Here is a 135,912-nt window from a genome sequence, read left to right as displayed (position 1 = left end):
TACCTGCTCCGAGGGTAAACAAGGACGTGCTAATCCTGCTCAGAAAGTCTGTTTTTTTCCATGTTTCCTAACACCACGCAGATGTTAAAAAACCCTAAAATGTTTCAGAGTTTATCGTTGCTCATAAACTACTTGGTTTTGTGAGAAGTTGAACGCATTTTAATGACAACATCCACGGCCAGATTAAAGAAATGCGTCATGTAAATGATACATTCAGGGTCCTTTAATAGGTTTGTAGATCCTGCCGGTGAAGGTTCAATTAGCACGGCCCCAAATCCAGACATGCCTCAGACCTCCTCCAGCGTGGGATGGAGAGCAGCTTTATCATCTCTATGGATGGCTAACCTGATAGAATTAGAGATAATGTGCCTGCTCATCCTCGCTTGGCAGACGAAGCTAAACTTGTGCTTTCGCTGGCCCGACAGCTGGTGTAAACACAAAATATCAGCCATTTAATGTGTGTTTAGCTGGCCGGTGACACACGGCCCGTTCAAGCAGTTGATATACGGGTTGTGATCTGAATCTAAAACAACAGCCAGATTTGCCCTCTGGGTGATGCTGAATGGCTGATCTGGTTAGTAAATTGAGGGGCTGTATCTTATATCTGCTGTATATTGCTGTAGTACAAGTGCACGCACAAGAAAACACTCTCGGGGTTACCTGGGTCTCACCTGCTCAGGAAGCTCCCAACACAAGTGGTTTAATACATTTGATGGTTTAAATGTGAGCCATTAATGGAGGAGCTCCGTTTTGTTCTGAATAATCACTCAAATAATGACAAAAATGTCTGGTCTAAGTTGCAGCGCGTGCTAAATGCGCTCTTATCAGATCACTGTCCTAAATTCTCTGGTTGAATGAGGAGTACAAATCTGAGTGGCTGTTGATAGTCAGCACCTCACCTCCCATCCTCCTTATCAGCCTGCCATCCCAGAGACGGAGGAGTCCTTCTAACAGTATTTAAACTTGTCTCCTTGTTTATCCCTCTGATTGATTACGCTCATGTGTTGAACTCTGCTCCGCATTCTCCGCAATGGTATTTTACAATAATGATGACATTGGTCTGGAAGGGAAAACACACACACACACACACACACACACACACACACACACACACACACACACACACACACACACACCATCGTAAAACATTTTGCAGTCTTAGGCTACCTTAAATGACTCTTTCTTTGACTTCCAAGCTCCGGTTTGGGGTTGAATCATTGGGTTGTTTTGTTAAATCAACACCAATTAGTGCCCTGTGGAGGCAAGTTATTGGCTTTAATTTCAATTGTTTATAATCATTCTAATTTTTTTCAGGCCCATTTTAATTTAATCCAAACCAGCTCTGTCCAACCAGCTCAGCGTTTCACTACCTCGGCCAGTTTTCTTTGTGTGTGTGTGCGAACCTGCTTAAGTTAATATTTTTACTGGCTATGAAACTCGCCTGATTTGTGGCTGTCTAAACGGTCTGCAGAACCAACATCAGCCTGGCATCCGCGCGTAAACCCACCGCATGAGCAGCACCTCCAGCGTGAGCGAGGTGGGTGACGCAAGGTTGTGAAAACCTCTGGCTTCCCCTCTCGAACCACCACCCTCCTCTGGCCTCCGCCTCCAGTCTATGAAAACATCTGCACTTTATGTTTCAGATGTAGCACTGACATGTACGTATCATTTACAGTTGAACACTCCATGGATCACTATGTAGGATCCTGTGACGTAATACCGGACAAAGGCCAATGCACAAAAGACACTTTTTATTTTTTACACTCGAAAGTTAAACGACACTAAACAGTGTCTGATGAGTGTGCTGCAGCAAGCGCCATTGAAAAAGACAATAAAACATCGTCTCTGGTGGTATAAAACCCCTCAGCTGCATTCTGGAACGAGTTGTGCTGTTCAGCTCTGTTTTGTCTGAAGCCTAACTGATCTTGATTGGAATGCAAGTGTGTATAATTTATTAAGGAATCACTGGGAAATAAGAGCTTAACACCAGAGCAAAAGACCGGGCCAAGTATTTTTAAAGGTCTTGGCTGAACCTTCGGAGCAGAGAGCTATTTATCTTGAATCTTAGGAAACAAAACCATTTGCGTTTGCTTGAATTAGGCCTGATCGGAGCCAGATATAACAAATTACATGCTGAACAATGTTTCCTATTCAAGGTGAAATAATATATTTAGGGAAAAGTTTTTCTGTATCGTAAAGAGCTGTCAATACGTCTAACAAAGCAAAGAGAGCAAATCCCATTAGCGTCATGTTCAATCACTTAGAGTATGTTCTTTTTGTTTATTTGTTGGTTTTTTAAAGGTTTTTATACTGCTGATTTTGAGGTCTAAAGATGTGACGTTGATGGCGATGTAGAATTCGTTGACAATGAATAGAATTGAGTGGAAATATTTAGTAGATGAAGACAGATGTGATGAAACTGGAGAGGTTTTTTTTTATGAATCCAGCAGTCAGTCAACTCAAAGCAATAATAATTTTCTGGGAGCCACCTATCTGTACAGTTCCTCATTTAATGTCAGTTATCTGTTATTATGTCTGTGCAGTCATACATGGTATGCAGAGAAAATGATGTTTAAACATCCTGGTAATGATCTATTTCCCAGTGTAACGTGAAGGCCGCGGTGACAATGATTCTATCGGTGGCTTAGTTTGACATGGTTTGACATGAATACTGTGTGTATAATAATCCAAAATATTTAGACATTGTTGGGAAAAACCCACAATTTAAAAGCTTGACTATCAGCATGATGGCACAGGGGTTAGAACGTTCACCGCGTGGCAACTAATGCTGCAATCACGTTTTGGCGACTTGTTCTGGGCGTTTTCTGCTTTTTGATTTATGTCCAGTTTAGCTTTGGATTATATTACTACTTAATTAATGATCCATTACCACCTTACAGTTAAGAGAACCAACAGTTTTATAGAAACAAGTCAAGAACATCAATTTAAAATTGATCTGTGTAAAAAGATGTCAGTCACGGCACTTCCTGTTGCACACTGATTTGTAAACCTGGCCACAGTCACATCTTTTTACGTGCTTTGTAAAAAAGAAATTTGTTGAGAGTTTGAGGAAATGTAGGAATGGCCATTTTCGGCAAAACATTCCAGATTACCAGAGATATACGATCCGGAATGTGTGCATTTTGGACGGCCGCAGCTGAGGGGCATAACTCAGGAGGAAGTGGTTTTCAGGCCTTTAAACCTCCTACATGTGTCAGTGATTGTGGTTTAACAGGGTGATGGCCCAGTTGGCTCTGAACAAACACTCAGCAATGATGCTGGGCTGTAGCTTCCTACTTGACACGACACTGAGGTTAAAAGGGGGAGCAACTGGGTGTGTGCGTGTTTGTGTGTGAGCATTGCATTCAACACATTTCTGGTCGGACAAAGCTACAGTTTCACGCAAAACTGAAAAAGTCATGATTCTGATCAGTTGTTCAAAATTTGAATGAAATTCATACATGTATCTGCTGCAGTTGAATGCATAGCGCCTCGGAAAAAGCAAAAACCACCCACTTAAATGTGAGTGTGTAGATGCCAGAATGGTGATGAAAGCAATGCCATTATTTAGGCAAAGCTTTTGCCTGAGAGTGTTTTAAGCCTTTCCCAAACCAAATTGGAATCCATAACACACTAAAATACATCTATATAACATATGGGCCCTGCCTTGGCTGAACCCGCTTCTCTTTCCCAATGTGTTTGATGTCAGATTGATGCCTTTTTAGGGTTTATTTCAGTTACCGTGGTACAAAAGCAAACTCACCCATGTCCTCACTGCCTCCTTTTTAAAAATTCTTTTATGCAATGTCATAAAATAAACACAATACATGTATTTTTGTGCACTCAAATAGTAACACATCCCAATGGAAAAAGAGTGTTGTTCAGTTCAACACACTAAGCGTGGAAATCGCTGTATTTCCATGCCAGGACACTAGTTGGCAGTGTGTTCTGTGAGACCACGCACAAGTGAACCCCCCCTCCTGTTCGTTAGTGTTCTCGCTTTGTGCTGGAAAAGTATCGACTTAACCCGCGCGTGTGCAGGGACTTCCTGTTTCAGGAAACTACCGTTTACATGGAAACGGAGGCTGGGGCACTTTGACAACGTGTAAGTGGGCACCTGGAATATGTCAGAAGCCTACACATTATTTTAAAGAATAAATAAACTGGAAAGCAAATTTTATCTGCTGACCACAACCATAAAGTGGCCCTTGAGTCATCTGTAGAGTTGCTACTGAGACACAAGAATCTCTGAGCAGTTTGTCTCATTAAAGGCAGCATCCGCCACAACTGTTGATGGGAGATGAGCGAGGGGCCCAAAGCACTTAAATGCTGCTCAAAGCAGCAACATTAACCAATTTAATCGCGCACTTAGACTCCCTCCCACTGTTTATCTGATCTTAATATTCGAGCAGAAGGTCGATGGGTGCGTTTTGATAGCAGGGGAGAGCGAGACCACTTACGGGGGCCCATCGATCTCAACCTGCGGCGAAGCGAAAAAAGACGAGAGCTGTCTCCCTATTCAGGGGATTTGGCTGCAGCTTTTAAGAAGCTTTTCCCAAATGCAGACAAATTGAGCCTTCTCAGGGAAGGGAATCACAAGGCACAAAAAGGCTGATGGATGAGATCAGTGAAGACGAATGGCAGGGTGGAAGCGGAGGATGGAGGGGAGTGGGTGGGGAGAGAAGGGGGTCCTAGATTCCAGCTGATTCTGGAACATTTTGTTTATGGCTATATCATAAAGGCTGGTACCACTGACCCCAGTGCCCATACCGTGGTTAGTCTTTGCCTAACTAGGTCTAGGTCTAGATTTAAATATGCAGCAGGCCAAAAATGCTGCTGTTTTAAAAATGCTCTCATGTCCATAAGAACTTGATTATGTGCCTTTATTACTGCAACACTCATATTTGTGTCCCATAAATGAAAAAAATGTTAAATGCAGCTGCAGTGTTGTAAATTATACCATAAAGGAGAAGAAAAATCTCACTCTTTCAATGACTTATACAGATTTAAATGGCAAAATCTGATGATTAGCCTCTCTGGTATGTCTTCAGTTAGGTGTGCCAGAGCATTTTATTACACTTTTATTACACTAATTATTATTTCAATCGAAGACTAAAATTGGTGCTCCAATTGCAGGTGGCAATAAAAGAGTTATTCAGATCATTTAGGCACAATAATGTGTTTTTGGGTATTTCTGTTCTCATGTCACGGCAAATAAAAATGAGATATCGCAATATTTTGCATCATTTTCCAACAATCCTGTGTTTCGCACAAGTTGTTTTTCTGTTTTATGCTCAAAACAGCTGAATAGTTTCCCCTGACTGACAACAGTTCATATTCCGTTTAGAGCACAAAGTGATGCTAATCTAATTTCAATGTCTGCGCTTCTAAAGGTCAATTTTGGGAGGCGTTCGCACATTCCGATCCACCGTCACAGGATCCAACGTCGAAGGGTGTTGTGAGGGACCAGAGAAAAGTCGGAATGAACACCTGCTAGCAATTTTAGAGAAAAGTGGGGAAAAAAACTTTAATCTGGGCTTGGATGGCTGAGCAGCTGGCATAGGAACTCAGCATTGTTTTTCAGGTCTATCTGATAGAAGCCTACATAAATTCTGGAAAACTGGCCAACTGTTGACATTTTTGACAGGACGCCAGACGTTGTTAGCTCGGAGAAATGTCCAAATTTTAAAGTTCCTGGGAATTTTCTGTTCTGGTATAATTATATCTTTTTGCTGGGGTTCAGGTGGTCAGACATGTTCATCGACATCAAACTTTCCACTTTGTAGCCTGAATTACAACGTTTTACCTTTAGAAAGTGAATAAAATGGTTTCAATGCTTTTCCTGAGTTTTGCCTGCACGCGTTGGTTTGCATGAGCATTGGGAGCCCGACTTAACAATTGTAGGGGAACTAAACCTCTTTCTGACTGTCTCTCCATGTCAGTCTGTAGATATTTTAGTTTTCCATCCTCATCAGGAGAGAAGATATCAAAGCACATCCATCTGGTTTCTCTTCCCTCTTTTTCTCTCTTCACATGCAATAAAAGCTAGGATTTCCTGGGCCAACTTGTGGAAAACAATCTTGTTTTGCTTTACAAACCCTGAGCATGATGTCACTCTTTCTAATCAATAAATACTTACAGAATTTTTAAAAAAGGCAATATTAATTTGAAAAACGTTTTTGGAATACTTTGAGGTCTTTTTCTAAATTTTCAAATTGATATAATTTGCATTAGACCTTGGGAAGATTAAGCATCTCTATAGGTCACATCCTGATAATGTTTTTGCTCTTGTAGGTAAACATTTAAATTCAAAACTGCACAGATCCATATGCACGCCAAAGCGCACGTTTCATCTCCACCTGGAAACAAATCCTCCGCCATCCATCTTGAAGTGTGTGTGAGAGCTTTCACGGTGGCTGCACTTTGTGTACATTTCTCTGGAGCTGGACCAGGACCTTCAGCGGGCCTGCTGCTGCGCTCTCACCCCCAGTTTATCCTACCTGCTGCTGATAAGCAAAATCTTCCAAAACAGTGAGTCCAAGTGTGCAGCAACAGCTCAGGAGTCGTGCAAATATGCACATACAGGCTAAAAAAAGAGGAAACAAGACAGTGAGTGAGGAGAGTTCATTGGTGATTCTAAATTTCTCCCCAGCCTGTGTGTTTATATATTAGCTATTTGCTTACACAGACCTTTGAACCTGATTAAAACTACTGGACTCATCACTCTACTCCTTCTACTGGCATCAAGAAAAGGAATTGGCTCCTCTGATAGTGAAAAAGGCTTAAATTTTACCAAAAAAGATGGAATATTTTGGTGATACTCGAAGATGTTCGGCGTTGTTTTGAGAGATTAAAAAAAATCTCATTGGATATTTGAGTTTATAACAAGAAGGCTGTTTTATGTTTGATCTGATTTAATACACTTATGCAATCAACATGCTGAGTTTTATCTGACATCAGGGTGAAGTCGTTGCTACAGCCATGTCGCCGACACCACCTGCCGTTACACGGGTCTCCGCACATCCTGTCACACAGTCCGATCTTCCAAACTTTATCTTTCAGACCACTTAAACACTTGGTCTGTGGAACGCTGGCTCTCGTGATTCTCTGTAAATCTCTGGGAGATAAAGCTTCGCTAGCTTCCCTTGGCGTGACGACAGATGCCGGTATAGGAGGAGAGATGAAAGGATGCTCTCTCAACACTGAAAGGAACCAAACAGGTTGCTTGCAACCCTCTACGCTCCCTTTTTTCTGCCACTTTTCTGCATTCTAAAGCAACGAAAAGCAGTTTCCTTTGCTTAAAGCACCTGAACCCAATATGTCATAGCCTCAACATGCAGCAGACATATTTAAAACGGTGCCATCTGTGTGCAGATTGGATTCATTTAGATTTGACCTCTGTTGCGAGACTCTCCTTCTATATATACATGTGTGAAGGCACTTTGGCCCTTCACAGGAGCATTCTCTTCCTCTTACTCACTGTACTTACTCATCCTGCTGGAAGTAATATTGCAAATTTGTGTTCACCGTTTAAACATTTGCGATTCAGTTCCCGGTGTTTATTGATGCCATTGATAAACTTAGTTAACCCATTTGGAATGTTCCATTTGGAGGTAATTTAGCCACGTCTGACTTCAGATACTCTTCCTATACCTAGATTATTAAACTGAATTTATTCAGTGCTGCCCTAACGGGACAGATTCTTGAGCTGTTTGGACCTGGTGGTCAGTAAAGTTCTGGTAGCTTCGCTGATCTTCATTTCCCAATTGATCAGAACACAAATTAGAGGTGTCCAGACCTTTCAAGGGTATTGGTGAATTTGTTCCACACCCCCCACAAGGTACTTTTTTATCCTAGAAATGTTTGGGGTTGGGTTTTTTTCTGGGGATAATTTAAAGGTTTTTAAATCCTTTAATCACCATAGCTGCCATTATGCCACTCATTGAGAGATGCCACAGATTTGATGCTGATTCATGAAACAATACCTGAAAACCACCCCAAAGCTCCTGTTAACTATATTATTCTATCTAGAAACTGAAGCTGGTTGACGACACAAATGATGACGCTACAGGTCAAAATTAGATCCCGATTAATCGGAATCAACACCTTTTTCAAACGTGAACTTTCATGTTTGGAGGCGGAAGGGCAAGTCAAAACACACCCACTGCTCCCAGTTTCTTCTCCCTCAACCCTCAAATGCATTCCAGAGTCTTCCTCGCTAACACCCCCTGTGACTCAGTCCCATTCGGCATCACTCCCAGGCTGTCCTCCACCACAGAGGCGGACAGAAGAGAGAGAGATGAAAGTGTGACACGTCAGTGTGACACGTCCCTGCACAGGGCTGCTGTTTACTCGGTAACGCACTCTGCTCGACAATGGAGGTCCCGGACTTCAAATGCTTGCAGTTTGACTAGAAAGTGACACACAAGAGGGTTGGACTCTTCAGATGGTGTCAGACTCACGTCAAGACGGCTGCAAAAAGGCCACCTATGGAACCAGTTGGTGCACAGTCATCCCCGTAGGGAAGAATACTGTTTTTACAGTGATCAAAGGGTTTTTTTCAGCAGGGAAAATGTGTTTAAGATTATTATGATTGTTTAAACTGAGACCGTCCTCCTCCCAGATGACACCAGCTTGCCTTTCTACTCTTTTCAAAACATTATTATAGGCAATTTTATTTTTACCATCCTCTGGTTATTTTTTCACTGCTTTCATCATTCGACCTCGGTGCTAAAGCGGCCCCGCAGCAGCCAAGTCTCCGAACTTTTGCACCCAAACACAGAGTTCAGCACTTGCGTTATCTGCTGCGGTTTGATTGTCATTTCTCTACGGGGCGAGGATCAGCCTCTCAGCCAGCATGGAGGAAGAGCTCCTGCTGATGCATCCCTGCTTCCTAAATGTGGAACTGATTCAGGAAGCAGGGCGACATGGTGGTTGGCTGGTGGTGGCGTGAAACGTGCAATAGAGCCTGAGGGTCCCGTGTCTGCCAACAGTAACCCAAACCAACCGCAATCATTTTCAAACCCAGATTTGAAGCAAATGTTGTTTTTTATTCAAATCTTTACCTGCGTTAAATTAGTAAGAAAATACCCTCAAATTGTAGAGTAATGACAGAACATAAGATTTATTAGTCACTAAATTTGTCTGGAAATGTTTTTCCATCTCTCCTTTTGTCTTTTCATTGCTAACTGCCGGTTCTTCCTAATCAAGATCGCAGGATTCCTGGAATCCATCCCAGCAGGAAAACCGGAAAACAGATCTATCACCAGGATCGTATTAATCAGCACATTGTTTTAGGATACGGGAAGCAGCCTTTGGTCATCGGAAGATGGTCCATTAAACATTACAGCTTTGGTGTCTCTAGATGAAAAACACAACGTTGAGATGCAGATGTGGTTCTTGGTGCTCCACAAAGGATGGATGACCTCATAAAGCAACGCCGAGGCATCCCTGTTGACCCCAGGTGGTAAGCTGCGGGGCAATAATGCATCCTGCCCCAAGAGATCTAGTATTTAGCAATGTTTTAGGCTAAATCCGCGTGTTCTCTTTTTTTGACATGTGCTTGATGACTGAAGAAAGGAGGTTATTGTGTTATGTAATTAGTTTAACTCGTATGTGCCTGTTGATGAAACAAAGTCTATTTTTGGGGGGCAAACGTGGTGATTGTGTGGGCTGCACCATCACTTTTCTGCTGCAAGCCGTCTCTCATGGCCTTTCCTTGATCCTTCTGTGTGAAAACAAACGTGAGGACGTGGTTAAGTTGTGTTACGCCAGCCGACACTGGGATTTCCTGAATCAGTGATTCCTGGTCTCAGCATGGGGTCCAGGCTGCTGATTCCAGGCATACCTTCTCTCCAGGACATCTTCATTTCCAATCACATCCAGGGCATCACCGCTCCGCTGCTAATTTGATGTTTTGTTTGGGTTTTTTTTTCTTGCCCCCTTAGAGCTTGTCTGAATAGCTGACGTTGATGAATGCGTGTAAAGAATACGCTGCAGGTAGGATTTGGTTACAATCTAAGCTGAGAGGGAGGAGAGGATGAAGGGATAAGAGGGGGGATAGAAGGAGGCATGGTTTATAGATGGGCCTTGGGGGGTTGGCGAGGTGGGAGCCAGGATGTTTGTCTTCCAATGAGCCGTGACTCTGAGAGAAAGAGGAGGGGAGAGTGGGATGATAGGAGAGAGGAGGGTGACAGGAGAAGAAGGGAGGGAGAGCATCTCCGTGCAGAGAAGGTATCATGTTTTAACAGAATCGTTAAGAATAAATTGTTGGCTCACGTATTCACAGTCAAATCTGCAGCAGTCAACATTTTGCATGTATGTATATTTGATAGAAATCAGCTCATTCCAATTTTAAACATATCTTTGTGAATGTGTGTGGGGGGAGACGGGGAAACGCACACATCCATGGATAACCTTTGTGCACATATAAACTGTAATGCATGGTACCACTGTTTGTCTAAGAAAAGAAGCTAAAAAGGGGCAGTAAAGAAGCCTGGCCTTTCCTCCGAATTCACTTCTGAACAATACTTGTGGTCGCTGCCAAATCACAGTGTGTTGATTGTTGCCCCAGGTTTCCCATCACATCGCAGTTGCCCCTTTCGCACCACTTATGGATGACACAGGGATCCCCAACAAAAGCCACCATCAAAACATGACCCAGGTATCATACAAGCGTGATGCCATTAATAATGGAACCACGGTGGGGTGGGGGTAACAGCTACCTGCTGGGATGGCCTCTCTCTAACTCCCTGTGCTAAACCATCGGGGGAAACCATCGGGGCTCCTCATGCTCCAGACCCAGACACAGTATCCGCCTTCATCACCAGCCTCGTCTCTGACTTGCATCCAGACCAGTAGTGGTGTCGTGTTTTGTGGGATTTGATCTGCAGCCGCTGTTTATTTCTCAGAAATGCCGACTTTGCGATAAACAAACTACAGCCAGTCGCTGTCATCACTCACTTTGGCACAGACAAACGATGTGGGTGCCCCATTTATGTGCACCCACGTGATGTTCTCTCTCTCCCCCCTGTTTTTGTTTGTTACTTCTTACCCGGTTGTCGGTTCATCGTTGACTCTATCTCTCCCACCGCTGCTGTTTTTGATTAAACATTACGATTCCAGTTTTGCTCAGTGATCCAAACGGCCCGGCAGCTTCGTTATCATGCCATCATGCTCCAGAGTTAAGTGTGAAAATATTTCCTCGTTGTGGAGCCCAGTGCTGAGCAATTAAAATTCTGAATAATTTCCGGGTACATTCCTCCATTAAGTATGGAAATAAGAAAAACGTTCGAAGAGGCTTCATCTGCCATCTGTTTTAGCTGAAGCTGCTGACTGATATTATTTAGGATTTTAAAAACTCCCTGCGCATCTGAGTGAGACGGAGAGGAGAAGGCTGCCAGAAAAGAAATCACTGACTAATGAACAGACAAGGACTTCTGTCACGGTGACGATGGACATTAATTTGTCAGTGGTTTACCTGGGTCATGCTCACCCCAGTCTAAAGAGGAAGAGCCATAGTCATTCAGTCAGTCAGTCAGTCAGTCAGTCAGTCAGTCAGTCAGTCAGTCAGTCAGTCAGTCAGTCAGTCAGTCAGTCTGTCTGTCTGTCTGTCTGTCTGTCTTTCATGCATGAGGCTGTGAAAGCTGATTTATGTCTCCACCATGTGAGGAATACATGTCCAACCACATTCCCGCACAGGACTTTGCTAAAGTACCACATGTTGATAATTTTGAGATTTCCCGAAAGTTCAACACTGAAATAACTGTGAGTCACTTATTTTGAATATCGGTTATGCTAACCATTTCTGCGTGAGACCTGTGACCTAAGCTGAACATAACACATAATATGCAGTGTGTGTGTGTGTGGGGGGGGGGGTTAAAGCTCTTTCAAAAGCAAGTCTTGTTATAACCACGTCGGGTTCACTGCTGCTTGCAGATGATTGATGAGTTTCTAAATCCATATTTTATGCTTTGTAGTGTGTGTTTCTGGGTATTTCAGGTTTTTTTCCAGCTTTTTTTCCTCCAAAGATGTATATTGTTCAATGTTCCCAGTGTCAAGTTCCTTTTGTTCGCGTTCCATGTGCGGTTATTTCTCGTGTGTTTCATGTGTCCGTTTCATCATATTTGGATTTTGCCTGCCCTGCTATCGGCCCTTTCCTCGTGTGTTTCATCCCAGTTTGTGCAGTTGTGCTCTCCTCTGGCTAGCAGGACCACTCTGGCCAACAGCAAAAATTTTAAGAAACTGCTTTTCTGGCCATTTTTTTTGGAGATCCAGGGTGCAGCTCTGAAGTTTATGTCAGCACTGTTAAATGCTGTCAAATCAACCTGGCTGTGGCTGTAAGACGCTGACGACCCAGTGATCAAAGCATTAGCAATTAGCAAGTATTTATCTTTGGGACAATGTCGTTCACATGTTCTTTCCTCAAAGCCCGACAAAATAAAAGCCTTAATGTGCAACAGCTGGGCACATCTGGGATCCCCATCGCGTGATTGTGGGTTGTCCTCTCACTGCTACAGATTACTCAGTTTTCATTCTAATTAAGTAAATAGTCAATACACGTGCAAAGTTCAGCTTGGTGAGAAATTGGAATATTACAATCAGTCTCAAATTCACCACAATCCACTTCAGGTATCTGTGAGTGGCTGCGGCATGTTCATGATTCTGTATTAACATTTTATGCTAATGCGTTTGTTCTATGTATCTATAACAATAATTCCATGTAATGATGTAAAACACAACCTACCGTATATTTTAAAAAGCCATTCCAAGTCTCAAATTCCAGTTTATAAAATGAATCCTGTTTTAAATAATAGCCTCACATTGCTGCAAACAGGCTAGCATAATTAGCCCTCTGTTGCTTTTATAGGAAGGTCATTATCACTGGCTATAAACAGCCATTGTAGTCTGTTCCCCTTGTTTTGTTGGTCAGATGCTGGATCAGCTACACTTTACGGGGCTCATGTGCTTTGCATACGTCCAACATGTGTGCTGTCCAGCTAAAGCTCTCTGTCAGCACATACTGTAAAGTTCACATCAACCCAGGGTTCCCCTTCAGGGGTGGCTGGGGTGATGAAACACAGCCTCCAAAGCGGTTACATTTTCATGGTTTGAAGTACAGACAGCACAGATTTATGTTGACAAAATTGTTGTTATTGTGGTTTTAATTACTGCCATTCAATCATCTGTTGTTTGTCTTCCCTCTTTTTTCCAGCCTGTGACTTGAGTTGACTTCACAACAAATACGACCGACATAATCCTGTTTGTTTTATTTTATTTTTCTCCAAAATTGGATTGTGGCATCATTTTCTGTCTAGGTTAAACAAAACTTATACCGTTATTTCTACCGCAAATCCCAATTTACTGCTGGAACGATTGGATTTATCGATCATCCTGAAAACCTGGAGTTCTGATTAATGGCCATGAATGTGTGTGTACAGTGGACAAAGATGCCAGGTGAGTGAAGGTTTTCTGTCATGATTTTCAGCTGAAATGAGCATTTCCACCACAGGACTGGTGGCCTCGGTGACCTTCTGGCTCTCCTTTGTGCTGTTTTTGCAGAGAAATAAACAAATGAGCATTTGATAGGCAATTAAGCAACTTTCTCTTTATCCAGTTATGCTTACTATTGTGCTAAAGGTTGCCTGGAATCAACTGAAACAATGCAGATGAAGGATATTTGGAGGAGCGGTTTCCATGTGCCTGGCAGTGATATTATGGGCTGCATGGATGTTTCCTAATGTTTGTGTTATCCGGGAGGGTATTTGGTGACTGTTGAAACTATCGCCTGATCAGATGAAATCGACAACCCAATGTCAGCCTGGGGTCACTCCAGCAGAATGGACCGGTCCAACATTTGAGGTTTTCTGGAAGAGGTGATGGATCTCGAAGTTTTCACCGAATGGAAAAATGTCTTTGTGAACTTGTTTTGTAAAATGGCCCATTTCTCTCTCTTCAAACTGTTTCTGCCTGGGTGAGAAACAAAGGAGTAAATTGTCACTGCACACATGTTTTAATTCAGGCCCTTTCCATTAGCACCTCTTAGATTGGGAGGAAATCGTTCACTACAAAAACAAAGCTCAGGCCATCTGCCTTCTTTCAACTTTTTTGCAGCGAGCAATCATCTCCAGAGCGTTTCCCGAACCACACGTTCGCAAAAACCACAGTGAGCAAAAACTTATATTATAAACTGGTATTTTATACATCTTTGCAAGGTTTTTCATGATTACAGTGTCCTCTGTGTCTTGCACATACCCAACCCAACCCTGACAAAGGCTCTCTTTGAGGGGGGATGTCTGACACCGGTCCCTGCAGAGCTGAATGATCACAGGACAAAAGTCGAGGGTAGACAGGCGGCCTGCGAAAAAGAAAGAGCCAAAAGGGTTTTATCAGGAAGGGAAAGAAAAGGCTCCCCGTGTGCAGATTAATAAAATAACCCCAAGGTTCCACTCTGCACACCCTGATCTGCACCCCTCCCCACCAGAAATACCACACACACACCCCAAAATGTCTAGGGTCTGGCTCACCTGTTCCCTAGCAACAATTGATGGGAAAAAAAAGCTGGTGGCACTGCGATGATTAAAATTTCCCGGGTTGCAGTGTTTGATCCCCAGTATGCCGCCATTGTCTCTGCGCGGCTTCACGAGGAGCCCAACGCCGCCGTAGCAACAGAGGAGACACATTATACAAACTTTCTCACTCCCCTCAAAAAGGTGGCGGGCGCTGGCGAATTCACTTTTTTTTCCTTTTTTTAAAGGATAGAAAAGCCACCACCTGCTTCAACTCTGAACCCCCACCCGCCCGTGAAATAACACGCACTTTGGCTATTCACTGGCCAGTCACGTTTCTCAAAAATACTCTCAAAAGAAGAGGAAATACATCAATGTGGGGTCAGACACAAAAAGTGGTGACCCTTTCTAACGGTGCTGCGCTCCGTTTAGTTAATGTGATGCTGTCGGGGGGGCTGCTTCAGAAGGAATGTGTAGTTAATGCCCTGCTCATGGCCAAATTAGTCAGGGGATTCCTCCCGGGTGTCGGGTCCCTTGGAAGGCGCGAGCCACGTTCAACGATTTCACTGCATCACTTCCACATGAGGCGGATGTTTTTACACGTGTCCGCATGAAAATACACATTCAGGAAATATAAACAAGCACTTCCAGCGTACAATATGTGAAATATTTGCCTAACTAGCCTGTATATTATACTGTGTTCACATCAAAGTGGGTAGAATAAACCCATAAATAGTGTTAACACACACCCACAGGCAGTAACAGTTGAGAAAACACACTATGGCATATTGTTGCGGGTCTGGATTTTTTGGGATTTTTCTTAAATAAGAGGCTATAGCCATTAGCATAGCTTAACAGAACAGGAATGCTCTGAAACAGCACACTGGCTCTGTCAGGATAAAAATATGATAGACATCTGAACAACAATAAAAAAGCCATTTTGGACATTTATTATTAGCTCTGATATATTAATTTAAAACGTATTTTACAATCAACATTGCCTCCAGGCGTTTTACAGCAATCCAGAGCCTGAGCAGTGGCAGCAAAAAACACAGCATTCTAACAGGAAGAAACGTTGAAACGTACTTTCAAAACGTCTTGTTCTTTTCTGAAGCATCTCCCGCTCTGCTTGGGTCACCCTGGAGGAATGTGCGAGATTGCCGCTGGGGTATCTGAAGCTTTAGTAGAAACAACCTCGTACCTATGGCCACAAACACGACTGCTATGTTTTCACAACCCTGGCGAGGCACGTGCACGCCGAGCCTGAAATAATTCATTAGCTGATGAGAGCTACAGCGGATCAACATAGTGGGAATTTTATGAGTCAGGGGACAAACAGGTTGGAGATCACAGACGTGACCTTCGTGGAATGGTGACACCACGTGTCGGCTACCCAGGCGTTGTTGAGGATTAAGAGCCTGATTACCTTGATAAGGTTGGGATGAATAGATGCATGTGATGCCATATTAGTGTAACAATAAGTCTGCTTAACTGGATATCCAGAGCCTCGACCGGGGATGATGCGTGTAATAAACCTCTGATGCGCTCTGAACCCCTGTCATCTCCTTCAAAGGTGACCTATGTCTCACAGTAGGCCTTTGGACGTGTACAGTAGAGGTCACCAACTTGCCAGGTTCTTTTTAAAGCTACTTTGATTGGCATGTTCATGGTGTCAGAAGAAGGCATAACTGTGACTGTCCGCTGTCATTTTGATGAGCTCGCCGCGTCCTTTTGCGCTAAACAAAGTCATCAATGACCGTCTGTAAACCTTCTATTCCCTTTCTATCATATGTCATGACACATTCACCCTGTACGTAAGCCTTGGATATTGGGTCAGATGTTGGGGTTTGGCAGGATTTGGCTTCTCGCTGGAGTGACGCGAGCCCCTCAGCTCGTGTAGAGGCCGAGTGTCTGCGCTCACGTTGGATCTTTACCTTGGAGACTTGTGCAATGAAGGGAGCAAGAGCAGAAATGGCTGTTGACATCTGCAGTTTTGCGTGCCAAGCTTAGATGACGACATGCACGGTTCAAGGTTTAAATTAAAGCGAGGCTGCATCAGGACTGAACATGGGAGTGCAGGGGGGAAAGTGGGGGATTGTGGACGGCATCCCTGCTTAGGACGGAGGTTTTGTGCACCTGCCCGCCTTCATTTACAGGTGACGAGTGATTCTCTCACTGGACGGTCACAGGGACTGACCAAGTGACCTTCACCTTCTGCACCCTTATGACGAACGAGCGCACACACGGACACAAAGATGAGCATTATTCCTCGATGTCCCAGTGGGAGGACAGAGATTTCAAAAGTGTTCGGAACATTTTGGGGGAGGTAGTTTTGGCTCTTTCCTTGGGTTTTTTTTTCAGTTTAGCAGGTAAGACTCAGTGTAGCTGCCACAGTTTACACCTGCAGAATATCAAACTGGACTTTTGTCGCTTTGTAGATGTCGAATAAGGGCCCAGGTAACTGGCAGAATTGAAAAGATTGTATAAATCTGCAGCATATATAATATTTAAATTCACAATAGTTAGATCTGTTACTTGGGTTCTTTTCATTTCATACATTTAGGATTGTGATAGTGGCAGTGGTTTCAAACCTGTGACTTATTGTGCTGTAAACAAGGAGGTATTCCCATAAGGAGCTAGTGTAGCATTTCTTTCCCAACCAATGAAAGACCAGAAGCCACAGTACCAGCACCGTGCACAGTGTTCCTCCTAAATATCAACACACCAGACAGACAAATGAGGTTTTTCAACCCTGCTCTGGCCATTTAGGAGGTACGCATCTCTGTTTATTAGATTAAATATCTCCCCAAAAAATCTTTCAAACAAAGGCGATGGTGATAAATCATTTGGAGTAATGGCATTGCTGGTTAAAAAAAAAGAAGTCCCTGGAACTTTTTCAGCTGAGATTTAAGTCTTGTCTCCCTTGGATCGGTCCTGGACGTTGTAACATCATCACACAAATATCGCGTGGAAGGTCAAGTACTCCAGTTAAGCATCGCTGATAGCCACGCGTGTGGAGGCCTCATGCTTTTGTGGAACTAGCGCCCTCTAGAGGCAGTAGGGTGCGCTGCTGCTGCTGCTGCTGCTGCTGCTGCTGCTGCTGCTGCTGCTGCTGCTGCTGCTGCTGCTGCTGCTGCCTCTCTGGCCGCGGAGCAGGAATTTCTCCCTCCGCGCCCAATCAGCTGAAGTTAGAGCCGAACCATGTGTAGCTTCTGTCAATCTGGAAATCAGCAGGACGCAATCACGCGGCAATGGCATTCACTGTAATTAAAGATTTCCTTCTGTTTTACTTACCGGTAATTCCTTTTACAATTTAAATGTATCGCCAGAACATTTCATACTAGAACAAAATGAGCGCAGTCTTAACATTCTTTCTGAGCTCACAAAAATGACGGAGAGTGAGTAAATCTCTGGAAACGACTAGACGTGTTAATTAGCAACTTTATTTGTTCTTCAGGTTTCTGAGCTGATGTAATTTTTCCTCTCGTCTGCGTCCAGAATATGTTTTAAATTGTGTCGATTCGGATGCAGATTCTGGACATGTTTTAATGGGTTTAGGGGGCATTTTTGGGAACTGGTGGGGCGTTTTCATCACATGAAAAATGATTTAAGCACTTAAAACATGGCTGAAGGTAAGAATCAGAGAAGCTACCGTGGACAAATTCATGGCCAAAAATGAAATGATTTATGCTCTCTCCCTCTCTCTCTGCCTCTCCCTCTCTCTCTCTGGGGTGGGGGTGCGGGGCTTGTCCTCTAAATAAACTTTGCAGCTCATAGTATCAGAAAGAGAGAGAGAGAGAGAGAGAGAGAGAGAGAGAGAGAGACAGAGAGAGAGGGAGAGAGACACAGAGAGGGGGCTGAAGTCATCAGCCGGCCGACAGAAGGGGAGTGAATGGGTCCTGCACGCAAAGCAGAAAAGCGCTGAAAGTGCGGAGGTTGACTTTGGTTCAGCGACGTGCCGCCAACTGCGAGCAACAAAGGAGATGTGCGTGTGCGTTTGACAGCCTGACGAACTACAAAACCTTCACTCTTCCCATCCAACGATTGCTGTTTTCCACTGTCGCGGCTTTCAATTTTTAACTGAGGCTGAAAATGATGTAAAGACTCTCGGCGCGCCTGGCACGCACCCCGGGACGCACAGCGCATCTCCATTGAGACAGAGAGTAAGGCAGAGGGAGCTGAAAGGTCATTTGTGAGTCCTGTACACGAAGAGAACTTTTGAGAGTCTCGTTGGGCACGAAACAAAACCCGATTGATCATCTCTACTTACGCTAATGGTCATTTGTTGACGTGCCTCTGTGCGCAAAAGGACGAGGATCCAGCTTTTGGAGTGTTTGCTTTGTGAGTCGTAAGGGAATGCTCTTCATCACAGCACGGATCACTGTTCCCTGACTGCCTGGCTTTCCTGGCACTTATGAAGGTCCGATCCAGGATGTTACAGTTGAAGCGGCCCAGGCATCTTTGGGCCACCGTACACCACCATCATCACATATCACCCCATAACTGGGGGTCCCGCTGAGTTAAGGAATCGACTTCCACGCTCTGCCTCCGTCTATAGGGGAGGAAAACGGAATCGTATCCGATAAGTGAACTGGTGAACATTGATATTGGCTTTACAAGTCTCATCTCCGGGCTACTATGCAATTACATCTGATCTCCTTTGTGTTGATCATCTTGCACTGCATGGATTACACTGGTTGTCAGCAGCACAGCAGCTCCAGGCACTGGCAACATAAACGTGAGTATTACAAATAAAGGGCGAGACGCCCGGAGTTTGGTGCACACGCGGGATTTTAATGTTTAAATTCCCAAATTTGCTATTACACTCTAATGCTGCTGTCTAGAAAAACGTACAGGTCAAATAACGAACTGTCACGTTGTGGTTTGGCCATAGTTTATAGTGAATAACTCCCACACGGGCGCAGTTTAAAAACGGAGGGTGAGGGTTTTAAGATTTATTTCTCCCCACTTCATTTTTTAAAAGAACTGTGGAGTATGAATCTTTAGGTAGATTATGAGTGTTCCATTATTCTTAACTTCAGTCATTTATTACACCTATTCTAAATTTTCAACCATATACTTTAATGTACCAGGTTAGTTCTACGTTCAATTCGTGATTCTTGTCCTATTTTTATTTTATTTTTTTACTTTACGCTGAATATGCAGCAACTAACCTTAATTGGCTCTTAATTGTCTGGCTGGAGCCGGGGAGCGCGCTCCTCTGCTGCGCCTGTCTCCCGTCGCTCTCTAGCGGTCACAGCAGCGCTCTGGTGCGTCGCTGTGGTTCGGTGACGCAGGCGGGTTTCCACAACTCTAAACCAAATGGGCTATAGTCGTTTGGTAAAGCCCACTGGTGTTAGTCCGTATCAGAAAGTCAACCCAATGTCTCCTCTTGAAAACACGTATAATTTTTGTCCAGTTAAATTATTCTGTGGTTGTACTTTTGAGGTTCTCCAGATGTTCTACATGACCCATCTGTTGGAATAACTGGAATATTCCATGTATCCCTTTGCCAGCGTGGCTTAAAACTGTCTGTGATTTACAGTAATAGACGTTGGGAGTGATGTTTTTATCCATGCCATCTGTGGCTATGTCCTCGTACATCTTTTTTTTTATCAGAGACCTCAGATCTGTGTAATTCTTGATTTCTCCCCACATGGCCACCAAAGAAGAGTGCTGTAGCATCTACAGTGTGTTTATTTATAACATCTTAAGAGAGGTCCTGGGATGGCAGTTATTTTCCAGAACAGATCAAATTGCTTTTCAGGGTTTCACCCAGCATGTATACATCTATTTCCATGTGGAATAAATTCAAATGATATATTGACAAAATCCCCCGAAAAGACCGTGTTCAATAAGCAGATTGTCCTGATTTAAATGTTTTTGCTCTGCACATATGTAGATGTTGTGGTGTCACATTTGTATACAGTGCATCAAGACACACAGATTATCTCATTTGAGTGTTTAGATTCCTCTAAACAATAATAAGGAGCCTCTCGACTGTGAGTAACAAGTGGCAAAAAGGTCCACTTGACATCATCTGCATCTGTCTCACTGCAGCCAGACGGAAAACAGTATTAAATGTGTGTTTAGGATAAAGAAAAGATGCTCAAAACGGCTTTAAAACAAGGATGAAGGATGAAATCTGCCCCCCCCCCCCCTTTTCCCAGTCCAAGCTACAAACCTCCAGCTCTGACTCAGTAATTGACAGGACTTTTAGGAATACCAGCTTCATCCATGGCTGTGATACACTGTGCACTTGTGGAGATATCCGGGTGGTGAAGGGGTGAACGTGTCCAGAGGGAAAGAGGGGGGATAAGTGTGAGATGGGAGTCAATGACCACTGAGTCAAGTGGCCAAAATCACCACGCAGAGGCTGAGCCAGAGTTCCGAGCTTCCTGTCAGTGCTGATGATGCACCCCTGTCAGTTCATGGGGTTTAATGATATATGTCATATAGTTCAGCTCAGTCAAAGTTTAACAAAGACCTGGATTTTTATCCTAAAGCTCGAATATGGATCCATCCTACGTGCAGAATTAGGGGTCATTCCTTCTTTGCTGCAGTTTCCTTTTATTGAACATAAAAAAAATGTATGTATGTGAGGTATGTATGTTGATGAGAGTCAGCTGCTGTTTTTTGCAAGATAGAACTGTACATCTTCGTTTTGGTTCTTTGTGGGTTTTTTGTGAGGGCAAGGGCACAATTTCTGCATCTTAAGAGGTCTGCGAACCAGGGCAGTTTGGCAGGAACAAATGTGGGCAACAGCTTTTGTGGAGATATTTCAAACAAAGTCTTCATGATCTACGGCAGCTTAAGCCGGAGCCGAGGGCTCCAAATTTAGATCCCTGGCACAGAACGTCAAGGCTAGAAATGAAATAAGGATTATTTTTAAAGAACGAACAATTCTTTGAGTGCATTTAGGGGATCCTTCAAAATTTTCCCACAGCGTTACCCCAACACCAAACCTGGGAATAGTTTGAAGACATAAAATGGGTTTGCTCCCACAGTCTAAAGTTGGATATATTATATCCAATATTTTATCATATTAATATAATTATATCCATATTCTAGCATATTATGTGATGGATTGCTGGCCTGTCAGAGGTGTATCTGGGATAATCTCCAGCATCACCTGATGAGGAAGATGCATCTTTTTTCCAGTTATGACATGTTTCATTGATGTCACGTCCCCATTATATTCCTTAACATCGTCATTTCAGTTTTTCTATCAACTATTAAATTCAATTTTGCCTCCATTCATTGCCATCTGGCAGGAGAAATACTTTTATTTAAACCCCTGTGGCAGAATGTCCAAATGTTGAACTTAAAACTTTTATTTTGATATGCAACATGTAACTTTTACTTTCAAAATACAGTTGGCACAAAGATGGTCACGTGCAGTTTAAAAAGAACCAGAACTTATTATATATTATTAAGACATTGGGGGTTAAAAAAAGGCAATTATAGTTTATCATTTGCATAAACACAGCAGTATGTGTATCAGCATTGTGTTTGGAGACATGATCCTATAATGAAACACTGACGTGTGCGTGATAACAACCCTTGTTTGTCTTTTACTGATCAGCTGGCAGAAATATTGTAAAATTAAATAATGAAGAAATACATTCATATCAAATCGATTAAAACCAAAACATCTGGTTTCAGGTATTGTTTCAGCCTTGGATGGGACTTCAGGGCACTTGGTGCGATTCTGGGGAGTAAAGCAGAAATCTTGGATATTTTCTTTTTCCAAATACTGAAAGCAGTTTTCTTTTCTGATTCTGGTTTACTATAAATCGATGCATTGTGACCTCTTCATATACATCCCGCGGGCTCTAACTTGACATCAATGCTGCAGCGTTTTAGATCCTTTCCTACTTTTCCTTACAACCTCCGCGAAATAGGGGGCGATCACTTTTATTGCACCATGAGGATAAACGCATGAAATTCTATCATTGAAAATTTCAATTGCGTTTTGTTAGGACCTAAAATGGGTCTCTTGGAGCTAAATTTGTGACCATGGCCCAAATAAATTAGCTTCAGCGTTAGAGTTAGGCTGGCAGAAAGCCAGTCTTTGGCTGCGGGAGTGGAGCGAATTCCAACTGTGAGCTTTGAAAGAGAGAAAGGGTGGTTTTACTGGTACAGGCAATGCTAAAGGTTCTGACACACAGCTATAGCGATGGAGAAATCTCTAAAACCTCCCGTAGCAAGTCAAAGATGATCACTTCTGCCCCTCTAATTAACCCTTTAGACTTGAGAATATTTTCATGCAACTTGAAATTTGTTCTCTAATGTCCCGGACAGAGATCTCTGGTGTGAGCTCAGGGTGCCAGCAGGGTGGCTGTCTCACCTGCTCTGACTACAATGGCTGCCTGTCCTGCAAACCACGCTTCTTCATGCACTTGGAGAGGATTGGGATGAAGCAGATCGGGGTGTGCGTGACTTCCTGCCCTCCCGGCTTTTATGGCACACGTTTTCCAGAAAGAAGTCCCTGCACGAGTAAGAGAACATTTGTTTGTGTGTATTTGTTTTTTTTAAGTGTATGTATATGAAATATATCTTTGCATCACATGTGTTAGTGTACCACTGTGAGTATTAGCCAGATCTGTGTTTATGTCCTTCTGCCACTAGTCTGTTCCAAGTCACAGCTCCGAAGCACTGCTTTGAAATATGGCGCCGCAGCACAGATGTGTCCACACAGCATGTACTCAAACGAGTGAAAAATGTGATGCCTCTCCCGTACTGCATGTTTCCTTGGAGTGGTGCTAAATTAAATCAAGTGCGTCGGTGTATAAGACATCAATCTGAACCCTTAACTGTATTCCCAGTGAGACGTGCAACACGGTGACATGGTGTATATTTAACATGCGGGACGCACTTGATAACTTATGGTTTAAATAAACGCCGGCGGTGGGTCTGTTTTTCTTTGTCAAGAGTGCAGGTCAGAGTGTGACTCCTGCTTCGCCAAGAACTTCTGCACGCGGTGCCGAGCAGGATTCTACCTTCACCTGGGCAAATGCCAGGAGACCTGCCCCGAGGGGCTTGTCCGCAACGAAGCACAAAGGGAATGTGCTCCCAGTAAGTTTAAAAAACCAAAGTGCATGGTTTTTGGGTTGGATTTTGCAGGGATCCCCAAATGCAGTCCACGATGGCCATGGTTTGTCTTGGGTTTTCCTGTCCCATCAGGTAGACAATGATTTCACCTGGGGACTTTCCTCAGAGGAAGCGTTTTCTGCCCGGTAGGACAGAAAACCCGACCAGATCCTTGAAAAGTGGATTTGGGCACCCCAGATATAGACAGATGCACCTCAACGCGGTTGTCTTTGCAGAGTGCCCGGCAGACTGCGAGTCCTGTGTGAACAGTGAGACGTGCACGCGGTGCCGTCAGGGCCTGTACCTGCTGAGCGGGAGGTGCCACCACGTCTGCCCAGATGACTTCGAGCCCAGTGACAAACTCATGGAGTGCACACCTCAAGGTCCGTCTGAGCGGAAGGTTGTTCAGAAGCCACAAAATCGTGTACCACTGAAAAACGAAAGCAATTTTTTTGTCTCCCTCAATTTAGTGCACTGTGAGGTTGGCGAATGGAGCGAGTGGAGCCCGTGTTCTCGCTCTGGCAGAACCTGCAGATTCAAGCGCGGCCAAGAAACCCGTACACGGCAGGTCCTCCGGTACCCCTCGCCCTTCGGGAATCCCTGTCCTGAGATCTCAGAGATCAAGGAGTGCCTTGTCAAGAGGCGGAAATGTCCAGGTAAAGCAAAATGTGTCCCTGGGAAAGCACAACACCGGCTGCAGTAGCTGTTCACCCACCACAGTCGGTGCCAACAGCGAATTTGCGACTCATGGCACAGGGTCCCAGTCCCAATGAAGTCCAGACCTCGCTGCTTTAGCCTGTCTAATCAGAGCTGCTGATTCTTCCGCTCGGGACTACGACTGTTTACTCAGAGGATTGTCATTGTGGTCAGAGTGAGGACAGCGGGGGGAACACGCATGTGCGATGTTGCAATGGGTACGTTACGTGTTTTCCCACGAGACCTCTTGGGATTGTCGAACAGAAAAACAGGTTTTCTGCTCCGAGCAAACGGGGATAGCGTGATCACTCGTGATGGGGAGGAGAGTAAAAACTGCTTTCAGACGGCTGCGTCCCTTTAGAAAAACCCAACACTCTGGCGTTCTTTTTTTTTTTTAACGATCGCTTTTGTATTATGTGTGCGGGGTTGCAGTTGACTTGGTTGGCGGCTACGACTGGCTGTTTTCTAGCCTGGACTCTGTAGTGTTAAATGACAAATCGCAGACAGGGGAGGAGGTTGAGATCCAGCCCTCTGGGGCCTCACACTTACAGAACAAACAGTGTGTGTGTGTGTGTGTGTGTGTGTGTGTGTGTGTGTGTGTGTGTGTGTGTGTGTGTGTGTGTGTGAGTGTGTGTGTGTGTGTGTGTGTGATGCAGCAGAAAAGCAGTTGACTCCGGAGCAGAAACAGCCAGCTCAACATCAACATCCTTCCCCTGGGAGGCACGCGGCGACCAGGGGATCAGTATTGGTTTATCCCCACAGCTGCCAACACACACACACACGCACACACACACACGCACACACACACACACACTCTCCCTTTCTCTCTCTCTCTCTCTATTTGAGTCTCTGAGTCAGACAAATGCATGCCTGGTTACACATTTGATACACACACACCATTTGACTCCTGCCACTTCACTTGGTGGTAATTTGTGAAGCGAGATCATTGGCTTGATGCGATTTGGATGCAGACTATAACATTTTGTCCTCTGTCACCCCTGCTGTCTTTTTCGCCCCCACTTGTATCTGTATTTCTATGCTCCGCCAATTCACCCCCCCTACCAACACACACACACGCATGCACACACTACTGCACCAAAGAAAACACAGCCCCCTATTTAAGCTCCCTGTTGCCACTCTGGGTCGGGGCCTGAGACTGGTGTGAAGTTGACAGCAGTGTTGATGTAGGCTGATCCTGGTGGAAGTGAGAGAGGGAGAGAGAGAGAGAGAGAGAGAGAGAGAGAGAGAGAGAGAGAGAGAGAGAGAGGAGAGAGAGAGAGAGAGAGAGAACGAAAAATAGAAAGAAGAAAGAAAGAAAGAAGAAAGAATCTCAGTGGTGCTTGTTATTACCCAGTTGCCTCTAACTGCATCCGTGCTAAATGAGGGCTAATTACCTACTTTGGCGTGTTCTCTCCTCACTGTTTATGTTCTGCACACGCTAAGGGGTCAGTGGTCCGACCTCAGGGAGCCCTTTGGTAATCCCCCAGGAGCCTCCTCAGACACTGATACATCTTTTATTTTCTTACTTTTTTTGCTATCGTGTTACTTGTAGATTGCACACATGACCAACACCAAAACAGTTTTTATCATGAAGTCAACTTTACCAGTATGATATCTGTCCTGTGTGTATGTGCAAGATATCCCCTCCAAAATCCAATATTTGACACAGTTTTGCATCCGGTCTCTTGTATCCGGTATATTTTAGCCTTGTTTCCTGTGCTTTAATCTTTCTAAGTCTATATTAGTTTCAGATTTTGAGAACTAAATCTGCGAAGCTCATAAGTTAAGAACAAAATAAGTGGCAAGAGCCAATGGCCCATTTAAAAATCTCAACCAGGTCCAAAATGTAGTTTAGACCAAAGATCATTTAATATTTTAGATTCTTGGAATATAAATTTGAACTCTGGCCCTTCATCATCTACAAAGCCTGATTATGGATCTGATGACTGTCCAAAGTGCACACAGTAAACTCTGGAGGCAGCATTTTCACCAGTTGCACGTTTGCCTTCTAGCTTTTCTTATCATAGCTGCTATCGTTTTATTAAGTAATATTACAGGGCAACTGCAGCTTGCAGCCATTGCTTATAATCTTCATGCTGAACTGGAATAATCCACCCTGAATTATGAGCCCTGAGACCAGGTTCTTGCTGCACTGGGACAACCGCTTCAGAAAACTTGTAAAACTTTAGGAAACATGATGACATATTCGGGCCCGGAGTGGGAAAACTTGGCCCGGTTCCTCCATTTATCCGCGGCTGGAGATTCTGAATGTTTACACACACATCCTCATCCGCCGCTGTCTCTCTCAAGTTAATGCCGGCTAATTTGTCCTTCAGTGGACCCGTTGTTCACCTCTCTATCTCTGTATCCGGAGAGACTGTGTGCCCTCTGCAAACCCTTTAACTCCCACATACACATGGACAGATCTATTACAAATGAAGTTAAGCAAGCTGACAGCAGCGAATCATGAAGGGGGATTGATACACACACACACACACACACACGCACACACACACATATAGCCGTGGGCCAGGAATTCCACTTGAGGGACAGCCCATAGCCTTTAATCCCAGCCTGGCTCCCACCAGAAGATCCCTGGACGACAGAACGCCTGCCATGGAGGATGTGTCACAATTAAACTTACAATCCCCCTTCAACCCCACACACAGACACACACACAGACACATTTTCCCCGGTTCCCCGCCTCACCTTGTTCATTTGTCATGGATCTATTTCTGTCCCAGCCAGTAAAGCCTCTCAACGCTCTCAGTATAGTTTACAGAATCCTCCCTTCTAGAAGTTACAGCGTCAAGAGGACTCCGTCTGTACGTACATTGTCTTTCAAAGAACAGGAAATGACAGCGGTGATCAAACATTCTACACGAATGATCAGATTATTAGTCCAATTAATAACATTTGTAAATTCAACCAGCGCTGAACATCCCAAAGCATGTACAGGTGTCCCATCCATAGACCATCTCAAACACACACACCCAAATGTTCATCCAAATCTGGGACGGTTTGATAAACAGTATCCTGATCATCTCAACACTGGCATGTTGATTAGGTTTCTCCCCTGGCCCGACAAAAGCCGGGCTGGCTGCGGTATGACTAATCCTGTGAACTTGTAAATAGTTGTAAATGGTGTCAGGTCAGAGAAAACAATGAGAGCGAAGGGGACTTCCTGTGTTTATAGAGGACAGGGGCAGACCCTGAATGAGTCAGTGCACCAGATTACTCCATCTGCTCATCCATCCATGGACACATCTCCACCACCACCTTTGATTCACCATCTACCCCAAATTCACTGTCTTGTCAACATAAGTTTGGCGGTTCTGTGTCCCAGATGTGCACGTCTGCATTTATGCACATCCTCCGACCTACTTCTGCAGGTTACTTGCCATCGGTGGTCCGGAATGTACGGCTCAGGCGTGGCCCCTGGATCCACCCGGAGCTTGGGCATGATTAATGAACATGCACAGAGGCTGAGAATGAGCAAAGGGGGGGGGCAAACATTAACAGGATGGGATGGAGACATAGAGAGACCTCTTTCTGCCTGTCTCTGTCTCGCTTTATCTCCCCATTTCTCTCTGGCTGCGTCTGTGCCTACTGCCTGCTTCAGCAGTTTCACAATCCCCGATTGGCTGGCTGGCCAGCCCAGCAGGCCGTGCTGCTCTGTTCCACGCACACATGAACAGCAGCCATACAACAACAGGAAAGGGCCTCCTCTGCTTTCACTTGCAGGTCCTGTCTCCAACCTCCCTGGGGGTGGATCTTGTTATCATCATTAATAACTGTAGCTCAAGCAGAGATAAACCTTCAGCATTCCATAACTCTCGGTTTTGTTTATGAGATGGTGTTGCAAGAACAGATACATTGGGGGGTTTATTTAAAGGTTTTCTATTTTGGACAATGGTCTGCTGATCATACAGTGACGGGGGGTAGTTGTGATTTAACGCTGCCACCTTGCGGTGGGTGCGGAGATCGTCATGTAATGGTCTCCTAGATGATGGAAACGCGTTCTTACGTGTTATTTTTCTGTTATTAAATCATACTTGAGATCTAAGAGGCATTTCTTGTGATACGTGTTTATCATGTGCAGCTATAATTTAAACAATTTGTTCAGCTGTAGCAGATTTAAAGCTTTTATGGCTTCCTTTTTATCCCCCCTAAGGCTACATAATATCCATGGTTGTGCATCAATTATAGCTTAACAGACAAAACATGATTTGTATTAAGAAAAGATCATATTAATAAAAAACAAACATTTATTATCTGAAAGCCTCCGGGCAAGCTACAGTTTCTAATCTTCCCTTGTTTTCCAAAACTTTTCAGGGGGCCGACGGAATGAGCGGAAAGAGCAGCGGATTCGCAACAGGAAGGATAAGGAAACCCAGAACGGGCGACGGGAGAGGAAGAGGGAAAGGGAGCGAGAGAGGGACACAGGTGAACGAGAAGACTCTGATAACAGGAACAAAACGGAGCACAGGCATCGCAGAGGTCATGACCCAGACCCCGTGTGGGCTGAAGATGACCTTGTACAGTAGTGTTCGGGACGAACACCCCCTTTCACCTTCCCAGTCTCAGTCCCTCGCAGAACTTGCCCCGACCTCACCCACCGTCTGTCCCCTCGACCCCCCGTCTGTGGGGGTGTTGCTGCTACCTGTACGATTTAAATATGTTAATGCACAAGTTTGATGGGGCAAATTCAGCCACAAGGCTTTGGCCGCTATAAGACTTACAAGTCTTTTTCTTTCCTAACCTGTAGCCTCCACGCCTTCACTTCTGCCACTGAGATGATGCAGGAGACCCTGCTGAGACTCCTCTTCTTAGGACTGAATCGAAGAAGGAAAAAAAAAAGGCGGGGGAAACATCTACAAATGTGTGGAGACAGAGGGACAAAGGCGACATCCTTGTCGAATTGCTTATTTAAAGAGGCCCCAGTACAGCAACGCGCATCTTGGTTTTTGAATGTAGATTTGGCAACATTACCTAGGACACGTGTTTATTATTGTTGTTCTTTAGATCTCTTTATTTGGTGCAGAATTTGTAAAGACAATAAAAGTTTGCTATGGGCATCTCGCAACATCTTGATGAATAACAGATGTAGGAACACCTGCATGCTGTGAAGGAAACCGGTCAGAAAAACCCAAATGTGTAGCCTTTAGACAAAAGCTGTTTGAACGAGGGGAAAAAAGTGATTAAAAATCAAATCACTATTGGATTTTTGTTTGTGTACATTGAAATCTGTGCTCTCTTAAAAGCTCAACTGGGAACCAAAGGCACCTGTATGTCTAATAAAACTATAATGGGTTTGTGTGTCCGTTTCTTCACCAACGACAGAACCGTGCAACGCTGCAAAGCTATAAAACCCAGAGTTAATGTCATTTGAAACTCAATACAGTACAAAGCTAATAATGGAGGGGTCAAAGGTCACTGCTGCAGGAGGGCGTAGCACATGATCCAGTTAAAAGAACAGACTTTAACGACATGAAGTTAAGCATCCAGCAAGGATTTCCATAAGCTCCACACAGCTTAAAAAAGTCCTCCAGGTTTTGATCAATAAAACCAGTGAAAAAAGTTTGAGTCTTAACTTTTGTTTTATTCGGTCGAGTGTTGCTCATCAGTAACATCTATCTGCATCGACAGGTGAAATATCATAATCTCTGCCTTTTAGCCAGCAAACGCTGCCATCAAGGGCAACTGCAGATAAAAATTTTACATTTGCAAACTGTATAAGACGGTACAGTATGTTCAGAAATCCAAAGTGCAAGATGAAAACTGAAACTAGAGGAAAGAATAAGCGATTTCTGAACAACGGCGGGCTGACAACAACTAAAACACCATCACAGATCTTGACATTTACCCAGATGCGTTCAAAGATGGAACAAAGCTGCGCTTCATCTTAAATTACTGCCCCTGTTCACTTCATTTTGGACACAAAGTCTTCGCCTTTCTTGATGGAGGACTTCAGCTCATCCATGGCGTCGGCCACCAGCTTCTCCTCAAAGGCAGACAGCTTGCCGAGCCCGAGGTTCTTCTCGATGCCGTTCTTCCCCAGAAGAAGAGGTGTGGAGAAGTACTTGCACTCCGTCTCCTCGGATCTGACAAAGGCGCACTCAACCACGCCTTCCTTCCCGTTCATGGCATCCAGGACGGAGAAGGTGAAGCGGGCTCCGGCGTAGGCCATAGAGAGGGTGGCGGATCCAGCTCCAGCCTTGGCCTTCACCACCTCGGTACCGGCCTCCTGGATTCTGCCTGTCAGAGCAGCCAGCTGTTCAGCGGGGAACTCGACCTTCGGGGTGCACTGGGAAATGAGGGGAATGATGGTCTTCCCGGCGTGACCCCCAATGACGGGCACATTGACACGAGCCGGGTCGAGACCTTTGAGCTCAGCCACGAAGGTGTTTGCTCTGACAATGTCCAGGGTCGTGACACCGAAGACTCTGTTGGGGTTGTACACTCCGTGCTTCTTCATGACCTCCGATGTGATCGGGATGGTGGAGTTGACAGGGTTGGCGATGATGCAGAGCATGGCCTCGGGACAGTGGCGGGCGCAGGCATCGGCCAGGGTGGCTACGATGGTGGCGTTGGTGTTGAAGAGGTCATCGCGAGTCATGCCGGGTTTCCTGGGAACTCCGGCGGGGATGACCACGACGTCGCAGCCTTTCAGTGCATCGCCCAGCTGGTCCGGGCCCATGTGGCCGGTCACCTGCGCCTTGGTTTCGATGTGGCTGAGGTCTGCGGCCACACCGGGAGTGTGGGCAATATCATACAGGGAGAGCTGACTCACCAGGGGGCTGTTCTTGAGAAGCAGTGATAGCGGCTGGCCTATACCGCCGGACGCTCCAAGGACCGCCACCTTGGCGTTGTTCTGCGCGGAGGTGGACAGGTTCCGAGCGAGGCGGGCGGTCGGTCTCACGGCACGGGAAAACATTTTGTTCCTGGAAGTTTCTTACTGTTGCGTTGGTTAAATAAAACGAGAAATTGCTGAAGAGCCCCTCTCCTCTGTGACACTAACGTCCTCTAGCCACGAGCGAACAGGAAGACGGCGAACAGACATGCGCAGTAAATACGCCTGCGTCGCACCTACGTCATCACGCACAGTGACGCCATCGACTGTAATTCAGGCTGTCTTTTCTTTTTTTTCCTGGGTGAAAACAAAGCCAGTTAACATTGAAAGTCGCTGAATTGGCAGTGGAAGTCAGTGCATTGCGCCCATCGCTAGTCTGCAGCCCGCCGTCCTAGTTGACTCCGATGGTAAGGCTTGTCTTGCCTCCCTTGTTGTGGCCATGCTAACGCTAGGTAACGCCGTCAGATGAATCCCGTCTATTTGCTGGAGTCAGAGCGGACACTTTAGCCTAGCCTCTGTTAGCTACAACAGGTCTTATTGTTGTGCTCATTCCCTCAGTCTATGGGATCCTTTGTGCTCTTTAATCTGCATTTGTGCGTGTAACGGCAGCCAAGTGTGTGTAATAGCTGCTTTAATGTCCCTGGCTAAACTACTTTGCATATAGGCTGGCCCCAGTTTGGATGCATATCATATCGTTAGCTTTTGTCCATTTATTAATTTATTTTTTGCCTCGAGTGTCCTAGCTCTCATCAGGAATGCTGGCTGAACGCACAAGCTTACATCCCCAAAGAGCAGCCTTTTTCTTTCAAATACTATTCTATTTTTCGTAAAAGCTCGTTGAATTAACGTGGGCTTGGAAGTAATCCGTTTTAAGGCCAGGCTTTAAGTGCTACATTCCATTGTTTAAATCGTCGCTGCATAAGAAATGATTTTGTGTTAGTTTTCCTGAAAGTGCTCTGTTCCCCTTGGCAGTGGCAGGTTTGAAGGTCCCTCAGCTCTCCTAATGTTACACAAGCATTAAGGATCCTTCAGTAAGTGTCAAACATCTTTTATTAATATTTTGGTGTTGTGGCTTATAGTACAGCGTTTATATTAGCAGTTGTGAGGTGACAATGAAATTGTCTTAGTTTAAAATCCCAGATCGTCTTGAGTCTGTACGTTCACTGTACCTTTTGTATTCATTCCAGTACTTCCTAAGGATGGCTAGTTGTGGGGAGGTAGACCACTCTGTTAGCTCACTTCCATCCAGTAAGAAAGGTGGCAACAGCAGTGGAAGAGGCGACAGTGCGGAATCATCATGTTCCGCCTCCAGCACCTCGTCGCCGGCGCTGTCTGTACCGGAATGTGCCATCTGCCTGCAGAGCTGCGTCCACCCGGTCCAGCTGCCGTGCCATCACGTCTTCTGTTTCTTGTGCGTGAAGGGAGCCTCCTGGCAGAGTAAACGCTGTGCTCTCTGCAGACAGGAAGTACCGGACGACTTTCTGGAAAGGCCGACGCTACTCTCCCCAGAAGAGCTGAAGGCATCCGCGGGAGGTCGGGGCGGGGCGTCCAGCGATCACGCCTGGTATTACGAAGGTCGCAATGGATGGTGGCAGTATGATGAGCGAACCAGCCGCGAGCTGGAGGACGCTTTCTCCAAGGGCAAGAAAACGGCTGAAATGCTGATCGCTGGCTTTTTGTATGTAGCTGACTTGGAGAACATGGTACAGTACAGGCGCAACGAGCACGGCCGTAGGCGTAAGATTAAGAGGGACGTTTTGGATATCCCTAAAAAGGGAGTAGCGGGACTTCGTTTGGACACTGAGGGTGTGACCGGGGCAGCGGGCCGGGAGAACTCTGCTGATGGGGCTGATACCACAGTAGCAGGTGCACAGCAGCAGGTCCCAGCTGCCGTAGCGGCCCCTCCGGCCTCTGCCAGACCACCCGTCTCACTCGGCGGTCAGCCTGGCAGCAGCGACGGCTCGGCTCTGGAGGATGCTTTGTCCCAGCTGCATATCAACATCAGGCCCACGCCCTCTCACAATCGCCCCGAGGCGGAGGAAGGACAGGACGAAGATGAGGACGAGGAAGTCTCGCCCTCCAGGTCCTCGGACCCGCACACATCTGTCGACGAGTCCGGCAACGGAGACTGGAGTGACGACGAAGAGGAGGACGAGGAGGAGGAAGGGGGTGATGTGGAGCCGTGGGACAGGAGGCTGCGAAGACAAAGACTGAACCCAGAGGACAGAGCCCCACCTGGAGCAGAGTCCGCCCCTCCTCCTCCTTCATCCAGCGGTAGATCCAGGATGCCGGACGGCCAGTGCACAGTGACTGAAGTGTGAGGTTCTTGCTTCATCTCCACCAAACGGCTCAATTATTCCACGCTGTCATTTACTTTGTCGCTGATGTGGGTGGTTTCTTTGAGACCAGGAAAAAACAAAAAAAAGCAAGCGTCCTACATGATTTTCATACAACAACCACGGTTCCAAATCAGTTTTTGGTGCCTGTTTTTATGCTTCAATCGGTTTGTCACAGATGGATGCAACATGCTTGTCAACCAGGGGAGAAGATCACGTGAGAGGTGGGCGCATCAGATATAGTGGCGTTGGTCAGAAGCCATCAGCGTGCTCACTCCAGGCCATTTGAATGCAGGCATATCAAGGTTTTAAATCATTCAAATTTCAGATCTGTGACATTTGGGGAAATGCACAGAAATTGGGCTGTGTTTTGAAACACACCCGTGTCTTCAAGCATTGTCAGGAGCAGCTGCATTCTAACTCTCCGCTCTTTAACTCTCTCAGCTAATACGACACGCAGAAACGGGGTCACGCTGTCGGACGGCTCCTGCAAAGAACCTGACAATTCCAGCTTCTGCTCTCATTTATGAGGTCTGCCCTAAATTGTCACGTGCAGTTTTGAACTTTAGCATCTATTTGTGCGATAACACTCTGGTTTATTCATGTGATGTTAGGAGAAATGCCCCCCCCACCAATCATGTGGTTACTTTGTTACGCAACAGAGTGCAACTAAACTAATAATACAGCTCATGGGGCCGCAGGATTTAGTGGTTACACACAAGGGTTCTGTTGATTCTCCCTTAAATTGCCACCATCTGAAATTATAGACACTGCTCTACATGAATGTGCATATGCAAGTTATTTTAAATCTCCCAGCCTTAACTAATTGGCATTTTATCGTGAGGTATCGGTGTTTTGAATTTGCTGAAGCCTTGCTTGTACCCCGGCTACTCTCAATTGGTGTCTTTTAAAAGGTTTTTTGTGATTTGTGCTTGTTGAAGAGAGTTTTTAAGCACCATCAGTGGGCAGGATGTGGCGGACTGATATTTCCCTGTTTGTTTTAGACTTGTGTTTTTTTGTGTGTATTTCTTCTGGTTGTTAATCCACCTGTGTGTGACGTGCGGCTGCCAATTTTGAGGTTTTGAATTGCATACACGCGTCCATCATCAGATCAATCTTAGGCTTTCCATTCTGAAGAATTCATTTTGTGTAACAATTTTTTGCTTGTTAACATTTTTGGTTACACGTAATTTAAGAATAAATCATTTCATTAACCTAAAGAATTTCTCATTTTTCACGATGGTACCTTTGCCTTTTCTTTTTCGGTTTATAATTTCTTTAGGATCTGTCTAAGCTGGATCATTGTGAGACTGTTTTCACTCAATTATGGAACTTTTTCTTCCAAATCAGATTGTTACCTCTTAATGCCAAGAATTCAACATGCAAAAATACCAGTGGCGCTGATGGTAATCATGGCTAACTTAGCATTAGCTTTTATCTCGATAGTGGTAAAACCGTCAATATTTAGTTAGAGGGAGAAACCCCCAACAACCCATCTTACTGCTATTTAGCATCTTTTCCAACACCCAAACTCTAAATTCTTTGTATGAACTTAATTAACAGACACATGTCCAAGTGACGGCGCCTCCTGTCAGCTGTGGTTTATCAGCTCACTCCTGCAGCTTCAGCCAACATCAGTTGCTATGAATTTATGATTACCACAATCCCGTCTGTGGGGGACCTGGAGGAAAATGTGTTTATTTTCCTGACTGAAGGGCACAGAAGGGATTTAAAGTGTGTTCCTCTCAAGGTAAGTATGACCAAACAGTCGGCCAATAAAGCTGATTCTCTGTCAGCAGTCTACTGAATTAAATCAGAGACGTCACCTTTAGTCCTTTATGTCCTGTAGTGCAGCGTCAGCAGACTGCCAGTATTTGCCCTCGGCTCTTGTGATAAGATGAGGCAATATAATTGGTGGCTATGTTGCTTTCTTAAGCCATGTTTGAAACGACATTCAGTTCCTTGCATAAAACTCAATGTTCTCACAATAAAGATGTTTATTAAAGCTGAAGAAATGGCTGATCTGTAGAGTTCTTGTGAAAGGCAGCCAGTCATTTGTGTTTGGGTTTGCTGGCCAGAGCCTGCAGGTTAGCCGGACCGCCCCACACTGTCCCAAACACGTCCTTCTCAGTCCTCAGGGCTTCATACAGGGGCAGCTCTCGACCCGACAGCACCACCTTCTTTACAGCCTGGATCACCGGGGCAGCTCCTGTGGTGTAGCGGCTGATCCAGTCCCCGGCCTGCCGCAGAACGGTTCCTGTGTCGTCCCCCTTGTGCTGCTGGGGGGCCTCCAGGACTCCATCTGTCAGTCCAATTTGCAGGCTGAGCTCAGGGCCCACCTTTACTGCGCCTGCGAGTAGCTTCAGCGCACTCGGGCTTCCAACGATGTGGACAAGTCTCGCCGCACCACCCCAACCTGGAACCAGGCCCATGTGCTTGTGGACAAACTGGATGATGCTGCCAGGCACCATTAACCTGAAACAGATGTGACAATGTGGTGAATGCAGTTTTCTTTTATTCACCTGTACAGGAACCTTACCTGAAATCACAGGCGGTGGTGAGTTCTGCACCTCCCCCCAGTGCCCTGCCCTCCACCAGAGCAACAGAGATGAGCGGCAGCCTGCAGGAAATATTTTTTCAGTCAGTAAACTGGAAAATCCGGCTGCTATGTTTCATTCAGCGTTGATATTAACGATGAGACAGAGAAGGACACCTGACCTGAGCAGCCTGGTGAGGGTGTTCTGCATAAACATGCACATCTTCATCCCGTCCTGTGGGTTGGATATCGCTCTGACAGCATTCAGGTCTGACCCAGAGCAGAAGGTTCCACCAGCGCCACGAACAATGAGACCCTTCCCTCCGGTCCAGCTCTCCAGCTGACTGACCTTCTCCTCCAGCTCCACCATCATGGTGCCTGTGACAACAGAATCCCATCACCTGCAGAAAGGTTCTCTACAGACACTCACAGGGCAGAGTTGACCGTACCAGAGAAGGCATTCATGCGAGAGGGGTTATTGACAGTCAGCACAGCGACACCAGACTCCTGCTTCAGCAGGTCAATGGAGCCTCCAGGAAAGGCCTGAAGCTTCTCTCTGATCTCCTCCTGGTTGAAGTCGTGGATTCTGGAGCTTTTTCTCAGCAGCGGCCTTGGGGGAATAGTTACACGTTATATTATTTAGAGTGATGAGGTCAGCTCTGAGGGGCATCTGTTCTGCCTCTGTTGCTAAAGCAACCACCTTAGCCATTATTATATGGACTGATGTTAGCTATTGTGTCCCTGAAATTATGTTGAACGTCTGGGAATGACTTGTATCTTCCCATGTGGCTGTGTGGTGATTTGTGTGCTAGGATGCAAACATTAACTTGGGTTGACTTTGGTCCCTTACCCGGCCCAGGCACCGCACCTGCTGCTGACCAAGAGTTGTTTCCTCACTGCACACAGCACCATCCTGTGATATTAGATATTATATGAAGAACATCTCGTCTTGGACCAAATTGAAGCGGCCATTCATTCTTTATTTATCTCGCTGGTATGATGCAAACTGATTAAATGATGTACTTTACTTCTATATCATTTGGAACGAATCTTAAACTTGATGTTAAAACTACTTTAACTTCATTAATACCTAGTTACTGACAATTCCTTTCTCCGACAGTTTGTTTAATCCAGAGGTGGATACCGAATGTCGTGCATGCTTCCAGGGTCTTTATATATATATATTATATATACGTTAGCAACTAGCGAGCAGTGAAAACAAACGTGTGGCTTGTTAAAGAGTTTTACAACACCGGTGAATAATAATACATTTTTATTACAGTCTAGATAAAATACACGTACCAACCTTGACAGTTGTGCTACCGAAAAATCAGTCCCCGGAAACTCGAACTCCACGGAATTAGAAAATGGTAACACAGCATGCAGTTCCAAATAATGACCACTAGAGGGTAAAACAATCACACACTGGCGGAAATGGGAAACTATATTTGGAATTTGCAAGAACTCGACCTGTAAAATATAAATAAATATTTCAGAAATTAAACAATTAAATTGAGATCTAGAGACAAATAAAAGCTATAATCACTGCATCCACAAACATTATTTTTTCCTCTTTTCTTAAATTCTGTTTTCTCCTATATTTTAACACCAGTTAGCCAGTGTTAAAGATAAGTTTTTTCTTTTTTCTTTTGTAAAAGTCCAGTACCTCATCAGACAAATTTCTGTCCAGAGATTCGTTTTTAAAACACACAAACTGTTTTGTTGCATTGTTGTTTACATTATTCCTTGAAACCAGTAATGTCAAGTGGGAGGTGGGCACGAGTCTAAGAACAGAGTAAAGTGTGAATTGCTGTGCAATCATAGCTGTGCAAAAACACATACCACCAACTGCTGTAAAATTGGCTGTCTGATGGACAGCCTGATGTTGCAGATGCTGAGGTCTGTAAAAATCATGCATTCAAAACTGTATGTGTCAAAACGGTGGGTCTGAAGGTCGAGCAGGGGATACATTTTTGTTTTTGTGAGTGAGGGTTGGAACTTAGGGCTGCCAGACAGCGAGACAAGCAGGCAGCGAGGTGATGATATAAAGACTGGAAGAAGTGCAAAAAGAAGGTGGGAGCGTACCACAGAGAAGGGAGAGTGAAACACTTCCTATCGAGTGGTCTGATCTATGGCTACTGGGAGCATAAATCCTTCCATTCTCCCCGCACGCCCTCTCCTGTTATTTACAGCCCTGAACACGCCTCTAAAAGCAAACTTGGAGGAACAAAAATACCTTTATCGGTTGTGGCCAGATCTGTGAGGATTCCAGAAATCTGAATCATAAAAGTAAAACTGCCAAATGCCAAAGCTGCAAAGGTGTTGATGCCCTTTTCAAGTTCAGCCAAGTTCAAATGCAAAGTGCAGCATCAACATATTAACATCTGCATTAGATCTGCTTTGGGAGCACATTCTTCACAATTAGGTTCCATGATTCCTGTCATGCAGAACTTTGTAGAGCCACTATGTATTTGTCCTGTGTATAAACCAGAGGGTTGTATGTCCCTGAAGAGATAGAGCCAAAATGTCTTCATTACGGCAGCATAAAAGGTCACAGCATTCAAGACTGCAATAGACTCAAGTTCCACACCTCGGAGGTCTATTTAAAAGTAAGGAAAGAATTCAAAAAGGTCGGGGAGACTCTTCTGACGGGCATTCCAGACACTGTGACTCGGTGCCTTGCTGTGCGCAGCACACTGAGCAAGCTCCTCCAACCTGTCTCCAAACATCACTCCGTGAAGCGCAGCACCTGAGGGGAGGAAGGGAGCTCGGTGGAATTTATACAGACCTTTTTATAAACTTAACCCGAGAGTTTGGTTTTCAGAATAAAAAATATGCGCCGCTGCCTCTTTCTTTGAACCACCGCTCGTCTCTCTCAGTCATTTTGATTTAAAGTCTGTGTTTGATGATCCGTCCAGAGATTGGCGATGCAGCCGCAGACTCCGGCGGATAATGGAAACCCGTCTGAAATATCAACCTCGCCTCCTGCGGGGGGGCAGAAAGCATATATCACACAATCGTCTAAATGCATCTGCAAACATTTCATGTCTATGAGTTTTTTCATTGTGTGGCTTCTGGCATGTGGCCCCTCGGGAGATCCATCACTGCGCAGATCGATATGCAGCTGTTTACTCCACAGGAAGTCCGGGAATGTGCAGCAGTCAACGCGGCTCTGTACCAGCTTACTGAGATGGCTGTCTGTGTTGGGTATTTACATTTATTTTATTCAGATATCAGGCTTGCGATGGGGTGAAATAGTTTCAAAACACACACACACACACACACACACACACACACACACACACACACACACATACACGTACACACAAAGTTTCGTATTTCTTTCTTTGTGGGGACTTTCATAGACATAATAATTACCCAGCTCTCTACCCTAACCATCCCAACTAACTCAACTAACCCAAACCCCAAACCTGAACCTAAACCTCAGAAGTGCTGGAGCATTAGGTGTCTATTTCAGGGTAGTTTGGCAGGTGCCAGAGGATCTGAAGAGCCTGGAGGTTTCCTGTGGGGAGTTCAGGGAGGTCGTTGGAGGTAATGGAGAGAAAGGCAGAAAACAGTGGCTCAATCCCAGCAGGACAAAAGAAAACACTGCAGTTTGGTAGGAAGAATTACAGTGGCACCACAAAGTGAAGATTATATTTCATCTATGTGAAAGAACACATGAAGTGTTTTTTTAAAAATTATTGAAAACCAGAATCAAGGTTGAGAAAAAGGGAGTTCACTCAGTGAAAACAATAGGGTGCAGGAAAAGATCCACTTCGGGTGCCTCAGCTCTAATCTTGTCTGATTAAATAGTTTGCAGTAGGTGTTGAGTGATTAGCATTAGCATTGACAAACAAACATGTGAGCGGCTTCACTGAATGTGGACACAGTGGTTAGTGGGAAAATTGGGCCTCATTACACATAAAATTAATCAAAGAACAGAGGGAATGCTTTTGTCCACAACTGAGTCATTTGAAAGTGAGAATGCAAATTGTTCCATTATGTCTTTCCAGCAGCTGCAGAAGCAAAACAGTCGTGATTATATAATCATTCCCACATCTGCATACCTTCCGACTGGAGCAGTAGCCAGCGGTGGCAGCCCTCGGTAAGACCAGCAAGGGCTGGGCCGGGCCTGGCCGGACCGGGCCGGACCACTGGCGGCCATGAGGAAACGATGACAATATTTATATTTATATCAGCAGCAGGGTAAGATTTCTGGCACCGTAAGATTGGCACACCTGCTGCTTCAGTCAGCCTAAGGTGCCAGATTTCAGGGTCAGGGGTGAAGTATCTGTCCCCTGCAGGGCGAGTGCGCTTGCAAGCCTGTCTTTGTATATTTACTTTAAGCAAATGGACACGTGTGCATGTCTGCGTACAACACTGGTCAGTGAAATCCAATCCGATATGAGGGTCTTCTAATATAACCAATTAGAAAAAAAAACATGTATGAATATATTTTTTAATTCATGACAGGAAGCAGATTGAGGCAAAGTGGCGTACTTGATATTTCCTCTCCTCCTGTCTTGGCGCCCTGAGTCGTCTTCTGGAGGAAGTGATGACAGCAGCAGCAGCCAACCTGATTTAAGGGGCTTTGGCCCACAGATGATCATCATTTATCATAAATATCACATCTAGTTAGATAGGCAGCTCTCGCTCAAAATTGCACCTAATTGCATAATGAAATGTAACATATCCCGAGAGGTGTGCAGGGATGTAGTTTAGTTTCTTTGTGATGTGCAAAGCAAAGAAAAGTTGCAGTGTTCTTTAGTTTATTTGACAAAAACAGAACAAAGGCATCCATTTGATCCCGCGACTCCCCACTTTAACGCCCAACTAATGTCCCAAATACTTCACCATTCGTTTTTAATAAAGGTAGAAAAAAAGGCTTTTCACGTTTCCCTAAATATCGATACGGTTCGCACTAAAGCAGGCTCCGGTGAATAATGTCGGACATACGTTTCCATTCATAAACATCAGCACGTGGTGGCATTACGATATCAGCAAAATCAGAAAGAAATCTGCCTTTGGTACAAAGTTGTTGTTTTTTTTTTTCTTAAAAAAAAAGAACATTTGTGTGTCAGTCACAAAGCGAAGTATTTCTCTCACAGGCAAGGTACAGTCGGACTGTATCGTCCAAAAGGCAGAAATTTGACCCTGCTGTGGTCAGCACGGGTGCAGAGGGTTGACCCTGCAGAGGGGTGATCCCAGAAGGTGGAGGGGTGGAAGAACATATATGCTAACAGCACATTAGGTAGGTCGCACAGTTTATGGACACAGTCAGTTTCAAGGTGCAGAGATTCTTGAGATGAATTGCTGCACTCAAGAGTAAAGCACTTCAGAGTCTGGAGGACTTTTTAATGCTTCAGTCAGATGATGACAGTTTCCATCTGAAGGCTGCGTGAGAGGAAGGTGGAACCGTGGGCGTGGAGGGGGAACAGAGGAGGCGCGGGTGTGGTGGAGGGAGAGGAGGAGGTGGAGTCCGAGGAGGTGGGGGAGGCTCTGGCCCAGCGCGAGGGAAGGCGTCGTTTGGCTGGGCGGGCGGGCCTCAAGAAGTTCTTCAGGGCGGAGGAAGCCTCTTTGTTCGCCTGTGGAGAAACAGATGAATTAACATTTAGGGTTATCACACTGTTCTATTGGCAAACGATCACACGCTCATATACTTTACATGGTGTCACGTGTCCCATCGGTAGTCTTCTTGGCCCTGGGGGAAACAACAGGCATATTTCAAACAGGAACACAAATTTAGCTGGATTACGTGGGAAAGGAACATATCCACTTTCACGGGTCGGAAGAGATGCATCTGGACTAACAACTCACAAATGCCGCACCGAGGAGTTTGGTTGGTATTTCAGTCTGGGCCGTTAGATTAAACTTCTATGGTATCTCGATACCACATTCCTTTTAAAACACTAAACAAGGCCGGCTGGATAATGGCTTCCTAGATTTCTTTCACATTTGCAAGCTGTGCAATCACAGTTCAGTGGACTTCTGGCCTCCTCACAGATACCCAAGTAATTACAGAAAAACGCTGCAGGTCACCGTGGCTGAGAACAACAAGACCTCCTGAAGAGATTCTTTTATTTGAGATTCTGAGGAACCTCAGTCGTTCAGATTATAGCGCAGCCTCTCGACCTCTTGGGACATGCCAGAAATAAACATTCCCAGTCAACTCGTGCAAAGGCAACAAGGACTCAGTGTTTTTTGGAACAAAATCGAATCATTTAAAGGTTCAGCAGCATAAAAACATAAACTGATTTAGAGTGTCAACAAAGTCAGAGGGGGGATCATTTTGAGGGGGATATTCCTAAATGTGAACTTCTGAGTGACATGTCAGCTGCTCGCACATTAATGTGTGAATACTGGTTGAGCATACCAGACTACCCACCTGCACTGTTCCACACACTGAGCTGTAGCTGCTGAGCTGTACGTGTGTGTGTTTCAGAGTCAGGGGTAAGGCCAGCGGCTCCACATCCAGCATACCCAGTTCCGTGATGGTCTCCCCCTTCTTGATACTGGCGTTGGGACTTGAACTCGCCTCTCTCAGCTGGCTCTGGTTCTCCTGTGCCCGGGCTGCACTCTCGTAATTCTTCAGAATCCTCTCCAGGGCTCCGTAGTTGGACCTGGACCCCTCTGGCCGTGGGTACGCAGCTAGAGTCAGGGGCTTCCACGGATGGTCATTCAGCATTCGTGGAGCGGGAGTGGACACATGTTTTGGCTGGGTCATCTGTCTTTGTTGGCCGTCCGCAGACGGCTGCAGGGGAGAGACGCCACCTCTGGCTGCCAGAGGCTTCGCTTCACTGGGACTCTTGCTCTTGGAGCTGGAAGTGTCCTCATTCTGACCTGGCTGGATGTTTTCAGATGAGAAGAGAGCCTCAGTGGCTGCTTTGTGTCGCGGTTTTCTCAAAGGACTGCTCGCTGCACGAACCGGTTTGACCTCAGGACTGTCTCCAGGACAGCGGACAGCAGAGGCCTCCCTGAACACAATCGGCGGCTGTTCACATGAAAGATTCGTGCGGACAATGTCAGGACCATTTCCCCCATCGTGACCTGTGGAATCTGAGGCACAGAGCAATGGTGCAGCTTCAGAATTCACTGCCGTCGCGTTGGCAGGTCCTGGCAGGACTTTCGTCTCCCTGGGAGGTAAGACCTCATCTGAACGCTGGCAGCCCGCAGGCCGAGCATCTACTACTGCAAGGCTGTCTTGTTCCTCTACACCACGACCCATCTCAGCTTGAAACAGAGTCCTGTTGAACTCGGCTGTTTTTTGCTCTAGCGTGATGTTTCTTTTGGAGTCCTGCTTTTGAAGGCTGGCAGGCGATATTTCAAGAGAGGACAAGAGCAAGTCAAGAGGCAAGTCTTTGACACTCGGAGGCAGTTGGGCGCCTTTTAGGCCCCCAGAGCCAGAGCCTGAGTGCAAGTCTTTATGAGCAGTCAGTATGTTGACTTCAGAGAAACTTTTTTGCACATGGACGTCAGCAGCCTTACGGTCGGACAACTTGCTGGCATCGCAGGACCAACGATTGTGGCAACATCCTATATTACACTTCGTGTTAGCAGGCACGGAACACGACGCTACCACGCCATCTATTAAAATCTTCCCTTCGTTTTCTTGTAGCATTGCCCCAAACTTGCGTACAATAGATGGGCTGCTGCACTTTCTGTCCAGCAGACTACAGGGGCTGTGGCACTTTCTCATCGTGGGCAAGGGGGATTCTGGGATGTGGAGTTCTGTGTCTGGTTGGGCAGTGGTGCTCAGATTCCAGGAGGAGGTGCGGGGAGGGACTGGCGGAGCCTCGTCGAGTTCAGTGAGGTTTCCTGGTGTTCCTGTGCTGGAGCTTCTGTCGGCCTGCCAGGTGTTTTCTGAAGACAAAGTCAACCATCTCTCCTGTTCCAGCTCCACACAATCATTATAGATCTGGCTGAAATCACACAGAGCATCATCCACTTCCAGCACGGTTTTAACGTGGTTGTCGTTGTCCTCTTGTAGACACAATGCTTCAAACTGATTCCTGAAGGGGAACAAAGTTGCATGTTAATCTTCATTTTGCATTTAATTCACCTGCGGTATGTTGAGACATAACAGGTAGAGTTGTTTGAGTTGGCGCTGGGATAATAAGACAGTGAGGGGTTTAGGATTTTACCTCCTATCTCCGCTCTTCTTTCTGATCTCATCCTGGTAGCTGCAAAGCTCCTTGCTTACACGAGCGATCTCTTTCAGAGCCTGACACACACACAGACGGAGACAGATACGTGAGAACGGCTAAATCCCAGACCGGCTTGGTGTACTGGAGACAGGAATCTTTCAAGAGAAATAAAGATAACACCGATAATGATGTTTGCTGCCTGTGATTTATGGTGCATAACACTCACAGCATTGAGAGCCGTGGTGTTCCTCTTCTTTTCATTTCCATAACTCGGCTCTGAGCGGGGAGAACTTTGTGAGACACCATCGGAATCCGTTTCGCTACTATTTGAAGAGCAAATAGTTAGATCCATGCAATATCCAGGAGCTGCATGCGAAAGACCCCCAAGATCTGTGGTTTCAGTGACTGACAGTTGCTGCCAAGGCTCCAGAGAACTCAGCTCGATCAGCTCATGGTGTGAATGTTCCTTCTGGCCACCAGCATTAATATATTGACAGAGGTGGTCTTCTTGAAAGCAGGTCGGGTGACCTCCGCCATCCACGGCGCCAACGTTTCTGCTGTGAGAAAAGCCGGGCAGTGACGTAATCCTGGCCGTTCCCGACCGGCTGCTGCCGCTGGACGGCTCAGAGGGAGAGTTGCCACTGAGAGAACTGGAGCCGGTGCTGGTGGAGCGAATGCTGAGTTGGTTTGTGACGTCGAGGTTCTGCTTTCTGCTGGTCCCTTCTCGCTTCGCCCTTACTTCACAGTACAACTGGATGAAGAAAGAGAAAATTGTGGCAATTTTCCAGAGTTTTCTGTATATTTTACTTCATGTTCCAACACAAATAAACACAAAGAATATTAAGATAAATTACTCAGGTAATCCCTAACCTCCTGAAATGAAATCCCAAAATTAAAAGCATTTCATGTTGAATGTACTTGCTTCCCATCTAGGCTGTATGATACTACCTCCTTTTAACCTGCCATGTTTTTTCTGTTGTTGTCCTTCCATTTTCTGGTCAAAAGGGAGAGAATGAGAGCCACGTGTTATTTCCAGAGCCAGTTGTTCCAGCGTATTCTGTCCAAGTACTTTTGTCTCCTCATTAAAATACCCTCATCAGATCCTCTGGCCACGTTAGAGCCGGACTCTGGCTCGCTCACAACCTCCGCTTGGATATAGTTTTTTCATCTTTCTACCTCTTTCATACCCCATTAAGTCGTTCCAAATAGCTTCTCCTCAACAAGGCGAAAATGAAAAACAAATCCTTCTCATAGCTATTTTAGTGCTCTACAAAATAAAAGTCTACAAAATAATGCTCTCAGGTTCTGAAAATATATATTTTTCCTCATTTAGCACAACATCACAAGATTATACCAAATCAAGATTTAACATTTAAACACTGGTACTGATGGTGCTGACAAAGATAATTGTGACCGTTGCTGTGATATAATCAACATTCCTCAACATGAAAGGACTATGTCTTCCCACATACTTATAGCATATTTCCACATTGCAAATCATCCTCTACATGATTCGCAGTCATGCGTTATCTCAGCCGGAGCTCCAGTCTCGAGGTACAAAGAGCAGAGAAGCAGCAGGACAATCTCCTTCCTTTCTTTGTGATCCCCGGCTGCACTTATTGTTTTGACAGTGCTGACGGTGAACAGGATGTGGAGGAGGGAAGTGTTCAACACTCTAAGCCCCTCGGTGCACAGGATGCCCTACATCAAATCACTAAATCATTTCAGGAGTTTTGAGGGCTTTTTACTCTAAATCTGCAACCGATCCATACAACTATGGGAGAAATCCTTACACACACTGATAGATCTTACCTCTTCTATTTTCTTTTGCATATCCCTCAGCTGGCTCTCCCACTCCCTCCTCTCCACGTCGAACCGCTCCAGCAGCTCAGCTTTCTCCCGCGACCAGTCTCTTTCACTCAGATCCAGGCGACAGCGCAGGTCCATGGCTGTGGAGCGAGTGTCCTCCAGGAGCCTCCGCTGCTCTTCCCTCTCCCGGCGGAGCGTCGGGGTCTCCCCGAGCTTCTCCTGTGCACACGGTGCCAACTGGCCTCCCCCCACAATCAACCCAGTGCGCTCCCTCGCTTCCAACTGGAGAGAAAGAGAGAAAGAGGAGGAGAGATGGAGAGGAAGAGCGTTTAGATGGGAAAGAGTGAGAGGTTCACAGCAGCAGAAAGCACTCTGTGGTCATGAAGGATCAATTGCAGCAAGACAGAAAAAGAAATAAGAGCCAGACAATCAAGAGTTGAACCAATGGAATTATGAGAATGAAGGAGTGTCAGGAAGTGAAGGTGGGGGAAAAACGCACCGCGGGGACTAGTGTGGGTTCAGGGGAGGGAAGCAAGAGGAAACAGAAGATTTAAAGATGAAAATATCCTGTAAGATTTCACATGCAGGCCTTCCAAGTGGGGGTCAGAGTTCAAGTCTCTTTTCTAACTGACACAGGATGCAGAGCAGAACATGGCAGATTTGTATGTGGTAAAAATGCATCTGCGGGAGTGCACGTGACTTCATTAACAGATTTATCCGAGCAACAAAAAGCTCTGCAGAAACGAAGCCAAGTTTGACGATATTAACAACACTCAGAGCACAAAAACCTATTTCACGAGGTTGAATACAACTTATAAATGTCCCAATTAAACGCTCTCTTCTAGTCAATTCCCTGGGAATTCCCCTTCTGGATTCCACAGCATCGGCGCCAAAAACATGTTTTCAGTTGATGGACTGTTAGTCTAAAGGAACAAAGAAATCTGAATAAATAAAATGAAAAATCTGCAATATCCTCTGCCTATGAGAGACTCTGATAGTGTTCGTCATAAAAGAATCAGGCTGCATTTCAGCTTAGATCTGTGACCTGGATGATTAGGGGGGAAAGCATTTGCTTTGCAACTGGAATGAGCTCAAGACAACCCCTGTGACTTAGTGCATGTGTGAGTTTAGGTGTGTGTGTGTGTGTGTGTGTGTGTGTGTGGGTGGGTGTGTGTTTCAGAAAGGGAGAGAATGCACACAAGCATGCCAGAGTGTGTTATTTTAGAGTCACAGACGGCCACCAAAGCCTTCTTACAAGCCCTGGTCATGGTGCTATTTCAGCCTGTAGGCTGAGGTTATGAAATTATGGTGTAGAAAAACAAGTCAACCTTTTCTGTTGGCATTTTGGCTCTTCCCGAGGGTTCCCGCAATTACAGACGAGTGATGACTGATGGCTGCTGCCCTCTGTCTATTTTCATACCTGAATGTAAATAGTGAAAGTGCAAAGGTGTAGGACATGCTGGTACACATTTACGTCCATCTCCAGGAGCCATCCTCTGCTGCACTTCTGTGTATGCTGCAGGGTGTATGAAGGTAACTGTGTCACCACGGTGACCCACTATAAATAGTGGATACAGAGCCTTGTACTATGTCACATTCCGACATTCACGGGGGAGGTGGGGAGACTCGAGGTAAGAGGAGGAGGGGGACTTGGCTTCTGAGCCGGAGTGAGCTGTCTCCCGGCTGCCAGCAGCTTTCATAAATCAGTGGCATGTGGAGAAATATGTCTCCAAATATCCAGCCTAACGTCCGCGTGAGAGCGTGGATGCCTGCCTGGTATTTGGTGGTAGAAGCTCCCAAAAAAAGGATCACAACAAACAGAATTAAGCAGCTCGTTCACAGGCATGAGGGGAAAGGATTGTGGGAAAAGATGTGGAATTAAAATCTCAAGAATAGAACAAGCATACAGCTGTTGGTAAGCTTCAGCTGTGCAGCACTTATGAGCTAGCATGCTAACTGCTTTATACCATATATCAGATGTCAAAAAAATCTTCATGTATATTTCTATACTGTACTACATGTATTTCTGTCCTGCATTTACACGGCTAGCTGTCCAATCAGCAGACATATAAATTTCATTAATATCACGACTCATTCCATTGCTAGCATCACATGGCTGCTTTTATAGAAATACCACAACAACTTTTCAGATCTATTCATTCCAATTCATCATGTCCTCAACAACTACTTATTATCTATGTCGATAATCTTGCATCATTCTTTTCTGCCAACATCTAAGTTATACAAAGGTGCACCAAAACAATGATAAGATAAGCATGAAATAATAACACCTCCTGAATAAAGGGAGAAAAAATTGGACGTATACATGAGATTTGCACACTTTAAGACTTTAAGCTATGGAGGATGAGTTGAATGAAATAGACAAAACAACTATAATTGAACCAACTCCACCAATGACTCAACCCCAGCTTAAATTTCCCTTTAACCCTTTTGTGCAATGCAAATGTGCAGGACATTTCTGCACATGTGAATGAAACGTTCAAGCATCCACTTGACAAACCGCCGTGCTTTTAGCATCTCTGTCACATGGAGGGAGACAGATAAGATCGCATTAATCTTTCTGGACCTTCTAAGCACAAAAACAGAACTATAAATGACTCCGATTTTACAACATTCTCCACAAACAAGAGTGTAAGATGGCTCAAAGCCAGCAGGACACAGAAAGAGAGCTAAACAGCACCATTTTCCAGTCACACGGAGGGACCACAATGGCAGTTACACACTCTGTGTGTGAGAGATCTGGTAAAAAGTCACCACTTCATGGCTTGGCCTGACGCCCCGCAGTGTGGTTGCGGCACCTTCAAAGCTGCAGCAGCACTTTATGGAATTTCTGAGCCTCCTTGAATCATTTACAACATCTCCTAATTGTTCTAGAAGCTTTAAAAAATTAAAAGACTGGTATGTTATGACAAATCACCTTAAAGCCTGGAACGCCACCCTCGCCTAAGGACGCTGTCATGGCGACAACACAAAACAGAGACCCGGCAGGAGACACAGAGACACTCAACAGAATTAAATCTCTGACAAACTTCACAGCAAATCCTCTGGAACCGCTCTGTAAATGTTATTTTGAACGCTAGCTGAGTCCTTTGGGTTAATTAAATAAAAGAACTACAATGAACAATCAAAAGATTTTACAGGGGTTTCTGAAGGATCAGGTTTATCCTTGGACTTCAAGGCAACCAACACGCTAAACCTCTTAGCCGCGAAGCTTTCAGGAATCACAAGTGAACCATGTAATTCTTGACACAACCTGGCACCAGACTACTTCCTCCCTGTTTGGATTGACGCAACTGTGGCGGTCCGTGGCAACAATGGGCTAATGTTATTTCTGCCATTCAAAGCCAGGTTCAGCGTCTGTGTCTGGTGTCGGGATCGTGTTTGTCTCGGTACAGATCTTTTTGTCTAAGCCATTGGATGGATGCCCGGGTACAGTTATCATCCTTTCTCGTGGGCGGCAAATCCACCCTACCCCAAACAGCAGAACAGGCATGCAAACATGCACACAACACACAGGCACAACACTTTAATTACAGTATAATCAGTCACTAAAATGCCATATAATGAAGTAGTTGTTTCTTAAAAAATAAAAGCACAAAGACCGCACACTGTTGCCGGAGTCACCTGTGCAATCCTGCGTTTAAGCTCGGCTTTCTCCAGCTCCCAGGAGCATTTGTCTCTGGTGTACTGCAGCTGGAGCTCGCTCCTCTTCTCCTCTTCTCTCTTCACTTCCAACTGCACTTCCTCTAAAACTGTCTTCATGTCCAGGAGAATCCTCCTGTTCTCCCCTCCCTGAGTGGAAACACATTTGGCTGCAGTGTTGTCACATATAACAAAAAAGGGCACAACTGGATGTTGTGATGTCTATTAATAAAGCCCTACTAAGCTAAAAGTACATTTGTATGGTAGAAAGGACAGTTTGTGGAACCCAGAGATAACACACAGAAACATATATTTAAGTCTTAGTCATAACTGGGATTATAAATGCTTCAAATTACTTGTATATCAGCCATTTCTCTCAATAACGCCTCCTTCTCACGCATCCATCCTTCCTTGTCCTGCACATGCCTCTTTTTCAAATCCTCTAATTTCTTTTTAAGCCGCCCATGTTGAGTTTGTTGCTGCTGTTGGGGCTCAGGACCCGGCCACATTTGTCCCCTGGGGAGCTCAAACTGGGTCCCTGGGTCACCTTCTCCCGCATCGAACTGAGGCTCGTAGAGCTGGCTGAAGACGGTGGGCGGAGAGGAGATCCTCCTCAGCGGGCTGTGGCTTCTACGCCTGCCTCTGTCAAGCCGGTCCATCCGGGCGCACGGCACAAACTCCCATCCCTGAGAGGGGACGTAGCCCCCGCCGCCACCCCCGCCGTTCATAAACGCACTCCACATTCCTCCAGGGCATTAAAGAGAAAGTAATCAAAACTGCTTCTCAAAGTTTTTTAAAGTAATATCAACTGTAAACATATATTTTTGACACAGTCCCGACCCAAATTCATTTCGACAGTTATCCAAACCCGGCCAAATCCCCTGTTGGCCGCGCAGCAGTGCGCAGAGCCGCCGTGCGCAAACACTCGACGATCCTCTCCATATCCGTCCTTCCTCTGTTTGTGTTTTATCTATAAAAGTCCTCCTCGCTGCTGCAGCCCTGCACTGTTGTTTTCCTTCACATGTTTGGATCGGAACTGGCTGTTTTCTCTCCCCGTCGCCTCTTCACTGTCGCCGCAGGCGACAATTGAGAGCTGGCGATGGGAGGACGGTCACCCAGTTACCACGCAAACGGGAGAAGCTCCCAAAAATAACACGGGCCACACTGGTGTAACAGCGGAGTATTTTTACTCCCTGTAACCATCAGTTTATCGCCCAGAAGCCGGATCGCGGCGTCTGGCCGCCGAATAGGGGGAGAACGTCTGTCAATCAAAGCGAAGTTGCGGATGACGTCACGGAACGGCACCTGGCGCGGTGTCCAATCAAACGATCCACGCTTTGTCGCGATAACTTTCAGATGAGGCCACTGATGGAGGTTATTGCTGAGTTTATTACCGCTGGTGAGTAAAGTTGACTATCCTGACCCAGTTTCTAAACCAGCAGTTCTGTTCTTTTAATGAAAGAGGTCATTCTTCCCTGTTGTCATCTGTAGACACTTAAAGCCTGGTTGTTTTCCCCCGTGAAAAAGCTCCAACTCTGATTTAAATTGTCCTAATTCTCTCCCCCCCTTTCTAAAACAACTTTCAGAACAAAGATTCTTACCTCGTCTTCTAAAGACGCATTAATGGCACGGCTGAGATGAAGTCGGGACTGAAATGCAGCACAGCCAAGAGCTGCTGCCCACAGCTGCAGCCCCCTTTCTCTCTCTCTCTCTCTCTCTCTCTCTCTGTGTGTCTCCCTCTGTCTCTCCCCCTCACTCCCTTCCTCCCTCCCTCACAGCTGGCTATATCATGTGAGGTAAACCATCCCACCATGGAATTAAAGTAGCGGACCGGGTCTGCCCTCCCATCTCACTGGTCATGCTGGTCCACTGGTTGAACAGATTACCCACCCTCGCTGGATTTAATTTATTACTTTAGTGTCCTGAAGTCCTTGGTTAAATGTCTTTTTCCACCTTATTATTGCGATTAATGTCTGATCATCTGGTTGCAAGAAAAACATGGACCCAGACATGTTTTTGTCAGCAGATTTCATTCATGTCTGAGTAAATTCATAAAGGAGACCCCAGTACATATTATAGCACAAATGGTTGGTTGTTTCTTTACTCAAATGACACCAGTCCAAATCCACAAACTCCACCATTGTTTAGAACTGTGTGTTGTGGAGAAGCGACAAACAAGGCTGTTTTTCAAATGTCTCCGAACATGTTTCTGACTCCTCCAATTTATGTCAAAAATTGAGGACAGTCACGGTACGGGCATGTGACTGAGGAGGCCTGCAGGCACAACAGGCCCTTTGAGATGGGAGCCTTTTAAAAAGTGTAACAACGTACTCACCTAAATCCATGCCGCTGCTCCACCTTCTCTGGTTGTGCTGAAAGCGTCTGCGTGGGCGGTAGCTTGGATTATATGGATATATGATAATGTCCTGTACCTTGCGTGACCTTGCCTGACCTTGCCTGACCTTGTGTGACGGGTTCCAAACACAGAATCGAAATGAATGGATGAATAAAGAAAAAGAAATGCGTGAAAAAAAGCACACAACGCAACACAACATGAACGTATGCTTTACAGAACAAAGAAGAGGGTGAAAAGGAATACCAGTTTAAAAATGGTGGCGTAAGAGAGTGAGGAAAACAGAACAAGGATGAGGATCAGCAAAATAATGGGCTGAAACATCTTTACGTGGAGGACACGATAGCAGAAAAGGAAATGGGAAAGGTGCGTGTTAGATCAGGAAACATCATATCATCAGGAACGACATATTTAGGTGCGTGTGAGCTCACAGACAGCGGCTCCTCAGCCTGTTTGTCCTCCTGTCTGGGGACGTCCAGCCGGTCTATGAAGCTCTGCAACTCCTTCCTAAAAGCTTTCATCTGGGCGTTGATGCGATACAGCAGCTCGTGTTCTCGGATCCTGGAGGAACGTCGACACGCGCGGGATGGAAATGTGCAATTATCAATAAAGAAGCTTTGGAGGACAGTTTAATGGGGGACTACCGCAAGGTCTACGGGACGCGCATTGATTACCTGCCACCTTCCTCGTCCTCGTCCAGCCTGGCAAACAGCTCCCCGTTGGTGACGTACACTCGGGCCTCGGCGATGATAGTGCTGGTGTCAGCAATGAGCCTGTCGATGGTCCGGCCCAGCCTTTCCGCCTCGATGCGGATGTCTATCATCTGCTGCCGGTCCTTCAGGCTCCTGGATAAAAAACGAGCGTCCACGGGCGAGTAGAGGGAGCGCGTGGGGGTCAGGCACCGGATGTTCCTGACCTCATCGGAGTCGCTCTCGCCTCCGATGGGGCCCTCGCGCTTGCGGTGCGGCGGGAGAAGGCGAGGGGTGGAGACAGAGGCGGCGGGAGTGTCGTCATCCCGGCCGCCGTCGCTCTCCGCGTCACTGTCCCGTGGGCTGCTGCGGATGCCGAGGTGGGACGCCAGGTCGTAGCGCTGCATGTTGGAGAGCAGCACCCGGTTCTCGTACTGGAGCTGCATGACTTTGCCGCTCAGTTCATTGATCTGCAGACGCGACATTTTCAGCTCCTCCTGCAGGGCCTCCGCCTTTGCCGCGTCCACCGCTCCTGAGGTGGACACAAAATCAACGATGAAAAAAAATAGAACATTTTTTGCAGCCCCCTGAGAATTTAAAGAACAGATTGAGCGTGTGACCTGTTTGCCCTCCAGACTTGTTTTGTTTCTGGAACACAACACCAGACTGAAATGTGCTGCCGGGTTTGAACTAACCTGCTCCGTGTCTCGATCCAGATTCATGGGATCCAGCCTTGTACTTCAGTTTATTCAGCTCTCCTGTAACCTATAGATTAAAATGGTTATTGTCATGTGCCTTTACAGGACAGAAGCAGTTGGGTTTGGTTGTCAGGCTGAGATCACCGATCTACAGGCAAAGTCACACATAGGTCACGACTGTAAGGATAAAACCAGATATACAGAGTGATTAAAGATGACAAACAGTGTCTGTTGAACCGAACAGAGGAGAATAAAGTAGATTGTTTGTTTTGTCTCTCCAAGAATAGGGCCTGTTGAGGAAATCATCCCTTCTACCTTCTTGTTCTCCTCTTCCACATCTGCCAAATTCCTGCGAAGGAGTTCAGCTTCATCTTCTACCAGCTGAAGCTGCTGCCTGAGCTCTGACAGGGCCTCGCTCTGCTCTCTGCACTGCTGACCTCCGGCACCAGAACCGTCCGCCCCGGCCGCCATCAGACTAGGAGATGCGACACGTGTTATCACGCTGCTCAAGGCAGAGGGGGGTCAACATGGAGACTGGCTTTATTTTATTTACCTGTCCTCCCTCATATCATCCAGTTCAGCCTTAAGACCCCTGTTCTCCACCTCCAACTCCACAATCTTCCTCCCCAATATGTTGGCCTCCTCCTCCACCAAGCGTAGGCGGAGCTTGAGCTCAGACTCCCGGGTGGTGGGGGGCCCTCCAGCCTCGCCTTTAGGCAAAGGGCTATCAACATCTCCATAGAAGGATCGATACTTCTGCAGTTCCTGCTCCAGTCGGTCCTTCTCCTTGTCGATCTTGGCCATTTTTTTCCTCATCAAGATGGCTTCCTCTTTGATGAAGGCCAGCTGGCATTTCAGATCATCATTTTGTTCCTATAAAGAAAAAACAAATGCCAAATAAATGTATTTTTCCTGCATAAACTCATGATTTGTGGAAGTTCTGATTCCCTGGGCCCAAGCTGACATTCCTGTAAATGCTTTTCCAGCACGTTCCAGCCTGTTTATGACTCCCTGAGTCTTAGCTGCACAGTCCTGCAGATTACATTTGGTTTCAATTAGAAACCGTTACTCTGACTCACCTCAATTGGGGTTTGCGGGGCCCTTTTCTCAGCTTTGTGTCCATCTTTACTTCCTTTTCTTTTCAGTGAGAGCTGCAGAGGAGACAATGATTACCTCATCATTATCACTGTTTTCTTAGTGACAGCAATGATGTCATCTGTATTTAATGGGGACTGTTGGCCCCCTAATGGGGAAAACGTCCTAGTCTAATGGAAATGATTTGCTCTCAGTGTAAGCTTTATAGTTTTGACATAAAAATCCCAAACACTTGTGATTTTACCATGTGCTGTATGAAACCTTTCAAATTCAAAGCCAGGTCAAGCAGAGGACGGGATAAAAAGGCTCATGCATGACTAATATTACATTTAATAAACCCAATAAGTCATAGCAATTTTTTTTTTAAAAAGGAGACGTTTGGGTTTTATGGTCAGTAACCAATGTTGCCACCGATGTTTGATGAGATTGCATCCTGGGAAGTTTTGAGGGCAGTATCTGAACTCCTGGTTCTTCAGCTCGTTCCTCACAACACATATCAGACAGTAGGTGGAACGCCACAGGTGGGAATACTTCACCTCTTTGGCTTTCTCCAGCTCATTCTGCAGCGCCTGCTTGGTGACTTCCACCTCTATCAGCTGCTGCCTCAGCTTCTCGTTCTCATCCTCTGTCTTCATCCTTTTCTCCTCCACGTTCTCCAGCTCATGGTGCAAGCGCACGGACACGTCCTTGGCAACCTGAGAGAGAGACCCAGGGGAGACATATGAGAATCTCTCCGGTAAGACAGCTATGGTGAATGTAACGCATCCATTTTCCTTCCCAACCTTGAGGTCCTGCTCCAAACTTCTAAGAAGCTCTCCGTCCACCTGCCCAGTTTCTGTGAAGCGGAGTCTTTTCCTCTCTGCCTTCTTCAGCCGGTACTGAAGGATCCGGCAGTTCTTGTTGGCCCTCTCCAACTCTCTGCGCATGTCCTGGAGCTGGCAAGCATCTTCCTCATAGAAGGTGTCCCGCATCTCATCCATCTCAGCACGCATTTCCTCGATTTCAGCCTACAATACGCATGAAATGTATTAACAAAGCACCACAAAGAGGTGTCATTTATTAAGCAGCTACAAGAGGTGCACCACAGTATTAAAAACGACGGTGTAACCGGACTTCATTGGTCGATATGTACCTTTAGTTCATCGTTTTCGTCCTCCAGCCTTTCCATCTCCTCCTCCAGTCTCTGACCTGGCTGTGGTGCTGGTTGTGGACTCTCGGGCTCCGGGGACAGCTCCGCCTCTGAGGCCGGCGGGGACGCGGATTTCATCTGCATCTTCGTCCCTTTCTTCCCCAGGCTCTTGTTTAAGTGAAACTGGATCAGCTCAGATTGCAGGCATCCTTCCTTCCAGAAACCGGGTCCACAGCCCACCGTGCTCTTGGAGCTCTTTTTGCCGCCGCCCGTCGCCTCCCCGCCTCTCGGATTTTTGCTCCTCAGTTTGGGGGATTTGGACGCGCAGGGCTGATCGGAGACGACGCGGGGTGGATCGGCGGCGTCTTGCGCCTGCGCGCCGCCTCTGTCAGCCGACGCGGAGCGGAGCAGCGTCGGGCTTTCAGCACCGGCAGCCTGGACAGCAGCCGCGCCTCTGCCGGCAGGAGCGCCTCCGGCCTGCCGCTCCCTGCCCGCAGCAGAGACAGGGGAATGACCTCGACTGTTTCTGCCTCCCCCTCCTCCCACTTGCTTCGACGTGGCGTGTTTGGACGAATTGCCGCTCCTCTGCGGGGCTTTGGACGCGCCGTCTTTGAGCCCGGCCGGAGACGAGGAGCGCTCCTGCTTCCGGCTGCTATTGTCTGCCTGCCGCGGAGAGTCGGCAGCTGAGGGGTTCATCGTGGTGTCAGCTCAGTCTCCGCCACATCCGTCCTCTTCAGCAGCGTCCCTGCTGCTTGAAAACATTTTCATGACTCCATAAATAAAGAATATGGGCTAAAATGAGATGATGTACAGGTAACCCGGTCATCAGACAGGTGTCGGGCGCGCCTTGCGCTCTAGATTTGGTTTATTTTTACACAAACGGGGATAATTAGGCTAAAGGGCGTCCAGAGATCTCTGTAATGAGACACGCGTGAGATCAGCTGCAGATCGAGCAATTACCAGCGGTCCCGAAAGGGTCATTGGAGCAGACCGGCTAACGAAACTGGGGCAGAAACTAGGAGTCTGCTCAGTTAAAAGGCTTCGAACCGGCGGACAGAGGGCGATCGATGAGGGGCTGCAAACAGCCGAACAATAGTTGAGCTACATGCTGGTCGGTGAAGTGCCTACAGATGGACAGAATTCCAGGCAGCCATCATCTCATTTCCCACAGTCAGCACGATGACTCATAACAATTCAGATCATTGTGATCAGAAAGGTCAGAAGATACCAGATTTTTTTTTTTTAAATAGCAGAGTTTGAACTATTTTTCTTTTCTTTTTTTGCATCAAACATGATCAGTGAGACCGCCGGTTGTCACTCCCTCGACCCCCCACCACAGGGAAAATTCAGACCAAAGAAGGCAAGATCCGAGTTGTCTTTCCATAAAAACAAATGGAATCAGGGGATTAATCCGAGCTCGAAGGCCTGACAACCGTCATTCACGCCCAGGTCATCTAAAACACAAAGAGAGAAGATCTTCTTACCTTTCAGGGCGGGTTTTTTGTGTCCGATTCTGAAGGGTAGTGCTGATGAGGAGGCAGATGGGGATGCTGACTGGAGCGCCTCCCAAGCAACCTGTTTCAATATTCATGACATTACGTCAGCGTCAGGATGGCAAGGCCTGCACAGATGATGGTGCACGCAGCGGGCTCCTCTCATTGGCTGTCTCCAGCTCTCTCCCTCAGCAGCGATTGGACGCAGGCGGCTGCACATTCACCTTTAATTCATCCCCTTTAAATTAACACTGAATGTATGAAGCCAAAAAAAGCTGTTTTTTTAAATCCAATGTGTTTATTACTGCTATGGTTACGGTTCACGCCACCCTGAAAGTGAAAGAGCTGAAAAATGAGCTTATTCAGCTCAGCAGGGTGAAAGTTTGGCCACCTGTGTTTCAGCAGTCCTCACAGTCATGCTGCACGTCTGTGGAATCCATTTGGTCCAGGCGCTGCAGGATCAGAGCTGCTCCTCACTGTAATCACAGTAAAATGACCAAACAAGATGTTGCAGGGCCGATTTTTTCTTTTTTAAATTGAGAAAACAGATGGTTTTGGGGGGGGGGGCTTTCAATCCCCCCTCCTCCTCACCCAGTCCACCTCCCCCACCTCTTCATTTGTCTGCATTAACGTGACAGATATCGTCATGGTCGAGCCTCCCTGGGCCACAACGATGATTGATTCCCCTCCAACTGAAGTTAAATAAAAGATGGTGATGCAGGCTTTAAAAATAGGCCTTGATGTTCATTAGAACGTGCAGTTCTGGTCCATTTGGGCTGGATTGAGTCATCTTGACTGTGTGTTTCCTGCACGTAATCAGGCCACCATCAGGCGGTGACTTTTGGTGTGAGCAGCTTGTTAAGTTGGATATTAAGCTCCCCCGAAAAATTCACCGTGTAAAATGTTTGTTGATTTCATGCCCAAGTTCTGTGTTATTGACGCCATCCCAGGGCTGCATATCGTCATGGTAGGACCATGTGTAGATTCCACATGGTGTCCTTGTGGCTTTATCCCTAACAAAGTGTCATGTCATTTAATTTCTATACTGGCTTTCGTACATTTATGTAGTAATATCCAAAACAATTAGATTGCTAGTGGATGAAAATCGGCCCTCAAATTGGAGGAATGTGTCCCCATTGCTTTACTGAACAATTGTGAAGGGTTTATTTTGATGTCCTGGCAGATAAACAGTGCAGAACTTTATATTTTCAGTCATTTCCCCCAGGAGACATCAAGAATGTATCTTTTTTTAGTGTCTGTGTTCCATTTTCTGACAAATGGGGAAGACACGCACATCTAATACCAAGAGATACGATAAATAAAAGATGATTTCATCGCCTGAGACTTGTCGGTCTCGCTGTAGTGGCTCTGCTTTAATGCCTTGTTTATGTGCTGCAGTGACACGATGCATAAATACGAAACAAATCAGTGTTATTTTGACTTAAAAGCTTTTCTTTTTTTTGAGGTTTTCTGCTGCGTTGAGGAGTTGGAAGAATAACCCAAACCACAAATGATGGAAGAAGCCTTATACACACATTTACATTTCAATATTTTCTACCTATTACACAACACACAAATAAAAACCTCCACTCACTGATCCACCCGCTCACTCACTCACACACACACACACACACACACACACACACACACACACTTTATTACGTTAATACTGTTGCCCACATGCACCCATGTAGCTCAGAAAGGACAGTTGGCAGGGGTGGGAGTTTTTAAGAGGGGGTTGGGAGCCAAGACAGCTGCCGTATATAGTTGCCATGGATACCTTTGTCTCGCTCAAGTGTTGCACTGAATTGTTATAAATCGCATTTTATAAAGTCTTTTTTTTTCTGCCAATTGATCGTAAGCGAGAGACCTTTGACCCCTTTCACAGAAATTCAACAGAACAAACAACATGGCTGACATGACCCACCTCACACACACACACTTCATTTTCTGATATATAACAACTACTACTGCAAGTAAGGGTCAATGTAAATATTTGGACATTTTCTTTTTTTTCATTGGACATAATAATAAAATAACCAGGAAATGGCGATTTGTGTAACTTTATCTTGGGTTTATAAATTATTCATGAAAATGACAACATAGTCACTGTGCAGGCTAAAACTGTGTTTTCTTGTTGTGGCTGTGATTATAATATTAAATTGATCTGGTCTTGCTTTGTGGCGTTGAACGCTGTGATGCAGCTTTAGTGCCCTCTGTTGGACTTTACTTTTAATAACACGTTATTTTAAAAAAATTATGTTTTAATTAAAAAATAAATGTAAAAATTAAAGAACAATTACACAAGCTTGTGGAGGCATTCAGTTTAATATAATTTAAAGACAAATTAAAGTTATAATACCCTTTTTTTTGGTACTGTTTAAAAAAACACACGCACACATGAAGCAACGTGGACAGCTGTCGGTCCAAGCAAAGAAGCTGGGGGACATTCCCAAATGTGCAGAGTACAAAATGTCACCATGTAATATGTACAACACAAAGACACACAAACAAGCACCCTCAATTCAATGGAAATTGATATTTACATAAAAATAAATACAAAAAAGAAAAACAGCCAGGAAAATGATGAAACTGTGTTTGGCGGATGATAAAAAGCTGAATTTAAAAGCTGTATTCCAGTTTGTTGCCTGCAGGCCAAGCACAGTTGTTCTTAATGGCATCTACGGTCACTAAAGAGGTCCATCAGCTCTTTGTTGGACACACAAAACTCGTCTCAAAATCATCTTTTATATCCCAGATTTCCTCTGATAAATGTACATTCAGGCCAGATAAGGATGATAGAGGCACCTGAATTGTCCATGTCCATCAAATGTACAGGAGTCCAAGAACAACGACGCTTCGACACATTTTCACAAGCATGTAAGACAAATGACGACACCAGAGCGCTTACAGTTATCTACATCATATAAAAAGACAGGTAAACATCTGAAAGACTAAACAGAGAGAAGGGGGATCGTCCCCAGAGCTGCTGTTTCGTTACGTTCCATCCAAGTAGGGGGCGTAGAAAACCTGTCACGGCCATATTCAGACATAATAAAATGTGTCTTTTCAATCTTGTATGAGTTACAGATAATGGTACCTCCATCATAAAGCAATTAAAGAGCAATCTCTTTGTCTCATCTCTAGATATTGATTCATTTCTCGTCAAATGTGCAATAACGAGGAGAGCAAAATGAGTTTGGAACACATAAGAATGATTTAAACGCTCTGCTTGTAAAAGCACATATACAGAATAACTGCAGAGGTTCTTATATAAGAAGACAAGAACTTTAAGTCTTCATGTAACATCATTATTAGAATGGGGGGAATGACATGTTGCTGTACATTATCATCAGTTCTGGGGCCTTAAAAATCAAAATCGGGCAGGTATTTGGGGGTCCTATGGGGATTCCTGTCTCAGTCCAGCAGTCATCAGCTGTAAATGGGTTCTTTTCTTTATGGAGCCGCTTTCCCAGCATGCCACACTGCTCTGATGAACTCTGTCTCCTTTTTATGGGATGGAAGTCATTTTTTAAAGCACTTGGCACTGCAATAAAGAGAAGGAACATTAGGATCTATCCTGTAGGATACACTATGGCGCTGAGATGTAGCTGCAGTGTCAACCACCTGCGGCGAGGCCTCTGGTGCCTAAAGCAGCCTAAATCAACACAGGTGTGTCACATAATTTATCAACTCAGATCATGGCTTAAATCAACTTCTTAACCTTCATTAGATCAAGTCCTTCAGAGCTGGAACCTCCCTCCATTACCTCCACCTCTCCCCCTCCTTTTCTTCTAATCCCTTTTGGCCCGTCCTTTCCTCTTTCTCCTCCCGGAGTTCTCCTGGGGTTTCTCGTCTTTGCCCCCCATCACCGCCGCTCCGTTGGCATTCCTGCTGAGTCCGTTGAGGGCGCCGTTGGCGACGGCCTTGGCCGCTTTGGAGGAAGAGGCGTCGCGCCTGGGCTGCTGGCGACGGTAGGTCTGGTAGTAGAAGTTGCCGAAGAGGACGATGAAGGTGATGGCGTAGCAGATGAGGGAGTAGTGCATCCAGTGGGGGAAGTCGCAGTTAACGTAGAGGGACAAGGCCGTGTGGCCGATGGTGACATGGAACTGGACCTGAGGGGGAAGAGAGGGGTTAAAATCGACACCCGTACCCCAGGTTCACAGCCCCCCCCCCCCCACCTCCCTCAGTGGCATCTCACCATCTGAATGATGGTCAGGTACTTCTTCCACCACAGGTACTTTTGGATCTTGGGTCCACAGGAGGCCAGGCCATAATACAGGTACATCAGGACGTGGATCGCCGCGTTCATGTGTGCGCCAAAGAAGGCTGCGCCACAAAAAGGACATGGTTCACATCCGTATTTCAAATTTAAAATAAAATAGTAGTATGCTCTACTCACACTGTCCTCCTGCCACCCACTTGATGCCGATCCACCAGAGCGTGAACATGGTGCAGTGGTGGTACACATGCAGGAAGGTCACCTGGCTGAATTTCTTCCTCAGGATGAAAAACACCGTGTCCAGATACTCGATGCCCTTGGAGATGAAGTACCACCACAGCGCTCCGGCCACCTGCGACAGACGTGAGCGGGAACAATGGTGGGGGGGGCGGAGGACAGTCGGAGATAAAGGAGGTGTGCCGGCGCATCGCGAAAGGAGAAACCGGACACCTTCAGTGATATTCCAGCCCGCTCAAAGATCCCGATAACGGGAGCTGGTCGTGTTTCCCGAACGACACAATCCCCTTGTTGGATATGAATTATTAACATAGATTGCTGATCATTCCAGACTAGGAAAATTCTGACTTGGAATCCGGCGGCAAACTTCTGCGCACAAGGCTAACGGAGGTGACAGGAGTGTACTGACGGTGGACAACACTCACCCTGACTTCATTGGGATCATCTGAATAGTCGACCCGCTGACAGATGTAGCTGTACTTCGCTGCACGTGCCGCCATAAACAGCTGAGAGAGAGACAACAGTCAGAGAAAGAACCAAACCAAAGCGGCGCACGCTCCAACCAAACCGCTGCTGTCCATAACGAAACTCTTGTAACTACACACCAAGCACGCGTTACCTCTTTAAAGATGAAGAAGTTGAGGAAGACCATGCTAAAGTTGTACACGATGAGGGTTTTGCGGAGCTGGAAGGGCTCTCGGTTCTTCATGTACTTGGGCCCCAGCCAGAGGAACAGCAGGTAGGAGGTGCTGATGGCCAGTGTGGGCAGGGGGTTGTCCATCAGAGGCCATTTCTCCACCCGCTTGTCTGCATGACAGTAGTCTCCACATTAGCAATGTTTCCATTTAGGGCGAAAACCCCCGACAGGTGCTATGAATGCCAGTTTCAAAGGGCGCGAGCAGCTTTCTGCGGCTTTCCGAGGCAGAAGTCTGAACTTTTTTACCTGCGATGGTCAGGGTCCATCTGTAGAACTCTATGGTGTCGTTGATTAAATGCCTGATGATCTCCATGGCTCTGACTGGTGACCTGCAAACCGACAGACAGTCCTGTTATTACATTATAGTTTTGGACTTTTCTCCCCCCGTTTGTTTAAAAGGAGGCCCCACGATGGTTGATCTACAGGCGCCATTGCGGAGAGAGGCAGGGAGAGCTCCTGTGTCAGCAGATGTTTGTTTTTTTTATTTCAGTTTGAGAACAACCAAACCGGTGGTCGTCGTTCTAAAAGCGTGGGCGGGGGGGCTGCACTGTGGCCCACATTCTGCTCGTCTCCGACAGCAGCCCGACACATGGTGCGTCCTAATGATTCGGTGCAGATGGAGCCCCCTCCCTTTCTCTCCAGAGACTCTGCAGCATCCGTTAAAATCAAGAAAAACGCCGCGGATCAAATACAAACGCACCTTCAATACTCCTTAAAATAAAAAATAAACCCCCAGGCCAAAAGCGTTTTTGACGTTTTATGAATACAAATGGCGGATTTGCGTTCTGCGGCACGCAGCCCGGCCTTCATGCTGCACGATCGGGTCTGTTATCAGTGGCCAAAAAGAAAAAGAAACGCACGAGGTGTGGGACTGAATAAAAACCCACGATAAAACCCAAGAAAGCGCATTCAAATCAAATCGAGACAGAAATGTCACATAACAAGAGTGTCGTCGCCTCCGACTCCGCACGGATGGGGATGCTGGTTACCTTAAAAAAGGGGGGGTGGGAAAATTCGTCTACTGTGACATTCAATGCAAGGTCACGCAGTGAGCGTTATTCCGGTTCTGGAGCGAGCTTGTTTCCCGAAAGCTCAGTGATGGTTCCGGATCCGGACAGAAACAGACCGCCGGGATGACGGTGGGGGGAAGAATTCGTCGATGAAGGACCACACCGGCCTCCGCTGCGCGTCTGCCTCAATGAAACCTCTGATCACCCAAATCATCATCAGTGATGCAGGGAGGAGGCACTCCGCACTTCCGCTCACGCCTTCAAAATAAAAACGAAAAGGCCGCTTGTCCTTGGAAGATAAAGGATTAAAGTCCTCCAGACGCGTTGGTCATCATATTCGCAGTTTAACCTTCAGCGCCGCCCTGATTTTTTTCTTTTGTTTTTTGGGATAAAGCTGGTCATTCGAAACATCACCAACATTTAATAATCCACCCATTATCTCATTAGAAATGTTTACTGAAAATGTCATGAAAAAACCCTTTCGTTAGTTTGCTAACAAACCAATATGTCACTTAACCTTGGCGCAAGTAATGAATGCTACATTATTTTGACTTTAATGATAATCTCTACTAATGATTTTATCTATACTATGTGTATAAAAATGTTTTATTTCTACAGGCTTAAATGCGACTATTTCAACTAATATTCCTTCCAAAAGCAGGGTTTCCAAAGGTTTTATTTGAAAGTACCATCGCCTCGTTTCCTCTTGGCTTTTTACTGTCTTTGGATCGACGTTCGTCTCCTCTGGGTTACACTTGACGGGGGATGGTGGAAGGATGCTACGCGCATGCGCATAGTAGGCCGGGGACGCGCAGCAGAAGCGCAACAATCTGGTCAAGTCACCAAAAGACGTGGGACGAATCCCCGGAAGTTCCTTCAAAACAAGAGTACGAAGCGAAGTCCAGCTGGAGAACATTCAATCGATGTCAGACACGACGGTGGATCACAGAGAGATATTACCCTGAAAAGGTGAGTAGAGTTTATTATTATTTTAGAGCTTAGCTAATTAGCAAGATAGTGATAGAACAGCATGCATACAGCCTAAATTAGGCGGGGTATGTGTATATCTGACCAGAAAAAAGACACTTTTCGTTTTCTGCAATTGATTAATAAAGGAAGTCTTCCACATCGTAGATAATCCTGTTAGTTTAGTCAATTTTAAGTCGAAAAGGCAGGCGTTTAAAGGTTAAAATAGTTTTATTTTGAAAATCTTCCGTCAGAACAGTGTGTATTTCTTGTCGTTTTTCAGTGTACGGTGGCTCCGTTAGAGCACCGGCTTCTCTCTCGTCCTTCAGGCCACTGCACCTAAGATTTATCGTCTTCTCTACTTTCTATTTTCCTGTCTTTCCTGGTGGATGACAGCGTCATACTGCGCAGGTTTTGCGCACGGTTGCTCCGTGCGGACGAGCAAGGTTGCTCCGTGCGGACTCTCCTCTGCGACGGTCGTGAGCTCCTGTCAGAGGCCCCGATGTGTGATTCCAGCTCCTGAGAGGGAAATGGTGCGATGAAATCCTGTTGTGAGAGAGTTTTCCAGGCGGTGAGATCTTACGAAAGATGAAGATTTGGAGCACGGAGCATGTTTTCAGGTTGGTCACACTGGATCTTATAGATATAAAAGAATTCCCCTTTCAGCTTATTTAACGTAACCATTTCACTGCATGTTTCTTTCTATCTTTAAATTTCTACCTTGTGATCTTTGTTGAATAGGAACTGCAACCATTGCAGCCCCCATTTTGCCCCCTTCTTTATTTATTTTACTTTTTGCATCCAGTTACCCATGGGAGACAGTCATCAAGGCTGCAATGAGGAAGTACCCGAACCCAATGAACCCAAACGTGATCGGGGTGGACGTTCTGGAGCGCAACCTTGACGAAGGGGGACGCCTGCACAGCCACAGACTCCTCAGCACAGAGTGGGGTCTCCCGGCCATCGTGCGAGCGGTCAGGCTCTAATGCCCCTTTGACCAGACAGAAATATTAATATTATAATATATATACTTTGCTTTCGTGTGTGGACCCACTGGTGCCGCAGAGGCTCCGTGTTAAGGGGGATTTTTGTGTGGACATGCAGTAATTTACTGCGTTTGTGATGCTTTTCCAGATACTGGGGACCAGTCGGACGGAGACATACGTGAAGGAGCACTCTATAGTCGACCCAGAGCAGAAACGGATGGAGCTATGCTCAACTAATGTACACATCTAGTACTTCCATACGTTTCTACATCATGAGATGCAACGGGTGACGCAGCGGTCACTAGAGGAACTTAAGCATACATAAAGTGTTTCACTCCTGATCAATTGATTTTATCCTCCAGATTACGCTGACCAACTGGATTTCGGTGGATGAGAGGCTTGTTTACAGACCACAACCCAACAACCCTGCGTTGTGAGTAACCCTCACCCTCACTGCATTCACCTCTGAAGCCTGTAACAAGCACAGGGGGATTAAAAACACCCCCCACTACCTCTTCCTGGTCCTCAGCACCGTCCTGACCCAGGAGGCCATTATCACTGTAAAGGGAGTGAGTTTGAGCAGCTACCTGGAGGGGATGATGGCCAGGAGAATGACAGCTAACGCCAGAAAGGTCATTTGTGTTCATTTTTTTTCCCTTTTTGCATGTGTTTTGAATTGAAGTGCACATAACAAAGAGGATCTCTTCGCATGCTTTGCTTATTCCTCCGCTGTTCACCGAAGCAAGCGTGATGTTGAACAGCGCACCTGGACCTTTACGCTTCTGTCTCCCCGTGTGTAGGGTTGGGATGCTATAGAGTGGATAATTCAGAACTCAGAAAAAGACAATGTACCTCTCTGACGTTTACTAACTCTGGTAATGCTTCTCCATTTTTCCTTTGAAACTCTACCCCTCCCGGTCTATCGCAAAACCCTAAAGCCTTGCTCTTTTACTGTGTCCTCTGCATGCTCGCGTCCCACTGCTGAGACCCCATTTGTTTGCACATGCAGGACAGCGGTGGGACAGTGAAGACCACCCCGCTCAGGATGCTCCTCACCCAGCAGAGGGTCGCCGGATCCTAAACAGTCGAGTCTTCGGGAAGTTTGGTTGACGTCTGGACTCCCGGTGAAACCTCCAACACCGAGTAAATGCTGCCAAAGCTGGTAGACGTCCAGTAGACGCGGGTCAGAGCTGTGCCAGTCCCAAATAACACGTTAATACCTTTCATACAGCCAGGAGACGCTTTTGTAGCTCGCAGCTGTCTAACGAATGCAATGTGTTGCTTTAGGTTTTGGATTTCTGTGTGTTCCTGCCTTTAGGCTGCATATTGTACACCTTTTTTTATAAAACAGTTTCAATGCATTTTTTAATTTATTTTTGGTTGAATTCTTTTTAAGGATTTCTTTTACATAGAACAATGAAGGAAGACACCACTGGTGCTTACTACTGTTTTTTAAGAGTGCCCAAACTGTAGCCAGAAGGATGGTGGGAGCATTTTTTAAAAATGCAAGAGAAGATTTACAGTTGTAGGGAATGTAGATTTAATTTAACATTGCCTTGCTCTGCTGCTGTCACGCCGTCCGTGCACAGACAGCAAAAGGAGGAAGATGAGGGTGCTGTTCTTTTTGTGATTAGCGCACAAAAAACTTACTCTTGTTTAAGCTTAAGCTTACATTTGGATTAAAAGGACGCTTGCATGTCACAGGTTTGGCAGCACTGATATATTACTTATTTATGCATTTTGTTCCCCTCTGAAAATTTAAGCCACTTTATAAACCTGCAAAAACCTCGAGCTGCTGCAGTGGGAGGTTAATAAAACTGTCTCACGACACTTTGTTTCTTGAAAAAAAAAATTTGCTTATCAGTACAGAGTTAATTTATATAATGTGTAACCAGCAACTAATGTTTTCTCATTTGTCTGCATTTGCTATGTAAATTGTGTGATTAAATGATTTAATGGAGTATTTTGTTATTTTTCAGCCAAACCAAACACGGAGAATCGGGGATTCAGTTGTTCACACATGCTCAGTACTTTCAGTTCCTGTTCTAGAACAAAAACAACCGGGTCTGAGTAAACATGGTTTGTTATTAGACTGTCATGACGGTATGTGCAGCCTGACTGCACCGAAGTCTGCTTTACTCGAACCAGAACGTAGTTCCGTATTTGTCCACAGGAGGTCGCTCGTCTACCGCTTTCGCCTTTTCGTCAGAGTTAATTTTAAAGTTCATTTCACCAACGTGACGTCATCAACGATGAGCAGGACATACAAATCATAGATTTTTATTTTATTAACTCAAGAAAACATAAACCGACTGAGCAGCGATGGAGCAGAGTCTCAAATACATCGAATTCTACCAGAAGTAATGATGCAAGTAGCTTGCAAAGAAAAAAAACCTTGATTTTTAATCAGCCGAGTATGGTTTGAAAAAAATAAAACAGCTAACGTGCCAATGCAGCTTTTGGAGCCTCAGATCTTAACATCATCCAAATGGATTTTTAACAAATGTTCTTTGGTTCAAAGTAAAGACAGACTCTCTTCAGCTAGCAGCCACAAGAGGAAAAAACAGCAATTTAATAAAAACAAAAAACAGTATTATCATGTTTTTATAAAAGTGGAAAAGATAAATCGGTAAACATTCTGCGACTTGCCAACATAAATAATACTCACTCACTCACTCTAGTGAAAACATACCACCTCCTACACTGATTATCCCTTTGGAACTGTGGAAACTCAGTTTGCTTTCTTCTTCATCTGAGCGGGTAAACAAACCACAAATTCAAACTTTCAGATGTGTCTGACTACGCTTCTGTTCAAACAAAACTCTCAACTGAAAAAAAAAAATCCAGAAAAACATTACACATCCAAGTTCAGGTTCAATGTGGAACCAAGACCAAACCTTGATGACCGAGCGTTCCTTTTGCTCTTCCCTACTTTACCGCTTGGAAATCACTAGTTTGGTTCAACCACATTCATTCACCTTCACTAAATCCTCCCAGAAGCCTCTGGGTCCCCCCACATGATTGCATAATTGTCCCGCTGCCTGAGCCTTTTACAATCATACCTCAAAAAAAACACATCTGGGAATCGATCTCACTTTCAAACATAGTATTTTACAGATTTATGTACAGTATTTACAGGGTTGACTCAATTCTTTGCAGGGAGAGGGCTGTCAGAAGTTGAACAGGTTGATAAAATCTTGAGGCGACAGCGACGTGGTGCAGCTTTCGGGGTTGTTGGCCGTGCACGGGTGGCTTGTGTCCTGCGGCGAAGGAAAACAAAAGCAGGCGCAGCGATCAATCCCCGAGGTTTTGCCGCGCTTATCGCCGGGTTGATCACCAGGGAAAACGAACGCGCTCACCTTCCAGAAGAGGATGTGGCAGTGCGTGCAGAGATGCAGCGTGTCGCTGTACTGCTCCCTGCGAGGATAGCAGCGGCTCAGCTTGAAGTACATCTTCTTCCACTCCAGGTGACCCTTGTCGCACACCATCAAACGCTTTCGGATCTAAGAGCAGAGACGCAAACCAAAACGTTACCCTCGGGAAGACGTTTAGCTAAATATATGCTGAAAAGGCTGCACTGGTTTCAACTGGAGCACCAGGATATGTTAAATGAGGAACTGGGGGGGACCTGATCCAGCATTGCTCTTGGTTTCTACCTACCTGCCTGTCAGTGAAGTGGTACTGGCACAGTTTCTTCCACAGAAGCCGGTCCTCAGTGAGGGTCCCCAGCTCGGGGCACACCTGGCCCAGGCTGACCAGGTCCCTGCCGTCCGTCAGGCACTGCATGATGTTCAGCTGTAAGCCGGCAGGCAGGTCAGTCAGTGTCATGCCTGTAGACGTTGGCTGGACGGGAAAAAATAAATAAAACAAAGCAGAAGACGGGGTTTAGGAATAATCATGAGCGTTGCTGCACGTTTGGGAATTTTCTGAAGTTCCTGAGGTGGCAGCTCCTCACTCGTTTAATCTGGATGTTGTCCAGCTGCTGGTGCCACTGCATGATGTTCTCCATGCGGTGCACCCAGATGTTGATGTTGCCCACCAGGACCGACTTGCCCATGTCCTGGACGAGGCTGCACAGCGACACGTAGAGCGTCTGAAGCAGCTCCTTGATGGGCCGGAGGTTCTGCTGGTCATCCAGAACTGAGGAGACCGTAAAGACTTAGAGCCCAGGTAGTAAACAAACAGCTGTTTTGACTCATCCAACGGCAGCGTTTATTAAACTAAATATTTTCGGGGCAGCGAGGCTGTGACTGGTTTCGCAACGCCACCTAAACAACCCGAATTGCTGTTTAGCAAAGGGAACGTTTCGTTTACACTGCGGCCAGCAGGAGAGTCTGGCCACTGTCGCCGCGTTTCACCGCCTGTCATTACATCAATTACAATATTTACTCTCCGTCCCGAAGCTAGTCAGGAAGGCGGCTCCGCTTCACCTATGCTCCTCACAAATGCTCAATTTTTTTCCGACGATGATGAAAATGAGGCAGAACGAGGGGCAGCAGGTGCACAGCCGCAGGATCCTGCACGTGTTGGAGCTTCCCTTTGCACAAAAGAACTCCAAAGCAAACTTTCCAGGTGACTTTTACGTAAAAAGATTGAGGGAGCTCACCTTTCTGTACCACTCTCTCCAGAATATTCATGTAGTTCTTCTGCGCCACGCCGCTGAGCGCGGGGAGCTGGGACTTGGCGATAAGCTCCAGGAGCTGGAGGAGAGAGAGAGGAGGTTATGAAAAACACGACGTAAATTTCCTCCCGTCAAACGCGGAGACTCTCTGTTCTGCTGCCTCGTTATTTTATGTCTGTTATGCTGCGTTCCCTCAAGGGCACTCGCGAGAATAAATGCTGCCTGGATCCCGTCCACCTGCTCATTACTCTCGAACAAAAGTGGACTCGACGGCCAAAACAACGCGCGCGGCCTCGCTCTCGTCCCGCCACCCTCCACAAACAAAAACCACGTCCGCGTGTGCCTTCGTGCGAGGTCTGAGAGGTCGGCGCTGTTGTCCGGCTCCCAGGCTGGCATGCGCGGCACGCAGCAGATGATGTGACATCATGGAGGAACTTAGTGTTCCACCTCGTCCAACTGTGTCCCCAGCATGTGACCTTTTGTCATCATAACAGCGGAGGACAGAGAGGCGGCGGTAACTCATCAGGTCTTAATAGTTACTCGGCTCCTAAATATGTCTGAATATGGGAATTTATCGAGTCTGAACTAAGTCGCTTTGTTATTAAACTCGGCTGCCCTGAATGTTTTTTTAAATCTTCTCCAATTATTTTTGGCCGTCTTCCTTCATTCTTTCCGGAACCCTAATCCCATACCTGTCCTCCTTTAGCAGCTCATGTGTTCGGCGCTTTGTAGAGCAGCCAGGCTGAACAATGTGTGTTTCCGTGTCTACTTTTAGCCCCCACCGTTCGCTAAACTGCACTTAAAACCTCAGCCTTGGCGTGCAACTGGAGACGGATTCGAAACCGGACGTTCGCCTTCTTGCCACACTCTGTTAAAACATTAATTCCAAAGTTCCAGTCTCCTTGAAGTAACCTCCATTTCAGTGTCTGAACCTGATCCGTGTAACTGAGACGGAGCTAAATGAACCTACAAATGCCATCAGACACAGGCGGAGAGGAGCAGTGACCTGGGACACCGCGTCCAGACGGATGCTAGTGTTACGCAGCCGCATTGTTCATAAAGATTAGCACACTGCGAGCTGGAGCCTGAGCTGAAAGGTCAGCCAAAACTTGTAACAGAGCCTAGAGTCATGAGAAAAATAATGTAAACACCCCCAACTGCATGCAGTAATTATGATACTGTGATGGAGAAAGGGAAACTTGGAGGCCAGGAGGCGACGAGCAGTGTGGAGATGGTTTCTCTGAATCACCTGACAACCAGCAGGTCTGGTTTCATAAACGCACCGAGTGGTCATGGCTCAGTGCACAGCTGTTCCCACCCCCCCTCAACGCTAGAGAACACCGCCACATGCAGCCTCACATGGGAGCACATGTGGGAGAGCAGCTTTTGGGTTCAGTGTCAGGACAATGTGCAGAGCGGCGCAGCTCCAACAGCAAAAACACAACCGATACAAAAGGAGGTCAAATGAGATGACAAACGTGCGTTACGTGGCCTCCGCATTCATGTTGGAACTACAATGGAAACACCGACGGTGCGTGTCTGTGCTGCAGGGGTTGGTGTGATCACTGACGGACTTTTGTCTGCAGAGCATTGATAAGGTCCGAGTCTACACACCCTCTTGACTTTGTCCCCCTCTGTGCTGCCAACAACATGCAGGCTACTAACAACCACAGGGAAACAAACAGGAGAAGGAACGTGGACTCACTCTGACGACGTAATTGAATCTCCGGGTGTCCTTGATGGCGCTGCAGAAATCCAGGCGGTTGAAGGCCTCTCCCAGTGTACAATAGCCGTGGCGCTGGGAGAATTGAATTATGGGGGTATTAGATCAGGCAGAGTTTTCTCAGCATGTGCAAATTGGTGGGGACGATATGAAAAGTTGTTGTGAAACCAAATGAGTTGATTTGTTACCTCTTTGGTGCTTCCTTTATGAACATAAATCCACTTTTCCCTGTGGAAATCTATGAGAGAGCAGAGTGTTTATATTAGCAGCCCGTCTCATTTTGGAAGCCTAAAAGTGCTGCGAGGAACGCACATTCCACAGAGGTAAAACGGTTATCGCAACACTTTCCCGAGGTGATGGAAAATTAATAATAAATTGCATTATTAGGGATGACCTCCACTAATCTGTGTTACATAACGTCCTCATGGATTCTTGGTGCAGAGCCCAAGTTTGCTATATTGGTTTTGCAGGAGTTCTGTCCTCACTTATATGAACACAGTCGTCCCGGCGGCGTGTCTTGGACTCACAGGGAACTTTGGAGTTGTTGTTCATGAGGTCTTTCTTTCTCTTCTTGGCAGCCATGTCGTAGTTGAGAGAACGCAGCAAGTTTTCCTTACTGAAACAGTCCTCTTCTTCAGCTTTGCAGAACCTGGGAGAACACAAAGATCCATGTCTTATTACCGCACAGAAGCCTTTTTCTTTCGGGTTTTTACAGGCAATTAAATCATTTTCAAAATGCTTCTGCCGTGCACGCAAACTCGGGCCAAGTTTAAAGACTGACATGTTTGGATAAGACAACAACCTGAGCACACGCATGTTAATCCTTTCACACGTGACGTTATTAATAGCTTTATGATAAGACCGGAAGAGAAACATGGTTCTAATGTACTCCTTTATTCTCGAAGTAGCCTCTTAATCGGATCTCTCTCTAGGTTTTAGGAGAGCAGTGCAATGTTAAAAGTGAGTAAAAATAAATTTAGGGAACTGCTTCAAAGACCAACCTCTCAGGGGAAACATTGTTGTTTGTGTCGTCTGTTGTTGTCTTTTTCCATCCCTCCTCGGTTTTAACCCAACTCTGACCCGGAGACCTCCAGTCCTGTCCGAGGAAAGGCATGGCTGGATGATGGTTAAATTAAACAGAAAAAAGAAACCCGCCGATGAGACGTTCCCTCGTCAAGCAGAATCCCTCTTCCAACACAACTAGTTCTAGTGTTTCTGGTCTGATGTTGCCATTGCGCAGCTCCGTTTATATCCTCAAGTCAGAACCCGGAAATGAGCGAGGCTCCGCCCACTTTGGAAACTTCCCCGCAGCACGTGGCTTTGTTTATCAACTACGGCGTTGCGAAACCTCGCGCGGAGACGACACGTTTTCCACCCGATATTTCCTCCGATACCGGGAAGTTCTTGTCCCGCAGGATTTACCGCAACGGCCTTCGCGAGAAGTCCGTGTTCCGTGGACGATTACGTAACCGTTTCTGCCGTGTTCAGGCCCGGAAGACTCTCAAGTATCAACCTCGTTTAGAAATCACTGTTCAAAGTGTGACTCCAGCGGAATCATTGTGGGCCGATTGTGACCCTCCCTAATCACCAGTAGCAGACACAAAGTCAATTATCAGCATTGTTAGTTAACTTGTCAACTCTTGTCAGATCACGTGAACATACTGTACTAACTTTGTAATTACCATATAAGACAATTGGGTTTTTTTCATAAATTTGTTTCCAACTGTATTTAGAGTTCCTTTGAGACTTAGAGTTCTTTTGATTTGCTTTTATGTGTTGCTGGTTGGCCAGTTGTTGAGTTTCATGGGGCTTAATTATCTTTATAATAGCTTTTTTAAAATATGAATGCATTATTGTTTATTTTCATGGGGTCAATTTGTGTCTCTTGCAGGTTCATTCATTTTCAAGAAAGATGTAGAATTCTCAGGGATGGAGGGAAAAGCTTCTGTGATCTGGATGTCAATGAGAAACACCATTTAAAACATGAAATGCGGTAATTACTGGGGTTTCGGAATGCACAGGCATGTTTCTCAATACTTTTTTATGGTTCTTGCTCAGTTGTTTTATCCTTCCGTGTCAGTAGTTGCTTTATCTGACTTTGAAAAACTAAAATAATGAAAAAGAAAGGGTTTGGGTTGAACGGTAATGCCTCTGTAAAGTCCCCTGATTCGTCATTCCCAGTATTATTAATAGATCAAGCTACCCTTCCTTCACTGTGCAGGGTTACATTGTGGATTCCATGAGTGTTTGCGTGTCTGCAGAGGGTTTTATTGTCATATTTAAATGTTCCCACAGCAGCACAGACTGATTCCGTTCAGTTTATTTTGGAATGAGCCATTAGAGATAATCAGTAACATGGTCCGTCCAGGCTACTGGGTCAACTCTTATCAGCATATTAAAACACATGGAGTATTTACACACTCCTCTCCAAGCCTTAAACGAGTTTACAGTATATAATCTGTATGTTTGTAGCCATTTCTAATGTTACTTTGCTCCAACTGCTGCTTTGTTGTTGTTTTTTTGAGTAACCAGGAAGCTAATGTTCACACAGACATTGTTGTGGGAAGATCTCAGGAAGTGTTAATCATTTGTATTTGACATCTTTCCTGTAAGATATAGAGACACGTTTCACCTGTATCACATGATGTTTGTATCGCGGGTAACGACATCATGTCTAACCTGCAGTTGCAGCAGCACTTAGAGGTCGCGCCCAAGTCCGTGCCTGTTCCAAGAAGCAGCACTGTTTGTCTTGGTTTTGAAATAGCTTTAAACTATCTGGTGGTGTTTTTTTCCCTCAACTTATTTCAGAAGAAGCTTATTTACTTCATTTGCATTTTCTTATACCTTAACTGAATTGGTGAACATTTGCAGTGTCTGCCTCTCATTATATTAAAAGCTGAATAAAACATCACTGTCGGGCTTCTGAGCATGCAACACTAATATATGCAAAAGGTCACAAACCTCCATAAAAACTGCAACTTTAAAATGATCCAGGTATTATTGTGCTTACAACACTGGCTGTAAACTGTAGTAACACTCTTTGTGTCTCTGAAGCGTAATTAGGTCTATTTTCAGAGTAGGCCAAAGCTTTAATACTGGATGACAGGGAAAGTCCCAGCAAGTGTTCTGTCAGGTGTCCACCGGTTGAGTAAGAAAGAACCTTTGACCTAAAGAGTTTCTTAAATTACATACAGACATGAGTCAGACAAACAGTTTATTTCTCACGCAAATAATTATAATGACATAAACATATCTAGCTTTTTAATGGGTTAGACCAGTGAACTGCTTTTCATATGATCAATATATATGTTAATTACTAATGCTATAATCAATATTTTTATCAAATATGACATGATAAAGGGTTATTATTGAGTGGGATCTCTTCTTTTCTCCATCCCCTGTCAGTCATCCCTGTTTTTTGTTGTGATGTTAAGACCCGGTGAGACAGCTGCTGGGTCTAAAATCCATGGTTGCAAACACACCCTTGGTCACACGGGCACCCAGTCACACACACACACACACACCTGTCGCTGCCCCTCCTGGTGGAGTTTCATCACTCGCCCGCTGTGTTGTGAAACCCGGCTCACGGGTCTCTCCGTGTCTCCTTGGCCCTCACATCTGCCTCCTTGCGTGGCAACCCAGCGGCCACATGCCTCACGTGGTGTAACATCCACCCCTTGTTTGTTTCTCAAAATAACCCCGGATCAACAGTAGTGCCCATCTGCTGACGGGCGTCTGAAATTTTTGACCCAATGACTTTTGATTTTAAAGAAACGCACATAAACTTCCGCGTAATCCCTCCCAGTCACATAGTTTTCCACAGGAACGCACTGCCGCCACTCTGCAAGTCACTGATGAGTGAAACTGTTTAATCTGCTTAGCTGTTTCAGATTCTTACTTTGAACTCACTTTCAAACAAGTCAAGTAAAGCATTTTTCCTTTAGAAGATATTATGAGGTCCCATTCATTTTCCCCCTCCTGCCAAATAGATTTTCTTGCTGTTATTTCTGCACGTGCGGAAATATGTAATTAAAAAATTAGCTAACAGAAACTTCCTGCCTTTGGTTTCACCTTTAACAGGTGGTGCGAGTGCAGGCTGGCTGACATTTAAAGCTGATCTGACTGAAGAGACACTTTCGCAAAATATTTAAGACGTCCCCCCGTCCCCGGGCAAGCAGGAACCTGTCTGGACATGTAACTGTCCTGTGTGGGCAGCAGTGTGACCGGCGTCACGATGATTCAGACTTAACACGAGATACTCTGACTGCACTTGACCGCATGAGCATGGTTGGATTTACTTTTTATTATCAAAAAAGAGGAAAACAAACATAAAACACAGTAAAAAAAAACATCATCATTGCATGTCCTTAACCACAAAAAGCTCAAAATCACAAATCACTTTCCACCCATGCGATCATGCTGTAATATTATGAACAATATTTCACAGTTTGAGAGTTAATTCAACACGGCAGCAGATCCAGAGAGCGGAACACAACGACGACCTGTGGCCAGCGGTACACAATCCCCGGGATTTCAACGTGACAGGAGCCACCTCGTGATTTACAGCAGGCTGAGAATAGTGAGGTCAGAAAAGGTGAGACAAGGGCTGTTTTATGTGGATTTGATCATCAACAATTAAAAAAAAAAAGAATAGATCTGTTCTTCAAAATCACAATCCAAAGGCTTTTTTTTGGCTGAGGGTCAGATGTTCAAGCTATGATTTGGCCCACGTGTGAGAGACGTGTGTCAGGGTCAGAGAGGCGTGATCAAACAGTTTATATGGCAGAGCCCCCTGGGACGTCCACGAGTCCGTCGTGGGGTCGTAGCATTCAAAATTGTCCGAATCCTCCACCTCGTCACGGCCGTTGATGAGACGTCCGCCTGTGATGTAGAGTTTGTTTTTGAGGACGGCGGCGGAGTGGTGCATCCTCCTCTCCTTCAGGTTGGCACACTTGATGAAGCGGTTGGCCTTGGCGTCGTATGCGATTACCCTCCGGGTGTATCCTGTGACGGGGGAGCAATTCATTTGAGAGGGGCGGCACAAGCGTCGCCTTGATGTAACCCTAGAAACCAATCAGCGCTAACGAACCGTACCACGACTTGAGCACATGCTCATTTATTCTGAACCTACGCACCCCCGATGATGTAGATCTTGTCCTCGATGATGGCGGCTGGAGCCGAGACGTTCTTCACCATCCTGTTGTCCATCTTACACCACATGTTCCTCGCAATGTGATACACCTGCAGAGGGGCAGATGGGGGCCACGGTGAGGGAAAACGGATGAGGATAAAAGGATAAAAACACTGACACTGATCAAGACTGCCAACCTGGATTATTCTGACTGGGTTCTGCATGGCGTCCTCTCCTCCAAACACGTAGATCCTCTGGTTGGTCGCAGCCACCGCTGGGTGCAGCACAGCCTCGGGCATGGCTGACATGTGCTCCCACTGGTTGAACATACTGTTGAACCTACAGCGCCACCAAAAACCAACATGAGTAAAACTCCCAACATAGCTGGTGTTAAAACCCAATATAATTATGGTCCACCTCACCTCTCTGTGCTGCTGGTCAGTTGCCTGTCGGGTCCGAATCCACCCAGAACAAAGAGGAAGTGCAGGTAGGAGACGCTCTGGTGGGCGAAGCGTGGCACCAGCATGGACTCCGCCGTCCTCCATCGGTTGGTTTTGAGGGAGAGTGTGTAGACGCTTGTGCTAACCTGGGCTTGCTCCGTGTTTGTGGTCAGGCCTCCAAGAACATACAGGACACCGTGGAGGGTGACGCAGGAGGCTTTATACAGGCGGACGGGCAGCTTGGCCAACCGCCGCCACTTCCTGGTCTCCTCATCAAAGACGAGGGCCTCCCTCGATGTCTGCTCGCTGTTCTTCCTTCCTCCTACCACCACCAACATGTCCTGGTAGGCGTAGCGCCTCGGGGCCACCCAGAGAGGTTGGAAGTCAATGGATGTCTCACTGCCGACTGAAAACATCAGACGTCTCACGGAGTCTATGAGCTCAGTGCAGAGGGTGGACGACTGGATCAGAGGGTCATTGGCGATGAATTGAAAGAGGTAGGTGGGATGGATGTAGCGAAGGCGAACCTTCTTGAAGAGGTCGCTGACGGCACCACGTCTGGTTAAAGGATCATGGTGGATCCAAGACAGGAGTGTCTCAAAGACCTGCTCTTCCTGGGCACAGAGGCTGTCATCCTCCAGGTATCCCAGGAGCTCCGGCAAGGAGAGCTCACGCAGATCCTCCGACCCGGAAATATCTGAGAACCTTTTCACGGCCATCTCCTTCGCTTTGTTTCTCAGACTGTCACAAGTCATGATCTCAGAGAGTCTCATCATGCTCAAACAGTTGTCAGGGCTCAGCTGCTCTTGGAGGTAGCTGGAGCAGGCTTCGAAAAGGCGCCCATATTGCAACATGGACGCCGCCTGCATTAGCGGCAGCACGATCTCCATGCTGATGTCGATGAGTCCCGTGTAGACGTAATCGATGATGCTGCTGAGTATGGCCGACGTGACACCCTTCAGGGTGATCTTGGTCTGCCGTCTCTCCATGAAGCTGCTGCAGAACATGGCTCTGAAGTACGGGCTGCTGGAGACCAGGACGTTGCGATGGCAGGGGATCTCTGTGCTGTCGGCGCACAGCGAAACGTCAGTCAGGATCTGCTCCTGTCTCAGCGTGTTGAGCTGCAGCAGCAGGTCCGAGGACTGCTCCTGGTCCTGATACTGGAACACCTTAACAGCAGGTCGCTCCATCCTGGGAAAAGTCAGCTGGAGATGAAAACAAAGTGATGCAAATGTTTCACCTTTGTGTCACCTTTGTGTCACTTAATTATACGCTGATTTATTTATTTATTCCTATAAATTCCAAATATTTCGAAACATCTCACGCTAAATGTTTCATTCACAGACAGCCAAAACACTACAAAAACCTGTTATTGCATATGGACAAAATTCAAAATATTTGAGGGTCTGTCTGATTATTTTAGAAGGTCTTTCAGAAACACCTGCACAATTAGAATCAATTTTCATGTCAAATAATGTTTCTGTAATTGCGTTCCTGCACTGTTTGGGCATTAAAACTGAATCTCATTGATTGCTTTCCCTTCTGTCAATGCAGTGCAGACAGTCACAAATAAACACATCGCTTTAAGCATCACAAATCAACAGCATCATTGTAAAAACAATCCTGCATTTGATTAAATTCAAATCAAAATCTCTCCGGCAGCATGCCGTCAATAGTAACGCTGGTTGTTGAAGAGTCCTTACATGTATCAGCTCTTCTTCTTTTATATTTCAGGGGGTCCAGTTCTGTAGGAGGAAAATTAAAAAAAAAAAAAAATCTTATGTCTTCACATTTTCCTGTACCGTCTTCCTCTTTCCTCCCGTGTTGATGCTGTGTGACTGTATGTTCCAGAGGCTGGCCGACACTTTGTAGACGCATGTTGTGTAGTTTGTTGTTGTGATCTGCTACCGCGAGGCCGTTGTGGACATTCCTCCCGCTAAAAATAGAACCTCTCTTTGGCAACGCTGCTACAGGCTCACATGCTATCGACGTCTATCTCAGCCGGTGTTTCTTCCCTTTTCCTCATCGTTCACTTTTAATGTGCACTTACACCCTCACTGAAACACTTTCTCCTGATCTGAAGCGATCTGATGTCTTGTTTTATTTTCTTTAGCATGCATCTTTCTTCACCGTCTCCATCTGGCACGTGATTGCTCACAGCAAAGGCAGCAGTGAAACTTGATAACGCTCAGTTCGTTGGCTGCTCACATGGCTGGTTGAGAACTCAACAGGATTGGGTTACAGCAGAGGCTCACAGCGGCCTGATGAGGTCCGCAGCGACGCTCCAATAGCTCAATGATGCAAATCAAATTCACCACAAAATACATGGTCTTTTCCCTCAGCCGCCGTGCCGAGCGCCTTCTACTTCTCCCATTCTCCCAGCTTATTCATCCTTCAAGCAAAAAGCACATTCTGCCTCAACAAATCACCAGCAGATGCTTGTGTTTCCCCACATTCGAGCCTGTTAAGCTCATTTCCATCTCATTTGTCTCATTCGAGCTGGGACAGATTAAGCCCATTCGCTTTCATGGAGCACGTCCCACAAGGTGTCAGGGTGATTGTGTTGTGTCTTTCTTAAGGCTGGAGTAAAATCAAAGGATCACAGCGTGACACACCGCACCAGCGACGTGGGTGTAGCGAAGCAACAAAACACCACTATTCGTCACAGGCATCGATGTGACATGTTTTTCCTCGCAGTCAAGCTTGTTTTCAGAGCTCAGAGTATCAGACATAAATAGTTGCTAGTTCCCACTTACCACATCATATCATCGTATCATTTTGCAATGTTCTTTGGAAGTACATCCATGTCTATATCATATTTTGTTATTCTTTTCTTTTTATAAAATCTGTTTTTGTGTGCCGGGGTGGCTACAGAATATCTGAGGGTCCCTTTTGGGAAGCATGAATTGCTTAAATCACACCTTCAATAAGTCAGGCAAAAGTTGTTATGATTTGTTAGAATATTTTTAGTAAATAAAGTAGGTATAAGTACTTGTAACACAGTCATAGTGCAGTAATTACACGCAGTGACAGGAGATTGATGTTAAACAGCGCCATCTAGTGTTTGCCACCACACATAGACAATTTGGGATCATTTGACGGACTTTTTTTTAAAATTATGATGATATCAAATATAATGTAAAGATTTCCTTTGCACAGACATACATTCTTTAAATGCGTACACACTAATATACAAGTGTTTTACACATAATTCACTGTAATTTGGCAGCAGTGAGGTCACACAAATCTTTGCAATCATATTGGCGCTCGCTTGGAACCATAGGAAAAAAACAGGAGGCAAGCTGATGCTCTTTCGTAGGACCGTAATCTCACTTATCTGTGCCGAGGACAAAAACGTAGTCTGAACACAATCAGGGTCCTGATTGCATCTTCTAAAGTTTAGATCAATGTCTGCTGTTCTCCGTCCCCCACCTTGACAAAGCAGACTCGTCAATGTCTGCCTCCAGGCTACACTTATATTATTACAAGTTTTGGGTTTGGAACACGCTTTGCAGCAGGGTAGGTTAAGACAACAAATTACTGGCGTGCAGCCTGCTGCCACCGCCACCACCACCACCACCCCTCCACCCACCACAGTAGTTTGTCTTCATATTACCAAATGATTGTCTTCCTATAAGTACACAGAGCTGGGGGTGTTGATTTCACTGATAAGCTTGTGTGTGTGTGTGTGTGTGTGTGTGTGTGTGTGTGTGTGTGTGTGTGTGTGTGTGTGTGTGTGTGTGTGTGTGACTGTGTGTGTGTGTGATAATATCATGTGGACATCTGATTGTTTCTTCTTTATACATCATGTTTACTGTACTTTAAAATTCCATGCTTTTCCCCCTTTAGTCTGTTGACAAAGATCTGAGTAGAATTGAAATTATTTAAAAGCGTCAAACGAACCTGAGCTAAGGTAAACACAGAACGATGAAGAAAAGGGAAGCACTCATCCTTGCACAAAGCCCAGATAATGATTCCCCTTCATCTGTGTTTGCTTTTTATGAAATCACAGTGAAAATAGATGACAGTCTCTCAGTCAGCTTCAGAACTGATACCAATGCAGCACACGGTGATGTTTTTATCTCCGACCGCCTCTTTGGGTAATCACAGGTCATTCTAATGTTTGGTCTGCAGCGTAGATGTTGGCCATTCTTTTTGCTCCTGTCTGTTTAGGTAACCTGCCCTGGAGCCGACACTGATTCAGCGCCTCGCCAACCTTGTTCGGACTTATAGCCCGAACAGGCCTGACAGCAGCCTCAGGGGAAACCACTGTCACCATCGCTGTGATTAGTGCAGCAGGAGTTGTAGCATTTTAGCTAATCTTTTGCCTGAACACAATATTCGTAGACGCGCTTTCTGTTTTTGTTTTAAATATCGAGTCCTACTGGGTGCTGGGAAGCAGCTACAACGTGTTTTCTGCAGGAACATTTCAACTTGTTGCTGATCATGCCTTCCATTGGAGATATGCCTCCAATTTGTTCCATTGCAGCCTCTCCGCCAAGCTTGTGGACATCTATATTTTCACCACTGGGTGTCACCAAATCTGACACAGTGGATTGTTCCGTTTAAAACTTGTAAATGCAATGCAAATGTGTTTCTTTTGAGGGAGACCAGCGCCGGCCCTGCTTCTCAGACAAACCTTGCACAAATTGGGCTCAATGCATGCAAATCACAAACACAAATTAAGACAAAGTCCTGTGGCAGATCGTAGAGAAGAAAAGCCAAAAATAAAGAATATTCCCCGACTGCGCATTCCGGTGTGCTCTTTACGATGGAAGCTACGTGCTAAGCTAACTTTTGTTACTGTTGTTAGTACAGCCTCAGTTCTTAATGCAGGTGCTGGTGCGATTGTTGTTTTTAAGAAAACAGATGGAGACGGTGATGAGAAACCCATTTCGGTGTTCCCACAGAGACCTGTTGCATCCACTAGGTGTCAGGCCAATGTTTTGCAAATTTCAGGCTGATGAAGCTCCAGCTTTGTCCCCTGTGACTTCCAAGAAAACTATGAAGTAAATGTGTAAACAGAAACTGGAGAGATAAGGATTGCCTCTATTATTTCGGCCATTTTAGTCATGAATATTTCCATGAATGCAAAGACGAAAAAGAAGCATAGGTATTTGCTAAAACACAAACATACAAAGCAATTTAGCACGATTTAGACGATAGCCTCTCGAATCCACAAGGGAGGGCGATGCTTTTAGGCACGACGCAGCAGACATTTGAGAGCGGGGTAATCTGGCGCTGATGGAAAGATGTCCACGGGTAAATCAACAAAGGTTTAGAGGGACACGGAGGAGCGAGGAGATGGTGGGGGAGTGAGACTCAGAGAGGGCTGAGGGGGTTTGTGGTGGGAATGTATGTGTTCAAGCAGCAATGCGGTCTTAGAGGGCTTACAGTTAGCTGCTTAAGATTCTTCTGATGAAACCAACACATGCGGGTCAGGATTTTTTTTAAGGGGGAGAAAAAGAAAGAGCTTTGGTGAAAAAAAGAAATGTGGAAATGGAAGAAAATCCATTGTATGTACTCATTGTGCCCTCCGGTGTGGCCTTGCCAAGGTTCCTTTGTTGTTGACATGGCGATCAAGCAGCCCTCAGAACTGTGCAACATGGTATGTAAGAGCGCTTTATCCTGCTCTAATAGAGTCGGAGACACACGGCGCGAAACTGGGGTGGTTGGGGGGGTGTTGGATGAAGGATGTTGATGGTGTGTGCAGCAGATATTGATATTCCACGTACGGCAGAAGCTGAAGCCAGTGTCTTCAAAGTGTCGGGAGATGGTGAATTAGGAGTAAGAAAGAGGCAGAGAGAAAAAAATCTATTAAGGTTTCTACAACAGACAGACAGGCAGGCAGGCAGGCAGACAGACAGACAGACAGACAGACAGGGGCAGGCAGGCAGGCAGGCAGGCAGACAGACAGACAGGCAGACAGACAGACAGACAGACAGACAGGCAGGCAGGCAGGCAGGCAGGACAGACAGACAGACAGACAGACAGACAGACAGACAGACAGACAGGCAGGCAGGCAGGGAGACAGGCAGGCAGGCAGGCAGACAGACAGACAGACAGACAGGCAGATGGGTAAAAAGTGGGAGAGGGAGAGGAAAAGTGTGGAAATCACATGTTTCCCAACCATTGGCCATTTTAACGTTGCGGACCCATCGATAAGATAAAAGTGTTACAAAAGAGACAGCATGCTGCCGTTTCTGCCATTAAACTGGAAACCATAAGTCACCAGCCATCACCATCGCCATCTATGTAAAAACTGAGCGAAGGTGACAGCAGCTGAAGTGTAATTAAAATCCAGTACAGGGTGAACTGCGCTGCTGTAAATGCTGCACTTTTCCCCTCCTTTACCACATATTTGACATAGTTTATTAAAAGCTCTGGAGGACCTGGATGTTTCCTTCCTTCCTTAAAATGGAGAACAAACATTGGACCCATGGAAACAAGCCATTGCAAATAAAGGCTGTTTTTGCCTCGCAGGGTCACATTATGACCTCCTTGTGTTTACAGCTACCCTGAAACTCACTGTGATGCTTTTGAACTGGTATTTTTAGGTATTAAACCATGAGTGCAGAGTTTTGTGGTACCGACCTAGAAGCTTCAGGCGTAATGTCTCACTGACCTCAGGACAGTGTGGCTCGCTCCCCCAGGTGAAGGTGACCAGAAGGGGATAAATATTGCTGCTTTGTGATGTTGAACTTTGGTTTTGTTGTTATAAAATACCATTGGTTCAGATCCCCATTATCTCACCTCCTCACATGGCCCACCTTGCCCTCCGGATTCTTCAGGGTTTCACAATGTTCATGACAACCTCCCCCTCTTCTCAGCCTCCCCAGCTCTTCCTGGAAATCTTTTGCTCCTCTTCACCTCCCTCCCTCCTCTCGCTCTCTCGCCGCCATGGCCTTCACACACATTTTTGAACACCAGCCACGGAAAGCAATTTGGCTGCAGATAATGCAGGTTAGGATTATAGTTATTCTTGAGTCTATTCTTACCTTAGATGATCATTTTGCTGGGCCAGACCAATGCCTGCCTCCATATGCTTTATTTAAAAGGAACACCTGAAGATAATCTAACTGAATGCTCCATTCCAATCACAGAAGAATGTCTCCTTCTTGTTGAAGTACTCTGGTCCAAAACTTGTCTCAGATATGTGTTTCTGTATCTTCCAGTTCCAGCAGCTCCCATTTTTCCAGCTGATAATCACAGGAGCTGTTAGATAGTGAGGTTTGGGTTAATTACGGTTAGAACATAAAAAAAATCATCATCGAGCATCACATTTCCGTTGTAATTTAAATAATCTGGGGGGAAGTTGTGTTCGTCACATCAGGACCTCTTTCAAGGGATTAAGGTGGGCTGTTCAGTTTGAAGATCAGAACATCTCTTCCTTTAGCAGCGTTGAATCCACCCCTACTGCCTTTGTGTTCAAATCCAGCTCCCCTTTGACCTTTGACCCGGCGTTCCCCTCTGACCCCTATAGCTGTGAACTGGATGTCGGATTTATGAAGAACAAATTGCTGGGATTTATTCCGCCTAGCGTGGCTAAACAACAACAGCAATGTTGATGCTGAGTCAGCTCTGACCTCGACCTGCTGTGGGAAAGAGAGCATTTGTGGATAAAGATACAGCTTTGGAAACCTTTCAGTGAGAATGTGTCTCACACTGGACATAAATAGTAGACAGGATTCTGCTGATGTGCACGGGAAATCTAGGGCAAATATTGACAATCTCAGTGAGACTTTTGTCGTAAAGGAAAGCCTGGAGAAGAATATTGAATCTGTTCAAGAGAAAACTGGCTGTAAATAAAGAGCAGAGACACTGAACTGAACAAAGGAAATTGAAATCATTTAATTATTAGATTATTAATTAATAGATAGTATTGTATTCAAACTGTGGATTTATCCATGCTTAAGGAGAGCCTGAATCCAGTGAAGGGTGACATACCCTGGGCTTATCCATCCAATATATCTTGTCTTCTTTCTCCAAATGATCGCTGTCCTCGTGTCAGGTTAATAGGTAGGCAGAGGACTGCTGTTCCACTCAATTTTCCACGGTTAAATTAAAACAAATGTGAGCGCAGGGGAAACCAGTTTTATGGAAAAGAATCACTCAGTCAAGATTGCAACTCATGCTCGTGCACCGCTGCCAGCCCGAAGCTGTGCACACCTCTGCAGAGCCCCGAATATTGAGTAAAGACACGGTAGGCTCAGAGGAAATAGCTTTTTTACGCACCCATGGTAGCGCCGTAGACTGAGGCTCCAGCTTTGGTTAGTGAAACGTAATAAGAGCTATCAGAAAACACTCGTGCAAATATTAGCGCCCTGATGGAGGGATGAGATTAAGATTCTGACCAATCGTGCAGCCGAAAGAGACCCGCAGAGAAGCTCAGCTTCAATGCACCAGTCGCACGCATCGTACACGGTTCCCTCACGGTGATGTGATGAACAGCTGATGTTCCTCGCCAAGAACGCCAGGAGCTACCGTGCACGGAGCGAGGCCCCGCACATCCTTCTAAATTTGATACATGAAAGTGGTTGACATTAATGAATCTCCGTCTTCTTCGGGGTGACAGAGTAGCTAAATGTAGTTGGCTTAATCCACCCACTCCCGGTCTGGGTGCCAACCGTCTGGCGTTGAAGTCAGATCCACCATCACACGGTATTTCATGCTTTTCCCTACGCAGCAGCCATTTCTGGCTTCATTCACTATTGTTGCTGTGTTTCAGTCAGTGTCTTGATGTGGAAATCAGCAGAATGAACGGGATTTTGTGACGTTTCCTCTTACCCTCAAATTAAAATTAAAGCTCGACCCTGTTTCAATTTTACACAGAAGACTGATGCAACAGATCTGTCCAGTAAGAAAAACATCGTGACCGGCAGCCCATTTCCACAGCTTGATTACGATTTTCCAGCTGAGAGTTCTCATGTGGCGCCTCAGGTCCAGACCTTTGTTTCATTATTCAGAATAAAGGGAAAACCAGCATGACCAAGTGAGACGTCCAACAATCTGAACACCTGCCGACTCTCTCTTTATTTCTCTCTCTCTCTCTCTCTCTTGCTCAGCCCATTCTCACAAGCCTGTAATCCAGCGATTAGTTGTCCAGGCAACAGCCCAGGCTGCGGTTCCGCCACGTGAACAGTACTGCCGGGTCAAGACGAAGGTGCCTAGAGGGTGTGATGCCAATTACCCACTGGGCCTCCACCAGAGGGTTCAGGACAGGGATGGCGCAACGCCTCGAGTTTACAAGGTCTTGATGTTCACACAAATGAATGAAAGTTGTTGCAGTTTGTTTTGAACCGCGGCAGATCTTGTTGCCACCTTTGCGGGTTTCCATGGTATTTTTCGCTCATCTGGAGCACGAGCACATAAATATTTCACAGAGACAGTAAACTGTCGTGTTTTACAGCTTGATGCGTAAACCGAAACTGCAAAAGAGCGGCATATTTCTGACTCCGGTTCACAGAAATGGAGCCGTTTATGAGGTGCTTAAGTGGTGCAGAAGCAGAATGAGGACATGTAAAAAGTTTAGTTGTAAAAACGACGAGAAAAAAACAAACTGCCACGAATTCTCTGCTGTTTATCGTTGCTTTCTTACCTCTCAGGCCTTTCATAACCTTGTGTGCTGCAACTCTAAAGCTCATAATCTGGAAAAGTTGTGTGAAGGCTGTCAGACATAATACCTTCATTCAAGGAGTCAGAAGCGTGTTGAACAATAGCAGAGAATATATTTCCTCCAAAACACTAAATAATTCAAGTTTTCCGATACTATGATTGCAAATGGCGCCGTTTCTCTTATTATTCAAGTGAAATCGCAGCATGAGCACAAAAAGCAGGGTGTCGTTCATCCAGAACGACGCCAGATTATCGTTGTGTCAAGGAGTTTATGTCTTTTAACAAAAAATCGAAGCAGTTTTAAAAGTAATCCAACAAAGTAGATTCCATCGGCACCACAATCGCGTTTGGCATTTGATGGAGGGAAAACTGTCCGTTTCTGAAAAGGTCTCGACTTTGCTCCAATTTTCTTCCCAGTCATTTTCACACGCTGTCAGACCCACGTCCGCCCTCTTGCCATCTATCCGTCGTCTATCTGTCCGTCTGTCCGTCTGTCTGTCTGCCTGCCTGCTTGTCTGTCTGCCTGCCTGTCTGTCTGTCTGTCTGTCTGTCTGTCTGTCTGTCTGTCTGTCTGTCTGTCGCGGCAGGCTAAATGTTCTGCTTTGTGGTTCGGAATGAAATGGACGTTCGGCCTTTCTGATAGAAATTTCGAGCTGCCATGGACACGGATGGTGTTTCATCTCCCCCTTCGGGGTTGTTTATGGACTATTTCCCTCCAACAGAGCGGTGTGAACCCAAATGGCAATCTGTCATTGGTAAAAGGCTGTAATCACAGCCGTGCAATTTTTGATGAAAAGAGGAGCCATAATTGGTTGATTTTCAGAGAGCAGGTCCTATTGAGCACCATAAATGTTGCACTTGTGGATCAGGATATAACAAAATACATTCTGACAGCACAACAGCAACACAGATGATCTAAACCCCTCTTGTGAGGACCTGGGCTGCCAGATTCTCTCTGAAATGCTGAATTCAGCCTCCTCTGTCTCATTTCCAGCGGCAGGATGTGAAATCTCTCCCACTTATTTGATCGCTTTCCCTCTCACTTTGTCCGTCTCACTGTTCCGGCACTGCGTACCGGGGCTGTAATTGCTTGTCTTGACCTGAAAAAGCCTCCCCGAGATAATCCTCACGCAGACGAGCGAGGGAGCCGCGTAAGGAATTGGCTGAAGGGAGAGTGACTGTTGGAAAATTCTTTGCGACGTGGTTGCCTCTTCTTTGGCTTTGCGACGACGGGGGAGGGAGGGCGGCGTGGCGCGCCGTGTCGGGAGGCTGGGATCACGAGGGGTGGGACAGAACGCGAGACCAGACGCAAGAGCCGCGGCCTTAATGCACACACAATGTCACATCAATGAGGCCCGGCCAAGACAAGTTTGGAATGGATTTAGCTTCCCGCCGTGGGTTCTCCAACCTAATTTTCCACTGCTGCCGTTTATTTGGTCTCTTTATTTGTCCTCCGTCTTCGATAATCTGCTCGTGTGACTGTGCAACTTTTATGAATGCTTCCTCAGAGCCAAGAGAGGTACAGTTTGTTGCTAAGCATCCCTCACAAGCGCCACTGCTACGCTGACATTGTTTCCACAGGCCTGAGCACAGACAGTCAGTGGGAGGAGATGCACCGCAGGGTCAGTGGAGCAGGAGGCCCAAGGAGCGGAGACACTAACAATGTGTTTGCCAGTGAAGAGGCCTAAAAAGTGAGTCATGCTGACTCATGAATGGGTATGTATTCAAAACAGTGCTCACAAAAGAAACACTTCTTCATTCTACAGTGACTCCTGTGTGCATTCTGTTATTACGGTATTCATGCAAATGAGTCGTGCATTCAGGTTGCACCACATCCGACCCCAGCTGCAGACCTTGCTACAAACAGCGTTAAAAAAAAAAAGAAAGAACGTGCATTCTCTGTTGTAACTGAAGCCAAGGAGGAAGTTTCCAAGCTCTTTGATCACAGGAAGTTCATCTTTAAAGAACAGCGTTGCTAGAAAATACCAATTTGCAGGTGTGATCTCATAAATCTTCCCCTAAATGTTGACGAAGTCTTTGAATAAACTCCAAAATCTGTCAGTAACAGAGCACCATTCAACCAAATGGGCTAATTTTCATCAGTTATTTTATAACAGCAACGCTCCCTGATGCCCTCGTGCAAAGTGGGTGGCACAGTCTGGGTGGGCGACACCAGCATTGCAAACTCCTGCCTCCAGTCCACTGCTCGGTTGAACAGTGGAGCTTAGAAAGAAAACAGGGCTAATTATTGCACACATCCTCACCCAATGCCTATCCCTTCCTTCCCCGAAGCTTCCCACCTCCCTTCCTCTCATTACGACAAGTCGGGGGAAGCCAGCCTGAATACTGATGCACTGTTAAGCATTCTTAATTGAACTTGAGGATTCCTAATGTGCCATCATTCAAACGCTCGGCCTTGGTGCTCCAGGCTGCCTGTGCGCTACAATTATTTTGTCTTCTTCCAGGGCATGTCCATTCCGCTTTTGTTGAGAGGGAGGAGGTGGCGCATTTCGAATGCACAGCCACCAAGGGAAAAGGCCAGAGTCTTTTATAAAAAGGAAAGAACAAAAGTGTTCACTTGGTGCCAGCAGGCAGTTTCATCACCGGCCTCCAGAGGAAGAAGAGGGGAAATTGGGAAAGAGAGAGAATTGATGCAATGGGTGAGAAAGTTATTGGTCTAGATGGGGGTAGTGTGACACCAGTAGCATCCTAAGCAAGGCCACAAATTAGCCAGGCAAGAGGAAGTGCAGAATGGGAGCTGACAGCCGGGGCCACGAGCTCAATGCCACCAGGGGATTAGCAAGGTTTCAAGATCTGACACGGAGGGGATGAGCGTCACGGTTAGAATAAAGAGCAAGCCGGGGATTAGAGAGCTCCCCGACACTCCAGCAACACTCATAAAGAGTTTTAATGCCCATAGATATAATTATTAAACGAGCAGAGGAATTTGGAGCCTTCCTGCCTGACCCATGTCCCCCTCCAAAACTGCCACAGATTCTTAATGATCGTACATTCTACTTCCTACGCTGAGATTAAAAGTCCATGTAAAGGAGCCCGAAGGGGCCCCTATGTGTTGATCGCCCTGCAAAGCCCACCGTACACGAGACAGGGGGGGCCCTGTGTGTGTGTGCGTGCGTTCAATTCCCGCCACCCTCTGCAGATCAGGCCTGAATTATTCATCCTAAAGTCGTGGTGAAAATGCCAAACATATATTTGAATATTTGCAGGCTTTTGTGTGCATGTGCTGGTGCAGCAAGATAGTATTCAGAGTGGAGTGCATGTAGGTATCGAATTTGGCATTCAGGAGCCAGTGAGGGGTGATTTGTGGGGCAATAAGGCTTGTTTCCTAAACAGGAAACCGCTTGGTTTTCTTCTCATAAACACACGGTGCCATCAGGCTGTCAGCATGAAACGATAGTGATTTGGTGCCTTGATAACCTTCGTTTTTGTTGAGTATTACACACCAAAGGTGGCTAAGGCTAATCACGTAAGGCGATTCTTCTGCCCCACATGGAAGGGACAATCAGAGACTTTTAACATGCATCACCATGAACTTTTCACAACAGTGCCGCCGCCTCAGTACGCCGCGGGACAGGAAGTACTGCGGTGATAAGGCTGCCTGCTATTTAGAAACATGGAGTTTTTCATCTCTGCTAATGGCGGCATTATCTGTACAGACTTAACTACTTGTTTCACTGCAGCAGATCAGGAACGCAGCTGGATTTGCTGCAGGGCCGGAATGCTCTTTGATGAACTTCAGTTAAAGTTTAATGAAGGCAAATTTGTGTCCACAGTCAGGCAGCGAGACCTGGGTTCGCTCCTGTGAATCTCGGTACGTGAGCTGGGGCCCAGTTAGTGTTGTGTGTGTGTGTCTGCCCACTTACATAGACAAGCTCATCTGTTTTGTCACATCCCTGAAAATAGAAAGATGTGTTTATGCTCATTTTCCTCTTCACAGCAGAGACGTCCCCTCAGCACAAGACTCACATCCAAGCTGTTCTTGCTCTGTTTTTCCCACTGCAAGCGACCACACCTCATCCTGTCCTTGTCCTCACTTCCCAGGAAGGAAGTGAACGTCTGTGCCCCTTTATTTGATCATGGCTGAGCCAGAGTCTGCTGACAGATGTGTAAGAAATGTTTAAAAATGCAGATGTGTATCACTGCAGACCAAATTTGCTGTATACAATTAGGTATAAATCAGCTAAATTGATATTTATTGCAATATATACCGCACATCATGCCTTGAAACAAGTTAAATATGATGAATAAAGGTATAAACATTTTCCCCACCCCCTAATGGAAGACCACAGTAAGAAAATAGGCCTTCATATTAACAACATCTGATTTGTCAAAGAAACGGCCGCTTTGTTGATATTGAATCTCCTGATCGGGGAGCGAGGCAGTAGGGTGGCTTTAGAGCAAGCAGTCAGGCCTGTCAGTGCTGAGTGGTGCTCATTACTGCCTCCAATTTTCATGTTGATATTAAAACATTCTTAACAGTATTTCTGATTGATGAGTTTTCCCAGAGTGTTTACACCCGTGCAGTAGGCCCACACAAAGGAGGCAGTAATACATCTTTGCAATTAGTCTCATAATTCTAAGGTGATAAACTGCAGCACATGTGGGAGCCTGATCCAGACTCCAATCACCCCAATAAGATGTGATGATGTATCAGATTCTCCAAAGCAAAGTGGAGCTTTGGACAGTCCCACTTAGAAGAATGTGCCGGAGACAGAGTTCGACTTATTCATAGAAGTCTGTCCTGGCTGTCCAACTATGCAGACGATGATGCATCAACTCCTCCTCCCATGTGTTGCTTTACACAGACTTTGGCTGGGTTCGAATTCACCCCACCATTCCCTATATACTGCACTAAGTAGGGAGGTTAAGTGAGTATTGTTGTGCCCTATTTAGTGCACTAAATGTGTCCCATAAGTCACTGTGAAAAGTAGTGTACAACCGAGGCTACTTGACCAAGTAATACATCCCATCATCCTTGTGAGAAACATGTTATTTATTAATGATAAGTAGGTTACTTATAAGGAGGTAGTAATACATCAACAAACAAATAAGCACTGAGAGTTTTATATTCATTAATCAGTAAAAAAAAACCAATACAATGAATCAACCTGTGGTGATATCGGTCTGGTACTTATTCATGATGCAACACAACGACTTTCTTTATGACTTCTTAGTGTCCAAAAGCAGTGTCAGTTTATCATTAAGTGCACGAAGTAGTCCACTCAACCCTGCTCCCTATCCTGCCTCATTATCAGCACAGACAATTGCATTTCTGACACAGCCAAACATTCTATTTGTGTTTCTATTTCCATATGTGCATTTGAAGAAAGCAGCAGGATGTTGTTACCGTGGACACCTGCTCTTGTAGCGGAAGTCCAACATGGACAATAGAGTGCTCAAGAGCTTCAAATGCATAAAATCAGACCTATTACGTTGGCGGGAGAGGAGGATTGGTGATAGCAAGATTTGTAATTATATTAGCATCCAAAGCACCCCAGCAGTCACATTTACACAGCACTAACACAGTCAGAGGTCCGTGTGTACCAATGCACTGAGCAAAGGTTGAGTTTGCTAAGATTGTGTACATGTGCGTGTGCAGGAAGTGCCAGTCACTGTATAACCTTTTCCTTCCATTGGGCATCAGCAGTCGCAGTCAGGTCGCCTGGCCTGAAAGTCATGATGCTGACAAATAACGGATCAATAACTTCAGCCTTGGTGGCGTTTCCTTCCAGACGACCATTTCTATAACAGGCTGGTTAAAATACCACAGAGCGACTTGCTTAAAGAAGGAAATGATTCATCCAAATGTCTTCTTGTTGTTTCCTGTTGGAATCTAAATAAATCGCAGAGAAAAAAAAAATCCCCAATTTTCAGCCAACATTTGCCAAAACTCCTGGTTGGTGATGATTTATGCCAGAAAGCCAACACTTTATTTAAAGGACTTGAAGAAAGGCAATACTTCATGGTCACAGGTCTGTGGTGGCTCCAGGGGTAAGTGTGCCGTCCCCGCCGACACCTCAGCATGAAGGAACACCTCCTCCAGTCATCTCGATCTGCAATTCATGAGCGAGAATGAGACGACGCCTCCAGCGGAAAAAAGAACGGTGGAAAAGTCTCAGAGAGTGAGAAGACAAAGGTACATAATTAAGGGTTTCCTCTTTTCTGCAACGGACAAAGGTGGAAGTTTCTGACCATTAAAATGACAGGACAAGCAACCAGGACGGCTGATGAGTGTTGACATGGTGACATGGCTACCTGGGCTCATGGAGGAATGTTCGGAAAGACAAGAGGGGAAAGAGGCCCAAGTCCTTTGGGGAATTACAACTCTTGGGAGGTGAAGGATGGTCTTAATCCAAAAACGGACTCCTTTTTTTCAATTGGTGGTATTACAGCTAAAGAAACTTAGATTTATTATATTGCAAGTTTTAGAGGTCAAGACTTTGTCCTAAGAATATTAAACACTTGAGGGAAACCTGTGAAATGGCAAAGATAATTCTGCTGTAAAGGGCAAGAATGGAAAATAAAAGTGCATAATTGGCACAAATGGACAGGAATAATTGAAAGGGTGGGTCTTCAAATGCTGCCCACACATCTTTAGACAGAGAAGCTGCAGACGCAGGGCAGGATATTGTGTGATGGCTCAGGCTGAGATGAATGTTGATAGCTCGTGAATCAGCCTGCCATAAATAATTGAAGTGACAAACAGGTCAGAGTGCTCAAAGGCAACAATCCCCATGAATTCCCGTCCCGCTTCCAGTACGAGACTTTAATAACTGCCATGATCTCCCCGTCAAGTTGGAGCGCAGCTCCTCTTTCCCTAAAATTTTCTTGCTTTTATTCATCCATTCAGTTCCGGGGAAACAGGGTCGGATTGTTATGAAGCCTTCCCCGGGCTCTCTCCTCTCGTCTGGACTGTCTGCTTATGTAAACCTAACAAACCCAGCCTGACCAGCCGTGACGGCTCTGGCTACACGAGGCCCTCATCATCAGCTTCGAACCTCTAAAAAAGCAATCTCATCCAACAGCCGGCATGATCAAAACTCAAGATTTTCTACAGGCATGAAGCTCACCTCGTCCTCCTCCCCCTGCCCTTCTCATCGTGGCCACTTTCAACCTCGGCGTTATCTACGCGGCCTCGTGCTCGGTCCCAAACCACATTTGTCATGGAAAGCACAAAAGAAGAGAGAGAGCAGAGAATGCCCATCTGTGTGGGGCCATACAGACTAAACCCAATTGTCAGAAAGTAGCAGGAGAAGCAGAAAGGGAGTGAAACTAGGCTACGTGAATTGTTACCCTGCGATAAAGGAAGTCGGCATAGCTATGCAGGAGTGGACCCTGCCTTTGTGCGTCTGAAATAACAGTGGCTCGCCCCACGACGGGACAGGAAAGAATCACAGCGCAAGTCTGAGATAAACAGAAAACACAGTCCAGGCCAGACGGGTGGGAGTCCTGTATGAATTATTAACCCCCGTGTGGGTGGGCGGAGCTCAAAGTGTCTGTTAGATGTGAGGGAAAAAAGTCAACGGATTTGTTGCTCACTCCAGAGATGTCTGCTGTTACTTTCCAAACACCAGGATGTCCACAACAGCGGTGAGCGCCCAGAAAAACACCCAACAAGGAAACAGGGCCCACCCAGGATCTGAGGTGACCCTTCTTTCCACGAGCGCCTGACTCAAGCAGCGGATTTTGGCATCTGAGACAATTTGGAGCCTTCAACTCATCATCATCTTATCACACAACGACACGCTTCTTCCCCCCCTCCCCCAGGGATTGAGGAATCCTGCTGGTCTAATGTTTCGGCGACAAGATGCAAGATGCTGGCGGGGTCCTGGTGCAAAATGGGCAATCTGGTTAAAAAAAAAAAAAAAAAAAAAAGAAAAAGTAGAAATGCTGCCCGCGGTATGAATATCTGAAAAAAAAAAAGTTAAATCTTTAAACCCTCCATCTTCACGCTCTACAGTGTTTGTCCCATGTGGATAACGATCTCGCTGTGGCCAGAGGCCACATCTCAAACGCTCCCCCGCCTCCCACAGGCCTGTCAGATAGAATCTTCTCATAAGCGCTCCTCTAAAGTTCAGACATGTTTATATGTGGGGGGTTTTGGACATAATGACATTTTGTAAACAGGCTGGGTGGGTCTGATTTAACATCTGTCTGGTTGCCAGTTCAGCCGGAGGGTTGCCGGCTTTCCTCCAGTCCTCCAAAGGAAACATGCCAAGCTCAGCCGGCCAAAAGGCCCCAATAACTGAGCCGAAACATCAGAACGAAAGCTCCTCCTGGGTTAATGTATCACAGGCTCAACACAATCATTCTGACCGATCAGGTCTAATCCAGTCTGGTTTGCGATCACGCCGGTGGCCTCCGAAATTCATCGGGCTTGATCACGAACTGGTTTGATTTCAGTGCAGATTAGCTAATATTACAAATAATAAGCCTATTGCACTTATAGGTGCATCAAAAGAGCCAGTGAGGAGGAGAAGCCAAACATGGATGTAAACAAGCGTAAAACAAAGATAATCTTCGTGCCTGCACCATCTCAGCTGTGTTTCAGCCAGATGTGACGCAAATACTGACAGTTTGTTTACCGTGCACCTCATTGTCATGATTACATTAATCCAGCTCGCCGCTTGATTTGTTTGCACTTGTGCGGAAGATGGAAATAGATGAAATGTGTGACATATGGGAGTTAATATTTACATTGACACAACTCTGCTGACAGCGTCTTTTCCCCCACAGTGCTGCATTTTGCCCAATTTTTCTCTTTTTTTAGAAGAAAAATAGTCTGATTATCATAAATATGCATTACAGACACACACAATTTATATTTCATTAGTTTGGCAGACCGCAGAGGGTTGAAGGAATGCAAATGTGTCCAGCAGCGTTCATATTTGAGTACAGGTGATCCTGCTCTGGGTCCGGCAGGCCCTGCAGCAACGCGAGCGGCGCCTTATCTCCATGCAAACATGAGCCAAGGAAAACAGTCAGAGCAACTCGTCTGACTGACTGCCTGTGAGCCAGTCATCAGCTTCCTTACGAAACACTGAAGGAGGATGAAAAACAGCCGCCGAGTCTGCCGCCATTGCTGCCCCTGCAGAATGTCGTGCGTGTGTCTATTGCCAGCTCTAATTCCATTTGTTATTCACATCGAGGGCCTCTTTATTATATCAAGAATAGTTGGGATCCGAATGCATCCGTGTATTTATCTTTCCTCACACTTCAGCTTCAGTGATAGATTGTTGGGCTCGATTATGCCAAATTTGTGGGTGTGCTCACAGTTTAATGAATGCAATGATTCCAGCTATGGGGGAACAGTCGTAGCCTGGAGCAAAACTTCCAAAAGTGTCTTATCTTCAGCCGGCAGAGGTGTAAACAACACTGCCCAGCACAGTTTGGACCCGCCTCTTAACATAAACCAAGGAAGCCGCTTTTTGCTCCGCAGCTCAGAACTGCCGGGCTGCCGAAAACAGACACAGGAAGTGTTTTGGGTTTTTTTAGTGGAATCACACGTGGAACTTAGGTCTTGGTTTGATGATGACGGGGCTGCGGATGCTTTCAGATTGCAATGGAGAACAGGGTGGCCTCACCCAGAATCCCTCATTAGCACCGTTACACTGCCGGGCTAAAAGAACAAAACAAAAATTAAACTTAACTGCTCAAATATAAATTTATTTTCATATCCTTCATACAAACATAGTTTTTGGCAAAAAAGAAACTGTTGAAAAGAGTGCGTGCACTGTCGCGCCAGTGTCTGCTAAGTAGCCACTAGAAGCCATGTGATTGGATGTTAAAGGTCGACATAACAGCAACACCATCAACAACAACAACAACAACAACAGTCGTCTCTCTTCCACTCGCTCTCCAGCTCCAGCACCTGAGTTGTACATAAGCAAGCGTTCAGCTCTCTCTCTACAGGCAGAGAGACTTGAGAGGTGTCGCTCCGCTGTGCAAAGATTCATTCGATTAGAAAGTTGTTTTTTTTCCAGACAATTAAAAATCTGAGTCCGTTACTGTGACGTTAGAATTCGGGTATTTGTCCATCAACGTGTGTTTTCATTTTGGGGGTGGCTGTGATAAAATCATGGGAGGAAATTTGGCAGTGTGCAATAATTTCAGGAGCAAATCAACACATGGGAAATTTGGTTTGACCCCTGTGACCCACAATTTCTCTTTTTTTTTTCTTTTTTTTTAAATCAGAGAGAAGGAAATTTTGTTTTCTAGCATGTTTTTACTCACTCTAAAAACTTGCAGTGTGCCTCGCACGAATCTGAGTCCGCAGACATCACTTGAATTCAATGCCCTCCTCTTTTCTTTAGTTTAAAGGTCTGTGATCCACCCTCATTTGACAAAATGCTCCTGTTTGATTTCATGCGTGACGTTCAGGTGATTGGCCAGTTCATCCATCACTGCAACTTTGCCAATCTGGTCATTTCTTCTCTTCTCCATGATCACGTCCTCCAGGCTCTGAAACTCCAGGACGTGGCTGTTCTTTTCTGAGAAGAGCAGTTTTAACCTGTAGGGCTGCTTTCCAATCCTTATCTCTCCTCCAATTTTAAACTCCCGCTTGCCGAAGCGGCACCAGGCGGCGAAGCACTCAGAGTTTCTCCAGTACAGCTCTCTGTCTCTGGATCCAACGTGGTCCAAGGCGTTGCGCACGATCACCTCCGAGGGGAGCGCGCGGTATCTGTACAGGTTGTTAACTATGCGGCCTTTTTTACCCTGGCTCACATCGGTCAGAAAGTTGTTCTTAATCTCGGCTCTTTGCAAATGGACCACCTGAAAGTCCCCAACATAAACAGCCCAGTGTGGGTACTGACCAGTGGCTACAAACTCCAGCAGGTCCCCGGGTGTGCACTTGTTCAGAAGGCTCTCCGCCGAGTGCGTCGCAGCTCCACTCTTCCTCTCGTAAACGCACTCCTCTCGGTAGTGGATGGCGCACTCCGGCTCGTCCAGGGGGTCGAAGGGCTTCTCTTCGTGGTTCGAGATGGCTTGAAAGTGGTCCAGATTGTCATCCTGGTCGTCGTCGCCGTCGTCATTGGAGAAAATGTACGAGACGCCGATTCGCGGTCCGTCTTCCTCGGGTTCGAACCCGTTCGGGTCCGAAGTTGGCACCTCGGCGTAATTCAAATGCGTCAGCTTCTCCACCTGGTTCCCCATGAGAGGTGTGAGGATGGCGGCTGGACCGAGCTAAGAAGACAAACGGGGTCCAATTGTTTCTGGCGCACGCGCTCCGCCGTGAGGGCGCGGGGCGGTTAGATCCACCACCGCCGAGACACGCACCGGTAATCCATATCCGCGTAAACGAGACACCTAAAGAGCCGTCCAAAAGCGACCTGTGCGGGGAGACAAGACAACAGTTCAGTCCAATTTACTAGACCAAACGCCTCCCGGGAGAACCTTTGGCAGTTTGCTTTCTAACAGGTGCGACTCGACACACCTGTTGCAGCTTTCCCGACACTCTCCGGTAGAATTCCTGCCTCTGACCCTTCACCCGCGACAACCGGGGTGCTTATCCGGGTTCCCTTTAGTCTCACGGGTCAGCTCTCCTCAGTTAGTCCCTCAACCTGGCGTTTCTGCTGGTGTTGGGGTCAGATCCCTCTCTGGTCGGAGTGACTCACCTGCAGCTCCGCTCACCACAGCGGGTCCTCTTGCTCCTCCTCCTCTTCCTCCTCCTCTCTGCTGACACACACGCACAAACACACACCCACGCAGTCCCGTTGTGGCACTGGGTGCAGACAGTTGCAGTTTCCTGTGTGATGTGCGCGCTACGTGCGTCGCCGCGCTCTGTGGTGGGGACCGCGGCTCGTTGCAGTGCAACTCGACCAGCGTTGGTTCGGTGGCTGCTGGGAGGCGTTTCTGTTAAAGCTACAGCGCCCTCAATCCGCCTCCACCGGCTCCAGACTGAAAGAAAGTTACTACCGTGACACACACTCCCATAGGCCACCTCGTTACTACGAACTAACGTTTCAACTTTGACCCTGTTTAAATGGAAAGAGAACCCCCACCGATGCTGAAAAATGGGATAATGAGGGATCGGATCGCATCCCATGGGAAACATGTATTGAATACCAATTAATCTAATTGCACCAATGAATATTGATAAATCTCTATAACGCCCCTCCACTAAAGCTCCTGTTATTGGACTTAACCAGAACGATAATTTACTGCAGTGCAGCTATGACACAATGAGATTATATTTTAATCTGATTACATGAGAGACCTCACATTACTCAGGGTGTCGTTTAAGGATTAGGATTTAAAACGAAACCTAAACAGAGGTTCCTTTATCGGCGCTGATACAAAATGGTTAACAACCATATGTTCTGCAAAGCTGGAGGCTTGCGTTTTTTTGTCTTTGTTCTTCAGAAACTTGGATTTCTCTCGTTGTGAAGAGCCAAAGGGCCCGCAACCACATCAGGCTTAAATCATGCTGTATAATAACGTGGCGCTGGGCCTGATCTCTGACTCCATCTGAATGGGAGAGGCGCGTTGACCGCTTAGTTGTGCGCGGATCAGAGTGGGCATTTGAGATGTTTGCCAGTTCCATCATGGGAGCAGAGGTGCCGTTAGTGGCGCCAACAAAGCCCCCCCAGTCCGCCCCGGTGCTCCCCAGTGGGGCCGACGGGGCTGTGGGAGCAGCCGCAGCCATCCTTTCTGCTCCTCACACGCGACTACAGGCCAACGGTTCTGCTCCGCGGGGCAATCGAGCGAACCAAGAGGGATCTTTGCTGCGTTTGCTTGTGCAGCAGATGGGGCTGGAGAGCTTTGGAGCCTGCTCTTAAACTGCAGACTGAGTGAAGCTTCAGAAGAGCGGACGAGACACGCGGCTGAGCCCAGAATCCATCTCCACCCGTCGCTCCTCTGCTCAGGCTTTCTGCAGTCGTTACTCTGCCTGATGAATACGAATTCTAGGTGAAACGCCGTGATTAAAATAAAGCAAACATCCAGGGGGATTGATGGACGTGTTCCTCCTGCAGTGCGTTCACCTTTATGGGCTCTGCTGTGTCCACAACCCCGACCCTTGTTGAGGAATTAGCACATTCTTGACGTGTTTGTTGCACTAAACTGGATTAAATCTGCGTTAACTCAGCAGAAAACAATCAGTTTGCTGGCATTTCATTTCTTCTTAGGCACATTAGTGCTGCTTGACACAGTGTTTGGAGGGAAACAGCCACCAATTACAGATTTATATAAAGTACTTGATATAAGGTTTTTAAAAGATTAAACAAATGTCTTCTGAATGCTGCCTTTGTTTCTCTTTGGAACAAAGAGGCTTCACAGAAAGGAAACTTTTACCTACCTGATGAAACTATAGTGTTTTTAAAAAAAATCAAACTTAACTGATGGGCCCCGAAATCCTATTAAAAGGGGCAGAAAAACACAAAAATAAGCACTAGTGTGATGCGAATTTGTCATCCGTGGTGACCAAACGGACCTTTTGACGCTGCTCCCTTCTGGTTCTTTGACCATACTGCATCATCTATGCCACAGAACTCTAAATATGACATTCTTTATTAAAGAAACAGTGAAGCTTCGCCATTCAACGAAGCTGGAGCATCAGCTGAAATAAGAACAGATACTCTGATATGATTTTTTTTCTTTAAATTGTCTTAAATGTAGGACTGTTTTTGTTTTATGTAGGGGTGGGTGGGGTGAGATTATGTCTTTGTGCCTTGTCTCTTCTGGCTCTGGATCATTCGTCTCAGAACCTGGTCAGGAACCAGGTCCATCTGCCTCACATCTGAATTTGCACAGCCCACCACTGGACAACTGGAGGAGCAACAGAAAAAAAGAAGACACACATAACAGGATGAAAGCGTCCTGAAACACACGCAATCACACAAATGCAAGATTTAAGAGGTGCTGGCATCGTCGTACGGTGATAAAAGACTCATTTATGCTGTACAAGTGACCACAGACTAATACACTAAGCCTCATTGACAGCTCAATAAACTGACTCCGGGAGGGGACTCTTGCCCCTTTACAACAAGAAATATTTTATTCCCAACCATGGCAGTATAATACTGACTGCACCACCCTGTCAACTGTTTTACTGCTGCAAAAAAAAGAAAAAGAGTCAACTTTAAACAGCCCTCAGAAGGAAAGTGTCTCACCAGCAAGTTTTCTTCTGCTTTTGCTTATTTGTGATCAGACTCAGTATGGCTTCTTGATCGTAGTTGTGGCTGCACTTCTTATTCTTTACCGGGTTCACCATCTGCAGCTTGAACACAAAGAGTAGAGGGACATAAACAGAAGGTTTAGTATGAACCATCAAATCAGGGCTCTTTTTTTCCTGTTCAGTTTGTTGATGAATTAAAAGTGATTCAAAGAGAGACTCACCTTTGTGAGGGGGCAGGTGAGGTTAACTTGGGTCTGTGTGACGGTGATTTCGTCATCCATCTCGTCCGAGTTCTCTTCGGCGTTTTGGTTGCCTGAAAACACAGATCAATGAGCTTCCCCAACATCGGCGGGAGAATGTTCGAGGAGGCCTCTTCGAGCAAAGCTATTGTGATTCTCTTGTCCTAAAGTCAGCCTGTCTTTCAGTGCACGGCCATTACCTTGGCTGGAAGAATTCTGGATGTTGTCCTTGAAGGCCACCACTTTGGGGTGATTCTGCAGATCAGCGTCAGACAGCCTGGACATTCTGTCTCTGAACAGCTCCTTTGCTTTGGTGGACAAGTTGACCATCGACTCTAGATTCTGTGTAGAAATCTATTCAAGCCAGAGAATGTTAGTCTGATCTACATATAGCGTAATGATCCTTAATCCCATCGATTATGTTGTTTGGTTCCCCTGTTATTTAATCCAACAACCTGACATTTGGATTTTTAGGTTGTCGGATTATTCTGGTAAATTGCTCTTACTTCTGATGTAGCTTGTTTCATGACGTCAACAAAGTTGTTTATCTCCCTATCCAGCTTGGCGCACTCCAGAATCATAGCCTCCATCTCTTTGATGGAAGTTGTCATATTTTTATCTGGGAACAAAAGTGCACAGTGACCTTAAAACAGACGCCAGAGCATAAAAAGCACAGATAACTGCAAAGAAGTGTTGACTGCTTCAATAATTCTGCTATGTTGCGCAGCTAGCGTTAGTACTCCTGACGTCCTGATCCAAATGTTGCAGAAAAGGCAGAAAGTACATGTGAGTTACCCTGAGTCTCTACAAGGTCCAAAGCGACATCTGTAATTGTGTCCATTCCGGTGCCAATGTCTGTCTGACATGTCTTCAGGCTCGATAATGTTCCGTGGACAGAACTTAGCGACATCACAGCGGTTCTGATACTAAGCTAAGTTAAACTAAGGCTAGGCTAAGACTTAGCCAACGCGGCGTTAACCTAATCGCTAAACTTTTTACGTTGCGGTTGGTTTAGCCAGATGACAGTTACAAAATCGTCTTATTATGACGTTGCAACCGTGTTTTAATGCCTCTTTTACTGCTAATGCAGAAATTTCAAAATCAGCCGCAAAATCTCGAAGAAACGTGAAGCAGGAACACTTTGATCACGACTTCCGTTCTCTCCAAAATAAAAGCATTTGAAGATCGGGAACAAAGAAGAGAAACGTGCTTTTTGTGGACTTTGTTTATAAACGAAATGCATATATAAATTTGAAAATGACACAAAGTTATAGTGTACAAATTAAGACGCACATCTTTAAAAAAAAAGTCTAACTATGTACAATATTAATATATTAAGACATTCATTATTGGAAAAATGTGACAAACATCTTGGACAGCTTCTTTTTATGGATGACATGAAAACACAGTTGGTAATCCAAATTGAATGGATGTTTCATTCCATCCAGCTGCCCTGCTTAACATTCAGAGTTGCACTAATGTTCATCCTGGGTCAGACTGACACAGCCGTACTTAGATGCCTGAATACAATGAAACAAATGTGAATTTAATTAGAAAAGGACAAATCATCAATAATAGGAATCAAAACATTCTGCAGACTGAAAAAAGCAACCCCAAAACTAAGCACTATTTAGTTTAGTAAATGCTTGATCCAGATGTTCACAGTATTGTCCTGAATTCATCAAAAATGAAACTGGGCACGTGAGCTTCAGCGACCTTCAGAACACAGAGAGTAAATAGATAAATAAGTTTACCAAAATAGAGTGGAATACATTTTCATCAGAACATCTTTAATGTACAGCTAATTCAGAGTAATTAACCTTCTCAGAGATAAAATTTACATGCTTTAAAACAGCAACACGTCTGTCAAAAATATTACTTTTGAGCTAAGCCATGAATCAAAGCAAGGACTTCCCTTCTGCACCAAATGATGAAAAACGCTTGTAACTGACCGATTTTTACAACATCGCTGGAAGTATCATTCACGTCAGAAACACCTTACCTTGCGTGACAGTTTTGTGTATTTCACGTAGTCTTCAAGGAGCATCAAAGCTCCGACCACATCAGAAGGAATGTCGGGGATCTTCTGACTATGAAGAGATCAAATGGAAACTTCGATTTGCTTGGAGATTTAAAACCAGAGGGAACATTTCATGAAAAAATACAGAGATCCAGCAAACGGGGAAGGAGAATTTGCCTGTTCAGAACTAAAAGAAATATTACTATGTAAGCAGCATTTACCAGGAGGTCAGCAGGGATCATTACCTTGTGCACTGCTCCATAATAGAGCGGATGTACTGACCAATCAGGGCCAGGAACTGCTGCGTGTATCTTGAGTGGAACTGCTTGAGCAGCGTGAGCATCCCAAGCACAAGCGGAGGCCAGTCAATTGGGTCTGTAGCTTTTTTGCAGGTCATTCCTAAAATTGGGTAAATAACATATGAGATTTTTTTCTCTCTCTAATAAATCATGCCGAGAAGTGTTTTTTCTCCATGTATGAAAATGAATGTTCCTATCTTAAGCTATTAAGGTTGAAATTGATTTTTCTTGCAGCTATGAGCATTTTCCATTAGTAAGGCCAGGGTCCCATGGGTTACAGGACAGGCAATACCAGGCCTGCTTACTAGAGAATGTAATGGCTTCATGCTTGGCTATTATGAAGGGATGTTGCAGAATTCTGAGCCAGATCACATTAATCCCATGTGGGGGTTTTCAAACTTTAAGACAAGGAGCAACAAGTGAAGATGAGGTGTCAGCAAACTCCTTGTAACTGAAGCATAAGTATGAAAACAAAACTTGCCTTGGTTTTTGCTGTATTGAAGTTTAGGCAGCTGAGCAATAATGAACAGGAAGTTGATGATGGGGAAGTAAGGCAGACGCTTTGTGGTGATATATATCTGTGACGGAAATAAAGACGAGAGGTGTCGTTGTGATGCGTAACCACGCAGATCCGAAAAGACTTTACAGCGTTTGTTCCTCGGCATTAATGCGTCTAATATTTCAGACCTTGTTCAGTGGATTGTGAATGCCGGCAGCCTCCAGGTGAGCAGTGATGTCATACAGAAGAGTGTTGTCCTCTTTGGGGTAGGGCAGGCTCGGATCTTGGTAATGAGCTTCAATATCTGCCAGCAGAGACCTGCCAGATTAGAAGAGAGATTAAAGATAGCCACCTGGTAACATTTCAACATCAAATTACAATTAAACATAAACGTTTTCCTCGTTTCTCTTAAACCATTCCTTATTTGTCCTTAATTAATTATTAATTATAAGCTGATGGTGAGGGGAGTTGTGATTGGACTGACTTATTAAGGTTTTCCAGAGCAGCAGCGAGGTGTTTGGAGTCAAACTTGCAGGAGTAGTTCAGCTCATTGGCGATCTGCCGTCTGAGGATCTGCATCTGACCCACCTACAAATGCATTTATATAACCTGTAACGGAGACTTCACATCACACAATGAGAGCATTGTAACGGGACAGCACCTTCATGATGGCCTCCAGATATGCACTCCAAATCTTCTGGGTCTTGGCAACAGCACTGGCGTACACTTTGTTGGCATTAGCTGTTGCAGAAAAGGATAAGAATGATGAACAGTCTTAAAAGGTGAAAAAATAAAAGTCTTTGTCTGCTTTCTTGAATGAAAACCTACCCACAATGCCCTGGATAGGGTTGGCAGCACCTAGCATTAGTTTAAAAACATCCACCGCAGCTTTATCCCTCAGGATGGTCTTCTGAAGCATTATCAGGAAGTTCTGATGGGAAAAAAAGGTTCCTATCAAGCAAAGCTGCACAAATAAAGACACATGGTATTACACCTGTCACAGAGCTTTTCTGTCCACTAAATACCTGAAGTTCCTTGACAATCATGAAGCAGAGCAGGCGGTCTAAGCCGTTGAGGCCGAATGTACCGAGCGTGTTCTGGATCTCAGAGAAGAGCCTGTTGTTGGTGACCTCCTGGTGGCTCTTCAGGTCATACCAGGTGTTCAGCTGGTCTATATAGCAGGTTACCCTGGAGGAAGCACCAGGGATTGTCATGAAATCCTCTAAAGACTCTGCACTACTCAGAACACACAAAGCCTGATTACAGTGCAGTGGTCCTGAGGGGGAACAAGTCAATACTTTCTATTTTAGAGCCTATAAAATAATCAGGATTACTTGGGATCAGTGATTCTCAGTATCTCCCTGCAAAGGCGACCGATGAATGTGGCAGACTCATCCACAGGGGGAAACTTGGGGATGGGGATGTGGGCGGACTGGTGCACGCTCTGCCAGTCCTGGATCTGAGCGCGTTGAGACATAAACACACAACTTTCACCATCAAACAACCTTCGCAAATGATTAACTTTGGCAGAAAAGGACTCAGAACGCATGCTGGGTTTCCTGACCTTGGCCCTCAGGAAGTTGTTGCACTCCTGTTCTACATTGTAGTTAATGATACGCGATACTTCCTCTTGCCAGATTTTAAGGCCATATATGCTGACGTAGTCCTGGATGTACTCAAATGACCTGTAGAATCCATCCATGGTGGCAGCCATTTCCTTCAACTTGGGCATGAGCTCACTTGGCTAAAAGTTTAGAAGGTTATTTAGCTTTACCTTGTTATTGTTATTCTATTATTATTTTGTAACATCAGCATAAAGGAGACACAAGATATGACCTTAGCCTTGGGGTTGAAGATCAGTCCTTTATGTAGAGCGTAAGCTACCCTCTTTACAAGCTCCTTCCTGATGCCATCCTCTAGAAGCTGCTTCGGGTCCACCTTAAAAAAGGCACATTATTAATTATTATAATTATTATTATTAATGCACTATATTCTACTGAGTAGATGATGAAAAAGAAAAATGAAGGTGTCACTTAATCTACCTTGATGATCCCAACCAGAGTTGTCTTCATCATTAGGATCCCCTCAGTGAAAATGGAGATGTCGTGGGTGAGTTTCGCTACCTGGGATCACACCAAGCCCAAATAAATCCGAAAGTCATCCTCGTGAAAAGAGCTGTCATCATGCAATAGTCTGCTTGCAATTTTTCAAGTTTCAGCAGGATCAAGTGTGTCAAACATGCCAACACGCCATAACAGAAAATAGCTCTTCAATCCGTTTCCATAGTAAGGCTTGGTCTTCCATAAAAAGTTGTTAGTGAGACTGAAAAAAATCCCAAAATACCAGCAAAACAATGGATTCTGTCTCTTCCACAGAAAGCAGATGAGTCAGCGAGAAAAACAGAAGAAACACAGGCCTCACTGAGAAACAGAGATGCTGTTTCCTTCATCCTGAGCAACGCTCCACTCCTACACGCACAACAGAAAAAGCTGATTGTTTGGCTGGATTACCTCATAGCGAGCTCCGAGCTGCGAGTAGTCCTTGAGTTTATCCTTATCTAACCGTGTGGGCACCTCCATGATGTCATGGATCTGAAGTTTGATGATTTTGGCCAGAGAAGTAAACATGCTCTCCGGAATGATCTGCAACACCTGCGAAAGACCGAAAAGCCCAACCGAGCGTGAGTCTGGGCTTGGATATCAAAGGCAGGTGGTCCACAACACTGCAGAGGAAGGATTGTCCCCGTGATGGGAAAACACTGTGATTTAATGCAGCAAATTCCTGAGGAAGCCAGAAGGTAATGACAACAGGAGGAACACATCCACTGTGTGGCCGTTTTCTGCTGAATTTACCAAGCAGATGGTCCCGGAAACATTAATCACACCTGCAGCTGTTACCAAAGGGCAACGCGCAGAGCTCCGTATTTAGACACCATCTCAGAACTTTAGATGAGCGGTAATGCTTGGGAATGAAGCCGTGTTACTATCATGTAACATACCTTCCTCACATAAGCCACCAATTCTCCAGAGTAGAACTGCGAGACGCTCAGCAGGTCGGCGCTGTTGGCCTGATTGATACGCAGCAATGGGAGGTCCAACGCTGATGCCAGCTGATCACACGAATGCATGTAATTAACTTACAACCTGCATTCCAGCAAATCCTGGTGACGTGTCTTTAGATCTTTAAAAACAGCATTAACACAACATCCTCTGCAGGTGTTGCAGATCATTCCTCTGCAGAGGATGTTGTGGATGGGGTTTTGGGCACAAATTGTGCTCACCTTCAGAAACGTAGCTCTCAGTTTAGTTACCATGGATGGGCTCACTCTGATACTCTCCTGCATAATTGATGTGAAGCTGCGGATTAAAACATAAGGAGCAACAGAGAAGTTGTGAAATCTACCGAGCAAAAAAACCCACAACTGAGTAAAGATAAGCGTGGAACTCTGATGCTGGGTTTCATAAAAACATTCTTTGTTGACTTGATATTTTCATCTTCATACCAGAGGAGATATTTTAAAAACACGTAGAAAGGAGCTGAAAATGGTGCTTTGGATGTTTAGAACAGTTTGTGTACCTGTCAATGATCTGCCAGGCGTAGGAGAGGTCTCCAACGATCTGCATGGTGATGAGGACCTCTTCTTTGATATTGATGGTGCGGATCATGTGGTGTAAGAACTTCCTGGTGTCAGCCAAGAACTGGCAAACCTGAAGGTTGGATTCTAGCTGATGAAATTCCTGCACCTACAGACCAGATGGCAAACATTTTAAGGATCAGTTAAGCTGGTGCCCCACAGTGAGTTTTTACCCAATAAGACGGTTTGTGGAAGCAGAGCTACAGCGTAAACTGGTCAATAAACGGAGTTAGGTTCAGGGCGGTTTCAGATTTCCATGATCAATTTAATGTGAAAATGTAAAGCTGGTGTGACAGAGCAGCTCGCTCACCTCAACAAGAGCCTGTATGAGTTGAACCGTCTTCCTCCCAGCAGCAGTGGAGTCTTCGTAGTTCAGAGACTGGATCTGCTTTGAGATTTCTCTGAACCAGGCCTGTAAGTTCTCTGCAAGAGGCAAGTATTGAAGGGGTTGAGAGACTTTCTCTCCTTTATTGCTCTAAGCTGCTTCAAAGATTGTAGCATTCACGAAATCATCCAGGGCAGCTAAATAAAAACAGAGAACACGTTCCCTTTCCTTCAACTAAATGTTCAGCTTTTGTCTCTCACCGTTTTTCTCCACCCTGGTGAGGGGTTTGACACCAGAGAAGACCTCCGCCAGCTCCGTCATTCTCTCCGACCCCTCCATTTTATAGTTTTCCCATTTGATCTGCTTCTCTGACAGCATTTGCTTGAACATCTGGAGGAGGGCGGGCACACAACTCACTGATATCACACAGTAGCAGAGAGTGTAACCATTCACATTATAAAAGGTAAAACCAGAGAATTTGTTTTAATGCTGAAGAAAATTAAAGATGTGATTGAGGAATCCATTTTCAATCAGCTAGTGACAAATTTAAAAACCTTAATAGTCTTGAAACAAAATCAATGATAAATATCAAGATTTTTCCACGTATCTGATCAAAATGATATGACACAAAACACTGGTGGACACACGTTTCAGGTAGACCCTCACCTCTTTGAGTGTAAACTCAAACTGAGCTGTGTCCAGGAGGAGCTGGAAGAGGATCCTGGGGTTGTACTTGGAGTCGTTGAGCACTTGGTCTTTGATTTGACGCAGGCGTTTGTTGTTGGGATCATAGGCTGCGGGAAAATAACAACCTGGGCATTAGCGTGAGCATTAATAGACAGTGAGGGCTTTTGTTAGCAGACTGGCAGATAGTGTTTTAAACATGCTGCAGAAACCCTTCTCTCCATTCTCACCTGAGTCTGCAGTGTGCAGCATCAGCCAGCGAATGGCAACATTACAATCCCTCAGACAGTTGAGCAGTTTGGGAATGTTGTCCAAAATAATCTCCTCTCTCAGGAAACCTTCCTTCAGCAGCTGCTGCACATGAGGCCTCAGACTCTCCATGCTACCTGCATATCGATTGGACTAGACACGCACCAACATCGGGGTTATAGTTAAAAGTACCTTTTATCTTGGGCTATAAATTATTCATTTATTGGCTGCCGTGATCATCCATTAGAAGGTATGGTCCTGCTATCTGCTGCCTCTTCAAACGCATGATTTAGTGTGGCCGTTATACATCAATCAAACATTTAGACGTTTAAAATGTCCTTTGATGTCACCAATTTGAATATTCCTCCAATTTACATTCTTCACACACACACACACACACACACACACACACACACGCACACAATATGGACGACTTTCAATCCTACAGGCTCAGTGTTAGGTGCCAGCATACAAAACCAAACCACAACAGAGGACACTGAACTGACAAAAATAAAAACTAAGCAACACTAAGTAATAAATCCTGTTTTTTTTAATACCTGCTCTTTGATATTGGCAGAGTCTAAGGTGTAGTTGAGTGCAGTCTTGGCAGATTTGTATGGTTCCCATGCCTCCACCAGGTTCACTGTGATCCCCATGTAAATACTGATAACCTGCACACAGGCGACACAAACGGTCTGCTTAAAACCATCTGAAAAAGCTGCAATAATGCCAGCGGTTAAACACAGAGCGTTTGTCAGACAAAAATGGAGGGCATCAAGTTCCACTCTGCTGGCATACAATCACTGGTATAGACTAAAGCCTACTGTGACTTGAATGCTTAAGTAATATTATCTTACCCAGTTGTCAGGGAAATATTTGTCCACTATTTCCCTCATCTTGGCCTGTTGTGTGTGCAGTATGGAGGGGCTGAAGTAGAGGCAGACATACAACATGGCTGCTTGGTTTGCCAGTGCTGTGCTGCGGTGCTCTGGCAGAGGGTACGCAGACACCTAATGAACACACGTTTGACAAAACATATACCCATTTAAACATGCAATTTTAAAATGCACAGCACAGTAAACTGTCAAGAGAATAACAACAAAAGTTCAGAGAGATGTGAGCGCTCACCTGGTTATATATATCATCCGAGCGCAACCTCCCAATCACCATACTAATAAAGGTGGTACTGATGGGAACCCTCTGGAAATAGCTCTCCGGGTAATTCGCCGGTCGTTTGGCCCCAGGCTGATTGGAGTAGCCTGTGCTGCGCAGCAGTTTGCAGATGTCATCCAAGTTGGAGTCGGCTGAAGACCGAGCAGCACTAGAGAACGCACAAAACCACAAATTAATGGAAGACAATTCCGCGTAGCTGCCCTTGGGTAAAAACAATAACAATGTCACAAATACTGTGTTTACTTCCCAACCAACATTAAGTAAAGGGACACAGCTGAAATGAAGGATGCAGCAGGAGGAGGTGGGTAAATTTCCCCAGGGATCACTCAGATTGACTTTCATGACTCTACTGTATTTGCATTATATCAGGCTCACCTGTATAACTAGATATTTCTACAGTAGGTCTACATGCACACAGCCATTCATTATTCCACTCCAGGTGCATCAGTATAGACGTATGAATGTCTGTCTGCAGAGTGCAAGTTTGTCCCGAGCTACAAATATGGCATTCTGGCATTGGACTGAAAAACATTGATTATGATGAAATTATGTATGTTTCAATAATATTTTGGTAAAATATATGCAGGAGGTTTAAGATATGTTCAATAGACAGAAAATTAAAATGCACATTACTCTATGCATGTGTGTTTGTGTGTGAGATACCTGTATCTATAGTAGGAAACGAGCATTCTCTCTCTGATCTCGCCTTCAATCTTTTGGTCAATTACCAGCAGCATGACTCCATAAAGGTACAGAGCCTCACACTGATTCACAGAAAAAACAAAAACAATAAACCTCTGAAGTAGCTTTTTTTAACTTTAGGGACTATGGAACCGAGAATTGTCATAAATTAGCATCAACTCTCATTTTTATTACTTACTAGAAGCTGTTTCCCATCCTCATTTAGAAGGACAGTCTCCAGGGTCTGCTGGATATAAACACCTTCATGTAGGTCATCCAGATATCTAAAGAGGGGGCACCACTTTATATTATAGTCATTTTAAAAAAAAAGGTTAAATAAACTGAAGCCGAACCTGTTAAGATCTACGATATACTTGTGGACACTCTCAAAAGCCAGATAAAATCTTGACAGAATTTCAATGTTGTTCTCTCTAAATTCTTCATCCAGGTCTTGGAGCTCAGGTTTGGCTTCCAGCTTCCCTTCATAATACTCTGGACCCTGGAGGGTAGGAAAACCTTTACAACTGATATACACAGAGTGATTAGCTTTTGTAACATGAATGCATGCCTTTCAAAGAAACAATAGACACCTTAAAGTAACTAAAATCACAGATAATATCTCCATATTTCTGCTGGTCACTTTTATCCTTCAGCTTGAAAACCGCAGGGATGAAGTCAGAAAGGCGCAATAGCTCAGCAATGATGGCATTTCCTCTAGAAACTATTCTGAGGACGGCCTGGCCACACAGGTTGTTCTCTGCTAAGAAGTCCACCATGATACCAGGAGGAAGAGTCGGAGGATGACGGCAACAACACTTTGACCTTGTGTTTGTCCTTAAGTCTGGAAAAAGAACACATTTTAAAACCAATTATTGCTGATATTAACATACAAAGTTTGATCAGTTCTGCTGCAGAGGTGCAAGTCAGAAGAGACGCAACACGCCCAAAATTGAAATAACTATTATTAAAACTGTGTTTCTATTTCTTCGGCGATGTGTAATGCTGTTAGAAGAAATAAACATGTTGCTATTTACGGAAATTGTTTGTTTTGCATCTAAAATGTCACCATAAAACCGATAAAACTTGAAGAGCGCTGCTGTGTATTTGATATTGTAACGCCACTTTACTACGATAACAAGTCTTAAGGTTTGTAAGAGACCAACAAAATAAACACAGATGTTTATGCATCTAATCTCTTTGGGACAACGATATCTGGCAATCTAAAGCCTTTTAATTGTAAGATTCATTAGTCATTTAGCGTTTCATTTAGCTAAATAACGTTAGCATATTAACTGATAGATAATATTTGCCTCGATGTTGCATATAACGGCATATAAACTATGCAATTCTATCGCTAGGTTTGTCAACAGTTATTAATTTAAAAACGTACAAATCCCAATATTGCCGATATAAAGACATACCTTTTGAGCTCCCTATGTTCCCTGTTTACTTCCTCATGACAACCACATGACCAACCACGTGACTCTGCTGGGGGGGCGCTTGATTATGCCCACTTGACACGCCGGTGGTGGACAGAAGGGTGTCTTCTTTGCAAGAATTCAAACGATATCATCAACATATAACTGTTATTTTATTTGAGTGAATTTTAAATCACTACATAAAATGGCGCTTTGCACGTAGTTATGTATCTCACCTCAACGAAAGACGCGTATAGTTTGAGGAATCTGTTTCTCTAGATGGCGACAAAGATCCACTGCTAACTGGACTTTTTCTGCCTCTCTTGGCTCCGCTGACTGGGAACATCGTGACCTCCGCAGGGATGCAGAGATTTGCAATTTCTTTCCTGACTCTTTCCCTGCAAACCGATCGTTGTTCAGCACCCGTGTAGTGCAAATATCTACATCGAATAATCAAATCATGTTCAAATTGGTTAGTAATGGGGGGAAACAATGGTATGTTTATTCTATGGGACTTCAAAATATTGTTGGGAACAAAGTAAGGTGAGCTGGGTTTAACATGCTTGATAAAATGCTTGCAATTTTGTTGTAATGCAACAGAATCCTTTAAACATATTTTGCTTGAGGGGTCAACTAGGAATGACAGGTAGGCACAATTTAGATTCATAGCTTTTTTCCCCCTCATTGACCCTGCTGTCCACAAACTAGGGACTCTGTCCCTGTGGTTACTGATTTATAACCCACATACCACCACATCAAGGTCACACTCACCAGCGCAGGGGCCAGTTATATTGGCTCCCTGATGCATCGTGAAAGCTTTTCAGTAATGAGGTCTCTTCACCTGTCATCATTAACCTTAACGGCTTTTTTCTTATTAAATCAATTCACTTAGTATAGAACATCCTTTGTTCTAAAATACACGTTTTAATGGTTTCAGATTAATGCATCGCATGTGCCCACACAGTAAGAGTTACTGCAAAGAGCCCAACGATCCTCATGTCTGTGTTCATTATGTGCATTGATGTAACTCATTTTCTACTTTTATTGATTCTCATTGAATTGGCTGAGAAGTCAGATTTGTCCTTTCCTCAGTGGGATATTTTGACTTAATAGACACAGACTAAGTGCTTAGTTTAATATTACCAAGACACCTGAGGTTGTTGTCAGTATATTAGTCATAATTTATAGGAGTTAATGATGCAGGATCACCAGTGTGTGGGTGTGCGTGCCGAGGTGCTGTCGGATAATGCGATTGTCCTTTCCGGCTCTGTTTGTCCTTTAGTAGCAGTGTGTTGACTCAATTGAGCTTGGCTACAGATGAGACCATTCTGTAGTGGGAACTTTCACACGACTGAACTGTGTGAGGTGATTAAAGGCTGCTCAATTTGTAGTCTGGTCCCACTGCTGTCCTTTCTCATTGATCTTTTCCAGGCCCTTGAAGTTGAGAGCTGCAGACAGCAAGCCTCTCTCCCTGAAATGTCCCTCTTTATAGCTCTCATTTCCAGTGTCAGTGGATATGCAACAGGAATGCATAAAACCAGATTATATAATTTCTGTCTTTATTTTGACTGAGCTGGTCTGTCAGCTGATAGGGGTGATAGCGAAGGACTGTCCATCCATGGTAAGAATATAGATCCATGCTGTGGCTCAGGTGGCATCATGCTCAGCCACCCCAGCATCCCTGCCAACTACATCTTGGAGTGCCCTTGAGCAAGATGAACCTAGAGAGAACTGATCCACCGCCAGGGCTCTTACATCACCAGTGTTCTATGCCAAACCCCTTCCTGAAAATAATTTCCAGCGCCAACAAGTAGTCTCAGCGTCAACTGGAAAGGCTGATAGTGGTAATGCTAAAATATCAGGTCTGATCAAGGAGCAGCTGTAGCTTTTATTCTCAGCTATTACTCCTGTCATAGTTATTAGCATACAAATGGTTTCTCTGTCCAGCGAGACCTTAAAGTTATTGCAGGTGTAATTGAACATGATCTCTGCTCTGTGATTGAGATGTTCCAGCACACAAACGGAGATGCACGCAGGGTAATGATGAGCGTGGTGAGCACAGGCACACACAGAAGAGCTCCCACGGACAAACACGAGGCCATTTTCTTTCTTTTCCCTCATTCAGTAACAACCTGTGTTCTAACATGTTATGTGAACACCATAATAAAAGAACAGGAAGCAAAATCAAGTTCCACACGTATGAAACATACAGTGTTGAAAATAGAGCATGAATGTTCTTCCTGTCGCTCCATGATAAACATCATGCCATTCAGATCCAGCCCAACAATTGATTTTAAGAGAGGTATTACTGTACAATTGTTAGGATTTAATCAAGGGATGGAAGCAGGATTTCAAAATTCAGCACACTGAACTTTTAAATGGTGCGAGTGTGCGAAAACATTTGAAAAATCACATCAAAAAAATGTCGTTAAGGGAAAAGGCAACTTTTTGTGGACACAGCGGCAACCATCTGAAGCAATATAATACCCACCTGGCGAACAACCACGGTGACAATAATAGAATTTTGATTTGGTTCATCCCATTCCAGCAGGAACACCAGCCAGTTTTTTTCATCGGGCTGTGATGCCATGCCGTTATTAGCATTTTAAATAAAAAACAAAGCTTTACGCTTTTGTTTGTTTGCAAGAAATTAAATTTCAATGAGTGATGTTTTGATCATAAAGCTACATTGGGATTTGTTATAGAATGTTTGTTGAGGACGTTCCAGGTGATAATATCGATACTTCTCTCACCGTTTAAATATGAAGCTGTTATCAAATTGAGTTAATAAATAAACTAGTTTCAATTTTATAAGCCTTGAAGAAACTGTGCAACTTCTTCCTGGTACCAAAAGCAGTTCTTATCCTTCATTTCCTTGCTCTATAGGGACGCTGACACTCTTATTTGTGACACAAACTCTTCATTTCTTGGTCTTGTCAGACATGATTTGTGAGGTCCTGCAGCAGATGGATGAGACCCCTCATCAAGGCTGTCAATCTCAGGAGGCGGCATTAAATTACCACATCCAAGGTTGTACGCTACATGCTTGAGACACACGATGTCCGACGGCATCTCCCAGTGAAATATGTACGTGATCTCTGTAAATATCTCACATAACCCATATTTAAAATGACACTGTGAGTGTACGAGTGTTTATTGGAAAGACAAACAGTATTGCAATACCCACAATGGCACAAAAACAAATTAATGACCTCAAAATGTACTCAGAGGGACATGAAATTCCACTTGGCTGTTGAGTTGCTCGGATGGCTGATTCTGTGGTTGGCTGGGAGAACGATGGCCGACCAGCAAGCATCCAAATTAGATACTGGCACGGTGGCGCGTATTGCATAGTGGGAGTGCTGCCTTGGCTAGCTCTCAGCTCAGCACGCATAATACAACAGCAGGGGGACAACAGAGCCACGTTCTGATTAAACTGCAGATAATAGTGAGATGAGAGAGGAAGCCCGCAGATTAAAATGCATTTCATCTCTATGTTTGTTTTTATTTACTGCTGATTTGTCCTCAGTCTGCCATCATACTCAGGCATCCATCAGCCTGCATGGACAGACTACTTAAAAGACCTTGGATCATAATTCAGTTGCTATGCAAAAAATGCACATCCAATCTTTGTGAAGTGAAAAGGTCAGAAACATTCATCCATTCACATCGGCCAGCATCTGCCAACTTTAACAATAAGCTGAAAATAAAAGAACAGGGGAGGAGGCGAGAATGAAAAGGTGGCCTTCGTATTCCTCTCTATCTTTGATCAGCATACCATGAGGAGGTGAGGCTGGACGGATAACTGGTCCACAGCGTCTGAAGAACGTAGCTTCACATTCCAAAGTGCTTGTTGCCTTCTTCTCTCCAAGTGTTTCAGCCCAGAGCAGCTGTGAAAACGCATCATGACTTATGTTATGTTCCAATAAAATCCCAGATCAAGTCTATTCACAAATAATTTCTGATGATTTCAATCAGTGTGCTACAGTACTGATCTTACTGTGATCCAATGCTTTGCTCATCTACGCTCTACCACAACAGTATTTGAAAAAAGCAACCTTTACCGGCCAAAGTCTCAGCTGTAGTTTAGCTAGATTCACTGACCCGAACCCAAAAGTATTATAAAACATGCCTACGCAGTGCAGTGCACAGGTGCTGTGGAAGGTGACTTAACTGTGCAGAATACATTTAAGGTAAATTCTGAAGCTGCTGCAGACTCATCTCAAATAGCAAATCAAAACAAACAATTAAGTAAATAACAAGCAATCAAATTATGTCACCACTAAAGCAACCGCATAGATTATGTAGACTATATTAATATTCATATGTGAAATAACAACGCTTGCCATGAGAGCCTGGGACAAATATTTGTTAAAGAGTTCTTTACTGTATTCAAAACACAACACGTGGACTTGAATTGCACTCTCTAAATCGAAGATTGAGGAACTACTTCCGATATTAATTTTCAATATGGCGTGTCGTGATTAAGTAGACAAACAAGTGGCATCTGCGCGGAAAACGCTCCAATCTTTTCCCTTTGGATGTGAATGGGTCTAGGACAGGCCACGCCCACCGGGGCGGTGACGCGCACCAATGGGGACGCAGCTTGCGCCGCGGAAGGACGTGACGTCATCAGCAGCAGTCGCCCCGGCCGCCGCGCTGCTCCGCTCCGGCTGCAGTCGATCTAGCGGCTCTTGTTTTTGTTGGTGTGAAAACCTGCGCCCCAACACTTTGGCACCACCGGGGGAATTTACGGGATTGTGCCGTCCTGCTTCCTGAGAAGAGCGGAGAAACACTTGAGGCGAGCGGGGAGATCTGATTTTAGATGGTTTGCGGAGGGTCTGTCTGCTGTCTTCTTTTTTTAAACCATGATTTAAGCTACTTTGATTGCGACCACTTAGCTAACAGGCTAACCGGGGATGTTTTCGTAAACGAGCCACTCCGGTAGCTTTCAGGCTAGCTGGATCCGTCCACCAAATCCGTGTATAGGTGTGCAAAAGCGTAAAACTGATTGTTTGAAATAATCGTCTTGGTGTCTCAAGCTGAATATGTTAATAATTTGGGATCCGGTACCTGTCTCGCTGCACATTTCTAGTATGGGCAGTAGTTAAGTCCAGGCAACAAGTCTGCTTTAACTTTAACATGCGCAATGTAGTTTGTTTCTATGCTTGACTATGGAGATTGAAACAATCTGATCATGGCTGGCTTACGATGGACATTCTTTTGTAAAAAATGAGGGATTTAGGCAAAGCGAATTCGGGATCATACAAAGGCGAGTTGGGGGCTACTTGAACGTTAGATCCCTGGTTTTTGTAATCGAATCGCTCTGAGGAAAACTTTTAAAATATATGTATATATATATATATCTTGCTTCATACGAGAGGGGACGAGGTGGTTGTACATTATAAATAGCCCACATGCTTTGGATCAGTTCCCAAACTTGGAAAAGGCAACTGAAGCAGGAGGTGGGAGACGTGAGCGCACAGCCCTTGCAGCCCGGGGGAAGATGGCGGAGTCTTCCAGCAGGAGGTGGTGAGACCAAAACTTGGGCACTCCTCGGATTTATCGCCCAGCGTCTGAGCCCAGATCGAAGGACACATGCAGGCCAAAAAACGGTACTTAACGCTGTTCTCCGCCGGTGCGTGTCTCATCTTGCTGTTTTGCTTCGGTGGGATTCAGGTCCCGCTATCTAGACGGGGTCCCGGGCGGCGTGATGATCGCAGCCTCGCCGGCTATCGACCCGGGGCGCGGTGGCGTCGCCTCCCCGGGTCTCTCCCACCTTTTAGCCCCTTGGAAGAAGATCAGAACGTCGATCCTGATGAGCACATATCGCTTAAGCAGAAGAGAGACGTTAGTTCTGGGATCTACACTGGAAAACGCTGCAGAATGGAATCCTGCTTTGATTTCACCCTGTGCGAGAGGAATGGATTTAAAGTTTTTGTTTACCCACAGCAGAAAGGGGAGAAAATGTCCGAGAGCTATCAGAACATTCTATCCTCCATTGAAGGATCCCGGTTTTACACATCAGATCCCGAGCAAGCATGCCTTTTCGTCCTGAGTTTGGACACTCTGGACAGGGACCAGCTTTCTCCACAGTATGTACACAATTTGAAAGGGAGAATCCAGAGCCTTCCTCTGTGGAACGAAGGAAAAAATCACATCATCTTTAATTTGTACTCCGGCACATGGCCGAACTACACAGAAGACCTCGGCTTTGACATTGGTTACGCGATGTTGGCCAAGGCCAGCATCAGCACGGAGAACTTCAGGCCTAACTTTGACGTTTCCATCCCTCTTTTCTCCAAAGATCACCCTAGGACAGGGGGGGAGAGGGGCTATCTGAGACATAACAGCATTCCCCCTTTTAGGAAATACATGTTAGTTTTCAAAGGGAAGCGGTACCTAACTGGAATAGGTTCGGACACTAGAAACGCTTTATATCACGTCCACAACTCCGAGGATGTGGTGCTGTTGACCACCTGCAAGCACGGGAAGGACTGGCAGAAGCACAAAGACGCACGCTGTGACAGAGACAACATGGAGTATGACAAGTAAGTCCTACTGGTTGTATTTTATACCAAGAAAGTCTTTTTCTCCAAACCCCCTGAATAAAATGACATGATGTTTATCAGTGAGGAACTGTAGGAAATTACACTTGAGCGAACCAATAACTTTGTCTTCATGTAGGAGGTGAAGGTTATCGCTTCCTCTGTGGTCTTCGACTAGTCCAACAGTCACACGCTATTTTCTTCGCATATATCTCCCCGAATTGTGCAGTGGGATTCACTTTATGTCCGCCAGACTCTGCTGTGTTGTTACTGGTGACTGTATGGTGCTGCGTTTTGGACTGCAGCTCGTTGCAGTGGATTAGCCCGCACAAAGCGCTGGTGCCAGCAAGGGGAAGCCACCCGAGCCCCTGTTTGCTCAGTCATTTCCCAGACAAACCCAAATGCATCAAACTGGAACCCCCCTGCCGGGCCCAATCTGTGTCCTGTATGACCCCATAGCATTTGGGGGCCTCCTGTGATGGACCACCAATATTTACCTTGTTGTTTCCAGTTGTCTGGTCTGGAGAATTAATAGATTCTAATCACGCTTACAAGCACAAATCTGCAATAAAGGTGCACGTCGCTCAAATATCCAACTCTTGTGAGTTAGTATATAGAGGAATAAATAGTCCTTCTGCACTTCGTAAATGATCAAACGGTGTCATATTACGTGTTGACAGCATTTGGTATTTTTGTTTTTCTACATTGTCAGGAGCCAACGTGTCTCTTGGAATCTTGTTTGATCCAATCTCACGTCTCCACTCTGAATAAATGTGTGTGGAATTTCACTTTGTTTGCTCTGACTGCACTACATACTTTTTAGTAATTAGTGTTTGCTTCCCTCTGTTTGATTAAGATTAAGATGTACTTTATTCATCCCCGTAGGGAAGTTGAATTGTAGTAGCAACCTATACAAAGTATAGAAACAGAATAAATAAAGACAGATAAGATTAGAACGTTATAAGCATATACACAGCATATATATAGCAGGTTATCGCAGCAACACGCGGCGCTATTGTGATGCAGCACAGGCGCACATACGAGGTCGCACATGACTGATGGTGGAAATTGTAGCAGTGATTGTGATTTTTGGCTACACCCACACTGATGTGTTTTAGTTGCAAAGCCAATAACGTCTGTGGCCTTTCTGCCTGATGTCCAACTTAACCATTAAAAACCAGAAAAATGAAACATTTCAAATGCGGCCCTTTGATGAAGGTACCTGGCGTAAAGTGCACTCCAGCCAGACGGCTGTGCCTATCGTGAAAGCACCATTAGTACATAAATGTGGACAATGCCGTACTAATCCTGCAGTGATACTGAAATGCTCCTACAAGTATATTAATATGTAAAGGTATTAGTGTCCCTGTTGCCTAAGCTGTAGAGGGCTGGAGATGCCCAGTTGCTATTTAATAATGCAGGGGTTCATTTTTCATCAACTTTCCACCAGAATTCCACTGCTTTTAATGCAGAACTGTGCAATTTATCATTGCGTTGGACACCCTGGATCAGACAGTGCAGTCTGTGGTCTAACTGGGTGGAAGTAATAGTTTCTGTGTCGGGCTGTGGTCCTTTGTGTAACAAATCCCCCTTATCCTCTCCCACTGTCAACTAGGAAGTTATGGCGGGGTTAATGTTGCAGCCCATCACAGTTACCATGTAAATTTCACATTAATTTATGACATAAGTCAGTCATTTTTTCCGCTTTAAATGCACATGAGAGATTGATACATTTTGGCGTTCAATATAAATAAATGATGGTGATTCTTACTAAACTTGCAAATTCTTTACATAACTTATGTGCCTGCAGTTGATTGGAGGGGTGTTTCCCCATTATCCTTGTGTCTTTCTAGCTTGTACATGTGTCATAAATCTGATCTGATTAGCCTTTTTTGCACAAACAGGAAATTTCAGGTCGTTTCATACTTGCATTCTGCAGCTTGGCTACATTTTACACCTTTTCCTGCCATGATCTGACTGCTTCCAGCCATCGGGCTGTTGTTTGGTCGTTTCCACGCTCCATCTTTTCAGACATGTGCACTCAGCCACTGCACACAAGCTTGTAACGCTGCCAGAGAAGGAAGAACGGCTACCATGAGCGGCAGGTCGGATGCCGTTTCAACCTCAGACTGAAGGCCTTCTCACAGCTTGTTTCCAATTAAGACATTCTGTCAAGCGAGAAAGTACAAGAGGCAAAGAGTAAAAGATGAGGGGAGAGATTCGAGGAGAGGGAGACAAACAGACGTGTGTTGGTGGAAAAATAGGAAATGAAAGAAGGAGAAGAGGGTGCGTGAGCAACTGAGAGGAAAGGCAAGGAGTGGAAAAAGGAAAACCTTGTGCCTGTCCTCCAGCATGGAGAAGTAAGTCCAATAGCTGACTGGCTGCTGACACTGGTGCACAAAGTGTATTTATAGGCCTGCAAGATTTTAATCCTCAGTATTGGCCAAAGCCCCTGGCAGAGGGCTGGCAGCCATGTCTGCAGCAAACTATTAATCACTCTTGGGGGGGGGGGGGGGGGGGGCAAGTTCTTGCACATTCTCTTTGTGTTCCTTTGGAGACAGTCGTGTCAGTTTCTGCATGTAATAATGATATCTGTGGCATTGAAAGATGTATTGATATTAACTGTGATAAACACGTACAGTCACTGTGCTGGTATGACATTAGTTCACACTGTTTGCGTAAAAATAAAATGGGAATCGTGTGTTTGGAAGGCTCCTTTTCTAAATCTCACCTCTTTTCTAAATCTCACCTCTGGCAACAAACTGTCAATGACTCTCCATGTTTGCGAGCGCCAGAGGAAACGTCAAGTGGTGGTAGAGGCTGGTAGACCGCAAAACCACTCTTCATCAGCACGGGCCTTCAAGAGACTCTTACACCACCGTGCAATCATTTTCGGTGGTCGGGGTTTCTGAGTGCTTTCCCTGGCGTGTTTTTCTTGGTCAGTCGGTACATGAATGAGCGCAGTGTGTGTGGAGTGGGTGTGCAACTGTGGTTTGTGTTTAAGCACATCGTTGGATTTCTGGTTTCTCAGTTCATACTTGACACCTCTTAACATTGTATCGATGTGTTATAAATCATTTATTTTTAGCAGTTTCTGTAAAGTAGTTCCCAATTTGCTTGAAGTCCTTTTTTAGCTGGTGTTCTTATTATTCAGACATTGTCTACTGTAGTCCTAAGTCTCCACCAGAGACAACCTTGACATGTGACACATAAATGATGTGATATTTAAAGGGAAGCTTGCGTGCATCTTGTGACTCCAGTTCCCCTGAGCTACTGTGCACCTGAGGGATGCAGCCTTCATGTACTAGTTTTAGTGATTTTAGCTCATTTCTGAGAGGGAAACAGTTGGGGGAAAATCACCTGAAAGAAGTGAATTACGCCATATAGATGGGCCTGATGTATATCTAATGTATGTTTGACACTTTTAGTTTGGGATTGTAGCCAAGTATTCCTCGGTGTGTGCTTGAGCGGCTGCAGCATATCCATTCTCTCCCCGTTTCACATTCAAATGAAAATGTTCTCTGTCTGCTGGAATGGGGTTAGGTACTCAATCTTTGGAAGCTCGCTGTTGAGGACAGAAGGCCGTGCCATTTGTTTAGCAATTCCTCCACTCGTGCACTCTCTGGCCTGTTCTGGCAGAATGATGTATGTCCTGGTCTTAGTTGCCACGTGCAGGTGATGTCTATTAGAGTGGTGGGTGAGCAGAATAAGGGAAGTTGTGTTGATGTTCCAGGCACATAGTGTGGCCTCTTCCCAGAATCGCCATTTAAAATGCAATCTGCATCTTCCACACCCAAACGTTGGTGGAAGATGTACTCATATGCTTTCTATACATTTTCTGCAACATTGCTGTAACCAGGAGGAAAAGGGACTAGAACCCGGGTTCTAGAACCCGGAGGAGGTGCAGCAGTCGTACCAGAAACTGTTGGTGCATCACTCAACAAGTCGATGTTATCGTGTCCCAGGAGGTCATGATAAGTTGCTTGTCAGACATGAGGGCAGTTTTTCCAATTCTCCCGCTTGTACAATAAAATATGTTGCAACGCTACACGCAGAATTAAGTAGTTCCATAAAACCAAGGCCAGCCAAATCCTACGGGGTTTTTAATCCCGCAGTCGGCTCGGAGAGTGAACCTGCCAAACCGTCAGACACTAAATCACAGCGGCTGTTGACTCGATGCCAGAAAATATGGTTTTAATATTTCCTTTTATTATTGTTGCAGTGCAGGAGAGGAACAGCGGTCCACTTATGTGTGTGGAGCCGCAGACTAGGGGATGATTTGTGTTTCCTGAAATTGAATTGAGTCACAGTGAGGCCTTGTTCCTCCTCAGAAGAACTTTGGCAACGTGTCTGCATCACCATGTCCAACTGCTGGTTTAAAGTAACCTCACTTGGCAAAGGAAACTATTACCAGCCATGATGTTGGAGGACTTAGCAGTGTAGCGACTTGAATGATCAGATAAACTGTCTCTGTCCTACAGATGGCTCTGTGAGTCGTGGGGGGGGCTATCATTTTTACAAAAACTCTTAATTGTTGGATGTTGTACCTTTAATTCGTTCTTGAAATGATAGCCTGTTTCAAATTAGTGATGACTGAATTAACGATAATAATTGTTATTTTTATAAACACAGCTTAGCTAAGTATTCTACAAACATGATATATGAACTTCTGTCATGTGAAGTAATATATGCGACGCCCATATGTGAGGTCACAACCAGAAGGCAGGAGAGGAAGTTCATCTCGGCTTTACCAAGGGTCAAAAAGTAATTACCAGCCTGCAGCAGGAAGCTGTGCAGGGTGCAGGAGTCATTCACAGATGGTAGACCTTTGTTCTGGACCAGTTTCCCTGAAGGTTTAGCTGTCCCGGAGGTACCGGTGTGGTTTAGCACTGAGATCAATGTTAACTGTGATGTCATGAAGCTAAATCATTGCATGGACAACCTCATTTAAATGCTTTACTTGCCCTGTTGTACATCATTTGCCTGTTTTTTCTTGATTTAAGCCTTGTGACGGAGTCACATGCTCATCATATTCTGTCATTTATTCAAACGTGCTCAGTTTGCTGCCACGCAGGTCTGCTCGCTTTTACCATTTTGTGTGTGATCTGGGATGAACCGCAGGATTTCCTTTTTTCCATAATCATTAGTAATACCACCAGTCTGTAATCTCTCATTCTGTCACCGTGGCAATGGGGCTTCTCTCGCTCGTCTGTGGTCCCGTAATTGCGAGGTAATCATCTTTTCCTACTTGAGAGCTAAATGACTGTGTTTACTCTATGTTCTTGCTTCTTGGCAGCTCGACTTGGCAAGACATTTATTTGGTCTCTGTCAGCACCAGAATGAAGCAGATCCTCCCATTACTTCACATGAGCTTTGCACTTACCATTTCCTTTTTCCCAGTGCCCCTTAGACAGGTTAACATCATATTTATAGTTTACTGTCATTGCAGGAATTCACTTTGTCATCAATCACATTACAAATTATATTACCGGTAAATTTTATTTTTTAGGTGTTTTCAGTTTCCTTAAGGTTCCACATTAATTGGTTTAAAGTAAATCAGTGTTATTGTGAAGCAGCCAAAGAAGAAGCAGAATAACATTGATTTAACATCAGAAACAATGTCTGAATAAAATTATACAGAGGAAAATTACTGTTGAATGTTTTACTGTTTCATTAAATCCCTGTCCATTTTCATTGTGGAGGCAATCTATAAAGATATATCTCTAAAGGATTAAATCCAATAAAGGAAAGCCAGTTCTGTCCAACTCCTGAATATTCAGTATTTACGTAACCCCCCGGCAGTATTTTCAATCATGTGTTCTGAGCCAAAAACACAGACTCATCTTTGTCTCGCAAATAATAATGGTGATTAGGGTTGTGGTCTCGTCCTTTCTCTTTTTCCTCCTCATCTTTACCTGTAAGCAGAACAACATTTTTGGTGTTGTTCTATGAAAGAACATGGGGCTTGCGTGCAGACGCAGCTGTGCGGTTCGTTACACGCATCGCCTTTTATGTTGTACAAAACCACATCCACACTTGACCACAGAACGATTCAAAATGCAAGTTTCAGGCCAGGCACGTCCTTGATTCAGGGGTTTATATAAATCCTCCCCATGCTGTGATGGATTGGATCAAATCTGATTTAGCATATTGGTCCACTTGATCACGCACTGATGGCAAATTTATTCCATAGCATAACTTACTGAACGAAGGCATTTTAGTCGTTGCCAAGAATATGTGCTTGAGCTTTTCATCCTCTGTTCCCATCCATTCATCTGTCTCCTCACATTCTTCTGTCTCGTCCTCCATCCACCCTGCTTGGCCCGGGAACAGAGGCATTCCTGAAGCGGACTTATCTCTGGTGCAGTACAGTCTGCAACAGTAGCACCGAGCTGACTCGAGTCTCAACAAAATCCGGTGCCTGTTTGACTCTGAGACCCGTCAGCTCCGCCTGCACCACTGTGTTCTGGCCGGGACACTTCCTGGCCATTATAAGACACACAATCAAATACACGGTATCTGATGGGACATCTTTCACTTTCTAGACCTTCCAACCCTTCCAGTAACAACCTGAGACTGTTTTTAATCGGATGCTGGTGTTTTCATCTCATCCACCTAAAAACTTCCTCCAACCTCCCTAAAGAGTGACCAAAACAGAAACTGTTTTAATTGTTTATGAATCCCCAGATACTGATTAGCTGTGCACTTTGATCAGGCTAATAGAAACCAGCAATAGGGCATGTTTGACCTGAGTTTCCTGTAAATATAAATACTGTGGAGATAACAGTGCACGTCTGCTACCACTGCACATTTACTCTTTAGAGAAATGTGTCATAAGTTGGCACTCGGCTGCTGTTTAGGTGAACACAACTGAAATGCCTCGTACAACGTGGACACAACCAGACAAGAACAAAGAGGGAGAAGACATCTGTGAAAACCTGCAATTTCTCCACAGTTGTTGGTAGTAGTCCCGGGAAAAAAAACAAAAACCAAGTCGCTTAATTTGAAGTTGCTGTTTTTGTGTGTGTATCAAAGCGTCGCCGTCTTCCGTCCTCGGCCCACTTGTCAGCCTCCTGGAGATAATCAAAGCAAAGCTGCTCTGCAAATGGTCTGGCAGTGTCTCTAAAAAAAGGACGTTTCTCTGAAATGCAAGACCGAAAAGTGGATTTCCGCATCTGTGTGTGACATTTTTTGTGCAGCTTAGATACCCTGTTTAAATGTCGACTTTCCCCCCCTTAACTTTTTCCACCCGACACCGTCTTTGACTCGTTGCCATTGAGAGTGAAATTCCGCCAGCTAAGAGACGTAGTCCTGGCAACAGCCGATTGCTTGGCTCAATTGTGACAGAGAAAAGGAGGCATAAAATAAGATATGGATTGTGAAAGGGGTGACAGAGAATGATGGTTCCAGAGCTGTCATCACACCCCCCCTTCCCCTTCTCTGAAGCCTGTGTAAGGGAACACATACACTCATAGTGAAAATTCCACAAACTGTGATTCAGTCTGCTCCGCCACAAAGCCGTCACGTGTGTTACGACATCCACGCTGTTAACGCCACTAATAATAGACAATTAGTGTTTTCAAAAAAGGCAGCACAGCCCAAGACTGCGAAAGGATCGGCTGTCAGTGGGAGGCTGAGCAAATCCACATGAGCACTCGGATTAATCAAAAAGCCGCTGAAGTGCCTCTTTTTGCCTTCACAGTCACAACATCATGGATTTCTTCTAAATCCTGATTGTTCTGATTTTCTCTGTGATGGACCAATCTGTGGCTGTTTTATCATTTTGTCTGTGCTCTATTTGCACTTTTCTTTCCTCCATTGTCACAGTGTCCCGTATTTCAACCATATTAATGAGCGGCATGCAATTCTGGGCTTCGTAATTCTCCTAAATGCATGATCTGGCTGTGACTGTTCCTTTGTTAGACATCTGGCTCCATTTCCTGAGAGATATATGTCAAAAGGATGGATTGAATAGCTTTTGTTTAAAAATAATGATAGAAGATTGTCTCTTACATGTCATTTTTCTATAGTTTTAGGATTTTGCAGTCGAGTTAAAATTATTTTTGCAAGATAAACTGCCCCTTTCAGGAGTATTAATGATTATTGGGATTTCTTTAAGCAAAATTAAATGATAAGGGTTAATTTAGAGCAAGCTTACTCCAAAATCCTATCACGCACAGGGTTGTTGCACACAAGAAGACTGGAATTGGCTGTGACAAACAAATTTTGAACTCTCACGCTTTCCATCGTTACCGACATGCAGTGGCATACTGTTCTGCCGCTCCGCCCCGCAGGCCGCCATCTGGAAGAATAGAAAAGAATGGAGGTATGCGGGGAGAGGAACATCTGGTCTTTTTGGTGCTCGTGGTGGCAGGAAATGTAGAAGATGGGGAATTTATCACCAGCTAGGGCCAGATATAACCCTATACTTTTGTGAATATAGGCTTGGAAAAGATCACTTACTGCCTGCTCGCGTGCGGGATTACTTGTTCACCATGTTTAAAAATAGTCCCTCATATCTGACAGTCAGAACAGTGAATCTAATGGTTTTGTAATGGATGCACAAATCAGATCATCTCTGATATTGCATAGTCTCTCTATAATTTGCAGTCGTGCACTGATTTAAGCTTCACGTTAATGGATTTTTATGTACATTGTTGTGGATATAATGAATTGCATTAATGCTGTTTTTTTCTTTTTTTGCTCTTAATCTTTTACAATTGTTGTTTTAAATCTGAAGGAAGGAGTTTATGGCCAGATGTCACAAAAGGAAATCTGAGAACAACCATGGCCTTTGACAGAATTTGTCAGAGAACAACCCGAAACCATAAATTCAATACCAGTCATTAAAATATTAAATGTCATTCTTGCATATCATGTGTTTCTCTGCCACAAAGCCTTGGTTTGCATGGCATTTATATGCCGGCAGCGGTTCTGAAACCTGGAAATAGGTGGATAGCATTTTCAGCCTTTTGCATTAAATTTCACCCCTTACTCATATCTGAAATGATCATCCTGACTTTGCAGGAGCTGTGGGTGTGTATGAGCGCGTGCAAAGATACATGTCCGCATTCATGTGCACGCTGAAGCTTTGGAGCTGCCTGATAACTGTCACACAACAGCCAAAAAATGCAAATCCCTGAGAATAAGGAGTGATATGTTTAGACTTCTCTTTCAGCTGGATGGATGACGCTATCAGCGAGTCTGGTTGTGTGAAGTAAAAGGCGATAGCCAGGCTGTTGTGCGTTTACCCCACCACCAACCCCCAGCGCTTCCTCTGAGAATCCGTAGTTGCTTTAACGTTTTCTGATGTGCTCTTCACACGTGATGTGATGTGGAGAAACTGACACTTGTGCTGCCTGAGTGAACGCCAGAGCACAGAGCGTGCATGTCGTTACGGAGATCACTCCACATTTCTGCTGTCGGATTCTCTTAATGAAAGGTGTGAAAGATGCTTTATGGCTGTGCATACAGGTGTTTAATCGGACACCTCTGGATATACGTTCTCCCCTTTAGCATACGTACGTCACGTTTGTTGTTTATAGGGAGGAGTAAATAAAATGGCCTGGGTAATATAGTATTCTTGGTGACAGGATATCACATCTATATCGATCTGTCCCGCCTCCAGCCTGACATGTACAATACATGACACAGGGCTGACTTGTGTCAGATTGTGCAGTGGATTAATAATGACTTTGGCTCTGCAGAAGCGGAGTTATTTCAGTACCAACGCAAAAGCACTCGGCTCCGCTGTTCGGGAGACATTCTGGAAATAATAAAATCTATGTATCTATATAGTTTTATTGGAACAGCAAAGGAAGAAAAAACGCATGGAAGTATTTGACACATAAATTACTCCCCTCGGATGAAAGTGGTCAAATGGTTGAGCACACATTAGCATTTGAGCATCATTTACTCTCCCATTTAATGGATCCCACTTCGGTGAATGAAAGCCCGACATCACAAAAATGTGCACTTGTTCAAACACTCTTCCAAGGCACACGTACAATATTGACTCTGAAGGAATTCCAAGCAGCTCCTTAATCCAAACAAGTGCTGACGGAGCCTTGGATTGAATGGAGAAAGTGAGGGAGAAAGGAGCGATGAGATGTGCAGGTGAGAGGGCACAGGGTTTAATGGGAGGAGAGAGAAGGCCATCACAGCATTTCATTTTTCCCCCTCTAAAAGCTTTTTAATGAAAAGAAATATGTGCTTTCTTGTGAACTCTACAAATGATTTTCCTGCAATTTGCATCAATCATTTGATACAACCTAAAGTGTACAAGTCCAACAATGAGGCTTTATTGTAGTTCTGGGCTTTAAATCTTGTTTATTGTCAATGTTTTTAGTCAATAGTGGTAATATTTTGTTCTGCCTTCCTGCAGGTATGACTACAGAGAGATGCTGTACAACTCCACCTTCTGTCTGGTCCCCCGCGGAAGGCGCCTCGGCTCCTTTCGCTTCTTGGAGGCTTTGCAGGTCAGTGACATCAAGGTTTTGATTGGTGTCCCTGTTGTTCAGAAGTAGATTGATACGTAGAGGGTGAGCCGAGGTGAGTAGGCTAGGTCTGAGTAGGGTTTTTGGGGAGTGTCTCCTAACTTTCCTAGCAGCAGCTTTGGAATTGGAGGTGGAATGTAGACTGTCCTGAAGGAATTGGGTTAAATTTGCATCAGGTGCAGATCTCCATACTCTTTGGTGGAAGATATTTCCAATTTCCACCTCAGCCCTATTTTTCTAGCATAATTTAAGGCCTTGTCAGCTAAATAAAGTGACCCAACACATTGAATTGGTTCAAGATTTCTTAATTGCTTCAACAGTAGCTGCATGGAAAACACCATTAATCCATGAGTATGAATGGAAAAATAGATGTGCTAAAACACCCCCACCAGTCATTTAGGTCTTGTGCAGCCAGCATTGATCCAGCTGCCTGAGTCTGAGCAGTGAATCAGTGCCATCTTTTGTCTAATCCACCTTGTCTCCTTTGCCAAAAGTATTTTGCGTAATCATCTCTATTGAGTGTAGATATTATTCACGGCCCAAAGTTTCAAAAGTATTTTGATACTGAATCATAAATTGACATAAAGGTCAGTGGAGGAAAAAATATTGGTCAAGATCATCACATGGAACAAGTTAGATAGTCCTATTCCCAGGCTGCATGTGTATTCACATTAACACTGCGTATTTGTGGACGTGGTTGGTTTTGTTTTCAGGCTGCCTGTGTCCCGGTGATGCTGAGTAATGGCTGGGAGCTCCCCTTTTCAGAGATCATTGACTGGAATACTGCAGCTGTGATTGGGGATGAAAGGCTGCTATTACAGGTAGAAACTCCTCCGGCATTCATCTGTAATTTATCCTAAAATTGCTTCAGCACGTTGCAGGAGTTTGATTCCCCCCCATTGTACATGTTATGTAAAGTCGACTGGACATTTTATCCAGTCTTGGTTAATTCCTTTATGCTAATGTCTGACTTCATCTCAGATCCCATCGACGGTGCGTTCCATCCACCAGGATCAGATTTTATCCCTGAGACAACAGACTCAGTTGTTATGGGAGGCTTATTTCAACTCTGTGGAGAAGATAGTACGAACCACACTGGAGGTACGTGCTCGTTAATGTTGATTCATGCAACACACAGACACATCCCGTCCTGCTCCATTTATTAGGACGGGGTAAAGGTTTTTGCTTTGCTCCGTCTGATCTTCTCTTGCCTTTTCAATTACTGAAGCACATATTAGCAAGGCCGAAACACGAGCATAAATATTCATTGGCTATTAGTTTATATTGTGTTTTCGGTGAATAAAAAATCTAAAAAATAAAAGTTCTTGTCCATAGTTACAAGATAACATTGAGGGTTTTTATCTGGATCAATATGAAGAATAGGTTTTAGGTTTTCTTAGGTAAAAAGAGGAAATTTAGATCCCAGTTAAACCAGTCTTTTAATGCAAACCATGACCAGCATGAAATATCTGTGAACTGTCAAATGGACTTTCACATTTTTGTTATGTTGCTATTAGTTTAAAACAGTTGCTGTTTTGATGTAAAGATGCACCTTCAAAACATATCCAACAAGACGTAAACAGTGTTTGCTCTGCTCTTCAGCTACCCCCTCGGCCCAAAGTGCTTAATAATTTATTAAAGCATCGCTGCCTAGTGGGAAAGCCTGTAGGTACACTTGGCTTCATGTGTGTGAGAATAACACACAAAATTGACCTTTAACATTAAAATAGAATCTAAATCATTTACAATTTTCTAAAAGCACATACTTTGTTGAGATTTAATATTAATTACAAATATTTTCACAACTGCTATTCTGTTTTTAATTTCCCCCATTTCAGACGATACCGAGGAGTTTTCTGATCAGCTCACTGACATCCCTCCATTTTAAGTAACGATATAGTTAGGGTTAACTACTGATTGCTACAAATGACATTACGGCTAAAAACTTGTTAATTCAGTATATCTGCTATATTGGGATTTGCAGAAACTAGAATGAACAAATTGAGTTTTCTTTTTGTAGATCATCCAGGACCGCGTACTGCATCACACCTCAAGGAGTAACCTTATGTGGAACAGTCTGCCTGGAGGCCTTTTCACTCTGCCTCAGTACTCCACATACCTCGGAGATTTCCCCTTCTACTACGCCAAGCTGGGTCAGTTAATAATTCATGCACAAACTGACATACACATGGAACCATATTAAGGACACACCCCGAGCTTTGATTGACTGGTTTACAGTTCACGGCAGGAACAGCTGGTGTGCGGCAGCTGTTGAATCCTCGTCAACGTGTGTCAATGACCTCGCCACAACTGCTGCAGTATAAATCTATTTAATCATGATTTGTCGCATTAGCTCACCGTACAAGGCTGTTGACTTACAATGTTACCGCTCCGTGTATCTAATCAGATTTTATTTGGTTGACTGGCATCCGTTCGAAGTAAACCAGTTTTACATGGAATACCAAGGAAACGGCGCCGGACAAAATTCAGCATTGATCTCAGGAGAGATTTCGAGGATTTTTTCCAATTCTCATCTACCAGATTTGAATTCCTTCATATTTAACTTTGTTGTATGCTTGCCTTATTTTCAGGTATCAAGCCCTATCCCAAGTTCACAGCTATTATTCACGTAGTGACGCCACTGGTCTCCCTGTCCCAGCCAGTCATGAAGTTGCTTGTGGCCGTGGCCAAGTCCCAGTACTGTGCTCAGGTATTTCAAAGTCTCACACACTGCAGCGCATTAGATGATGGAATGCTAATTGGCCCCCACAACCAATCTCATGCCAAGTCACGCAACAGTTGAAAATAGTGATCTCCGGGGGTTTTTTACTATTACATTTTTTTTTTTTTTTTTTTAAATCTCACCTTTTTAATCTTTCATTTATCAAAACAGTGACAGTGTGGCTCCGCTCCTTTTTATGTGAGGAATCCAGTTCAGACACGCAGCACACTTTTGGAGATCCACCATCAGACTTGCTCGCAATTGTTGAAAATATTCCAGATGGTTTAAAGGAGAGTTTGGCTGTGGGATGCTTTCACGCTGCCAAAAGCTTTCTCATCCAGTTGAAAGAGATTTTGTTGTTGATACTGTTACTCTCTGCTCGTGTATTCATTGAATTTTAAACTTAAGTCGGCATATTTTGACATGGCATGTGTTGCACGTAGGGCATGCAGATAAAAGTAAAGGTTTAAAACGAATTACTTTCCCCTTTTTTATCAGGTTATAGTTCTGTGGAACTGTGACAAGCCTCTCCCTGCTAAGCACCGCTGGCCTCCCACCTTAGTTCCTGTTACTGTTATAGAAGGTGAAAATAAGGTAAATTAATGTACAGTTGTTATGACTCTTGTAATTGTGTCCTTCAGCCACATTTGCTGGCTACAGAATCTGGAATTCTTTTTTTAAACAAAGGTATCTATTCCCACCAGGTAATAAGCAGCCGTTTTTTGCCCTACGACACCATCCCCACTGATGCTGTACTCAGCCTTGACGAGGACACAGTGCTCTCGTCTACAGAGGTCAGATAACTAGAAATCCAGGGAAACTATCAAGAGGTTCTGTGCTTCAGAAGGATTTTATTATAATTACACGGTAATTAACATGTTGCCTGTCCTCGGTCCAGGTGGACTTTGCCTTCACTGTGTGGCAGAGTTTTCCAGACCGCATTGTTGGTTATCCGGCCCGCAGCCATTTCTGGGACAGCAGTAAGGAGCGGTGGGGCTACACTTCCAAGTGGACCAACGACTACTCCATGGTGCTGACGGGGGCGGCCATCTATCACAAGTAAGGAGCCACCGCTTTTCTAATGTGGCGTTTATCTGTTTTTGCTTAAGATCAACACCAACTCAACTCTGGCCCTCTCTTGCAGATATTACCACTACCTGTACACCTCCTACCTTCCAGCCAGTCTGACGTCTATGGTTGATCAGATGTCAAACTGCGAGGACATTCTAATGAATTTCCTGGTGTCGTCTGTTGCTAAGCTACCACCCATAAAGGTCACTCAGAAGAAACAATACAAAGAGGCAATGATGGGACAGGTAAAGCCATTTGTAATGGTGCATTTATTTTCCTCTATTATGGCTGTCGGCGGCGCAGGAGGCCTTAAAGGTCAGCGTCATATTGAATTCATAATTAATATTGTTGTGACTTTCTTTCTTTCTCTCTCTGCATCCAACCCCCACCTCCCCACCCTCAGAGCTCCCGAGCCTCTCGCTGGGCCGACCCGGACCACTTTGCCCAGCGTCAGACCTGCATGAACAAGTTTGCCAGCTGGTTTGGCAGCATGCCCCTGGTCCACTCACAGATGAGGCTGGACCCGGTCCTTTTCAAAGACCAGGTGTCCATACTGAGGAAGAAGTACAGGGACATAGAGAGGCTATAACCATCCAGAGCCTCCCTGCTCAGTGGACACGTGGGAGATAGAGCGGGGGGGCGGAGATGAAGAGAAATTCTGGGCCTTTCCGTGGATGGAACAGGATGTGCTCAGAGGATTCCACATGGAGGAGAGAGGAAGGAACCAGCTACAGACAGTCATTGTTCTCCTCTCCATTGTGCCCTCCACTGTGTCTCCTTTCCACCCATTTTTTAGGGTATATCTGAATTCACTGATCATATATTTAATGATTACCATCAAAGAAAGGACACCTGAAGACTTAAAACTATTTGACTTTGAAGTGAATCGAAGTCACTTCAGTGTCCCAAAGCATGCCCAAATCTGCCCCCACCCAAGACCTTCTGGCTCTGCACAGAAAGGTTAAGATGACAGAATATAATTGATATTTCTTAACACTATTTTGGGTTGCCCGCAGGTGCTTTTGATACATGGGATTGCCAGCACTACTCCTTCTTTGTAATGTCTTAATGAGATCAGGTGGCAGGGCAGGTGAGGAGAGGAGAGGAGAGGCAGATACGTGCAGTGCCTCTAAAGAGGGGTGGGTTTTATGGGTGCAAGAAAAGGACAGCGAAGGGAAGGCACCTTGATCATGCTGCTTTTCAGTGTGTGTTTTATAACTGACGGAACGACAGATCCTGACGCCGTATCAATTCCGCACCAAAGTGTATTAAGTACAGCAAACGGTACCACCCTGAATGTTTCCTCCAATCTGAATCAACCATTCAAAGGTGATATAACTGCAGGATTCATTAGAAATGTCCAAGAGTATATTGTTGTTCTTTCTCATTCACAAATGTTCATATGCTGAGCTAGACCTGGTACTTCGATGTGTCTGGCCTCAACAATCACCAGTCGTCACAACTGAAACACAAACCACTGTTTTAAATCAGGATAATAATCATTCACGTGCATAATTGTCTTCGTGCCATAGATTTTATTTTGTCCAGTGACAGTTTTGGCCGGGAGGCCGGGCTCAGCAGCTTCCTGGCGTTGGCCGACCGCTTTATTTGGGGACCAGTTAACGTGTAGAAGCGGTAACATAGCGAGAATGCGGCGTTCTTTGGGAACGTTCATGCTACAAACTGTAACCAGGAGGTTGCTTATTATCTTAAATGTTCAAACTGTTCTTACATCAGTCTTATAATTCAACTACATTCGTCACCAACTGTCACTGGAACATTAGGCTACGGATATTGCATATCACCTGATCAGTTGCTTCCTCTATTATGCGCTGCTTGGTAGCCACACCTGTCCATTATGTTTGGAGTGGTACTTTTTTGCCAAAAAAAGACCTCCCTTTTTTCCCTCGCCCCCGTTTTTATCTGAGGACTGCCATGCATGCCCAGGTACCTTTTCTTTGAAAGGAAAAATGCTCAGTTGGGGGGTGGGGGGGGCGAAGGACAGATGCTGTTTTATCGTACATTTCTTTTGACGAGCTGTAAGCTCTACGGCAAGAATGGCCTGACCCAACTGTCTGCAGTCATTTCAAATTACAAAACTGAACATAGTGCAATATTTAAAAAGATATTCTCTCAATTGTTTTCTTCCCCGCGTCATCGTTGGCAGGGCGTTATCTGTTAATGTGCCTTCAGGAGGAATACCTTTCGTTCCCCAGGCTGCTTTGTGTCAGAATAGCTCCTGTTTTCATTTCATTTTGGGTTATTTGAGATCATTATCCAGTAACCATTATGTTTCCTCCCTCTTTTGTGTGTTTTTTTTTTGGTTTCTTTCATTTTTAAACACTGGAAAGTCACTTATCACTAAACATGTTAACATTCCTGTCTTTTTTGTTGTAGGAAATGTTTTTATTTGAACTGACTTCGATATGTACGATGTGGCCGTCTTCCCGGTTGACCACAAGTAAAGTAATCTATGTAACACTTGTGATTGATCCATACACAGTATTTATCAGACTGAATCTCAGCCTGTTTCCTCTTTTTTCCTCTCTCCTGTAAATGCAGACCTGATTTTATAGAGATTAAAATTGAAAGATAAAGGAAAGATGATTTTGTTAAAGAATTTTCTAAAAGTGGAGAAAATAAAGGTTTTATATAATGTACTTGTCTGCGTTTTATGTCTTCATCCCTCACCTAAAGAGGCCAACATATTGTGAGGTGGGAAAAAAAAAAATGCATCGAGAATAATTAAAAACCCGACTGAGGAGCAGCCAAACTAAACATTACCTTTTCAGTTTCCTCCCTTTGCGACTGCGAAGCTCATCCTGTGCCAAGAAACCGCCACGTTTACATAAAACTGTGTCAGGATGATTGGTTTAGACACGCTGCATAAATAACAGCATCTATCCAGGATGATCCTGGGTGCATGAGAGCTGCCAACTCAGCTGCAGCAACAGCCACAGCACAGATTGCCC

At 45.1% G+C, this 135,912-nt stretch overlaps 14 protein-coding genes and 2 long non-coding RNA genes across 35 annotated transcripts; 5 read left to right on the top strand and 11 right to left on the bottom strand.

The window, feature by feature from the left end:
• Window positions 1-18,328: 18,328 nt before the first annotated feature.
• rspo3 (R-spondin 3) lies at window positions 18,329-29,611 on the top strand. 3 transcript variants are annotated; one of them, XR_008952312.1, is made up of 7 exons: window positions 18,329-19,245; window positions 22,812-23,006; window positions 23,442-23,585; window positions 23,837-23,983; window positions 24,071-24,256; window positions 28,632-28,961; window positions 29,065-29,611. XR_008952312.1 is itself a non-coding variant. In XM_057044901.1 (7 exons), the coding sequence occupies exons 1-7, from the start codon at window positions 19,146-19,148 to the stop codon at window positions 29,094-29,096; spliced, it is 915 nt and encodes a 304-aa protein (XP_056900881.1). In that variant the 5' UTR covers window positions 18,329-19,145; the 3' UTR covers window positions 29,097-29,611. The 3 variants fall into 3 exon arrangements, 2 of the variants coding, with proteins under 2 accessions (XP_056900881.1, XP_056900880.1); XM_057044901.1 differs by having other exon boundaries at window positions 28,632-28,742; XM_057044900.1 differs by having other exon boundaries at window positions 28,632-29,611.
• A 266-nt stretch (window positions 29,612-29,877) lies between these two features.
• Window positions 29,878-31,357, bottom strand: mdh2 (malate dehydrogenase 2, NAD (mitochondrial)). Its single transcript, XM_057044899.1, has one exon. The coding sequence runs from the start codon at window positions 31,231-31,233 to the stop codon at window positions 30,220-30,222; it is 1,014 nt and encodes a 337-aa protein (XP_056900879.1). The 5' UTR covers window positions 31,234-31,357; the 3' UTR covers window positions 29,878-30,219.
• Window positions 31,358-31,385: 28 nt separating this feature from the next.
• Window positions 31,386-34,708, top strand: LOC130532325 (E3 ubiquitin-protein ligase rnf146-like). The gene is made up of 3 exons (XM_057044898.1): window positions 31,386-31,556; window positions 32,122-32,180; window positions 32,337-34,708. Exon 3 carries the CDS (start codon window positions 32,349-32,351, stop codon window positions 33,468-33,470), a length of 1,122 nt encoding a protein of 373 aa, XP_056900878.1. The 5' UTR covers window positions 31,386-31,556; window positions 32,122-32,180; window positions 32,337-32,348; the 3' UTR covers window positions 33,471-34,708.
• A 448-nt stretch (window positions 34,709-35,156) lies between these two features.
• On the bottom strand, window positions 35,157-37,396 carry echdc1 (enoyl CoA hydratase domain containing 1). 2 transcript variants are annotated; one of them, XM_057044902.1, is made up of 6 exons: window positions 37,328-37,396; window positions 36,872-36,934; window positions 36,471-36,631; window positions 36,204-36,399; window positions 36,025-36,105; window positions 35,157-35,960 (listed from the first exon to the last, which is right to left on the bottom strand). In XM_057044902.1, exons 2-6 carry the CDS (start codon window positions 36,931-36,933, stop codon window positions 35,537-35,539), a joined length of 924 nt encoding a protein of 307 aa, XP_056900882.1. In that variant the 5' UTR covers window position 36,934; window positions 37,328-37,396; the 3' UTR covers window positions 35,157-35,536. The 2 variants fall into 2 exon arrangements, with proteins under 2 accessions (XP_056900882.1, XP_056900883.1); XM_057044903.1 differs by lacking the exon at window positions 37,328-37,396 and having other exon boundaries at window positions 36,859-36,877.
• A 3,380-nt stretch (window positions 37,397-40,776) lies between these two features.
• On the bottom strand, window positions 40,777-52,141 carry soga3a (SOGA family member 3a). 5 transcript variants are annotated; one of them, XM_057044686.1, is made up of 8 exons: window positions 49,997-51,229; window positions 49,623-49,790; window positions 45,981-46,259; window positions 44,395-44,919; window positions 44,166-44,245; window positions 42,410-44,033; window positions 41,690-41,725; window positions 41,468-41,609 (listed from the first exon to the last, which is right to left on the bottom strand). In XM_057044686.1, exons 1-7 carry the CDS (start codon window positions 50,381-50,383, stop codon window positions 41,696-41,698), a joined length of 3,093 nt encoding a protein of 1,030 aa, XP_056900666.1. In that variant the 5' UTR covers window positions 50,384-51,229; the 3' UTR covers window positions 41,468-41,609; window positions 41,690-41,695. The 5 variants fall into 5 exon arrangements, with proteins under 5 accessions (XP_056900668.1, XP_056900669.1, XP_056900665.1 ...); XM_057044687.1 differs by having other exon boundaries at window positions 41,469-41,609; window positions 41,685-41,725; window positions 49,997-51,230; XM_057044688.1 differs by lacking the exons at window positions 41,690-41,725; window positions 49,997-51,229 and adding an exon at window positions 51,976-52,141 and having other exon boundaries at window positions 40,777-41,609.
• Window positions 52,142-52,147: 6 nt separating this feature from the next.
• Window positions 52,148-57,223, bottom strand: LOC130532224 (protein SOGA3). 4 transcript variants are annotated; one of them, XM_057044692.1, is made up of 11 exons: window positions 57,089-57,223; window positions 55,608-56,355; window positions 55,258-55,482; window positions 55,012-55,170; window positions 54,460-54,531; window positions 53,934-54,253; window positions 53,696-53,855; window positions 53,378-53,447; window positions 52,668-53,214; window positions 52,425-52,554; window positions 52,148-52,317 (listed from the first exon to the last, which is right to left on the bottom strand). In XM_057044692.1, exons 2-11 carry the CDS (start codon window positions 56,298-56,300, stop codon window positions 52,207-52,209), a joined length of 2,487 nt encoding a protein of 828 aa, XP_056900672.1. In that variant the 5' UTR covers window positions 56,301-56,355; window positions 57,089-57,223; the 3' UTR covers window positions 52,148-52,206. The 4 variants fall into 4 exon arrangements, with proteins under 4 accessions (XP_056900672.1, XP_056900670.1, XP_056900673.1 ...); XM_057044690.1 differs by having other exon boundaries at window positions 55,608-56,352; window positions 57,089-57,222; XM_057044693.1 differs by having other exon boundaries at window positions 55,608-56,374; window positions 57,089-57,185.
• A 2,183-nt stretch (window positions 57,224-59,406) lies between these two features.
• Window positions 59,407-63,501, bottom strand: elovl4a (ELOVL fatty acid elongase 4a). 2 transcript variants are annotated; one of them, XM_057044696.1, is made up of 7 exons: window positions 63,243-63,501; window positions 62,500-62,582; window positions 62,176-62,363; window positions 61,982-62,062; window positions 61,500-61,671; window positions 61,299-61,426; window positions 59,407-61,212 (listed from the first exon to the last, which is right to left on the bottom strand). In XM_057044696.1, the coding sequence occupies exons 2-7, from the start codon at window positions 62,564-62,566 to the stop codon at window positions 60,892-60,894; spliced, it is 957 nt and encodes a 318-aa protein (XP_056900676.1). In that variant the 5' UTR covers window positions 62,567-62,582; window positions 63,243-63,501; the 3' UTR covers window positions 59,407-60,891. The 2 variants fall into 2 exon arrangements, with proteins under 2 accessions (XP_056900676.1, XP_056900677.1); XM_057044697.1 differs by lacking the exon at window positions 63,243-63,501 and adding an exon at window positions 62,954-63,220.
• Window positions 63,502-64,506: 1,005 nt separating this feature from the next.
• Window positions 64,507-67,175, top strand: prelid3a (PRELI domain containing 3A). Of its 2 annotated transcripts, XM_057044700.1 has the most exons (7): window positions 64,507-64,849; window positions 65,035-65,203; window positions 65,364-65,453; window positions 65,578-65,648; window positions 65,745-65,847; window positions 66,016-66,090; window positions 66,225-67,175. In XM_057044700.1, the coding sequence occupies exons 1-6, from the start codon at window positions 64,818-64,820 to the stop codon at window positions 66,073-66,075; spliced, it is 525 nt and encodes a 174-aa protein (XP_056900680.1). In that variant the 5' UTR covers window positions 64,507-64,817; the 3' UTR covers window positions 66,076-66,090; window positions 66,225-67,175. The 2 variants fall into 2 exon arrangements, with proteins under 2 accessions (XP_056900680.1, XP_056900679.1); XM_057044699.1 differs by lacking the exon at window positions 66,016-66,090.
• A 304-nt stretch (window positions 67,176-67,479) lies between these two features.
• fbxo32 (F-box protein 32) lies at window positions 67,480-72,835 on the bottom strand. Of its 2 annotated transcripts, none has more exons than XM_057044694.1 (9): window positions 72,561-72,835; window positions 72,045-72,208; window positions 71,748-71,797; window positions 71,542-71,634; window positions 69,822-69,915; window positions 69,171-69,355; window positions 68,876-69,058; window positions 68,575-68,718; window positions 67,480-68,475 (listed from the first exon to the last, which is right to left on the bottom strand). In XM_057044694.1, exons 1-9 carry the CDS (start codon window positions 72,671-72,673, stop codon window positions 68,386-68,388), a joined length of 1,116 nt encoding a protein of 371 aa, XP_056900674.1. In that variant the 5' UTR covers window positions 72,674-72,835; the 3' UTR covers window positions 67,480-68,385. The 2 variants fall into 2 exon arrangements, with proteins under 2 accessions (XP_056900674.1, XP_056900675.1); XM_057044695.1 differs by having other exon boundaries at window positions 72,087-72,208.
• A 3,012-nt stretch (window positions 72,836-75,847) lies between these two features.
• Window positions 75,848-82,959, bottom strand: LOC130533104 (kelch-like protein 38). Of its 3 annotated transcripts, none has more exons than XM_057046250.1 (5): window positions 78,834-82,959; window positions 77,113-78,321; window positions 76,888-77,029; window positions 76,695-76,800; window positions 75,848-76,563 (listed from the first exon to the last, which is right to left on the bottom strand). In XM_057046250.1, coding segments are annotated over exons 1-5 (1,749 nt in total). In that variant the 5' UTR covers window positions 78,836-82,959; the 3' UTR covers window positions 75,848-76,273. The 3 variants fall into 3 exon arrangements, with proteins under 3 accessions (XP_056902230.1, XP_056902231.1, XP_056902232.1); XM_057046251.1 differs by having other exon boundaries at window positions 77,113-78,335; window positions 78,834-82,957; XM_057046252.1 differs by lacking the exon at window positions 78,834-82,959 and having other exon boundaries at window positions 77,113-78,826.
• A 173-nt stretch (window positions 82,960-83,132) lies between these two features.
• Window positions 83,133-93,870, bottom strand: LOC130532390 (uncharacterized). Its single transcript, XR_008952322.1, has 4 exons — window positions 92,726-93,870; window positions 90,733-90,861; window positions 90,630-90,659; window positions 83,133-84,345 (listed from the first exon to the last, which is right to left on the bottom strand). It is a non-coding gene; the product is annotated as an uncharacterized LOC130532390 (long non-coding RNA).
• LOC130532389 (uncharacterized) lies at window positions 86,008-91,247 on the top strand. The gene is made up of 3 exons (XR_008952321.1): window positions 86,008-86,380; window positions 88,327-88,461; window positions 90,704-91,247. It is a non-coding gene; the product is annotated as an uncharacterized LOC130532389 (long non-coding RNA).
• A 2,541-nt stretch (window positions 93,871-96,411) lies between the features above and the next one.
• On the bottom strand, window positions 96,412-98,800 carry lratd2b (LRAT domain containing 2b). Of its 2 annotated transcripts, none has more exons than XM_057045029.1 (2): window positions 98,382-98,800; window positions 96,412-98,096 (listed from the first exon to the last, which is right to left on the bottom strand). In XM_057045029.1, the coding sequence occupies exon 2, from the start codon at window positions 97,918-97,920 to the stop codon at window positions 97,102-97,104; it is 819 nt and encodes a 272-aa protein (XP_056901009.1). In that variant the 5' UTR covers window positions 97,921-98,096; window positions 98,382-98,800; the 3' UTR covers window positions 96,412-97,101. The 2 variants fall into 2 exon arrangements, with proteins under 2 accessions (XP_056901009.1, XP_056901008.1); XM_057045028.1 differs by having other exon boundaries at window positions 98,201-98,764.
• Window positions 98,801-100,257: 1,457 nt separating this feature from the next.
• On the bottom strand, window positions 100,258-102,260 carry nsmce2 (NSE2 (MMS21) homolog, SMC5-SMC6 complex SUMO ligase). 2 transcript variants are annotated; one of them, XM_057045030.1, is made up of 6 exons: window positions 101,917-102,260; window positions 101,628-101,740; window positions 101,322-101,475; window positions 101,104-101,195; window positions 100,878-100,984; window positions 100,258-100,533 (listed from the first exon to the last, which is right to left on the bottom strand). In XM_057045030.1, the coding sequence occupies exons 1-6, from the start codon at window positions 102,029-102,031 to the stop codon at window positions 100,422-100,424; spliced, it is 693 nt and encodes a 230-aa protein (XP_056901010.1). In that variant the 5' UTR covers window positions 102,032-102,260; the 3' UTR covers window positions 100,258-100,421. The 2 variants fall into 2 exon arrangements, with proteins under 2 accessions (XP_056901010.1, XP_056901011.1); XM_057045031.1 differs by having other exon boundaries at window positions 100,878-100,978.
• Window positions 102,261-102,331: 71 nt separating this feature from the next.
• Window positions 102,332-112,174, bottom strand: washc5 (WASH complex subunit 5). 3 transcript variants are annotated; one of them, XM_057045026.1, is made up of 29 exons: window positions 112,107-112,174; window positions 111,276-111,526; window positions 111,039-111,184; window positions 110,885-110,969; window positions 110,668-110,768; window positions 109,960-110,152; window positions 109,689-109,841; window positions 109,389-109,502; window positions 108,813-108,984; window positions 108,565-108,692; window positions 108,159-108,288; window positions 107,884-107,996; window positions 107,516-107,682; window positions 107,220-107,295; window positions 106,938-107,048; window positions 106,450-106,590; window positions 105,982-106,062; window positions 105,776-105,877; window positions 105,504-105,683; window positions 105,274-105,398; window positions 104,965-105,127; window positions 104,768-104,870; window positions 104,601-104,680; window positions 104,424-104,527; window positions 104,128-104,257; window positions 103,922-104,018; window positions 103,387-103,540; window positions 103,124-103,211; window positions 102,332-102,837 (listed from the first exon to the last, which is right to left on the bottom strand). In XM_057045026.1, the coding sequence occupies exons 2-29, from the start codon at window positions 111,459-111,461 to the stop codon at window positions 102,781-102,783; spliced, it is 3,480 nt and encodes a 1,159-aa protein (XP_056901006.1). In that variant the 5' UTR covers window positions 111,462-111,526; window positions 112,107-112,174; the 3' UTR covers window positions 102,332-102,780. The 3 variants fall into 3 exon arrangements, with proteins under 3 accessions (XP_056901006.1, XP_056901005.1, XP_056901007.1); XM_057045025.1 differs by having other exon boundaries at window positions 111,276-111,519; window positions 112,107-112,167; XM_057045027.1 differs by lacking the exon at window positions 112,107-112,174 and having other exon boundaries at window positions 111,039-111,209.
• A 4,555-nt stretch (window positions 112,175-116,729) lies between these two features.
• Window positions 116,730-135,600, top strand: LOC130532494 (exostosin-1-like). Its single transcript, XM_057045171.1, has 11 exons — window positions 116,730-118,654; window positions 129,036-129,129; window positions 129,861-129,968; window positions 130,129-130,248; window positions 131,168-131,300; window positions 131,739-131,857; window positions 132,368-132,463; window positions 132,574-132,663; window positions 132,768-132,928; window positions 133,014-133,185; window positions 133,344-135,600. Exons 1-11 carry the CDS (start codon window positions 117,702-117,704, stop codon window positions 133,527-133,529), a joined length of 2,232 nt encoding a protein of 743 aa, XP_056901151.1. The 5' UTR covers window positions 116,730-117,701; the 3' UTR covers window positions 133,530-135,600.
• The last annotated feature ends 312 nt before the right edge of the window (window positions 135,601-135,912 follow it).

The sequence above is a fragment of the Takifugu flavidus genome, chromosome 10, assembly GCF_003711565.1.
Source record: "Takifugu flavidus isolate HTHZ2018 chromosome 10, ASM371156v2, whole genome shotgun sequence".
Classification (NCBI taxonomy): domain Eukaryota; kingdom Metazoa; phylum Chordata; class Actinopteri; order Tetraodontiformes; family Tetraodontidae; genus Takifugu; species Takifugu flavidus.
Note: the sequence above shows the minus strand (reverse complement) of the source record. Positions and strands in the feature narration are given on the sequence as shown.

What these genes read in the sequence shown, in the direction of transcription:
- rspo3 (XM_057044900.1), top strand. Translation starts at nt 19,146, where the DNA reads ATGCAATTACATCTGATCTCCTTTGTGTTGATCATCTTGCACTGCATG. An exon ending in CAGGCACTGGCAACATAAAC is followed by an intron (nt 19,246 to 22,811) that starts GTGAGTATTACA and finishes TGTCCCGGACAG; the next exon opens with AGATCTCTGGTGTGAGCTCA. An exon ending in CAAGAGGCGGAAATGTCCAG is followed by an intron (nt 24,257 to 28,631) that starts GTAAAGCAAAAT and finishes AAAACTTTTCAG; the next exon opens with GGGGCCGACGGAATGAGCGG.
- mdh2 (XM_057044899.1), bottom strand. Translation starts at nt 31,233, where the DNA reads ATGTTTTCCCGTGCCGTGAGACCGACCGCCCGCCTCGCTCGGAACCTG.
- LOC130532325 (XM_057044898.1), top strand. Translation starts at nt 32,349, where the DNA reads ATGGCTAGTTGTGGGGAGGTAGACCACTCTGTTAGCTCACTTCCATCC.
- echdc1 (XM_057044902.1), bottom strand. Translation starts at nt 36,933, where the DNA reads ATGGTGCTGTGTGCAGTGAGGAAACAACTCTTGGTCAGCAGCAGGTGC. An exon ending in AGGTGCGGTGCCTGGGCCGG is followed by an intron (nt 36,632 to 36,871) that starts GTAAGGGACCAA and finishes TATTCCCCCAAG; the next exon opens with GCCGCTGCTGAGAAAAAGCT. An exon ending in ACCCTCACCAGGCTGCTCAG is followed by an intron (nt 36,106 to 36,203) that starts GTCAGGTGTCCT and finishes TATTTCCTGCAG; the next exon opens with GCTGCCGCTCATCTCTGTTG.
- soga3a (XM_057044685.1), bottom strand. Translation starts at nt 50,383, where the DNA reads ATGTGGAGTGCGTTTATGAACGGCGGGGGTGGCGGCGGGGGCTACGTC. An exon ending in TGCAAAAGAAAATAGAAGAG is followed by an intron (nt 44,920 to 45,980) that starts GTAAGATCTATC and finishes TTCTTCATCCAG; the next exon opens with TTGTACTGTGAAGTAAGGGC. An exon ending in CAGTGTGTGGAACAGTGCAG is followed by an intron (nt 41,610 to 42,409) that starts GTGGGTAGTCTG and finishes GTTTCTCCACAG; the next exon opens with GCGAACAAAGAGGCTTCCTC.
- LOC130532224 (XM_057044692.1), bottom strand. Translation starts at nt 56,300, where the DNA reads ATGAACCCCTCAGCTGCCGACTCTCCGCGGCAGGCAGACAATAGCAGC. An exon ending in CCCCGCAAACCCCAATTGAG is followed by an intron (nt 54,254 to 54,459) that starts GTGAGTCAGAGT and finishes TTTTCTTTATAG; the next exon opens with GAACAAAATGATGATCTGAA. An exon ending in GAGGACGAGGAAGGTGGCAG is followed by an intron (nt 52,555 to 52,667) that starts GTAATCAATGCG and finishes ACGTTCCTCCAG; the next exon opens with GATCCGAGAACACGAGCTGC.
- elovl4a (XM_057044696.1), bottom strand. Translation starts at nt 62,566, where the DNA reads ATGGAGATCATCAGGCATTTAATCAACGACACCATAGAGTTCTACAGA. An exon ending in ATGGACCCTGACCATCGCAG is followed by an intron (nt 62,364 to 62,499) that starts GTAAAAAAGTTC and finishes ACTGTCATGCAG; the next exon opens with ACAAGCGGGTGGAGAAATGG. An exon ending in ACTTCTTCATCTTTAAAGAG is followed by an intron (nt 62,063 to 62,175) that starts GTAACGCGTGCT and finishes TCTCTCTCTCAG; the next exon opens with CTGTTTATGGCGGCACGTGC.
- prelid3a (XM_057044699.1), top strand. Translation starts at nt 64,818, where the DNA reads ATGAAGATTTGGAGCACGGAGCATGTTTTCAG. An exon ending in TCCCGGCCATCGTGCGAGCG is followed by an intron (nt 65,204 to 65,363) that starts GTCAGGCTCTAA and finishes ATGCTTTTCCAG; the next exon opens with ATACTGGGGACCAGTCGGAC. An exon ending in CAACCCAACAACCCTGCGTT is followed by an intron (nt 65,649 to 65,744) that starts GTGAGTAACCCT and finishes CCTGGTCCTCAG; the next exon opens with CACCGTCCTGACCCAGGAGG.
- fbxo32 (XM_057044694.1), bottom strand. Translation starts at nt 72,673, where the DNA reads ATGCCTTTCCTCGGACAGGACTGGAGGTCTCCGGGTCAGAGTTGGGTT. An exon ending in ACAACATCCAGATTAAACGA is followed by an intron (nt 69,059 to 69,170) that starts GTGAGGAGCTGC and finishes TTTCCCGTCCAG; the next exon opens with CCAACGTCTACAGGCATGAC. An exon ending in ACCACTTCACTGACAGGCAG is followed by an intron (nt 68,719 to 68,875) that starts GTAGGTAGAAAC and finishes CTCTGCTCTTAG; the next exon opens with ATCCGAAAGCGTTTGATGGT.
- LOC130533104 (XM_057046250.1), bottom strand. An exon ending in ACCCAGTCAGAATAATCCAG is followed by an intron (nt 76,801 to 76,887) that starts GTTGGCAGTCTT and finishes GCCCCTCTGCAG; the next exon opens with GTGTATCACATTGCGAGGAA. An exon ending in CAAGATCTACATCATCGGGG is followed by an intron (nt 76,564 to 76,694) that starts GTGCGTAGGTTC and finishes CCCCCGTCACAG; the next exon opens with GATACACCCGGAGGGTAATC.
- lratd2b (XM_057045029.1), bottom strand. Translation starts at nt 97,920, where the DNA reads ATGGGGAACCAGGTGGAGAAGCTGACGCATTTGAATTACGCCGAGGTG.
- nsmce2 (XM_057045030.1), bottom strand. Translation starts at nt 102,031, where the DNA reads ATGTCGCTAAGTTCTGTCCACGGAACATTATCGAGCCTGAAGACATGT. An exon ending in GGACCTTGTAGAGACTCAGG is followed by an intron (nt 101,741 to 101,916) that starts GTAACTCACATG and finishes TTTTGTTCCCAG; the next exon opens with ATAAAAATATGACAACTTCC. An exon ending in TGAAACAAGCTACATCAGAA is followed by an intron (nt 101,476 to 101,627) that starts GTAAGAGCAATT and finishes TGGCTTGAATAG; the next exon opens with ATTTCTACACAGAATCTAGA.
- washc5 (XM_057045026.1), bottom strand. Translation starts at nt 111,461, where the DNA reads ATGGTGGACTTCTTAGCAGAGAACAACCTGTGTGGCCAGGCCGTCCTC. An exon ending in AGGATGGGAAACAGCTTCTA is followed by an intron (nt 110,769 to 110,884) that starts GTAAGTAATAAA and finishes TCTGTGAATCAG; the next exon opens with TGTGAGGCTCTGTACCTTTA. An exon ending in CTGAGAATCACTGATCCCAA is followed by an intron (nt 105,128 to 105,273) that starts GTAATCCTGATT and finishes TGCTTCCTCCAG; the next exon opens with GGTAACCTGCTATATAGACC.
- LOC130532494 (XM_057045171.1), top strand. Translation starts at nt 117,702, where the DNA reads ATGCAGGCCAAAAAACGGTACTTAACGCTGTTCTCCGCCGGTGCGTGT. An exon ending in GACAACATGGAGTATGACAA is followed by an intron (nt 118,655 to 129,035) that starts GTAAGTCCTACT and finishes GCCTTCCTGCAG; the next exon opens with GTATGACTACAGAGAGATGC. An exon ending in CAGTGCTCTCGTCTACAGAG is followed by an intron (nt 132,664 to 132,767) that starts GTCAGATAACTA and finishes TCCTCGGTCCAG; the next exon opens with GTGGACTTTGCCTTCACTGT.